The sequence below is a fragment of the Camellia sinensis genome, chromosome 4 (genome assembly GCF_055761805.1).
Source record: "Camellia sinensis isolate YWXY chromosome 4, ASM5576180v1, whole genome shotgun sequence".
In the NCBI taxonomy this organism is placed as follows: domain Eukaryota; kingdom Viridiplantae; phylum Streptophyta; class Magnoliopsida; order Ericales; family Theaceae; genus Camellia; species Camellia sinensis.
In genome coordinates, this window is record NC_138964.1 from 5,085,788 (window position 1) to 5,229,966 (window position 144,179).

Consider the following 144,179-nt stretch of genomic DNA (forward strand, 5'->3'; position numbering starts at 1 on the left):
ACATGTCTGCCACTGGGCAGGAGAATCCGTATAGGTGTTCGAGTGTTCGAACCGTAATGCGCAAGAAATGGTATGTAAACCCCGTATTTACATATCTGCCACTGTGCAGGAGAATCCGTATAGGTGTTCGAGTGTTCGAACCGTAATGCGCAAGAAATGGTATGTAAGCCCCGTATTTACATATCTGCCACTGTGCAGGAGAATCCGTATAGGTGTCCGAGTGTTCGAACCGTAATGCGCAATAATTGGTATGAAAATCCCGTATTCACATATCTGCCACTGTGCAGGAGAATCCGTATAGGTGTTCGAGTGTTCGAACCGTAATGCGCAAGAAATGGTATGTAAACCCCGTATTTACATATCTGCCACTGTACAGGAAAATCAGCATAGGTGTTCGAGTGTTCGAACCGTAATGCGCAAGAAATGGTATGTAAGCCCCGTATTTACATATCTGCCACTGTGCAGGAGAATCCGTATAGGTGTCCGAGTGTTCGAACCGTGATGCGCAAGAATTGGTATGGAAACCCCGTATTTACATATCTTCCACTGTGCAGGAGAATCCGTATAGGTGTTCGAGTGTTCGAACCGTAATGCGCAAGAAATGGTATGTAAACCCCGTATTTACATATCTGCCACTGTGCAGGAGAATCCGTATAGGTGTTACGAGTGTTCGAACCGTAATGCGCAAGAAATGGTATGTAAACCCCGTATTTACATCTCTGCCACTGTGCAGGAGAATCCGTATAGGTGTCCGAGTGTTCGAACCGTAAAGCGCAGGAAATGGTATGTAAACCCCGTATTTACATATCTGCCACTGGGCAGGAGAATCCGTATAGGTGTTCTAGTGTTCGAACCGTAATGCGCAAGAAATGGTATGGAAACCCCGTATTTACATATCTGCCACTGTGCAGGAGAATCCGTATAGGTGTTCGAGTGTTCGAACCGTAATGCGCAAGAAATGATATGTAAACCCCGTATTTACATATCTGCCACTGTGCAGGAGAATCCGTATAGGTGTTACGAGTGTTCGAACCGTAATGCGCAAGAAATGGTATGTAAGCCCCGTATTTACATGTCTGCCACTGTGCAGGAGAATCCGTATAGGTGCCCGAGTGTTCGAACCGTAATGCGCAAGAATTGGTATGGAAACCCCGTATTTACATATCTGCCACTGTGCAGGAGAATCCGTATAGGTGTTCGAGTGTTCGAACCGTAATGCGCAAGAAATGGTATGTAAGCCCCGTATTTACATATCTGCCACCCTGCAGGAGAATCCGTATAGGTGTCCGAGTGTTCGAACCGTAATGCGCAAGAATTGGTATGGAAACCCCGTATTTACATATCTGCCACTGTGCAGGAGAATCCGTATAGGTGTTCGAGTGTTCGAACCGTAATGCGCAAGAAATGGTATGTAAACCCCGTATTTACATATCTGCCACTGTACAGGAAAATCCGCATAGGTGTTCGACTGTTCGAACCGTAATGCGCAAGAAATGGTATGGAAACCCCGTATTTACAAATCGGCCACTGTGCAGGAGAATTCGTATAGGTGTTCGATTGTTCGAACCGTAATGCGCAAGAAATGGTATGTAAACCCCGTATTTACATATCTGCCACTGTGCAGGAGAATCCGTATAGGTGTTGCAGTGTTCGAACCGTAATGCGCAAGGAATGGTATATAAACCCCGTATTTACATATCTGCCACTGTGCAGGAGAATCCGTATAGGTGTTCGAGTGTTCGAACCGTAATGCGCAAGAAATGGTATGTAAACCCCGTATTTACATATCTGCCACTGTGCAGGAGAATCCGTATAGGTGTTCGAGTGTTCGAACCGTAATGCGCAAGAAATGGTATGTAAGCCCCGTATTTACTTATCTGCCACTGTGCAGGAGAATCCATATAGGTGTCCGAGTGTTCGAACCGTAATGCGCAAGAAATGGTATGTAAGCCCCGTATTTATATGTCTGCCACTGGGCAGGAGAATCCGTATAGGTGTCCGAGTGTTCGAACCGTAATGCGCAAGAATTGGTATGGAAACCCCGTATTTACATATCTGCCACTGTGCAGGAGAATCCGTATAGGTGTTCGAGTGTTCGAACCGTAATGCGCAAGAAATGGTATGTAAACTCCGTATTTACAAATATGCCACTGTGCAGGAGAATCCGTATAGGTGTTCGAGTGTTCGAACCGTAAAGCGTGAGAAATGGTATGTAAACCCCGTATTTACAGATCTGCCACTGTGCAGGAGAATCCGTATAGGTGTCCGAGGGTTCGAACCGTAATGCGCAAGAAATGGTATGGAAATCCCGTATTTACATATCTGCCACTGTGCGGGAGAATCCGTATAGGTGTTCGAGTGTTCGAACCGTAATGCGCAAGAAATGGTATGTAAACCCCGTATTTACAAATCTGCCACTGTGCAGGAAAATCCGTATAGGTGTTCGGGTGTTCGAACCGTAATGCGCAAAAAATGGTATGGAAACCCCGTATTTACATATCGGCCACTGTGCAGGAGAATCCGTATAGGTGTTCGAGTGTTCGAATCGTAATGCGCAAGAAATGGTATGTAAACCCCGTATTTACATATCTGGCACTGTGCAGGAGAATCCGTATAGGTGTTCGAGTGTTCGAACCGTAATACGCAAGAAATGGTATGTAAGCCCCGTATTTACATATCTGCCACTGTGCAGGAGAATCCGTATAGGTGTCCGAGTGTTCGAACCGTGATGCGCAAGAATTGGTATGGAAACCCCGTATTTACATATCTGCCACTGTGCAGGAGAATCCGTATAGGTGTTCGAGTGTTCGAACCGTAATGCGCAAGAAATGGTATGTAAACCCCGTATTTACATATCTGCCACTGTGCAGGAGAATCCGTATAGGTGTTACGAGTGTTCGAACCGTAAAGCTTGAGAAATGGTATGTAAACCCCGTATTAACATATCTGCCACTGTGCAGGAGAATCCGTATAGGTGTCCGAGTGTTCGAACCGTAATGCGCAAGAAATGGTATGGAAACCCCGTATTTACATATCTGCCACTGGGCAGGAGAATCCGTATAGGTGTTCTAGTGTTCGAACCGTAAAGCGCAAGAAATGGTATGGAAACCCCGTATTTACATATCTGCCACTGTGCAGGAGAATCCGTATAGGTGTTCGAGTGTTCCAACCGTAATGCGCAAGAAATGATATGTAAACCCCGTATTTACATATCTGCCACTGTGCAGGAGAATCCGTATAGGTGTTACGAGTGTTCGAACCGTAATGCGCAAGAAATGGTTTGTAAGCCCCGTATTTACATGTCTGCCACTGTGCAGGAGAATCCGTATAGGTGCCCGAGTGTTCGAACCGTAATGCGCAAGAATTGGTATGTAAGCCCCGTATTTACATATCTGCCACTGTGCAGGAGAATCCGTATAGGTGTTCGAGTGTTCGAACCGTAATGCGCAAGAAATGGTATGCAAGCCCCGTATTTACATATCTGCCACCCTGCAGGAGAATCCGTATAGGTGTCCGAGTGTTCGAACCGTAATGCGCAAGAATTGGTATGGAAACCCCGTATTTACATATCTGCCACTGTGCAGGAGAATCCGTATAGGTGTTCGAGTGTTCGAACCGTAATGCGCAAGAAATGGTATGTAAACCCCGTATTTACATATCTGCCACTGTACAGGAAAATCCGCATAGGTGTTCGACTGTTCGAACCGTAATGCGCAAGAAATGGTATGGAAACCCCGTATTTACAAATCGGCCACTGTGCAGGAGAATTCGTATAGGTGTTCGAGTGTTCGAACCGTAATGCGCAAGAAATGGTATGTAAACCCCGTATTTACAAATCTGCCACTGTGCAGGAGAATCCGTATAGGTGTTGCAGTGTTCGAACCGTAATGCGCAAGAAATGGTATGTAAACCCCGTATTTACATATCTGCCACTGTGCAGGAGAATCCGTATAGGTGTTCGAGTGTTCGAACCGTAATGCGCAAGAAATGGTATGTAAACCCCGTATTTACATATCTGCCACTGTGCAGGAGAATCCATATAGGTGTTCGAGAGTTCGAACCGTAATGCGCAAGAAATGATATGTAAACCCCGTATTTACATATCTGCCACTGTGCAGGAGAATCCGTATAGGTGTTACGAGTGTTCGAACCGTAATGCGCAAGAAATGGTATGTAAGCCCCATATTTACATGTCTGCCACTATGCAGGAGAATCCGTATAGGTGCCCGAGTGTTCGAACCGTAATGCGCAAGAATTGGTATGGAAACCCCGTATTTACATATCTGCCACTGTGCAGGAGAATCCGTATAGGTGTTCGAGTGTTCGAACCGTAATGCGCAAGAAATGGTATGTAAGCCCCGTATTTACATATCTGCCACTCTGCAGGAGAATCCGTATAGGTGTCCGAGTGTTCGAACCGTAATGCGCAAGAATTGGTATGGAAACCCCGTATTTACATATCTGCCACTGTGCAGGAGAATCCGTATAGGTGTTCGAGTGTTCGATCCGTAATGCGCAAGAAATGGTATGTAAACCCCGTATTTACATATCTGCCACTGTACAGGAAAATCCGCATAGGTGTTCGACTGTTCGAACCGTAATGCGCAAGAAATGGTATGGAAACCCCGTATTTACAAATCGGCCACTGTGCAGGAGAATTCGTATAGGTGTTCGAGTGTTCGAACCGTAATGCGCAAGAAATGGTATGTAAACCCCGTATTTACATATCTGCCACTGTGCAGGAGAATCCGTATAGGTGTTGCAGTGTTCGAACCGTAATGCGCAAGAAATGGTATGTAAACCCCGTATTTACATATCTGCCACTGTGCAGGAGAATCCGTATAGGTGTTCGAGTGTTCGAACCGTAATGCGCAAGAAATGGTAAGTACACCCCGTATTTACATATCTGCCACTGTGCAGGAGAATCCGTATAGGTGTTCGAGTGTTCGAACCGTAATGCGCAAGAAATGGTATGTAAGCCCCGTATTTACTTATCTGCCACTGTGCAGGAGAATCCATATAGGTGTCCGAGTGTTCGAACCGTAATGCGCAAGTAATGGTATGTAAGCCCCGTATTTACATGTCTGCCACTGGGCAGGAGTATCCGTATAGGTGTCCGAGTGTTCGAACCGTAATGCGCAAGAATTTGTATGGAAACCCCGTATTTAAATATCTGCCACTGTGCAGGAGAATCCGTATAGGTGTTCCAGTGTTCGAACCGTAATGCGCAAGAAATGGTATGTAAACTCCGTATTTACATCTCTGCCACTGTGTAGGAGAATCCGTATAGGTGTTCGAGTGTTCGAACCGTAAAGCGTGAGAAATGGTATGTAAACCCCGTATTTACATATCTGGCACTGTGCAGGAGAATCCGTATAGGTGTCCGAGTGTTCGAACCGTAATGCGAAAGAAATGGTATGGAAATCCCGTATTTACATATCTGCCACTGTGCAGGAGAATCCGTATTGGTGTTCGAGTGTTCGAACCGTAATGCGCAAGAAATGGTATGTAAACCCCGTATTTACATATCTGCCACTGTACCGGAGAATCCGTATAGGTGTTCGAGTGTTCGATCCGTAATGCGCAAGAAATGGTATGTAAACCCCGTATTTACATATCTGCCACTGTACAGGAAAATCCGCATAGGTGTTCGACTGTTCGAACCGTAATGCGCAAGAAATGGTATGGAAACCCCGTATTTACAAATCGGCCACTGTGCAGGAGAATTCGTATAGGTGTTCGAGTGTTCGAACCGTAATGCGCAAGAAATGGTATGTAAACCCCGTATTTACATATCTGCCACTGTGCAGGAGAATCCGTATAGGTGTTGCAGTGTTCGAACCGTAATGCGCAAGAAATGGTATGTAAACCCCGTATTTACATATCTGCCACTGTGCAGGAGAATCCGTATAGGTGTTCGAGTGTTCGAACCGTAATGCGCAAGAAATGGTAAGTACACCCCGTATTTACATATCTGCCACTGTGCAGGAGAATCCGTATAGGTGTTCGAGTGTTCGAACCGTAATGCGCAAGAAATGGTATGTAAGCCCCGTATTTACTTATCTGCCACTGTGCAGGAGAATCCATATAGGTGTCCGAGTGTTCGAACCGTAATGCGCAAGTAATGGTATGTAAGCCCCGTATTTACATGTCTGCCACTGGGCAGGAGTATCCGTATAGGTGTCCGAGTGTTCGAACCGTAATGCGCAAGAATTTGTATGGAAACCCCGTATTTAAATATCTGCCACTGTGCAGGAGAATCCGTATAGGTGTTCCAGTGTTCGAACCGTAATGCGCAAGAAATGGTATGTAAACTCCGTATTTACATCTCTGCCACTGTGTAGGAGAATCCGTATAGGTGTTCGAGTGTTCGAACCGTAAAGCGTGAGAAATGGTATGTAAACCCCGTATTTACATATCTGGCACTGTGCAGGAGAATCCGTATAGGTGTCCGAGTGTTCGAACCGTAATGCGAAAGAAATGGTATGGAAATCCCGTATTTACATATCTGCCACTGTGCAGGAGAATCCGTATTGGTGTTCGAGTGTTCGAACCGTAATGCGCAAGAAATGGTATGTAAACCCCGTATTTACATATCTGCCACTGTACCGGAGAATCCGTATAGGTGTTCGAGTGTTCGAACCGTAATGCGCAAGAAATGGTATGGAAACCCCGTATTTACATATCTGCCACTGTGCAGGAGAATCCGTATAGGTGTTCGAGTGTTCGAACCGTAATGCGCAAGAAATGGTATGTAAACCCCGTATTTACATATCTGCCACTGTGCAGGAGAATCCGTATAGGTGTTCCAGTGTTCGAGCCGTAATGCGCAAGAAATGGTATGTAAACCCCGTATTTACATATCTGCCACTGTGCAGGAGAATTCGTATAGGTGTTCGAGTGTTCGAACCGTAATGGGCAAGAAATGGTATGGAAACCTCATATTTACATATCTGCCACTGTGCAGAAGAATCCGTATAGGTGTTCGAGTGTTCGAACCGTAATGCGCAAAAAATGGTATTTAAGCCCCGTATTTACATATCTGCCACTGTGCAGGAGAATCCATATAGGTGTCCGAGTGTTCGAACCGTAATGCGCAAGAAATGGTATGTAAGCCCCGTATTTACATGTCTGCCACTGGGCAGGAGAATCCGTATAGGTGTTCGAGTGTTCGAACCGTAATGCGCAAGAAATGGTATGTAAACCCCGTATTTACATATCTGCCACTGTGCAGGAGAATCCGTATAGGTGTTCGAGTGTTCGAACCGTAATGCGCAAGAAATGGTATGTAAGCCCCGTATTTACATATCTGCCACTGTGCAGGAGAATCCATATAGGTGTCCGAGTGTTCGAACCGTAATGCGCAATAATTGGTATGAAAATCCCGTATTTACATATCTGCCACTGTGCAGGAGAATCCGTATAGGTGTTCGAGTGTTCGAACCGTAATGCGCAAGAAATGGTATGTAAACCCCGTATTTACATATCTGCCACTGTACAGGAAAATCAGCATAGGTGTTCGAGTGTTCGAACCGTAATGCGCAAGAAATGGTATGTAAGCCCCGTATTTACATATCTGCCACTGTGCAGGAGAATCCGTATAGGTGTCCGAGTGTTCGAACCGTGATGCGCAAGAATTGGTATGGAAACCCCGTATTTACATATCTTCCACTGTGCAGGAGAATCCGTATAGGTGTTCGAGTGTTCGAACCGTAATGCGCAAGAAATGGTATGTAAACCCCGTATTTACATATCTGCCACTGTGCAGGAGAATCCGTATAGGTGTTACGAGTGTTCGAACCGTAATGCGCAAGAAATGGTATGTAAACCCCGTATTTACATCTCTGCCACTGTGCAGGAGAATCCGTATAGGTGTCCGAGTGTTCGAACCGTAAAGCGCAGGAAATGGTATGTAAACCCCGTATTTACATATCTGCCACTGGGCAGGAGAATCCGTATAGGTGTTCTAGTGTTCGAACCGTAATGCGCAAGAAATGGTATGGAAACCCCGTATTTACATATCTGCCACTGTGCAGGAGAATCCGTATAGGTGTTCGAGTGTTCGAACCGTAATGCGCAAGAAATGATATGTAAACCCCGTATTTACATATCTGCCACTGTGCAGGAGAATCCGTATAGGTGTTACGAGTGTTCGAACCGTAAGGCGCAAGAAATGGTATGTAAGCCCCGTATTTACAAGTCTGCCACTGTGCAGGAGAATCCGTATAGGTGCCCGAGTGTTCGAACCGTAATGCGCAAGAATTGGTATGGAAACCCCGTATTTACATATCTGCCACTGTGCAGGAGAATCCGTATAGGTGTTCGAGTGTTCGAACCGTAATGCGCAAGAAATGGTATGTAAGCCCCGTATTTACATATCTGCCACCCTGCAGGAGAATCCGTATAGGTGTCCGAGTGTTCGAACCGTAATGCGCAAGAATTGGTATGGAAACCCCGTATTTACATATCTGCCACTGTGCAGGAGAATCTGTATAGGTGTTCGAGTGTTCGAACCGTAATGCGCAAGAAATGGTATGTAAACCCCGTATTTACATATCTGCCACTGTACAGGAAAATCCGCATAGGTGTTCGACTGTTCGAACCGTAATGCGCAAGAAATGGTATGGAAACCCCGTATTTACAAATCGGCCACTGTGCAGGAGAATTCGTATAGGTGTTCGAGTGTTCGAACCGTAATGCGCAAGAAATGGTATGTAAACCCCGTATTTACATATCTGCCACTGTGCAGGAGAATCCGTATAGGTGTTGCAGTGTTCGAACCGTAATGCGCAAGAAATGGTATATAAATCCCGTATTTACATATCTGCCACTGTGCAGGAGAATCCGTATAGGTGTTCGAGTGTTCGAACCGTAATGCGCAAGAAATGGTATGTAAACCCCGTATTTACATATCTGCCACTGTGCAGGAGAATCCGTATAGGTGTTCGAGTGTTCGAACCGTAATGCGCAAGAAATGGTATGTAAGCCCCGTATTTACTTATCTGCCACTGTGCAGGAGAATCCATATAGGTGTCCGAGTGTTCGAACCGTAATGCGCAAGAAATGGTATGTAAGCCCCGTATTTACATGTCTGCCACTGGGCAGGAGAATCCGTATAGGTGTACGAGTGTTCGAACCGTAATGCGCAAGAATTGGTATGGAAACCCCGTATTTACATATCTGCCACTGTGCAGGAGAATCCGTATAGGTGTTCGAGTGTTCGAACCGTAATGCGCAAGAAATGGTATGTAAACTCCGTATTTACAAATATGCCACTGTGCAGGAGAATCCGTATAGGTGTTCGAGTGTTCGAACCGTAAAGCGTGAGAAATGGTATGTAAACCCCGTATTTACAGATCTGCCACTGTAGAGGAGAATCCGTATAGGTGTCCGAGTGTTCGAACCGTAATGCGCAAGAAATGGTATGGAAATCCCGTATTTACATATCTGCCACTGTGCAGGAGAATCCGTATAGGTGTTCGAGTGTTCGAACCGTAATGCGCAAGAAATGGTATGTAAACCCCGTATTTACATATCTGCCACTGTGCAGGAAAATCCGTATAGGTGTTCGGGTGTTCGAACCGTAATGCGCAATAAATGGTATGGAAACCCCGTATTTACATATCGGCCACTGTGCAGGAGAATCCGTATAGGTGTTCGAGTGTTCGAATCGTAATGCGCAAGAAATGGTATGTAAACCCCGTATTTACATATCTGGCACTGTGCAGGAGAATCCGTATAGGTGTTCGAGTGTTCGAACCGTAATACGCAAGAAATGGTATGTAAGCCCCGTATTTACATATCTGCCACTGTGCAGGAGAATCCGTATAGGTGTCCGAGTGTTCGAACCGTGATGCGCAAGAATTGGTATGGAAACCCTGTATTTACATATCTGCCACTGTGCAGGAGAATCCGTATAGGTGTTCGAGTGTTCGAACCGTAATGCGCAAGAAATGGTATGTAAACCCCGTATTTACATATCTGCCACTGTGCAGGAGAATCCGTATAGGTGTTACGAGTGTTCGAACCGTAAAGCTTGAGAAATGGTATGTAAACCCCGTATTTACATATCTGCCACTGTGCAGGAGAATCCGTATAGGTGTCCGAGTGTTCGAACCGTAATGCGCAAGAAATGGTATGGAAACCCCGTATTTACATATCTGCCACTGGGCAGGAGAATCCGTATAGGTGTTCTAGTGTTCGAACCGTAAAGCGCAAGAAATGGTATGGAAACCCCGTATTTACATATCTGCCACTGTGCAGGAGAATCTGTATAGGTGTTCGAGTGTTCGAACCGTAATGCGCAAGAAATGGTATGTAAACCCCGTATTTACATATCTGCCACTGTGCAGGAGAATCCGTATAGGTGTTCGAGTGTTCGAACCGTAATGCGCAAGAAATGGTATGTAAGCCCCGTATTTACTTATCTGCCACTGTGCCGGAGAATCCATATAGGTGTCCGAGTGTTCGAACCGTAATGCGCAAGAAATGGTATGTAAGCCCCGTATTTACATGTCTGCCACTGGGCAGGAGAATCCGTATAGGTGTCCGAGTGTTCGAACCGTAATGCGCAAGAATTGGTATGGAAACCCCGTATTTACATATCTGCCACTGTGCAGGAGAATCCGTATAGGTGTTCGAGTGTTCGAACCGTAATGCGCAAGAAATGGTATGTAAACTCCGTATTTACAAATATGCCACTGTGCAGGAGAATCCGTATAGGTGTTCGAGTGTTCGAACCGTAAAGCGTGAGAAATGGTATGTAAACCCCGTATTTACAGATCTGCCACTGTACAGGAGAATCCGTATAGGTGTCCGAGTGTTCGAACCGTAATGCGCAAGAAATGGTATGGAAATCCCGTATTTACATATCTGCCACTGTGCAGGAGAATCCGTATAGGTGTTCGAGTGTTCGAACCGTAATGCGCAAGAAATGGTATGTAAACCCCGTATTTACATATCTGCCATTGTGCAGGAAAATCCGTATAGGTGTTCGGGTGTTCGAACCGTAATGCGCAATAAATGGTATGGAAACCCCGTATTTACATATCGGCCACTGTGCAGGAGAATCCGTATAGGTGTTCGAGTGTTCGAATCGTAATGCGCAAGAAATGGTATGTAAACCCCGTATTTACATATCTGGCACTGTGCAGGAGAATCCGTATAGGTGTTCGAGTGTTCGAACCGTAATACGCAAGAAATGGTATGTAAGCCCCGTATTTACATATCTGCCACTGTGCAGGAGAATCCGTATAGGTGTCCGAGTGTTCGAACCGTGATGCGCAAGAATTGGTATGGAAACCCTGTATTTACATATCTGCCACTGTGCAGGAGAATCCGTATAGGTGTTCGAGTGTTCGAACCGTAATGCGCAAGAAATGGTATGTAAACCCCGTATTTACATATCTGCCACTGTGCAGGAGAATCCGTATAGGTGTTACGAGTGTTCGAACCGTAAAGCTTGAGAAATGGTATGTAAACCCCGTATTTACATATCTGCCACTGTGCAGGAGAATCCGTATAGGTGTCCGAGTGTTCGAACCGTAATGCGCAAGAAATGGTATGGAAACCCCGTATTTACATATCTGCCACGGGGCAGGAGAATCCGTATAGGTGTTCTAGTGTTCGAACCGTAAAGCGCAAGAAATGGTATGGAAACCCCGTATTTACATATCTGCCACTGTGCAGGAGAATCTGTATAGGTGTTCGAGTGTTCGAACCGTAATGCGCAAGAAATGGTATGTAAACCCCGTATTTACATATCTGCCACTGTACAGGAAAATCCGCATAGGTGTTCGACTGTTCGAACCGTAATGCGCAAGAAATGGTATGGAAACCCCGTATTTACAAATCGGCCACTGTGCAGGAGAATTCGTATAGGTGTTCGAGTGTTCGAACCGTAATGCGCAAGAAATGGTATGTAAACCCCGTATTTACATATCTGCCACTGTGCAGGAGAATCCGTATAGGTGTTGCAGTGTTCGAACCGTAATGCGCAAGAAATGGTATATAAACCCCGTATTTACATATCTGCCACTGTGCAGGAGAATCCGTATAGGTGTTCGAGTGTTCGAACCGTAATGCGCAAGAAATGGTATGTAAACCCCGTATTTACATATCTGCCACTGTGCAGGAGAATCCGTATAGGTGTTCGAGTGTTCGAACCGTAATGCGCAAGAAATGGTATGTAAGCCCCGTATTTACTTATCTGCCACTGTGCAGGAGAATCCATATAGGTGTCCGAGTGTTCGAACCGTAATGCGCAAGAAATGGTATGTAAGCCCCGTATTTACATGTCTGCCACTGGGCAGGAGAATCCGTATAGGTGTCCGAGTGTTCGAACCGTAATGCGCAAGAATTGGTATGGAAACCCCGTATTTACATATCTGCCACTGTGCAGGAGAATCCGTATAGGTGTTCGAGTGTTCGAACCGTAATGCGCAAGAAATGGTATGTAAACTCCGTATTTACAAATATGCCACTGTGCAGGAGAATCCGTATAGGTGTTCGAGTGTTCGAACCGTAAAGCGTGAGAAATGGTATGTAAACCCCGTATTTACAGATCTGCCACTGTAGAGGAGAATCCGTATAGGTGTCCGAGTGTTCGAACCGTAATGCGCAAGAAATGGTATGGAAATCCCGTATTTACATATCTGCCACTGTGCAGGAGAATCCGTATAGGTGTTCGAGTGTTCGAACCGTAATGCGCAAGAAATGGTATGTAAACCCCGTATTTACATATCTGCCACTGTGCAGGAAAATCCGTATAGGTGTTCGGGTGTTCGAACCGTAATGCGCAATAAATGGTATGGAAACCCTGTATTTACATATCGGCCACTGTGCAGGAGAATCCGTATAGGTGTTCGAGTGTTCGAATCGTAATGCGCAAGAAATGGTATGTAAACCCCGTATTTACATATCTGGCACTGTGCAGGAGAATCCGTATAGGTGTTCGAGTGTTCGAACCGTAATACGCAAGAAATGGTATGTAAGCCCCGTATTTACATATCTGCCACTGTGCAGGAGAATCCGTATAGGTGTCCGAGTGTTCGAACCGTGATGCGCAAGAATTGGTATGGAAACCCTGTATTTACATATCTGCCACTGTGCAGGAGAATCCGTATAGGTGTTCGAGTGTTCGAACCGTAATGCGCAAGAAATGGTATGTAAACCCCGTATTTACATATCTGCCACTGTGCAGGAGAATCCGTATAGGTGTTACGAGTGTTCGAACCGTAAAGCTTGAGAAATGGTATGTAAACCATGTATTTACATATCTGCCACTGTGCAGGAGAATCCGTATAGGTGTCCGAGTGTTCGAACCGTAATGCGCAAGAAATGGTATGGAAACCCCGTATTTACATATCTGCCACTGGGCAGGAGAATCCGTATAGGTGTTCTAGTGTTCGAACCGTAAAGCGCAAGAAATGGTATGGAAACCCCGTATTTACATATCTGCCACTGTGCAGGAGAATCTGTATAGGTGTTCGAGTGTTCGAACCGTAATGCGCAAGAAATGGTATGTAAACCCCGTATTTACATATCTGCCACTGTACAGGAAAATCCGCATAGGTGTTCGACTGTTCGAACCGTAATGCGCAAGAAATGGTATGGAAACCCCGTATTTACAAATCGGCCACTGTGCAGGAGAATTCGTATAGCTGTTCGAGTGTTCGAACCGTAATGCGCAAGAAATGGTATGTAAACCCCGTATTTACATATCTGCCACTGTGCAGGAGAATCCGTATAGGTGTTGCAGTGTTCGAACCGTAATGCGCAAGAAATGGTATATAAACCCCGTATTTACATATCTGCCACTGTAGAGGAGAATCCGTATAGGTGTTCGAGTGTTCGAACCGTAATGCGCAAGAAATGGTATGTAAACCCCGTATTTACATATCTGCCACTGTGCAGGAGAATCCGTATAGGTGTTCGAGTGTTCGAACCGTAATGCGCAAGAAATGGTATGTAAGCCCCGTATTTACTTATCTGCCACTGTGCCGGAGAATCCATATAGGTGTCCGAGTGTTCGAACCGTAATGCGCAAGAAATGGTATGTAAGCCCCGTATTTACATGTCTGCCACTGGGCAGGAGAATCCGTATAGGTGTCCGAGTGTTCGAACCGTAATGCGCAAGAATTGGTATGGAAACCCCGTATTTACATATCTGCCACTGTGCAGGAGAATCCGTATAGGTGTTCGAGTGTTCGAACCGTAATGCGCAAGAAATGGTATGTAAACTCCGTATTTACAAATATGCCACTGTGCAGGAGAATCCGTATAGGTGTTCGAGTGTTCGAACCGTAAAGCGTGAGAAATGGTATGTAAACCCCGTATTTACAGATCTGCCACTGTACAGGAGAATCCGTATAGGTGTCCGAGTGTTCGAACCGTAATGCGCAAGAAATGGTATGGAAATCCCGTATTTACATATCTGCCACTGTGCAGGAGAATCCGTATAGGTGTTCGAGTGTTCGAACCGTAATGCGCAAGAAATGGTATGTAAACCCCGTATTTACATATCTGCCACTGTGCAGGAAAATCCGTATAGGTGTTCGGGTGTTCGAACCGTAATGCGCAATAAATGGTATGGAAACCCCGTATTTACATATCGGCCACTGTGCAGGAGAATCCGTATAGGTGTTCGAGTGTTCGAATCGTAATGCGCAAGAAATGGTATGTAAACCCCGTATTTACATATCTGGCACTGTGCAGGAGAATCCGTATAGGTGTTCGAGTGTTCGAACCGTAATACGCAAGAACTGGTATGTAAGCCCCGTATTTACATATCTGCCACTGTGCAGGAGAATCCGTATAGGTGTCCGAGTGTTCGAACCGTGATGCGCAAGAATTGGTATGGAAACCCTGTATTTACATATCTGCCACTGTGCAGGAGAATCCGTATAGGTGTTCGAGTGTTCGAACCGTAATGCGCAAGAAATGGTATGTAAACCCCGTATTTACATATCTGCCACTGTGCAGGAGAATCCGTATAGGTGTTACGAGTGTTCGAACCGTAAAGCTTGAGAAATGGTATGTAAACCCCGTATTTACATATCTGCCACTGTGCAGGAGAATCCGTATAGGTGTCCGAGTGTTCGAACCGTAATGCGCAAGAAATGGTATGGAAACCCCGTATTTACATATCTGCCACGGGGCAGGAGAATCCGTATAGGTGTTCTAGTGTTCGAACCGTAAAGCGCAAGAAATGGTATGGAAACCCCGTATTTACATATCTGCCACTGTGCAGGAGAATCTGTATAGGTGTTCGAGTGTTCGAACCGTAATGCGCAAGAAATGGTATGTAAACCCCGTATTTACATATCTGCCACTGTACAGGAAAATCCGCATAGGTGTTCGACTGTTCGAACCGTAATGTGCAAGAAATGGTATGGAAACCCCGTATTTACAAATCGGCCACTGTGCAGGAGAATTCGTATAGGTGTTCGAGTGTTCGAACCGTAATGCGCAAGAAATGGTATGTAAACCCCGTATTTACATATCTGCCACTGTGCAGGAGAATCCGTATAGGTGTTGCAGTGTTCGAACCGTAATGCGCAAGAAATGGTATATAAACCCCGTATTTACATATCTGCCACTGTGCAGGAGAATCCGTATAGGTGTTCGAGTGTTCGAACCGTAATGCGCAAGAAATGGTATGTAAACCCCGTATTTACATATCTGCCACTGTGCAGGAGAATCCGTATAGGTGTTCGAGTGTTCGAACCGTAATGCGCAAGAAATGGTATGTAAGCCCCGTATTTACTTATCTGCCACTGTGCAGGAGAATCCATATAGGTGTCCGAGTGTTCGAACCGTAATGCGCAAGAAATGGTATGTAAGCCCCGTATTTACATGTCTGCCACTGGGCAGGAGAATCCGTATAGGTGTCCGAGTGTTCGAACCGTAATGCGCAAGAATTGGTATGGAAACCCCGTATTTACATCTCTGCCACTGTGCAGGAGAATCCGTATAGGTGTTCGAGTGTTCGAACCGTAATGCGCAAGAAATGGTATGTAAACTCCGTATTTACAAATATGCCACTGTGCAGGAGAATCCGTATAGGTGTTCGAGTGTTCGAACCGTAAAGCGTGACAAATGGTATGTAAACCCCGTATTTACAGATCTGCCACTGTACAGGAGAATCCGTATAGGTGTCCGAGTGTTCGAACCGTAATGCGCAAGAAATGGTATGGAAATCCCGTATTTACATATCTGCCACTGTGCAGGAGAATCCGTATAGGTGTTCGAGTGTTCGAACCGTAATGCGCAAGAAATGGTATGTAAACCCCGTATTTACATATCTGCCACTGTGCAGGAAAATCCGTATAGGTGTTCGGGTGTTCGAACCGTAATGCGCAATAAATGGTATGGAAACCCCGTATTTACATATCGGCCACTGTGCAGGAGAATCCGTATAGGTGTTCGAGTGTTCGAATCGTAATGCGCAAGAAATGGTATGTAAACCCCGTATTTACATATCTGGCACAGTGCAGGAGAATCCGTATAGGTGTTCGAGTGTTCGAACCGTAATACGCAAGAAATGGTATGTAAGCCCCGTATTTACATATCTGCCACTGTGCAGGAGAATCCGTATAGGTGTCCGAGTGTTCGAACCGTGATGCGCAAGAATTGGTATGGAAACCCTGTATTTACATATCTGCCACTGTGCAGGAGAATCCGTATAGGTGTTCGAGTGTTCGAACCGTAATGCGCAAGAAATGGTATGTAAACCCCGTATTTACATATCTGCCACTGTGCAGGAGAATCCGTATAGGTGTTACGAGTGTTCGAACCGTAAAGCTTGAGAAATGGTATGTAAACCCCGTATTTACATATCTGCCACTGTGCAGGAGAATCCGTATAGGTGTCCGAGTGTTCGAACCGTAATGCGCAAGAAATGGTATGGAAACCCCGTATTAACATATCTGCCACTGGGCAGGAGAATCCGTATAGGTGTTCTAGTGTTCGAACCGTAAAGCGCAAGAAATGGTATGGAAACCCCGTATTTACATATCTGCCACTGTGCAGGAGAATCTGTATAGGTGTTCGAGTGTTCGAACCGTAATGCGCAAGAAATGGTATGTAAACCCCGTATTTACATATCTGCCACTGTACAGGAAAATCCGCATAGGTGTTCGACTGTTCGAACCGTAATGCGCAAGAAATGGTATGGAAACCCCGTATTTACAAATCGGCCACTGTGCAGGAGAATTCGTATAGCTGTTCGAGTGTTCGAACCGTAATGCGCAAGAAATGGTATGTAAACCCCGTATTTACATATCTGCCACTGTGCAGGAGAATCCGTATAGGTGTTGCAGTGTTCGAACCGTAATGCGCAAGAAATGGTATATAAACCCCGTATTTACATATCTGCCACTGTAGAGGAGAATCCGTATAGGTGTTCGAGTGTTCGAACCGTAATGCGCAAGAAATGGTATGTAAACCCCGTATTTACATATCTGCCACTGTACAGGAGAATCCGTATAGGTGTTCGAGTGTTCGAACCGTAATGCGCAAGAAATGGTATGTAAGCCCCGTATTTACTTATCTGCCACTGTGCCGGAGAATCCATATAGGTGTCCGAGTGTTCGAACCGTAATGCGCAAGAAATGGTATGTAAGCCCCGTATTTACATGTCTGCCACTGGGCAGGAGAATCCGTATAGGTGTCCGAGTGTTCGAACCGTAATGCGCAAGAATTGGTATGGAAACCCCGTATTTACATATCTGCCACTGTGCAGGAGAATCCGTATAGGTGTTCGAGTGTTCGAACCGTAATGCGCAAGAAATGGTATGTAAACTCCGTATTTACAAATATGCCACTGTGCAGGAGAATCCGTATAGGTGTTCGAGTGTTCGAACCGTAAAGCGTGAGAAATGGTATGTAAACCCCGTATTTACAGATCTGCCACTGTACAGGAGAATCCGTATAGGTGTCCGAGTGTTCGAACCGTAATGCGCAAGAAATGGTATGGAAATCCCGTATTTACATATCTGCCACTGTGCAGGAGAATCCGTATAGGTGTTCGAGTGTTCGAACCGTAATGCGCAAGAAATGGTATGTAAACCCCGTATTTACATATCTGCCACTGTGCAGGAAAATCCGTATAGGTGTTCGGGTGTTCGAACCGTAATGCGCAATAAATGGTATGGAAACCCCGTATTTACATATCGGCCACTGTGCAGGAGAATCCGTATAGGTGTTCGAGTGTTCGAATCGTAATGCGCAAGAAATGGTATGTAAACCCCGTATTTACATATCTGGCACTGTGCAGGAGAATCCGTATAGGTGTTCGAGTGTTCGAACCGTAATACGCAAGAAATGGTATGTAAGCCCCGTATTTACATATCTGCCACTGTGCAGGAGAATCCGTATAGGTGTCCGAGTGTTCGAACCGTGATGCGCAAGAATTGGTATGGAAACCCTGTATTTACATATCTGCCACTGTGCAGGAGAATCCGTATAGGTGTTCGAGTGTTCGAACCGTAATGCGCAAGAAATGGTATGTAAACCCCGTATTTACATATCTGCCACTGTGCAGGAGAATCCGTATAGGTGTTACGAGTGTTCGAACCGTAAAGCTTGAGAAATGGTATGTAAACCCCGTATTTACATATCTGCCACTGTGCAGGAGAATCCGTATAGGTGTCCGAGTGTTCGAACCGTAATGCGCAAGAAATGGTATGGAAACCCCGTATTTACATATCTGCCACTGGGCAGGAGAATCCGTATAGGTGTTCTAGTGTTCGAACCGTAAAGCGCAAGAAATGGTATGGAAACCCCGTATTTACATATCTGCCACTATGCAGGAGAATCTGTATAGGTGTTCGAGTGTTCGAACCGTAATGCGCAAGAAATGGTATGTAAACCCCGTATTTACATATCTGCCACTGTACAGGAAAATCCGCATAGGTGTTCGACTGTTCGAACCGTAATGCGCAAGAAATGGTATGGAAACCCCGTATTTACAAATCGGCCACTGTGCAGGAGAATTCGTATAGCTGTTCGAGTGTTCGAACCGTAATGCGCAAGAAATGGTATGTAAACCCCGTATTTACATATCTGCCACTGTGCAGGAGAATCCGTATAGGTGTTGCAGTGTTCGAACCGTAATGCGCAAGAAATGGTATATAAACCCCGTATTTACATATCTGCCACTGTGCAGGAGAATCCGTATAGGTGTTCGAGTGTTCGAACCGTAATGCGCAAGAAATGGTATGTAAACCCCGTATTTACATATCTGCCACTGTGCAGGAGAATCCGTATAGGTGTTCGAGTGTTCGAACCGTAATGCGCAAGAAATGGTATGTAAGCCCCGTATTTACTTATCTGCCACTGTGCAGGAGAATCCATATAGGTGTCCGAGTGTTCGAACCGTAATGCGCAAGAAATGGTATGTAAGCCCCGTATTTACATGTCTGCCACTGGGCAGGAGAATCCGTATAGGTGTCCGAGTGTTCGAACCGTAATGCGCAAGAATTGGTATGGAAACCCCGTATTTACATATCCGCCACTGTGCAGGAGAATCCGTATAGGTGTTCGAGTGTTCGAACCGTAATGCGCAAGAAATGGTATGTAAACTCCGTATTTACAAATATGCCACTGTGCAGGAGAATCCGTATAGGTGTTCGAGTGTTCGAACCGTAAAGCGTGAGAAATGGTATGTAAACCCCGTATTTACAGATCTGCCACTGTAGAGGAGAATCCGTATAGGTGTCCGAGTGTTCGAACCGTAATGCGCAAGAAATGGTATGGAAATCCCGTATTTACATATCTGCCACTGTGCAGGAGAATCCGTATAGGTGTTCGAGTGTTCGAACCGTAATGCGCAAGAAATGGTATGTAAACCCCGTATTTACATATCTGCCACTGTGCAGGAAAATCCGTATAGGTGTTCGGGTGTTCGAACCGTAATGCGCAATAAATGGTATGGAAACCCCGTATTTACATATCGGCCACTGTGCAGGAGAATCCGTATAGGTGTTCGAGTGTTCGAATCGTAATGCGCAAGAAATGGTATGTAAACCCCGTATTTACATATCTGGCACTGTGCAGGAGAATCCGTATAGGTGTTCGAGTGTTCGAACCGTAATACGCAAGAAATGGTATGTAAGCCCCGTATTTACATATCTGCCACTGTGCAGGAGAATCCGTATAGGTGTCCGAGTGTTCGAACCGTGATGCGCAAGAATTGGTATGGAAACCCTGTATTTACATATCTGCCACTGTGCAGGAGAATCCGTATAGGTGTTCGAGTGTTCGAACCGTAATGCGCAAGAAATGGTATGTAAACCCCGTATTTACATATCTGCCACTGTGCAGGAGAATCCGTATAGGTGTTACGAGTGTTCGAACCGTAAAGCTTGAGAAATGGTATGTAAACCCCGTATTTACATATCTGCCACTGTGCAGGAGAATCCGTATAGGTGTCCGAGTGTTCAAACCGTAATGCGCAAGAAATGGTATGGAAACCCCGTATTTACATATCTGCCACTGGGCAGGAGAATCCGTATAGGTGTTCTAGTGTTCGAACCGTAAAGCGCAAGAAATGGTATGGAAACCCCGTATTTACATATCTGCCACTGTGCAGGAGAATCTGTATAGGTGTTCGAGTGTTCGAACCGTAATGCGCAAGAAATGGTATGTAAACCCCGTATTTACATATCTGCCACTGTACAGGAAAATCCGCATAGGTGTTCGACTGTTCGAACCGTAATGCGCAAGAAATGGTATGGAAACCCCGTATTTACAAATCGGCCACTGTGCAGGAGAATTCGTATAGGTGTTCGAGTGTTCGAACCGTAATGCGCAAGAAATGGTATGTAAACCCCGTATTTACATATCTGCCACTGTGCAGGAGAATCCGTATAGGTGTTGCAGTGTTCGAACCGTAATGCGCAAGAAATGGTATATAAACCTCGTATTTACATATCTGCCACTGTGCAGGAGAATCCGTATAGGTGTTCGAGTGTTCGAACCGTAATGCGCAAGAAATGGTATGTAAACCCCGTATTTACATATCTGCCAATGTGCAGGAGAATCCGTATAGGTGTTCGAGTGTTCGAACCGTAATGCGCAAGAAATGGTATGTAAGCCCCGTATTTACTTATCTGCCACTGTGCAGGAGAATCCATATAGGTGTCCGAGTGTTCGAACCGTAATGCGCAAGAAATGGTATGTAAGCCCCGTATTTACATGTCTGCCACTGGGCAGGAGAATCCGTATAGGTGTCCGAGTGTTCGAACCGTAATGCGCAAGAATTGGTATGGAAACCCCGTATTTACATATCTGCCACTGTGCAGGAGAATCCGTATAGGTGTTCGAGTGTTCGAACCGTAATGCGCAAGAAATGGTATGTAAACTCCGTATTTACAAATATGCCACTGTGCAGGAGAATCCGTATAGGTGTTCGAGTGTTCGAACCGTAAAGCGTGAGAAATGGTATGTAAACCCCGTATTTACAGATCTGCCACTGTACAGGAGAATCCGTATAGGTGTCCGAGTGTTCGAACCGTAATGCGCAAGAAATGGTATGGAAATCCCGTATTTACATATCTGCCACTGTGCAGGAGAATCCGTATAGGTGTTCGAGTGTTCGAACCGTAATGCGCAAGAAATGGTATGTAAACCCCGTATTTACATATCTGCCACTGTGCAGGAAAATCCGTATAGGTGTTCGGGTGTTCGAACCGTAATGCGCAATAAATGGTATGGAAACCCCGTATTTACATATCGGCCACTGTGCAGGAGAATCCGTATAGGTGTTCGAGTGTTCGAATCGTAATGCGCAAGAAATGGTATGTAAACCCCATATTTACATATCTGGCACTGTGCAGGAGAATCCGTATAGGTGTTCGAGTGTTCGAACCGTAATACGCAAGAAATGGTATGTAAGCCCCGTATTTACATATCTGCCACTGTGCAGGAGAATCCGTATAGGTGTTGCAGTGTTCGAACCGTAATGCGCAAGAAATGGTATATAAACCCCGTATTTACATATCTGCCACTGTAGAGGAGAATCCGTATAGGTGTTCGAGTGTTCGAACCGTAATGCGCAAGAAATGGTATGTAAACCCCGTATTTACATATCTGCCACTGTACAGGAGAATCCGTATAGGTGTTCGAGTGTTCGAACCGTAATGCGCAAGAAATGGTATGTAAGCCCCGTATTTACTTATCTGCCACTGTGCCGGAGAATCCATATAGGTGTCCGAGTGTTCGAACCGTAATGCGCAAGAAATGGTATGTAAGCCCCGTATTTACATGTCTGCCACTGGGCAGGAGAATCCGTATAGGTGTCCGAGTGTTCGAACCGTAATGCGCAAGAATTGGTATGGAAACCCCGTATTTACATATCTGCCACTGTGCAGGAGAATCCGTATAGGTGTTCGAGTGTTCGAACCGTAATGCGCAAGAAATGGTATGTAAACTCCGTATTTACAAATATGCCACTGTGCAGGAGAATCCGTATAGGTGTTCGAGTGTTCGAACCGTAAAGCGTGAGAAATGGTATGTAAACCCCGTATTTACAGATCTGCCACTGTACAGGAGAATCCGTATAGGTGTCCGAGTGTTCGAACCGTAATGCGCAAGAAATGGTATGGAAATCCCGTATTTACATATCTGCCACTGTGCAGGAGAATCCGTATAGGTGTTCGAGTGTTCGAACCGTAATGCGCAAGAAATGGTATGTAAACCCCGTATTTACATATCTGCCACTGTGCAGGAAAATCCGTATAGGTGTTCGGGTGTTCGAACCGTAATGCGCAATAAATGGTATGGAAACCCCGTATTTACATATCGGCCACTGTGCAGGAGAATCCGTATAGGTGTTCGAGTGTTCGAATCGTAATGCGCAAGAAATGGTATGTAAACCCCGTATTTACATATCTGGCACTGTGCAGGAGAATCCGTATAGGTGTTCGAGTGTTCGAACCGTAATACGCAAGAAATGGTATGTAAGCCCCGTATTTACATATCTGCCACTGTGCAGGAGAATCCGTATAGGTGTCCGAGTGTTCGAACCGTGATGCGCAAGAATTGGTATGGAAACCCTGTATTTACATATCTGCCACTGTGCAGGAGAATCCGTATAGGTGTTCGAGTGTTCGAACCGTAATGCGCAAGAAATGGTATGTAAACCCCGTATTTACATATCTGCCACTGTGCAGGAGAATCCGTATAGGTGTTACGAGTGTTCGAACCGTAATGCGCAAGAAATGGTATGTAAGCCCCGTATTTACTTATCTGCCACTGTGCCGGAGAATCCATATAGGTGTCCGAGTGTTCGAACCGTAATGCGCAAGAAATGGTATGTAAACCCCGTATTTACATATCTGGCACTGTGCAGGAGAATCCGTATAGGTGTTCGAGTGTTCGAACCGTAATACGCAAGAAATGGTATGTAAGCCCCGTATTTACATATCTGCCACTGTGCAGGAGAATCCGTATAGGTGTCCGAGTGTTCGAACCGTGATGCGCAAGAATTGGTATGGAAACCCCGTATTTACATATCTGCCACTGTGCAGGAGAATTCGTATAGGTGTTCGAGTGTTCGAACCGTAATGGGCAAGAAATGGTATGGAAACCTCGTATTTACATATCTGCCACTGTGCAGGAGAATCCGTATAGGTGTTCGAGTGTTCGAACCGTAATGCGTAAGACATGGTATGTAAACCCCGTATTTATCTATCTGCCACTGTGCAGGAGAATCCGTATAGGTGTTGCAGTGTTCGAACCGTAATGCGCAAGAAATGGTATGTAAACCCCGTATTTACATATCTGCCACTGTGCAGGAGAATCCGTATAGGTGTTCGAGTGTTCGAACCGTAATGCGCAAGAAATGGTATGTAAACCCCGTATTTACATATCTGCCACTGTGCAGGAGAATCCGTATAGGTGTTCGAGTGTTCGAACCGTAATGCGCAAGAAATGGTATGTAAGCCCCGTATTTACTTATCTGCCACTGTGCAGGAGAATCCATATAGGTGTCCGAGTGTTCGAACCGTAATGCGCAAGAAATGGTATGTAAGCCCCGTATTTACATGTCTGCCACTGGGCAGGAGAATCCGTATAGGTGTCCGAGTGTTCGAACCGTAATGCGCAAGAATTGGTATGGAAATCCCGTATTTACATATCTGCCACTGTGCAGGAGAATCCGTATAGGTGTTCGAGTGTTCGAACCGTAATGCGCAAGAAATGGTATGTAAACTCCGTATTTACATATCTGCCACTGTGTAGGAGAATCCGTATAGGTGTTCGAGTGTTCGAACCGTAAAGCGTGAGAAATGGTATGTAAACCCCGTATTTACATATCTGCCACTGTGCAGGAGAATCCGTATAGATGTCCGAGTGTTCGAACCGTAATGCGCAAGAAATGGTATGGAAATCCCGTATTTACATATCTGCCACTGTGCAGGAGAATCCGTATTGGTGTTCGAGTGTTCGAACCGTAATGCGCAAGAAATGGTATGTAAACCCCGTATTTACATATCTGCCACTGTACCGGAGAATCCGTATAGGTGTTCGAGTGTTCGAACCGTAATGCGCAAGAAATGGTATGGAAACCGCGTATTTACATATCTGCCACTGTGCAGGAGAATCCGTATAGGTGTTTGAGTGTTCGAACCGTAATGCGCAAGAAATGGTATGTAAACCCCGTATTTACATATCTGCCACTGTGCAGGAGAATCCGTATAGGTGTTCCAGTGTTCGAACCGTAATGCGCAAGAAATGGTATGTAAGCCCCGTATTTACATGTCTGCCACTGTGTAGGAGAATCCGTATAGGTGCCCGAGTGTTCGAACCGTAATGCGCAAGAATTGGTATGGAAACCCCGTATTTACATATCTGCCACTGTGCAGGAAAATCCGTATAGGTGTTCGAGTGTTCGTACCGTAATGCGCAAGAAATGGTATGTAAGCCCCGTATTTACATATCTGCCACCCTGCAGGAGAATCCGTATAGGTGTCCGAGTGTTCGAACCGTAATGCGCAAGAATTGGTATGGAAACCCCGTATTTACATATCTGCCACTGTGCAGGAGAATCCGTATAGGTGTTCGAGTGTTCGAACCGTAATGCGCAAGAAATGGTATGTAAACCCCGTATTTACATATCTGCCACTGTACAGGAAAATCTGCATAGGTGTTCGACTGTTCGAACCGTAATGCGCAAGAAATGGTATGGAAACCCCGTATTTACAAATCGACCACTGTGCAGGAGAATTCGTATAGGTGTTCGAGTGTTCGAACCGTAATGCGCAAGAAATGGTATGTAAACCCCGTATTTACAAATCTGCCACTGTGCAGGAGAATCCGTATAGGTGTTGCAGTGTTCGAACCGTAATGCGCAAGAAATGGTATGTAAACCCCGTATTTACATATCTGCCACTGTGCAGGAGAATCCGTATAGGTGTTCGAGTGTTCGAACCGTAATGCGCAAGAATTGGTATGGAAACCCCGTATTTACATATCTGCCACTGTGCAGGAGAATCCGTATAGGTGTTCGAGTGTTCGAACCGTAATGCGCAAGAAATGGTATGTAAACCCCGTATTTACATATCTGCCACTGTACAGGAAAATCCGCATAGGTGTTCGACTGTTCGAACCGTAATGCGCAAGAAATGGTATGGAAACCCCGTATTTACAAATCGGCCACTGTGCAGGAGAATTCGTATAGGTGTTCGAGTGTTCGAACCGTAATGCGCAAGAAATGGTATGTAAACCCCGTATTTACATATCTGCCACTGTGCAGGAAAATCCGTATAGGTGTTGTAGTGTTCGAACCGTAATGCGCAAGAAATGGTATGTAAACCCCGTATTTACATATCTGCCACTGTGCAGGAGAATCCGTATAGGTGTTCGAGTGTTCGAACCGTAATGCGCAAGAAATGGTATGTACACCCCGTATTTACATATCTGCCACTGTGCAGGAGAATCCGTATAGGTGTTCGAGTGTTCGAACCGTAATGCGCAAGAAATGGTATGTAAGCCCCGTATTTACATGTCTGCCACTGGGCAGGAGAATCCGTATAGGTGTCCGAGTGTTCGAACCGTAATGCGTGAGAAATGGTATGTAAACCCCGTATTTACATATCTGCCACTGTGCAGGAGAATCCGTATAGGTGTCCGAGTGTTCGAACCGTAATGCGCAAGAAATGGTATGTAAACCCCGTATTTACATATCTGCCACTGGGCAGGAGAATCCGTATAGGTGTTCTAGTGTTCGAACCGTAATGCGCAAGAAATGGTATGGAAACCCCGTACTTACATATCTGCCACTGTGCAGGAGAATCCGTATAGGTGTTCGAGTGTTCGAACCGTAATGCGCAGAAATGATATGTAAACCCCGTATTTACATATCTGCCACTCTGCAGTAGAATCCGTATAGGTGTTACGAGTGTTCGAACCGTAATGCGCAAGAAATGGTATGTAAGCCCCGTATTTACTTATCTGCCACTGTGCAGGAGAATCCATATAGGTGTCCGAGTGTTCGAACCGTAATGCGCAAGAAATGGTATGTAAGCCCCGTATTTACATGTCTGCCACTGGGCAGGAGAATCCGTATAGGTGTCCGAGTGTTCGAACCGTAATGCGCAAGAATTGGTATGGAAATCCCGTATTTACATATCTGCCACTGTGCAGGAGAATCCGTATAGGTGTTCGAGTGTTCGAACCGTAATGCGCAAGAAATGGTATGTAAACTCCGTATTTACATATCTGCCACTGTGTAGGAGAATCCGTATAGGTGTTCGAGTGTTCGAACCGTAAAGCGTGAGAAATGGTATGTAAACCCCGTATTTACATATCTGCCACTGTGCAGGAGAATCCGTATAGATGTCCGAGTGTTCGAACCGTAATGCGCAAGAAATGGTATGGAAATCCCGTATTTACATATCTGCCACTGTGCAGGAGAATCCGTATTGGTGTTCGAGTGTTCGAACCGTAATGCGCAAGAAATGGTATGTAAACCCCGTATTTACATATCTGCCACTGTACCGGAGAATCCGTATAGGTGTTCGAGTGTTCGAACCGTAATGCGCAAGAAATGGTATGGAAACCGCGTATTTACATATCTGCCACTGTGCAGGAGAATCCGTATAGGTGTTTGAGTGTTCGAACCGTAATGCGCAAGAAATGGTATGTAAACCCCGTATTTACATATCTGCCACTGTGCAGGAGAATCCGTATAGGTGTTCCAGTGTTCGAGCCGTAATGCGCAAGAAATGGTATGTAAACCCCGTATTTACATATCTGCCACTGTGCAGGAGAATTCGTATAGGTGTTCGAGTGTTCGAACCGTAATGGGCAAGAAATGGTATGGAAACCTCGTATTTACATATCTGCCACTGTGCAGGAGAATCCGTATAGGTGTTCGAATGTTCGAACCGTAATGCGTAAGACATGGTATGTAAACCCCGTATTTATCTATCTGCCACTGTGCAGGAGAATCCGTATAGGTATTCGAGTGTTCAAACCGTAATGCGCAAGAAATGGTATGGAAACCCCGTATTTACATATCTGCCACTGTGCAGGAGAATCCGTATAGGTGTTCGAGTGTTCGAACCGTAATGCGCAAGAAATGGTATGTAAACCCCGTATTTACATATCTGCCACTGTGCAGGAGAATCCGTATAGGTGTTCGAGTGTTCGAACCGTAATGCGCAAGAAATGGTATGTAAGCCCCGTATTTACATATCTGCCACTGTGCAGGAGAATCCGTATAGGTGTCCGAGTGTTCGAACCGTAATGCGCAAGAATTGGTATGAAAATCCCGTATTTACATGTCTGCCACTGTGCAGGAGAATCCGTATAGGTGTTCGAGTGTTCGAACCGTAATGCGCAAGAAATGGTATGTAAGCCCCGTATTTACATATCTGCCACTCTGCAGGAGAATCCGTATAGGTGTCCGAGTGTTCGAACCGTAATGCGCAAGAATTGGTATGGAAACCCCGTATTTACATATCTGCCACTGTGCAGGAGAATCCGTATAGGTGTTCGAGTGTTCGAACCGTAATGCGCAAGAAATGGTATGTAAACCCCGTATTCACATATCTGCCACTGTACAGGAAAATCCGCATAGGTGTTCGACTGTTCGAACCGTAATGCGCAAGAAATGGTATGGAAACCCCGTATTTACAAATCGGCCACTGTGCAGGAGAATTCGTATAGGTGTTCGAGTGTTCGAACCGTAATGCGCAAGAAATGGTATGTAAACCCCGTATTTACATATCTGCCACTGTGCAGGAAAATCCGTATAGGTGTTGTAGTGTTCGAACCGTAATGCGCAAGAAATGGTATGTAAACCCCGTATTTACATATCTGCCACTGTGCAGGAGAATCCGTATAGGTGTTCGAGTGTTCGAACCGTAATGCGCAAGAAATGGTATGTACACCCCGTATTTACATATCTGCCACTGTGCAGGAGAATCCGTATAGGTGTTCGAGTGTTCGAACCGTAATGCGCAAGAAATGGTATGTAAGCCCCATATTTACATGTCTGCCACTGGGCAGGAGAATCCGTATAGGTGTCCGAGTGTTCGAACCGTAATGCGTGAGAAATGGTATGTAAACCCCGTATTTACATATCTGCCACTGTGCAGGAGAATCCGTATAGGTGTCCGACTGTTCGAACCGTAATGCGCAAGAAATGGTATGTAAACCCCGTATTTACATATCTGCCACTGGGCAGGAGAATCCGTATAGGTGTTCTAGTGTTCGAACCGTAATGCGCAAGAAATGGTATGGAAACCCCGTACTTACATATCTGCCACTGTGCAGGAGAATCCGTATAGGTGTTCGAGTGTTCGAACCGTAATGCGCAGAAATGATATGTAAACCCCGTATTTACATATCTGCCACTCTGCAGGAGAATCCGTATAGGTGTTACGAGTGTTCGAACCGTAATGCGCAATAAATGGTATTTAAGCCCCGTATTTACATGTCTGCCACTGTGCAGGAGAATCCGTATAGGTGCCCGAGTGTTCGAACCGTAATGCGCAAGAATTGGTATGGAAACCCCGTATTTACATATCTGCCACTGTGCAGGAGAATCCGTACAGGTGTTCGAGTGTTCGAACCGTAATGCGCAAGAAATGGTATGTAAGCCCCGTATTTACATATCTGCCACTCTGCAGGAGAATCCGTATAGGTGTCCGAGTGTTCGAACCGTAATGCGCAAGAATTGGTATGGAAACCCCGTATTTACATATCTGTCACTGTGCAGGAGAATCCGTATAGGTGTTCGAGTGTTCGAACCGTAATGCGCAAGAAATGGTATGTAAACCCCGTATTTACATATCTGCCACTGTACAGGAAAATCCGCATAGGTGTTCGAGTGTTCGAACCGTAATGCTCAAGAAATGGTATGGAAACCCCGTATTTACAAATCGGCCACTGTGCAGGAGAATTCGTATAGGTGTTCGAGTGTTCGAACCGTAATGCGCAAGAATTGGTATGTAAACCCCGTATTAACATATCTGCCACTGTGCAGGAGAATCCGTATAGGTGTTCCAGTGTTCGAACCGTAATGCGCAAGAAATGGTATGTAAACCCCGTATTTACATATCTGCCACTGTGCAGGAGAATCCGTATAGGTGTTCGAGTGTTCGAACCGTAATGCGCAAGAAATGGTATGTAAGCCCCGTATTTACTTATCTGCCACTGTGCAGGAGAATCCATATAGGTGTCCGAGTGTTCGAACCGTAATGCGCAAGAAATGGTATGTAAGCCCCGTATTTACATGTCTGCCACTGGGCAGGATAATCCGTATAGGTGTCCGAGTGTTCGAACCGTAATGCGCAAGAATTGGTATGGAAACCCCGTATTTACATCTCTGCCACTGTGCAGGAGAATCCGTATAGGTGTTCCAGTGTTCGAACCGTAATGCGCAAGAAATGGTATGTAAACTCCGTATTTACAAATCTGCCACTGTGCAGGATAATCCGTATAGGTGTTCGAGTGTTCGAACCGTAAAGCGTGAGAAATGGTATGTAAACCCCGTATTTACATAGCTGCCACTGTGCTGGAGAATCCGTATAGGTGTCCGAGTGTTCGAACCGTAATGCGCAAGAAATGGTATGGAAATCCCGTATTTACATATCTGCCACTGTGCAGGAGAATCCGTATAGGTGTTCGAGTGTTCGAACCGTAATGCGCAAGAAATGGTATGTAAACCCCGTATTTACATATCTGCCACTGTACCGGAGAATCCGTATAGGTGTTCGAGTGTCCGAACCGTAATGCGCAAGAAATGGTATGTAAACCCCGTATTAACATATCTGCCACTGTGCAGGAGAATCCATATAGGTGTTCGAGTGTTCGAACCGTAATGCGCAAGAAATGATATGTAAACCCCGTATTTACATATCTGCCACTGTGCAGGAGAATCCGTATAGGTGTTACGAGTGTTCGAACCGTAATGCGCAAGAAATGGTATGTAAGCCCCATATTTACATGTCTGCCACTATGCAGGAGAATCCGTATAGGTGCCCGAGTGTTCGAACCGTAATGCGCAAGAATTGGTATGGAAACCCCGTATTTACATATCTGCCACTGTGCAGGAGAATCCGTATAGGTGTTCGAGTGTTCGAACCGTAATGCGCAAGAAATGGTATGTAAGCCCCGTACTTACATATCTGCCACTCTGCAGGAGAATCCGTATAGGTGTCCGAGTGTTCGAACCGTAATGCGCAAGAATTGGTATGGAAACCCCGTATTTACATATCTGCCACTGTGCAGGAGAATCCGTATAGGTGTTCGAGTGTTCGAACCGTAATGCGCAAGAAATGGTATGTAAACCCCGTATTTACATATCTGCCACTGTACAGGAAAATCCGCATAGGTGTTCGACTGTTCGAACCGTAATGCGCAAGAAATGGTATGGAAACCCCGTATTTACAAATCGGCCACTGTGCAGGAGAATTCGTATAGGTGTTCGAGTGTTCGAACCGTAATGCGCAAGAATTGGTATGTAAACCCCGTATTAACATATCTGCCACTGTGCAGGAGAATCCGTATAGGTGTTCCAGTGTTCGAACCGTAATGCACAAGAAATGGTATGTAAACCCCGTATTTACATATCTGCCACTGTGCAGGAGAATCCGTATAGGTGTTCGAGTGTTCGAACCGTAATGCGCAAGAAATGGTATGTAAACCCCGTATTAACATATCTGCCACTGTGCAGGAGAATCCGTATAGGTGTTCGAGTGTTCGAACCGTAATGCGCAAGAAATGGTATGTAAGCCCCGTATTTACTTATCTGCCACTGTGCAGGAGAATCCATATAGGTGTCCGAGTGTTCGAACCGTAATGCGCAAGAAATGGTATGTAAGCCCCGTATTTACATGTCTGCCACTGGGCAGGATAATCCGTATAGGTGTCCGAGTGTTCGAACCGTAATGCGCAAGAATTGGTATGGAAACCCCGTATTTACATATCTGCCACTGTGCAGGAGAATCCGTATAGGTGTTCCAGTGTTCGAACCGTAATGCGCAAGAAATGGTATGTAAACTCCGTATTTACAAATCTGCCACTGTGCAGGATAATCCGTATAGGTGTTCGAGTGTTCGAACCGTAAAGCGTGAGAAATGGTATGTAAACCCCGTATTTACATATCTGCCACTGTGCTGGAGAATCCGTATAGGTGTCCGAGTGTTCGAACCGTAATGCGCAAGAAATGGTATGGAAATCCCGTATTTACATATCTGCCACTGTGCAGGAGAATCCGTATAGGTGTTCGAGTGTTCGAACCGTAATGCGCAAGAAATGGTATGTAAACCCCGTATTTACATATCTGCCACTGTACCGGAGAATCCGTATAGGTGTTCGAGTGTTCGAACCGTAATGCGCAAGAAATGGTATGTAAACCCCGTATTAACATATCTGCCACTGTGCAGGAGAATCCATATAGGTGTTCGAGTGTTCGAACCGTAATGCGCAAGAAATGATATGTAAACCCCGTATTTACATATCTGCCACTGTGCAGGAGAATCCGTATAGGTGTTACGAGTGTTCGAACCGTAATGCGCAAGAAATGGTATGTAAGCCCCATATTTACATGTCTGCCACTATGCAGGAGAATCCGTATAGGTGCCCGAGTGTTCGAACCGTAATGCGCAAGAATTGGTATGGAAACCCCGTATTTACATATCTGCCACTGTGCAGGAGAATCCGTATAGGTGTTCGAGTGTTCGAACCGTAATGCGTAAGAAATGGTATGTAAGCCCCGTATTTACATATCTGCCACTCTGCAGGAGAATCCGTATAGGTGTCCGAGTGTTCGAACCGTAATGCGCAAGAATTGGTATGGAAACCCCGTATTTACATATCTGCCACTGTGCAGGAGAATCCGTATAGGTGTTCGAGTGTTCGAACCGTAATGCGCAAGAAATGGTATGTAAACCCCGTATTTACATATCTGCCACTGTACAGGAAAATCCGCATAGGTGTTCGACTGTTCGAACCGTAATGCGCAAGAAATGGTATGCAAACCCCGTATTTACAAATCGGCCACTGTGCAGGAGAATTCGTATAGGTGTTCGACTGTTCGAACCGTAATGCGCAAGAAATGGTATGTAAACCCCGTATTTACATATCTGCCACTGTGCAGGAGAATCCGTATAGGTGTTGTAGTGTTCGAACAGTAATGCGCAAGAAATGGTATGTAAACCCCGTATTTACATATCTGCCACTGTGCAGGAGAATCCGTATAGGTGTTCGAGTGTTCGAACCGTAATGCGCAAGAAATGGTATGTACACCCCGTATTTACATATCTGCCGCTGTGCAGGAGAATCCGTATAGGTGTTCGAGTGTTCGAACCGTAATGCGCAAGAAATGGTATGTAAGCCCCGTATTTACTTATCTGCCACTGTGCAGGAGAATCCACATAGGTGTCCGAGTGTTCGAACCGTAATGCGCAAGAAATGGTATGTAAGCCCCGTATTTACATGTCTGCCACTGGGCAGGAGAATCCGTATAGGTGTCCGAGTGTTCGAACCGTAATGCGCAAGAATTGGTATGGAAACCCCGTATTTAAATATCTGCCACTGTGCAGGAGAATCCGTATAGGTGTTCCAGTGTTCGAACCGTAATGCGCAAGAAATGGTATGTAAACTCCGTATTTACATCTCTGCCACTGTGTAGGAGAATCCGTATAGGTGTTCGAGTGTTCGAACCGTAAAGCGTGAGAAATGGTATGTAAACCCCGTATTTACATATCTGCCACTGTGCAGGAGAATCCGTATAGGTGTCCGAGTGTTCGAACCGTAATGCGAAAGAAATGGTATGGAAATCCCGTATTTACATATCTGCCACTGTGCAGGAGAATCCGTATTGGTGTTCGAGTGTTCGAACCGTAATGCGCAAGAAATGGTATGTAAATCCCGTATTTACATATCTGCCACTGTACCGGAGAATCCGTATAGGTGTTCGAGTGTTCGAACCGTAATGCGCAAGAAATGGTATGGAAACCCCGTATTTACATATCTGCCACTGTGCAGGAGAATCCGTATAGGTGTCCGAGTGTTCGAACCGTAACGCGCAAGAAATGGTATGTAAACCCCGTATTTACATATCTGCCACTGTGCAGGAGAATCCGTCTAGGTGTTCGAGTGTTCGAACCGTAATGCGCGAGAAATGGTATGTAAACCCCGTATTTACATATCTGCCACTGTGCAGGAGAATTCGTATAGGTGTTCGAGTGTTCGAACCGTAATGGGCAAGAAATGGTATGGAAACCTCGTATTTACATATCTGCCACTGTGCAGGAGAATCCGTATAGGTGTTCGAGTGTTCGAACCGTAATGCGCAAGAAATGGTATTTAAGCCCCGTATTTACATATCTGCCACTGTGCAGGAGAATCCATATAGGTGTCCGAGTGTTCGAACCGTAATGCGCAAGAAATGGTATGTAAGCCCCGTATTTACATGTCTGCCACTGGGCAGGAGAATCCGTATAGGTGTTCGAGTGTTCGAACCGTAATGCGCAAGAAATGGTATGTAAACCCCGTATTTACATATCTACCACTGTGCAGGAGAATCCGTATAGGTGTTCGAGTGTTCGAACCGTAATGCGCAAGAAATGGTATGTAAGCCCCGTATTTACATATCTGCCACTGTGCAGGAGAATCCGTATAGGTGTCCGAGTGTTCGAACCGTAATGCGCAATAATTGGTATGAAAATCCCGTATTTACATATCTTCCACTGTGCAGGAGAATCCGTATAGGTGTTCGAGTGTTCGAACCGTAATGCGCAAGAAATGGTATGTAAACCCCGTATTTACATATCTGCCACTGTACAGGAAAATCAGCATAGGTGTTCGAGTGTTCGAACCGTAATGCGCAAGAAATGGTATGTAAGCCCCGTATTTACATATCTGCCACTGTGCAGGAGAATCCGTATAGGTGTCCGAGTGTTCGAACCGTGATGCGCAAGAATTGGTATGGAAACCCCGTATTTACATATCTTCCACTGTGCAGGAGAATCCGTATAGGTGTTCGAGTGTTCGAACCGTAATGCGCAAGAAATGGTATGTAAACCCCGTATTTACATATCTGCCACTGTGCAGGAGAGTCCGTATTGGTGTTACGAGTGTTCGAACCGTAATGCGCAAGAAATGGTATGTAAACCCCGTATTTACATCTCTGCCACTGTGCAGGAGAATCCGTATAGGTGTCCGAGTGTTCGAACCGTAAAGCGCAAGAAATGGTATGTAAACCCCGTATTTACATATCTGCCACTGGGCAGGAGAATCCGTATAGGTGTTCTAGTGTTCGAACCGTAATGCGCAAGAAATGGTATGGAAACCCCGTATTTACATATCTGCCACTGTGCAGGAGAATCCGTATAGGTGTTCGAGTGTTCGAACCGTAATGCGCAAGAAATGGTATGTAAACCCCGTATTTACATATCTGCCACTGTGTAGGAGAATCCGTATAGGTGTTCGAGTGTTCAAACCGTAATGCGCAAGAAATGGTATGTAAACCCCGTATTTACATATCTGCCACTGTGCAGGAGAATCCGTATAGGTGTTCGAGTGTTCGAACCGTAATGCGCAAGAAATGGTATGTAAACCCCGTATTTACATATCTGCCACTGTGCAGGAGAATCCGTATAGGTGTTCGAGTGTTCGAACCGTAATGCGCAAGAAATGGTATGTAAGCCCCGTATTTACTTATCTGCCACTGTGCAGGAGAATCCATATAGGTGTCCGAGTGTTCGAACCGTAATGCGCAAGAAATGGTATGTAAGCCCCGTATTTACATGTCTGCCACTGGGCAGGAGAATCCGTATAGGTGTCCGAGTGTTCGAACCGTAATGCGCAAGAATTGGTATGGAAACCCCGTATTTACATATCTGCCACTGTGCAGGAGAATCCGTATAGGTGTTCCAGTGTTCGAACCGTAATGCGCAAGAAATGGTATGTAAATTCCGTATTTACATATCTGCCACTGTGCAGGAGAATCTGTATAGGTGTTCGAGTGTTCGAACCGTAAAGCGTGAGAAATGGTATGTAAACCCCGTATTTACATATCTGCCACTGTGGAGGAGAATCCGTATAGGTGTCCAAGTGTTCGAACCGTAATGCGCAAGAAATGGTATGTAAACCCCGTATTTACATATCTGCCACTGTGCAGGAGAATCCGTAGAGGTGTTCGAGTGTTCGAACCGTAATGCGCAAGAAATGGTATGTAAACCCCGTATTTACATATCTGCCACTGTACCGGAGAATCCGTATAGGTGTTCTAGTGTTCGAACCGTAATGCGCAAAAAATGGTATGTAAACCCCGTATTTACATATCTGCCACTGTGCAGGAGAATCCGTATAGGTGTACGAGTGTTCAAACCGTAATGCGCAAGAAATGGTATTTAAGCCCCGTATTTACATATCTGCCACTGTGCAGGAGAATCCATATAGGTGTCCGAGTGTTCGAACCGTAAAGCGCAAGAAATGGTATGTAAGCCCCGTTTTTACATGTCTGCCACTGGGCAGGAGAATCCGTATAGGTGTCCGAGTGTTCGAACCGTAATGCGCAAGAATTGGTATGGAAACCCCGTATTTACATATCTGCCACTGTGCAGGAGAATCCGTATAGGTGTTCGAGTGTTCGAACCGTAATGCGCAAGAAATGGTATGTAAGCCCCGTATTTACAAATCTGCCACTGTGCAGGAGAATCCGTATAGGTGTCCGAGTGTTCGAACCGTAATGCGCAAGAATTGGTATGGAAACCCCGTATTTACATATCTGCCACGGTGCAGGAGAATCCGTATAGGTGTCCGAGTGTTCGAACCGTAATGCGCAAGATATGGTATGGAAATCCCGTATTTACATATCTGCCACTGTACAGGAGAATCCGTATAGGTGTTCGAGTGTTCGAACCGTAATGCGCAAGAAATGGTATGGAAATCCCGTATTTACATATCTGCCACTGTACCGGAGAATCCGTATAGGTGTTCGAGTGTTCGAACCGTAATGCGCAAGAAATAGTATGGAAACCCCGTATTTACATATCTGCCACTGTGCAGGAGAATCCGTATAGGTGTTCGAGTGTTCGAACCGTAATGCGCAAGAAATGGTATGTAAACCCCGTATTTACATATCTGCCACTGTGCAGGAGAATCCGTATAGGTGTTCCAGTGTTCGAGCCGTAATGCGCAAGAAATGGTATGTAAACCCCGTATTTACATATCTGCCACTGTGCAGGAGAATCCGTATAGGTGTTCGAGTGTTCGAACCGTAATGCGCAAGAAATGGTATGTAAACCCCGTATTTACATATCTGCCACTGTACCGGAGAATCCGTATAGGTGTTCGAGTGTTCGAACCGTAATGCGCAAGAAATGGTATGGAAACCCCGTATTTACATGTCTGCCACTGGGCAGGAGAATCCGTATAGGTGTCCGAGTGTTCGAACCGTAATACGCAAGAATTGTTATGAAACCCTGTATTTACATATCTGCCACTGTGCAGGAGAATCCGTATAGGTGTTCCAGTGTTCGAACCGTAATGCGCAAGAAATGGTATGTAAATTCCGTATTTACAAATCTGCCACTGTGCAGGAGAATCCGTATAGGTGTTCGAGTGTTCGAACCGTAAAGCGTGAGAAATGGTATGTAAACCCCGTATTTACATATCTGCCACTGTGCAGGAGAATCCGTATAGGTGTCCGAGTGTTCGAACCGTAATGCGCAAGAAATGGTATGTAAACCCCGTATTTACATATCTGCCACTGTGCAGGAGAATCCGTATAAGTGTTCGAGTGTTCGAACCGTAATGCGCAAGAAATGGTATGTAAACCCCGTATTTACATATCTGCCACTGTACCGGAGAATCCGTATAGGTGTTCTAGTGTTCGAACCGTAATGCGCAAGAAATGGTATGTAAACCCCGTATTTACATATCTACCACTGTGCAGGAGAATCCGTATAGGTGTTCGAGTGTTCGAACCGTAATGCGCAAGAAATGGTATTTAAGCCCCGTATTTACATATCTGCCACTGTGCAGGAGAATCCATATAGGTGTCCGAGTGTTCGAACCGTAATGCGCAAGAAATGGTATGTAAGCCCCGTTTTTACATGTCTGCCACTGGGCAGGAGAATCCGTATAGGTGTCCGAGTGTTCGAACCGTAATGCGCAAGAATTGGTGTGGAAACCCCGTATTTACATATCTGCCACTGTGCAGGAGAATCCGTATAGGTGTTCGAGTGTTCGAACCGTAATGCGCAAGAAATGGTATGTAAGCCCCGTATTTACAAATCTGCCACTGTGCAGGAGAATCCGTATAGGTGTCCGAGTGTTCGAACCGTAATGCGCAAGAAATGGTATGGAAACCCCGTATTTACATATCTGCCACGGTGCAGGAGAATCCGTATAGGTGTCCGAGTGTTCGAACCGTAATGCGCAAGATATGGTATGGAAATCCCGTATTTACATATCTGCCACTGTACAGGAGAATCCGTATAGGTGTTCGAGTGTTCGAACCGTAATGCGCAAGAAATGGTATGGAAACCCCGTATTTACATATCTGCCACTGTACCGGAGAATCCGTATAGGTGTTCGAGTGTTCGAACCGTAATGCGCAAGAAATGGTATGGAAACCCCGTATTTACATATCTGCCACTGTGCAGGAGAATCCGTATAGGTGTTCGAGTGTTCGAACCGTAATGCGCAAGAAATGGTATGTAAACCCCGTATTTACATATCTGCCACTGTGCAGGAGAATCCGTATAGGTGTTCCAGTGTTCGAGCCGTAATGCGCAAGAAATGGTATGTAAACCCCGTATTTACATATCTGCCACTGTGCAGGAGAATCCGTATAGGTGTTCGAGTTTTCGAACCGTAATGCGCAAGAAATGGTATGTAAACCCCGTATTTACATATCTGCCACTGTACCGGAGAATCCGTATAGGTGTTCGAGTGTTCGAACCGTAATGCGCAAGAAATGGTATGGAAACCCCGCATTTACATGTCTGCCACTGGGCGGGAGAATCCGTATAGGTGTCCGAGTGTTCGAACCGTAATGCGCAAGAATTGTTATGGAAACCCCGTATTTACATATCTGCCACTGTGCAGGAGAATCCGTATAGGTGTTCCAGTGTTCGAACCGTAATGCGCAAGAAATGGTATGTAAATTCCGTATTTACAAATCTGCCACTGTGCAGGAGAATCCGTATAGGTGTTCGATTGTTCGAACCGTAAAGCGTGAGAAATGGTATGTAAACCCCGTATTTACATATCTGCCACTGTGCAGGAGAATCCGTATAGGTGTCCGAGTGTTCGAACCGTAATGCGCAAGAAATGGTATGGAAATCCCGTATTTACATATCTGCCACTGTGCAGGAGAATCCGTATAGGTGTTCGAGTGTTCGAACCGTAATGCGCAAGAAATGGTATGTAAACCCCGTATTTACATATCTGCCACTGTACCGGAGAATCCGTATAGGTGTTCGAGTGTTCGAACCGTAATGCGCAAGAAATGGTATGTAAACCCCGTATTTACATATCTGCCACTGTGCAGGAGAATCCGTATAGGTGTTCGAGTGTTCGAACCGTAATGCGCAAGAAATGGTATGTAAGCCCCGTATTTACATATCTGCCACTGTGCAGGAGAATCCGTATAGGTGTCCGAGTGTTCGAACCGTGATGCGCAAGAATTGGTATGGAAACCCCGTATTTACATATCTTCCTCTGTGCAGGAGAATCCGTATAGGTGTTCGAGTGTTCGAACCGTAATGCGCAAGAAATGGTGTGTAAACCCCGTATTTACATATCTGCCAATGTGCAGGAGAATCCGTATAGGTGTTACGAGTGTTCGAACCGTAAAGCGTGAGAAATGGTATGTAAACCCCGTATTTACATATCTGCCACTGTGCAGGAGAATCCGTATAGGTGTTCCAGTGTTCGAACCGTAATGCGCAAGAAATGGTATGTAAATTCCGTATTTACATATCTGCCACTGTGCAGGAGAATCCGTATAGGTGTTCGAGTGTTCGAACCGTAAAGCGTGAGAAATGGTATGTAAACCCTGTATTTACATATCTGCCACTGTGCAGGAGAATCCGTATAGGTGTCCGAGTGTTCGAACCGTAATGCGCAAGAAATGGTATGTAAACCCCGTATTTACATATCTGCCACTGTGCAGGAGAATCCGTATAGGTGTTCGAGTGTTCGAACCGTAATGCGCAAGAAATGGTATGTAAACCCCGTATTTACATATCTGCCACTGTACCGGAGAATCCGTATAGGTGTTCTAGTGTTCGAACCGTAATGCGCAAGAAATGGTATGTAAACCCCGTATTTACATAGCTGCCACTGTGCAGGAGAATCCGTATAGGTGTTCGAGTGTTCGAACCGTAATGCGCAAGAAATGGTATTTAAGCCCCGTATTTACATATCTGCCACTGTGCAGGAGAATCCATATAGGTGTCCGAGTGTTCGAACCGTAATGCGCAAGAAATGGTATGTAAGCCCCGTATTTACATGTCTGCCACTGGGCAGGAGAATCCGTATAGGTGTCCGAGTGTTCGAACCGTAATGCGCAAGAATTGGTATGGAAACCCCGTATTTACATATCTGCCATTGTGCAGGAGAATCCGTATAGGTGTTCGAGTGTTCGAACCGTAATGCGCAAGAAATGGTATGTAAGCCCCGTATTTACAAATCTGCCACTGTGCAGGACAATCCGTATAGGTGTCCGAGTGTTCGAACCGTAATGCGCAAGACATGGTATGTAAACCCCGTATTTATCTATCTGCCACTGTGCAGGAGAATCCGTATTGGTATTCGAGTGTTCGAACCGTAATGCGCAAGAAATGCTTTGTAAACCCCGTATTCACATATCTGCCACTGTGCAGGAGAATCCGTATAGGTGTTCGAGTGTTCGAACCGTATTGCGCAAGAAATGGTATGTAAACCCCGTATTTACATATCTGCCACTGTGCCGGAGAATCCCTATAGGTGTCCGAGTGTTCGAACCGTAATGCGCAAGAAATGGTATGTAAGCCCCGTATTTACTTATCTGCCACTGTGCAGGAGAATCCATATAGGTGTCCGAGTGTTCGAACCGTAATGCGCAAGAAATGGTATGTAAGCCCCGTATTTACATGTCTGCCACTGGGCAGGAGAATCCGTATAGGTGCCCGAGTGTTCGAACCGTAATGCGCAAGAATTGGTATGGAAACCCCGTATTTTCATATCTGCCACTGTGCAGGAGAATCCGTATAGGTGTTCGAGTGTTCGAACCGTAATGCGCAAGAAATGGTATGTAAATCCCGTATTTACAAATCTGCCACTGTGCAGGAGAATCCGTATAGGTGTTCGAGTGTTCGAGCCGTAATGCGCAAGAAATGGTATGTAAACCCCGTATTTACATATCTGCCACTGTGCAGGAGAATTCGTATAGGTGTTCGAGTGTTCGAACCGTAATGGGCAAGAAATGGTATGGAAACCCCGTATTTACATATCTGCCACTGTGCAGGAGAATCCGTATAGGTGTTCGAGTGTTCGAACCGTATTGCGCAAGACATGGTATGTAAACCCCGTATTTACATATCTGCCACTGTGCAGGAGAATCCGTATAGGTATTCGAGTGTTCGAACCGTAATGCGCAAGAAATGCTATGTAAACCCCGTATTCACATATCTGCCACTGTGCGGAAGAATCCGTATAGGTGTTCGAGTGTTCGAACCGTATTGCGCAAGAAATGGTATGTAAACCCCGTATTTACATATCCGCCACTGGGCAGGAGAATCAGTATAGGTGTTCTAGTGTTCGAACCGTAATGCGCAAGAAATGGTATGGAAACCCCGTACTTACATATCTGCCACTGTGCAGGAGAATCCGTATAGGTGTTCGAGTGTTCGAACCGTAATGCGCAGAAATGATATGTAAACCCCGTATTTACATATCTGCCACTCTGCAGGAGAATCCGTATAGGTGTTACGAGTGTTCGAACCGTAATGCGCAAGAAATGGTATGTAAGCCCCGTATTTACTTATCTGCCACTGTGCAGGAGAATCCATATAGGTGTCCGAGTGTTCGAACCGTAATGCGCAAGAAATGGTATGTAAGCCCCGTATTTACATGTCTGCCACTGGGCAGGAGAATCCGTATAGGTGTCCGAGTGTTCGAACCGTAATGCGCAAGAATTGGTATGGAAATCCCGTATTTACATATCTGCCACTGTGCAGGAGAATCCGTATAGGTGTTCGAGTGTTCGAACCGTAATGCGCAAGAAATGGTATGTAAACTCCGTATTTACATATCTGCCACTGTGTAGGAGAATCCGTATAGGTGTTCGAGTGTTCGAACCGTAAAGCGTGAGAAATGGTATGTAAACCCCGTATTTACATATCTGCCACTGTGCAGGAGAATCCGTATAGATGTCCGAGTGTTCGAACCGTAATGCGCAAGAAATGGTATGGAAATCCCGTATTTACATATCTGCCACTGTGCAGGAGAATCCGTATTGGTGTTCGAGTGTTCGAACCGTAATGCGTGAGAAATGGTATGTAAACCCCGTATTTACATATCTGCCACTGTGCAGGAGAATCCGTATAGATGTCCGACTGTTCGAACCGTAATGCGCAAGAAATGGTATGGAAATCCCGTATTTACATATCTGCCACTGTGCAGGAGAATCCGTATTGGTGTTCGAGTGTTCGAACCGTAATGCGCAAGAAATGGTATGTAAACCCCGTATTTACATATCTGCCACTGTACCGGAGAATCCGTATAGGTGTTCGAGTGTTCGAACCGTAATGCGCAAGAAATGGTATGGAAACCGCGTATTTACATATCTGCCACTGTGCAGGAGAATCCGTATAGGTGTTTGAGTGTTCGAACCGTAATGCGCAAGGAACGGTATGTAAACCCCGTATTTACATATCTGCCACTGGGCAGGAGAATCCGTATAGGTGTTCCAGTGTTCGAGCCGTAATGCGCAAGAAATGGTATGTAAACCCCGTATTTACATATCTGCCACTGTGCAGTAGAATTCGTATAGGTGTTCGAGTGTTCGAACCGTAATGGGCAAGAAATGGTATGGAAACCTCGTATTTACATATCTGCCACTGTGCAGGAGAATCCGTATAGGTGTTCGAATGTTCGAACCGTAATGCGTAAGACATGGTATGTAAACCCCGTATTTATCTATCTGCCACTGTGCAGGAGAATCCGTATAGGTATTCGAGTGTTCAAACCGTAATGCGCAAGAAATGGTATGGAAACCCCGTATTTACATATCTGCCACTGTGCAGGAGAATCCGTATAGGTGTCCGAGTGTTCGAACCGTAATGCGTGAGAAATGGTATGTAAACCCCGTATTTACATATCTGCCACTGTGCAGGAGAATCCGTATAGGTGTCCGAGTGTTCGAACCGTAATGCGCAAGAAATGGTATGTAAACCCCGTATTTACATATCTGCCACTGGGCAGGAGAATCCGTATAGGTGTTCTAGTGTTCGAACCGTAATGCGCAAGAAATGGTATGGAAACCCCGTACTTACATATCTGCCACTGTGCAGGAGAATCCGTATAGGTGTTCGAGTGTTCGAACCGTAATGCGCAGAAATGATATGTAAACCCCGTATTTACATATCTGCCACTCTGCAGGAGAATCCGTATAGGTGTTACGAGTGTTCGAACCGTAATGCGCAAGAAATGGTATGTAAGCCCCGTATTTACTTATCTGCCACTGTGCAGGAGAATCCATATAGGTGTCCGAGTGTTCGAACCGTAATGCGCAAGAAATGGTATGTAAGCCCCGTATTTACATGTCTGCCACTGGGCAGGAGAATCCGTATAGGTGTCCGAGTGTTCGAACCGTAATGCGCAAGAATTGGTATGGAAATCCCGTATTTACATATCTGCCACTGTGCAGGAGAATCCGTATAGGTGTTCGAGTGTTCGAACCGTAATGCGCAAGAAATGGTATGTAAACTCCGTATTTACATATCTGCCACTGTGTAGGAGAATCCGTATAGGTGTTCGAGTGTTCGAACCGTAAAGCGTGAGAAATGGTATGTAAACCCCGTATTTACATATCTGCCACTGTGCAGGAGAATCCGTATAGATGTCCGAGTGTTCGAACCGTAATGCGCAAGAAATGGTATGGAAATCCCGTATTTACATATCTGCCACTGTGCAGGAGAATCCGTATTGGTGTTCGAGTGTTCGAACCGTAATGCGCAAGAAATGGTATGTAAACCCCGTATTTACATATCTGCCACTGTACCGGAGAATCCGTATAGGTGTTCGAGTGTTCGAACCGTAATGCGCAAGAAATGGTATGGAAACCGCGTATTTACATATCTGCCACTGTGCAGGAGAATCCGTATAGGTGTTTGAGTGTTCGAACCGTAATGCGCAAGAAATGGTATGTAAACCCCGTATTTACATATCTGCCACTGTGCAGGAGAATCCGTATAGGTGTTCCAGTGTTCGAGCCGTAATGCGCAAGAAATGGTATGTAAACCCCGTATTTACATATCTGCCACTGTGCAGGAGAATTCGTATAGGTGTTCGAGTGTTCGAACCGTAATGGGCAAGAAATGGTATGGAAACCTCGTATTTACATATCTGCCACTGTGCAGGAGAATCCGTATAGGTGTTCGAATGTTCGAACCGTAATGCGTAAGACATGGTATGTAAACCCCGTATTTATCTATCTGCCACTGTGCAGGAGAATCCGTATAGGTATTCGAGTGTTCAAACCGTAATGCGCAAGAAATGGTATGGAAACCCCGTATTTACATATCTGCCACTGTGCAGGAGAATCCGTATAGGTGTTCGAGTGTTCGAACCGTAATGCGCAAGAAATGGTATGTAAACCCCGTATTTACATATCTGCCACTGTGCAGGAGAATCCGTATAGGTGTTCGAGTGTTCGAACCGTAATGCGCAAGAAATGGTATGTAAGCCCCGTATTTACATATCTGCCACTGTGCAGGAGAATCCGTATAGGTGTCCGAGTGTTCGAACCGTAATGCGCAAGAATTGGTATGAAAATCCCGTATTTACATGTCTGCCACTGTGCAGGAGAATCCGTATAGGTGTTCGAGTGTTCGAACCGTAATGCGCAAGAAATGGTATGTAAGCCCCGTATTTACATATCTGCCACTCTGCAGGAGAATCCGTATAGGTGTCCGAGTGTTCGAACCGTAATGCGCAAGAATTGGTATGGAAACCCCGTATTTACATATCTGCCACTGTGCAGGAGAATCCGTATAGGTGTTCGAGTGTTCGAACCGTAATGCGCAAGAAATGGTATGTAAACCCCGTATTTACATATCTGCCACTGTACAGGAAAATCCGCATAGGTGTTCGACTGTTCGAACCGTAATGCGCAAGAAATGGTATGGAAACCCCGTATTTACAAATCGGCCACTGTGCAGCAGAATTCGTATAGGTGTTCGAGTGTTCGAACCGTAATGCGCAAGAAATGGTATGTAAACCCCGTATTTACATATCTGCCACTGTGCAGGAAAATCCGTATAGGTGTTGTAGTGTTCGAACCGTAATGCGCAAGAAATGGTATGTAAACCCCGTATTTACATATCTGCCACTGTGCAGGAGAATCCGTATAGGTGTTCGAGTGTTCGAACCGTAATGCGCAAGAAATGGTATGTACACCCCGTATTTACATATCTGCCACTGTGCAGGAGAATCCGTATAGGTGTTCGAGTGTTCGAACCGTAATGCGCAAGAAATGGTATGTAAGCCCCGTATTTACATGTCTGCCACTGGGCAGGAGAATCCGTATAGGTGTCCGAGTGTTCGAACCGTAATGCATGAGAAATGGTATGTAAACCCCGTATTTACATATCTGCCACTGTGCAGGAGAATCCGTATAGGTGTCCGAGTGTTCGAACCGTAATGCGCAAGAAATGGTATGTAAACCCCGTATTTACATATCTGCCACTGGGCAGGAGAATCCGTATAGGTGTTCTACTGTTCGAACCGTAATGCGCAAGAAATGGTATGGAAACCCCGTACTTACATATCTGCCACTGTGCAGGAGAATCCGTATAGGTGTTCGAGTGTTCGAACCGTAATGCGCAGAAATGATATGTAAACCCCGTATTTAAATATCTGCCACTCTGCAGGAGAATCCGTATAGGTGTTACGAGTGTTCGAACCGTAATGCGCAATAAATGGTATTTAAGCCCCGTATTTACATGTCTGCCACTGTGCAGGAGAATCTGTATAGGTGCCCGAGTGTTCGAACCGTAATGCGCAAGAATTGGTATGGAAACCCCGTATTTACATATCTGCCACTGTGCAGGAGAATCCGTACAGGTGTTCGAGTGTTCGAACCGTAATGCGCAAGAAATGGTATGTAAGCCCCGTATTTACATATCTGCCACTCTGCAGGAGAATCCGTATAGGTGTCCGAGTGTTCGAACCGTAATGCGCAAGAATTGGTATGGAAACCCCGTATTTACATATCTGTCACTGTGCAGGAGAATCCGTATAGGTGTTCGAGTGTTCGAACCGTAATGCGCAAGAAATGGTATGTAAACCCCGTATTTACATATCTGCCACTGTACAGGAAAATCCGCATAGGTGTTCGAGTGTTCGAACCGTAATGCGCAAGAAATGGTATGGAAACCCCGTATTTACAAATCGGCCACTGTGCAGGAGAATTCGTATAGGTGTTCGAGTGTTCGAACCGTAATGCGCAAGAATTGGTATGTAAACCCCGTATTAACATATCTGCCACTGTGCAGGAGAATCCGTATAGGTGTTCCAGTGTTCGAACCGTAATGCACAAGAAATGGTATGTAAACCCCGTATTTACATATCTGCCACTGTGCAGGAGAATCCGTATAGGTGTTCGAGTGTTCGAACCGTAATGCGCAAGAAATGGTATGTAAACCCCGTATTAACATATCTGCCACTGTGCAGGAGAATCCGTATAGGTGTTCGAGTGTTCGAACCGTAATGCGCAAGAAATGGTATGTAAGCCCCGTATTTACTTATCTGCCACTGTGCAGGAGAATCCATATAGGTGTCCGAGTGTTCGAACCGTAATGCGCAAGAAATGGTATGTAAGCCCCGTATTTACATGTCTGCCACTGGGCAGGATAATCCGTATAGGTGTCCGAGTGTTCGAACCGTAATGCACAAGAATTGGTATGGAAACCCCGTATTTACATCTCTGCCACTGTGCAGGAGAATCCGTATAGGTGTTCCAGTGTTCGAACCGTAATGCGCAAGAAATGGTATGTAAACTCCGTATTTACAAATCTGCCACTGTGCAGGATAATCCGTATAGGTGTTCGAGTGTTCGAACCGTAAAGCGTGAGAAATGGTATGTAAACCCCGTATTTACATAGCTGCCACTGTGCTGGAGAATCCGTATAGGTGTCCGAGTGTTCGAACCCTAATGCGCAAGAAATGGTATGGAAATCCCGTATTTACATATCTGCCACTGTGCAGGAGAATCCGTATAGGTGTTCCAGTGTTCGAACCGTAATGCGCAAGAAATGGTATGTAAACCCCGTATTTACATATCTGCCACTGTACCGGAGAATCCGTATAGGTGTTCGAGTGTTCGAACCGTAATGCGCAAGAAATGGTATGTAAACCCCGTATTAACATATCTGCCACTGTGCAGGAGAATCCATATAGGTGTTCGAGTGTTCGAATCGTAATGCGCAAGAAATGATATGTAAACCCCGTATTTACATATCTGCCACTATGCAGGAGAATCTGTATAGGTGTTACGAGTGTTCGAACCGTAATGCGCAAGAAATGGTATGTAAGCCCCATATTTACATGTCTGCCACTATGCAGGAGAATCCGTATAGGTGCCCGAGTGTTCGAACCGTAATGCGCAAGAATTGGTATGGAAATCCCGTATTTACATATCTGCCACTGTGCAGGAGAATCCGTATAGGTGTTCGAGTGTTCGAACCGTAATGCGCAAGAAATGGTATGTAAGCCCCGTATTTACATATCTGCCACTCTGCAGGAGAATCCGTATAGGTGTCCGAGTGTTCGAACCGTAATGCGCAAGAATTGGTATGGAAACCCCGTATTTACATATCTGCCACTGTGCAGGAGAATCCGTATAGGTGTTCGAGTGTTCGAACCGTAATGCGCAAGAAATGGTATGTAAACCCCGTATTTACATATCTGCCACTGTACAGGAAAATCCGCATAGGTGTTCGACTGTTCGAACCGTAATGCGCAAGAAATGGTATGGAAACCCCGTATTTACAAATCGGCCACTGTGCAGGAGAATTCGTATAGGTGTTCGAGTGTTCGAACCGTAATGCGCAAGAATTGGTATGTAAACCCCGTATTAACATATCTGCCACTGTGCAGGAGAATCCGTATAGGTGTTCCAGTGTTCGAACCGTAATGCACAAGAAATGGTATGTAAACCCCGTATTTACATATCTGCCACTGTGCAGGAGAATCCGTATAGGTGTTCGAGTGTTCGAACCGTAATGCGCAAGAAATGGTATGTAAACCCCGTATTAACATATCTGCCACTGTGCAGGAGAATCCGTATAGGTGTTCGAGTGTTCGAACCGTAATGCGCAAGAAATGGTATGTAAGCCCCGTATTTACTTATCTGCCACTGTGCAGGAGAATCCATATAGGTGTCCGAGTGTTCGAACCGTAATGCGCAAGAAATGGTATGTAAGCCCCGTATTTACATGTCTGCCACTGGGCAGGATAATCCGTATAGGTGTCCGAGTGTTCGAACCGTAATGCGCAAGAATTGGTATGGAAACCCCGTATTTACATATCTGCCACTGTGCAGGAGAATCCGTATAGGTGTTCCAGTGTTCGAACCGTAATGCGCAAGAAATGGTATGTAAACTCCGTATTTACAAATCTGCCACTGTGCAGGATAATCCGTATAGGTGTTCGAGTGTTCGAACCGTAAAGCGTGAGAAATGGTATGTAAACCCCGTATTTACATATCTGCCACTGTGCTGGAGAATCCGTATAGGTGTCCGAGTGTTCGAACCGTAATGCGCAAGAAATGGTATGGAAATCCCGTATTTACATATCTGCCACTGTGCAGGAGAATCCGTATAGGTGTTCGAGTGTTCGAACCGTAATGCGCAAGAAATGGTATGTAAACCCCGTATTTACATATCTGCCACTGTACCGGAGAATCCGTATAGGTGTTCGAGTGTTCGAACCGTAATGCGCAAGAAATGGTATGTAAACCCCGTATTAACATATCTGCCACTGTGCAGGAGAATCCATATAGGTGTTCGAGTGTTCGAACCGTAATGCGCAAGAAATGATATGTAAACCCCGTATTTACATATCTGCCACTGTGCAGGAGAATCCGTATAGGTGTTACGAGTGTTCGAACCGTAATGCGCAAGAAATTGTATGTAAGCCCCATATTTACATGTCTGCCACTATGCAGGAGAATCCGTATAGGTGCCCGAGTGTTCGAACCGTAATGCGCAAGAATTGGTATGGAAACCCCGTATTTACATATCTGCCACTGTGCAGGAGAATCCGTATAGGTGTTCGAGTGTTCGAACCGTAATGCGCAAGAAATGGTATGTAAGCCCCGTATTTACATATCTGCCACTCTGCAGGAGAATCCGTATAGGTGTCCGAGTGTTCGAACCGTAATGCGCAAGAATTGGTATGGAAACCCCGTATTTACATATCTGCCACTGTGCAGGAGAATCCGTATAGGTGTTCGAGTGTTCGAACCGTAATGCGCAAGAAATGGTATGTAAACCCCGTATTTACATATCTGCCACTGTACAGGAAAATCCGCATAGGTGTTCGACTGTTCGAACCGTAATGCGCAAGAAATGGTATGCAAACCCCGTATTTACAAATCGGCCACTGTGCAGGAGAATTCGTATAGGTGTTCGAGTGTTTGAACCGTAATGCGCAAGAAATGGTATGTAAACCCCGTATTTACATATCTACCACTGTGCAGGAGAATCCGTATAGGTGTTCGAGTGTTCGAACCGTAATGCGCAAGAAATGGTATGTACACCCCGTATTTACATATCTGCCACTGTGCAGGAGAATCCGTATAGGTGTTCGAGTGTTCGAACCGTAATGCGCAAGAAATGGTATGTAAGCCCCGTATTACTTATCTGCCACTGTGCAGGAGAATCCATATAGGTGTCCGAGTGTTCGAACCGTAATGCGCAAGAAATGGTATGTAAGCCCCGTATTTACATGTCTGCCACTGGGCAGGAGAATCCGTATAGGTGTCCGAGTGTTCGAACCGTAATGCGCAAGAATTGGTATGGAAACCCCGTATTTAAATATCTGCCACTGTGCAGGAGAATCCGTATAGGTGTTCCAGTGTTCGAACCGTAATGCGCAAGAAATGGTATGTAAACTCCGTATTTACATCTCTGCCACTGTGTAGGAGAATCCGTATAGGTGTTCGAGTGTTCGAACCGTAAAGCGTGAGAAATGGTATGTAAACCCCGTATTTACATATCTGCCACTGTGCAGGAGAATCCGTATAGGTGTCCGAGTGTTCGAACCGTAATGCGAAAGAAATGGTATGGAAATCCCGTATTTACATATCTGCCACTGTGCAGGAGAATCCGTATTGGTGTTCGAGTGTTCGAACCGTAATGCGCAAGAAATGGTATGTAAATCCCGTATTTACATATCTGCCACTATACCGGAGAATCCGTATAGGTGTTCGAGTGTTCGAACCGTAATGCGCAAGAAATGGTATGGAAACCCCGTATTTACATATCTGCCACTGTGCAGGAGAATCCGTATAGGTGTCCGAGTGTTCGAACCGTAACGTGCAAGAAATGGTATGTAAACCCCGTATTTACATATCTGCCACTGTGCAGGAGAATCCGTCTAGGTGTTCGAGTGTTCGAACCTTAATGCGCGAGAAATGGTATGTAAACCCCGTATTTACATATCTGCCACTGTGCAGGAGAATTCGTATAGGTGTTCGAGTGTTCGAACCGTAATGGGCAAGAAATGGTATGGAAACCTCGTATTTACATATCTGCCACTGTGCAGGAGAATCCGTATAGGTGTTCGAGTGTTCGAACCGTAATGCGCAAGAAATGGTATTTAAGCCCCGTATTTACATATCTGCCACTGTGCAGGAGAATCCATATAGGTGTCCGAGTGTTCGAACCGTAATGCGCAAGAAATGGTATGTAAGCCCCGTATTTACATGTCTGCCACTGGGCAGGAGAATCCGTATAGGTGTTCGAGTGTTCGAACCGTAATGCGCAAGAAATGGTATGTAAACCCCGTATTTACATATCTACCACTGTGCAGGAGAATCCGTATAGGTGTTCGAGTGTTCGAACCGTAATGCGCAAGAAATGGTATGTAAGCCCCGTATTTACATATCTGCCACTGTGCAGGAGAATCCGTATAGGTGTCCGAGTGTTCGAACCGTAATGCGCAATAATTGGTATGAAAATCCCGTATTTACATATCTGCCACTGTGCAGGAGAATCCGTATAGGTGTTCGAGTGTTCGAACCGTAATGCGCAAGAAATGGTATGTAAACCCCGTATTTACATATCTGCCACTGTACAGGAAAATCAGCATAGGTGTTCGAGTGTTCGAACCGTAATGCGCAAGAAATGGTATGTAAGCCCCGTATTTACATATCTGCCACTGTGCAGGAGAATCCGTATAGGTGTCCGAGTGTTCGAACCGTGATGCGCAAGAATTGGTATGGAAACCCCGTATTTACATCTCTGCCACTGTGCAGGAGAATCCGTATAGGTGTCCGAGTGTTCGAACCGTAAAGCGCAAGAAATGGTATGTAAACCCCGTATTTACATATCTGCCACTGGGCAGGAGAATCCGTATAGGTGTTCTAGTGTTCGAACCGTAATGCGCAAGAAATGGTATGGAAACCCCGTATTTACATATCTGCCACTGTGCAGGAGAATCCGTATAGGTGTTCGAGTGTTCGAACCGTAATGCGCAAGAAATGGTATGTAAACCCCGTATTTACATATCTGCCACTGTGTAGGAGAATCCGTATAGGTGTTCGAGTGTTCAAACCGTAATGCGCAAGAAATGGTATGTAAACCCCGTATTTACATATCTGCCACTGTGCAGGAGAATCCGTATAGGTGTTCGAGTGTTCGAACCGTAATGCGCAAGAAATGGTATGTAAACCCCGTATTTACATATCTGCCACTGTGCAGGAGAATCCGTATAGGTGTTCGAGTGTTCGAACCGTAATGCGCAAGAAATGGTATGTAAGCCCCGTATTTACTTATCTGCCACTGTGCAGGAGAATCCATATAGGTGTCCGAGTGTTCGAACCGTAATGCGCAAGAAATGGTATGTAAGCCCCGTATTTACATGTCTGCCACTGGGCAGGAGAATCCGTATAGGTGTCCGAGTGTTCGAACCGTAATGCGCAAGAATTGGTATGGAAACCCCGTATTTACATATCTGCCACTGTGCAGGAGAATCCGTATAGGTGTTCCAGTGTTCGAACCGTAATGCGCAAGAAATGGTATGTAAATTCCGTATTTACAAATCTGCCACTGTGCAGGAGAATCTGTATAGGTGTTCGAGTGTTCGAACCGTAAAGCGTGAGAAATGGTATGTAAACCCCGTATTTACATATCTGCCACTGTGCAGGAGAATCCGTATAGGTGTCCAAGTGTTCGAACCGTAATGCGCAAGAAATGGTATGTAAACCCCGTATTTACATATCTGCCACTGTGCAGGAGAATCCGTAGAGGTGTTCGAGTGTTCGAACCGTAATGCGCAAGAATTGGTATGTAAACCCCGTATTTACATATCTGCCACTGTACCGGAGAATCCGTATAGGTGTTCTAGTGTTCGAACCGTAATGCGCAAAAAATGGTATGTAAACCCCGTATTTACATATCTGCCACTGTGCAGGAGAATCCGTATAGGTGTACGAGTGTTCAAACCGTAATGCGCAAGAAATGGTATTTAAGCCCCGTATTTACATATCTGCCACTGTGCAGGAGAATCCATATAGGTGTCCGAGTGTTCGAACCGTAATGCGCAAGAAATGGTATGTAAGCCCCGTTTTTACATGTCTGCCACTGGGCAGGAGAATCCGTATAGGTGTCCGAGTGTTCGAACCGTAATGCGCAAGAATTGGTATGGAAACCCCGTATTTACATATCTGCCACTGTGCAGGAGAATCCGTATAGGTGTTCGAGTGTTCGAACCGTAATGCGCAAGAAATGGTATGTAAGCCCCGTATTTACAAATCTGCCACTGTGCAGGAGAATCCGTATAGGTGTCCGAGTGTTCGAACCGTAATGCGCAAGAATTGGTATGGAAACCCCGTATTTACATATCTGCCACGGTGCAGGAGAATCCGTATAGGTGTCCGAGTGTTCGAACCGTAATGCGCAAGATATGGTATGGAAATCCCGTATTTACATATCTGCCACTGTACAGGAGAATCCGTATAGGTGTTCGAGTGTTCGAACCGTAATGCGCAAGAAATGGTATGGAAACCCCGTATTTACATATCTGCCACTGTACCGGAGAATCCGTATAGGTGTTCGAGTGTTCGAACCGTAATGCGCAAGAAATAGTATGGAAACCCCGTATTTACATATCTGCCACTGTGCAGGAGAATCCGTATAGGTGTTCGAGTGTTCGAACCGTAATGCGCAAGAAATGGTATGTAAACCCCGTATTTACATATCTGCCACTGTGCAGGAGAATCCGTATAGGTGTTCCAGTGTTCGAGCCGTAATGCGCAAGAAATGGTATGTAAACCCCGTATTTACATATCTGCCACTGTGCAGGAGAATCCGTATAGGTGTTCGAGTGTTCGAACCGTAATGCGCAAGAAATGGTATGGAAACCCCGTATTTACATATCTGCCACTGTACCGGAGAATCCGTATAGGTGTTCGAGTGTTCGAACCGTAATGCGCAAGAAATAGTATGGAAACCCCGTATTTACATATCTGCCACTGTGCAGGAGAATCCGTATAGGTGTTCGAGTGTTCGAACCGTAATGCGCAAGAAATGGTATGTAAACCCCGTATTTACATATCTGCCACTGTGCAGGAGAATCCGTATAGGTGTTCCAGTGTTCGAGCCGTAATGCGCAAGAAATGGTATGTAAACCCCGTATTTACATATCTGCCACTGTGCAGGAGAATCCGTATAGGTGTTCGAGTGTTCGAACCGTAATGCGCAAGAAATGGTATGTAAACCCCGTATTTACATATCTGCCACTGTACCGGAGAATCCGTATAGGTGTTCGAGTGTTCGAACCGTAATGCGCAAGAAATGGTATGGAAACCCCGTATTTACATGTCTGCCACTGGGCAGGAGAATCCGTATAGGTGTCCGAGTGTTCGAACCGTAATACGCAAGAATTGTTATGGAAACCCTGTATTTACATATCTGCCACTGTGCAGGAGAATCCGTATAGGTGTTCCAGTGTTCGAACCGTAATGCGCAAGAAATGGTATGTAAATTCCGTATTTACAAATCTGCCACTGTGCAGGAGAATCCGTATAGGTGTTCGAGTGTTCGAACCGTAAAGCGTGAGAAATGGTATGTAAACCCCGTATTTACATATCTACCACTGTGCAGGAGAATCCGTATAGGTGTCCGAGTGTTCGAACCGTAATGCGCAAGAAATGGTATGTAAACCCCGTATTTACATATCTGCCACTGTGCAGGAGAATCCGTATAAGTGTTCGAGTCTTCGAACCGTAATGCGCAAGAAATGGTATGTAAACCCCGTATTTACATATCTGCCACTGTACCGGAGAATCCGTATAGGTGTTCTAGTGTTCGAACCGTAATGCGCAAGAAATGGTATGTAAACCCCGTATTTACATATCTACCACTGTGCAGGAGAATCCGTATAGGTGTTCGAGTGTTCGAACCGTAATGCGCAAGAAATGGTATTTAAGCCCCGTATTTACATATCTGCCACTGTGCAGGAGAATCCATATAGGTGTCCGAGTGTTCGAACCGTAATGCGCAAGAAATGGTATGTAAGCCCCGTTTTTACATGTCTGCCACTGGGCAGGAGAATCCGTATAGGTGTCCGAGTGTTCGAACCGTAATGCGCAAGAATTGGTGTGGAAACCCCGTATTTACATATCTGCCACTGTGCAGGAGAATCCGTATAGGTGTTCGAGTGTTCGAACCGTAATGCGCAAGAAATGGTATGTAAGCCCCGTATTTACAAATCTGCCACTGTGCAGGAGAATCCGTATAGGTGTCCGAGTGTTCGAACCGTAATGCGCAAGAATTGGTATGGAAACCCCGTATTTACATATCTGCCACGGTGCAGGAGAATCCGTATAGGTGTCCGAGTGTTCGAACCGTAATGCGCAAGATATGGTATGGAAATCCCGTATTTACATATCTGCCACTGTACAGGAGAATCCGTATAGGTGTTCGAGTGTTCGAACCGTAATGCGCAAGAAATGGTATGGAAACCCCGTATTTACATATCTGCCACTGTACCGGAGAATCCGTATAGGTGTTCGAGTGTTCGAACCGTAATGCGCAAGAAATGGTATGGAAACCCCGTATTTACATATCTGCCACTGTGCAGGAGAATCCGTATAGGTGTTCGAGTGTTCGAACCGTAATGCGCAAGAAATGGTATGTAAACCCCGTATTTACATATCTGCCATTGTGCAGGAGAATCCGTATAGGTGTTCCAGTGTTCGAGCCGTAATGCGCAAGAAATGGTATGTAAACCCCGTATTTACATATCTGCCACTGTGCAGGAGAATCCGTATAGGTGTTCGAGTTTTCGAACCGTAATGCGCAAGAAATGGTATGTAAACCCCGTATTTACATATCTGCCACTGTACCGGAGAATCCGTATAGGTGTTCGAGTGTTCGAACCGTAATGCGCAAGAAATGGTATGGAAACCCCGCATTTACATGTCTGCCACTGGGCAGGAGAATCCGTATAGGTGTCCGAGTGTTCGAACCGTAATGCGCAAGAATTGTTATGGAAACCCCGTATTTACATATCTGCCACTGTGCCGGAGAATCCGTATAGGTGTTCCAGTGTTCGAACCGTAATGCGCAAGAAATGGTATGTAAATTCCGTATTTACAAATCTGCCACTGTGCAGGAGAATCCGTATAGGTGTTCGATTGTTCGAACCGTAAAGCGTGAGAAATGGTATGTAAACCCCGTATTTACATATCTGCTACTGTGCAGGAGAATCCGTATAGGTGTCCGAGTGTTCGAACCGTAATGCGCAAGAAATGGTATGGAAATCCCGTATTTACATATCTGCCACTGTGCAGGAGAATCCGTATAGGTGTTCGAGTGTTCGAACCGTAATGCGCAAGAAATGGTATGTAAACCCCGTATTTACATATCTGCCACTGTACCGGAGAATCCGTATAGGTGTTCGAGTGTTCGAACCGTAATGCGCAAGAAATGGTATGTAAACCCCGTATTTACATATCTGCCACTGTGCAGGAGAATCCGTATAGGTGTTCCAGTGTTCGAGCCGTAATGCGCAAGAAATGGTATGTAAACCCCGTATTTACATATCTGCCACTGTGCAGGAGAATCCGTATAGGTGTTCGAGTGTTCGAACCGTAATGCGCAAGAAATGGTATGGAAACCCCGTATTTACATATCTGCCACTGTACCGGAGAATCCGTATAGGTGTTCGAGTGTTCGAACCGTAATGCGCAAGAAATAGTATGGAAACCCCGTATTTACATATCTGCCACTGTGCAGGAGAATCCGTATAGGTGTTCGAGTGTTCGAACCGTAATGCGCAAGAAATGGTATGTAAACCCCGTATTTACATATCTGCCACTGTGCAGGAGAATCCGTATAGGTGTTCCAGTGTTCGAGCCGTAATGCGCAAGAAATGGTATGTAAACCCCGTATTTACATATCTGCCACTGTGCAGGAGAATCCGTATAGGTGTTCGAGTGTTCGAACCGTAATGCGCAAGAAATGGTATGTAAACCCCGTATTTACATATCTGCCACTGTACCGGAGAATCCGTATAGGTGTTCGAGTGTTCGAACCGTAATGCGCAAGAAATGGTATGGAAACCCCGTATTTACATGTCTGCCACTGGGCAGGAGAATCCGTATAGGTGTCCGAGTGTTCGAACCGTAATACGCAAGAATTGTTATGGAAACCCTGTATTTACATATCTGCCACTGTGCAGGAGAATCCGTATAGGTGTTCCAGTGTTCGAACCGTAATGCGCAAGAAATGGTATGTAAATTCCGTATTTACAAATCTGCCACTGTGCAGGAGAATCCGTATAGGTGTTCGAGTGTTCGAACCGTAAAGCGTGAGAAATGGTATGTAAACCCCGTATTTACATATCTACCACTGTGCAGGAGAATCCGTATAGGTGTCCGAGTGTTCGAACCGTAATGCGCAAGAAATGGTATGTAAACCCCGTATTTACATATCTGCCACTGTGCAGGAGAATCCGTATAAGTGTTCGAGTCTTCGAACCGTAATGCGCAAGAAATGGTATGTAAACCCCGTATTTACATATCTGCCACTGTACCGGAGAATCCGTATAGGTGTTCTAGTGTTCGAACCGTAATGCGCAAGAAATGGTATGTAAACCCCGTATTTACATATCTACCACTGTGCAGGAGAATCCGTATAGGTGTTCGAGTGTTCGAACCGTAATGCGCAAGAAATGGTATTTAAGCCCCGTATTTACATATCTGCCACTGTGCAGGAGAATCCATATAGGTGTCCGAGTGTTCGAACCGTAATGCGCAAGAAATGGTATGTAAGCCCCGTTTTTACATGTCTGCCACTGGGCAGGAGAATCCGTATAGGTGTCCGAGTGTTCGAACCGTAATGCGCAAGAATTGGTGTGGAAACCCCGTATTTACATATCTGCCACTGTGCAGGAGAATCCGTATAGGTGTTCGAGTGTTCGAACCGTAATGCGCAAGAAATGGTATGTAAGCCCCGTATTTACAAATCTGCCACTGTGCAGGAGAATCCGTATAGGTGTCCGAGTGTTCGAACCGTAATGCGCAAGAATTGGTATGGAAACCCCGTATTTACATATCTGCCACGGTGCAGGAGAATCCGTATAGGTGTCCGAGTGTTCGAACCGTAATGCGCAAGATATGGTATGGAAATCCCGTATTTACATATCTGCCACTGTACAGGAGAATCCGTATAGGTGTTCGAGTGTTCGAACCGTAATGCGCAAGAAATGGTATGGAAACCCCGTATTTACATATCTGCCACTGTACCGGAGAATCCGTATAGGTGTTCGAGTGTTCGAACCGTAATGCGCAAGAAATGGTATGGAAACCCCGTATTTACATATCTGCCACTGTGCAGGAGAATCCGTATAGGTGTTCGAGTGTTCGAACCGTAATGCGCAAGAAATGGTATGTAAACCCCGTATTTACATATCTGCCATTGTGCAGGAGAATCCGTATAGGTGTTCCAGTGTTCGAGCCGTAATGCGCAAGAAATGGTATGTAAACCCCGTATTTACATATCTGCCACTGTGCAGGAGAATCCGTATAGGTGTTCGAGTTTTCGAACCGTAATGCGCAAGAAATGGTATGTAAACCCCGTATTTACATATCTGCCACTGTACCGGAGAATCCGTATAGGTGTTCGAGTGTTCGAACCGTAATGCGCAAGAAATGGTATGGAAACCCCGCATTTACATGTCTGCCACTGGGCAGGAGAATCCGTATAGGTGTCCGAGTGTTCGAACCGTAATGCGCAAGAATTGTTATGGAAACCCCGTATTTACATATCTGCCACTGTGCCGGAGAATCCGTATAGGTGTTCCAGTGTTCGAACCGTAATGCGCAAGAAATGGTATGTAAATTCCGTATTTACAAATCTGCCACTGTGCAGGAGAATCCGTATAGGTGTTCGATTGTTCGAACCGTAAAGCGTGAGAAATGGTATGTAAACCCCGTATTTACATATCTGCTACTGTGCAGGAGAATCCGTATAGGTGTCCGAGTGTTCGAACCGTAATGCGCAAGAAATGGTATGGAAATCCCGTATTTACATATCTGCCACTGTGCAGGAGAATCCGTATAGGTGTTCGAGTGTTCGAACCGTAATGCGCAAGAAATGGTATGTAAACCCCGTATTTACATATCTGCCACTGTACCGGAGAATCCGTATAGGTGTTCGAGTGTTCGAACCGTAATGCGCAAGAAATGGTATGTAAACCCCGTATTTACATATCTGCCACTGTGCAGGAGAATCCGTATAGGTGTTCGAGTGTTCGAACCGTAATGCGCAAGAAATGGTATGTAAGCCCCGTATTTACATATCTGCCACTGTGCAGGAGAATCCGTATAGGTGTCCGAGTGTTCGAACCGTAATGCGCAATAATTGGTATGAAAATACCGTATTTACATATCTGCCACTGTGCAGGAGAATCCGTATAGGTGTTCGAGTGTTCGAACCGTAATGCGCAAGAAATGGTATGTAAACCCCGTATTTACATATCTGCCACTGTACAGGAAAATCAGCATAGGTGTTCGAGTGTTCGAACCGTAATGCGCAAGAAATGGTATGTAAGCCCCGTATTTACATATCTGCCACTGTGCAGGAGAATCCGTATAGGTGTCCGAGTGTTCGAACCGTGATGCGCAAGAATTGGTATGGAAACCCCGTATTTACATATCTTCCTCTGTGCAGGAGAATCCGTATAGGTGTTCGAGTGTTCGAACCGTAATGCGCAAGAAATGGTATGTAAACCCCGTATTTACATATCTGCCAATGTGCAGGAGAATCCGTATAGGTGTTACGAGTGTTCGAACCGTAAAGCGTGAGAAATGGTATGTAAACCCCGTATTTACATATCTGCCACTGTGCAGGAGAATCCGTATAGGTGTTCCAGTGTTCGAACCGTAATGCGCAAAAAATGGTATGTAAATTCCGTATTTACATATCTGCCACTGTGCAGGAGAATCCGTATAGGTGTTCGAGTGTTCGAACCGTAAAGCGTGAGAAATGGTATGTAAACCCCGTATTTACATATCTGCCACTGTGCAGGAGAATCCGTATAGGTGTCCGAGTGTTCGAACCGTAATGCGCAAGAAATGGTATGTAAACCCCGTATTTACATATCTGCCACTGTGCAGGAGAATCCGTATAGGTGTTCGAGTGTTCGAACCGTAATGCGCAAGAAATGGTATGTAAACCCCGTATTTACATATCTGCCACTGTACCGAAGAATCCGTATAGGTGTTCTAGTGTTCGAACCGTAATGCGCAAGAAATGGTATGTAAACCCCGTATTTACATAGCTGCCACTGTGCAGGAGAATCCGTATAGGTGTTCGAGTGTTCGAACCGTAATGCGCAAGAAATGGTATTTAAGCCCCGTATTTACATATCTGCCACTGTGCAGGAGAATCCATATAGGTGTCCGAGTGTTCGAACCGTAATGCGCAAGAAATGGTATGTAAGCCCCGTATTTACATGTCTGCCACTGGGCAGGAGAATCCGTATAGGTGTCCGAGTGTTCGAACCGTAATGCGCAAGAATTGGTATGGAAACCCCGTATTTACATATCTGCCATTGTGCAGGAGAATCCGTATAGGTGTTCGAGTGTTCGAACCGTAATGCGCAAGAAAGGGTATGTAAGCCCCGTATTTACAAATCTGCCACTGTGCAGGAGAATCCGTATAGGTGTCCGAGTGTTCGAACCGTAATGCGCAAGACATGGTATGTAAACCCCGTATTTATCTATCTGCCACTGTGCAGGAGAATCCGTATTGGTATTCGAGTGTTCGAACCGTAATGCGCAAGAAATGCTTTGTAAACCCCGTATTCACATATCTGCCACTGTGCAGGAGAATCCGTATAGGTGTTCGAGTGTTCGAACCGTATTGCGCAAGAAATGGTATGTAAACCCCGTATTTACATATCTGCCACTGTGCCGGAGAATCCCTATAGGTGTCCGAGTGTTCGAACCGTAATGCGCAAGAAATGGTATGTAAGCCCCGTATTTACTTATCTGCCACTGTGCAGGAGAATCCATATAGGTGTCCGACTGTTCGAACCGTAATGCGCAAGAAATGGTATGTAAGCCCCGTATTTACATGTCTGCCACTGGGCAGGAGAATCCGTATAGGTGCCCGAGTGTTCGAACCGTAATGCGCAAGAATTGGTATGGAAACCCCGTATTTTCATATCTGCCACTGTGCAGGAGAATCCGTATAGGTGTTCGAGTGTTCGAACCGTAATGCGCAAGAAATGGTATGTAAATCCCGTATTTACAAATCTGCCACTGTGCAGGAGAATCCGTATAGGTGTTCGAGTGTTCGAGCCGTAATGCGCAAGAAATGGTATGTAAACCCCGTATTTACATATCTGCCACTGTGCACGAGAATTCGTATAGGTGTTCGAGTGTTCGAACCGTAATGGGCAAGAAATGGTATGGAAACCCCGTATTTACATATCTGCCACTGTGCAGGAGAATCCGTATAGGTGTTCGAGTGTTCGAACCGTATTGCGCAAGACATGGTATGTAAACCCCGTATTTACATATCTGCCACTGTGCAGGAGAATCCGTATAGGTGTTCGAGTGTTCGAACCGTAATGCGCAAGAAATGGTATGGAAACCCCGTATTTACATATCTGCCACTGTGCAGGAGAATCCGTATAGGTATTCGAGTGTTCGAACCGTAATGCGCAAGAAATGCTATGTAAACCCCGTATTCACATATCTGCCACTGTGCAGGAGAATCCGTATAGGTGTTCGAGTGTTCGAACCGTATTGCGCAAGAAATGGTATGTAAACCCCGTATTTACATATCTGCCACTGTACAGGAGAATCCGTATAGGTGTTCGAGTGTTCGAACCGTAATGCGCAAGAAATGGTATGGAAACCCCGTATTTACATATCTGCCACTGTACAGGAGAATCCGTATAGGTGTTCGAGTGTTCGAACCGTAATGCGCAAGAAATGGTATGGAAACCCCGTATTTACATATCTGCCACTGTACAGGAGAATCCGTATAGGTGTTCTAGTGTTCGAACCGTAATGCGCAAGAAATGGTATGGAAACCCCGTATTTACATATCTGCCACTGTGCAGGAGAATCCGTATAGGTGTTCGAGTGTTCGAACCGTAATGCGCAAGAAATGGTATGTAAGCCCCGTATTTACATATCTGCCACTCTGTAGGAGAATCCGTATAGGTGTCCGAGTGTTCGAACCGTAATGCGCAAGAATTGGTATGGAAACCCCGTATTTACATATCTGCCACTGTGCAGGAGAATCCGTATAGGTGTCCGAGTGTTCGAACCGTAATGCGCAAGATATGGTATGTAAACCCCGTATTTACATATCTGCCACTGTACAGGAAAATCCGCATAGGTGTTCGAGTGTTCGAACCGTAATGCGCAAGAAATGGTATGGAAACCCCGTATTTACAAATCGGCCACTGTGCAGGAGAATTCGTATAGGTGTTCGAGTGTTCGAACCGTAATGCGCAAGAAATGGTATGTAAACCCCGTATTTACATATCTGCCACTGTGTAGAAGAATCCGTATAGGTGTTCGAGTGTTCAAACCGTAATGCGCAAGAAATGGTATGTAAACCCCGTATTTACATATCTGCCACTGTGCAGGAGAATCCGTATAGGTGTTCGAGTGTTCGAACCGTAATGCGCAAGAAATGGTATGTAAACCCCGTATTTACATATCTGCCACTGTGCAGGAGAATCCGTATAGGTGTTCGAGTGTTCGAACCGTAATGCGCAAGAAATGGTATGTAAGCCCCGTATTTACTTATCTGCCACTGTGCAGGAGAATCCATATAGGTGTCCGAGTGTTCGAACCGTAATGCGCAAGAAATGGTATGTAAGCCCCGTATTTACATGTCTGCCACTGGGCAGGAGAATCCGTATAGGTGTCCGAGTGTTCGAACCGTAATGCGCAAGAATTGGTATGGAAACCCCGTATTTACATATCTGCCACTGTGCAGGAGAATCCGTATAGGTGTTCCAGTGTTCGAACCGTAATGCGCAAGAAATGGTATGTAAATTCCGTATTTACATATCTGCCACTGTGCAGGAGAATCCGTATAGGTGTTCGAGTGTTCGAACCGTAAAGCGTGAGAAATGGTATGTAAACCCCGTATTTACATATCTGCCACTGTGCAGGAGAATCCGTATAGGTGTCCAAGTGTTCGAACCGTAATGCGCAAGAAATGGTATGTAAACCCCGTATTTACATATCTGCCACTGTGCAGGAGAATCCGTATAGGTGTTCGAGTGTTCGAACCGTAATGCGCAAGAAATGGTATGTAAACCCCGTATTTACATATCTGCCACTGTACCGGAGAATCCGTATAGGTGTTCTAGTGTTCGAACCGTAATGCGCAAAAAATGGTATGTAAACCCCGTATTTACATATCTGCCACTGTGCAGGAGAATCCGTATAGGTGTTCGAGTGTTCGAACCGTAATGCGCAAGAAATGGTATGTAAGCCTCGTATTTACTTATCTGCCACTGTGCAGGAGAATCCATATAGGTGTCCGAGTGTTCGAACCGTAATGCGCAAGAAATGGTATGTAAGCCCCGTATTTACATGTCTGCCACTGGGCAGGAGAATCCGTATAGGTGTCCGAGTGTTCGAACCGTAATGCGCAAGAATTGGTATGGAAACCCCGTATTTACATATCTGCCACTGTGCAGGAGAATCCGTATAGGTGTTCCAGTCTTCGAACCGTAATGCGCAAGAAATGGTATGTAAATTCCGTATTTACATATCTGCCACTGTGCAGGAGAATCCGTATAGGTGTTCGAGTGTTCGAACCGTAAAGCGTGAGAAATGGTATGTAAACCCCGTATTTACATATCTGCCACTGTGCAGGAGAATCCGTATAGGTGTCCAAGTGTTCGAACCGTAATGCGCAAGAAATGGTATGTAAACCCCGTATTTACATATCTGCCACTGTGCAGGAGAATCCGTATAGGTGTTCGAGTGTTCGAACCGTAATGCGCAAGAAATGGTATGTAAACCCCGTATTTACATATCTGCCACTGTACCGGAGAATCCGTATAGGTGTTCTAGTGTTCGAACCGTAATGCGCAAAAAATGGTATGTAAACCCCGTATTTACATATCTGCCACTGTGCAGGAGAATCCGTATAGGTGTACGAGTGTTCGAACCGTAATGCGCAAGAAATGGTATTTAAGCCCCGTATTTACATATCTGCCACTGTGCAGGAGAATCCATATAGGTGTCCGAGTGTTCGAACCGTAATGCGCAAGAAATGGTATGTAAGCCCCGTTTTTACATGTCTGCCACTGGGCAGGAGAATCCGTATAGGTGTCCGAGTGTTCGAACCGTAATGCGCAAGAATTGGTATGGAAACCCCGTATTTACATATCTGCCACTGTGCAGGAGAATCCGTATAGGTGTTCGAGTGTTCGAACCGTAATGCGCAAGAAATGGTATGTAAGCCCCGTATTTACAAATCTGCCACTGTGCAGGAGAATCCGTATAGGTGTCCGAGTGTTCGAACCGTAATGCGCAAGAATTGGTATGGAAACCCCGTATTTACATATCTGCCACGGTGGAGGAGAATCCGTATAGGTGTCCGAGTGTTCGAACCGTAATGCGCAAGATATGGTATGGAAATCCCGTATTTACATATCTGCCACTGTACAGGAGAATCCGTATAGGTGTTCGAGTGTTCGAACCGTAATGCGCAAGAAATGGTATGGAAACCCCGTATTTACATATCTGCCACTGTACCGGAGAATCCGTATAGGTGTTCGAGTGTTCGAACCGTAATGCGCAAGAAATGGTATGGAAACCCCGTATTTACATATCTGCCACTGTGCAGGAGAATCCGTATAGGTGTTCGAGTGTTCGAACCGTAATGCGCAAAAATGGTATGTAAACCCCGTATTTACATATCTGCCAATGTGCAGGAGAATCCGTATAGGTGTTACGAGTGTTCGAACCGTAAAGCGTGAGAAATGGTATGTAAACCCCGTATTTACATATCTGCCACTGTGCAGGAGAATCCGTATAGGTGTTCCAGTGTTCGAACCGTAATGCGCAAGAAATGGTATGTAAATTCCGTATTTACATATCTGCCACTGTGCAGGAGAATCCGTATAGGTGTTCGAGTGTTCGAACCGTAAAGCGTGAGAAATGGTATGTAAACCCCGTATTTACATATCTGCCACTGTGCAGGAGAATCCGTATAGGTGTCCGAGTGTTCGAACCGTAATGCGCAAGAAATGGTATGTAAACCCCGTATTTACATATTGCCACTGTGCAGGAGAATCCGTATAGGTGTTCGAGTGTTCGAACCGTAATGCGCAAGAAATGGTATGTAAACCCCGTATTTACATATCTGCCACTGTACCGGAGAATCCGTATAGGTGTTCTAGTGTTCGAACCGTAATGCGCAAGAAATGGTATGTAAACCCCGTATTTACATAGCTGGCACTGTGCAGGAGAATCCGTATAGGTGTTCGAGTGTTCGAACCGTAATGCGCAAGAAATGGTATTTAAGCCCCGTATTTACATATCTGCCACTGTGTAGGAGAATCCATATAGGTGTCCGAGTGTTCGAACCGTAATGCGCAAGAAATGGTATGTAAGCCCCGTATTTACATGTCTGCCACTGGGCAGGAGAATCCGTATAGGTGTCCGAGTGTTCGAACCGTAATGCGCAAGAATTGGTATGGAAACCCCGTATTTACATATCTGCCATTGTGCAGGAGAATCCGTATAGGTGTTCGAGTGTTCGAACCGTAATGCGCAAGAAATGGTATGTAAGCCCCGTATTTACTTATCTGCCACTGTGCAGGAGAATCCATATAGGTGTCCGAGTGTTCGAACCGTAATGCGCAAGAAATGGTATGTAAGCCCCGTATTTACATGTCTGCCACTGGGCAGGAGAATCCGTATAGGTGTCCGAGTGTTCGAACCGTAATGCGCAAGAATTGGTATGGAAACCCCGTATTTACATATCTGCCACTGTGCAGGAGAATCCGTATAGGTGTTCCAGTGTTCGAACCGTAATGCGCAAGAAATGGTATGTAAATTCCGTATTTACATATCTGCCACTGTGCAGGAGAATCCGTATAGGTGTTCGAGTGTTCGAACCGTAAAGCGTGAGAAATGGTATGTAAACCCCGTATTTACATATCTGCCACTGTGCAGGAGAATCCGTATAGGTGTCCAAGTGTTCGAACCGTAATGCGCAAGAAATGGTATGTAAACCCCGTATTTACATATCTGCCACTGTGCAGGAGAATCCGTATAGGTGTTCGAGTGTTCGAACCGTAATGCGCAAGAAATGGTATGTAAACCCCGTATTTACATATCTGCCACTGTACCGGAGAATCCGTATAGGTGTTCTAGTGTTCGAACCGTAATGCGCAAAAAATGGTATGTAAACCCCGTATTTACATATCTGCCACTGTGCAGGAGAATCCGTATAGGTGTACGAGTGTTCGAACCGTAATGCGCAAGAAATGGTATTTAAGCCCCGTATTTACATATCTGCCACTGTGCAGGAGAATCCATATAGGTGTCCGAGTGTTCGAACCGTAATGCGCAAGAAATGGTATGTAAGCCCCGTTTTTACATGTCTGCCACTGGGCAGGAGAATCCGTATAGGTGTCCGAGTGTTCGAACCGTAATGCGCAAGAATTGGTATGGAAACCCCGTATTTACATATCTGCCCCTGTGCAGGAGAATCCGTATAGGTGTTCGAGTGTTCGAACCGTAATGCGCAAGAAATGGTATGTAAGCCCCGTATTTACAAATCTGCCACCGTGCAGGAGAATCCGTATAGGTGTCCGAGTGTTCGAACCGTAATGCGCAAGAATTGGTATGGAAACCCCGTATTTACATATCTGCCACGGTGCAGGAGAATCCGTATAGGTGTCCGAGTGTTCGAACCGTAATGCGCAAGATATGGTATGGAAATCCCGTATTTACATATCTGCCACTGTACAGGAGAATCCGTATAGGTGTTCGAGTGTTCGAACCGTAATGCGCAAGAAATGGTATGGAAACCCCGTATTTACATATCTGCCACTGTACCGGAGAATCCGTATAGGTGTTCGAGTGTTCGAACCGTAATGCGCAAGAAATGGTATGGAAACCCCGTATTTACATATCTGCCACTGTGCAGGAGAATCCGTATAGGTGTTCGAGTGTTCGAACCGTAATGCGCAAGAAATGGTATGTAAACCCCGTATTTACATATCTGCCACTGTGCAGGAGAATCCGTATAGGTGTTCCAGTGTTCGAGCCGTAATGCGCAAGAAATGGTATGTAAACCCCGTATTTACATATCTGCCACTGTGCAGGAGAATCCGTATAGGTGTTCGAGTTTTCGAACCGTAATGCGCAAGAAATGGTATGTAAACCCCGTATTTACATATCTGCCACTGTACCGGAGAATCCGTATAGGTGTTCGAGTGTTCGAACCGTAATGCGCAAGAAATGGTATGGAAACCCCGCATTTACATGTCTGCCACTGGGCAGGAGAATCCGTATAGGTGTCCGAGTGTTCGAACCGTAATGCGCAAGAATTGTTATGGAAACCCCGTATTTACATATCTGCCACTGTGCCGGAGAATCCGTATAGGTGTTCCAGTGTTCGAACCGTAATGCGCAAGAAATGGTATGTAAATTCCGTATTTACAAATCTGCCACTGTGCAGGAGAATCCGTATAGGTGTTCGATTGTTCGAACCGTAAAGCGTGAGAAATGGTATGTAAACCCCGTATTTACATATCTGCCACTGTGCAGGAAAATCCGTATAGGTGTTCGAGTGTTCGAACCGTAATGCGCAAGAAATGGTATGGAAACCCTGTATTTACATATCGGCCACTGTGCAGGAGAATCCGTAGAGGTGTTCGAGTGTTCGAACCGTAATGCGCAAGAAATGGTATGTAAACACCGTATTTACATATCTGCCACTGTGCAGGAGAATCCGTATAGGTGTTCCAGTGTTCGAGCCGTAATGCGCAAAAAATGGTATGTAAACCCCGTATTTACATATCTGCCACTGTGCAGGAGAATCCGTATAGGTGTTCGAGTGTTCGAACCGTAATGTGCAAGAAATGGTATGGAAACCCCGTATTTACATATCTGCCACTGTGCAGGAGAATCCGTATAGGTGTTCGAGTGTTCGAATCGTAATGCGCAAGAAATGGTATGTAAACCCCGTATTTATATATCTGCCACTGTGCAGGAGAATCCGTATAGGTATTCGAGTGTTCGAACCGTAATGCGCAAGAAATGGTATGGAAACCCCGTATTTACATATCGGCCACTGTGCAGGAGAATCCGTATAGGTGTTCGAGTGTTCGAACCGTAATGCGCAAGAAATGGTATGTAAACCCCGTATTTACATATCTGCCACTGTGCAGGAGAATCCGTATAGGTGTTCCAGTGTTCAAACCGTAATGCGCAAGAAATGGTATGTAAGCCCCGTATTTACATATCTGCCACTGTGCAGGAGAATCCGTATAGGTGTCCGAGTGTTCGAACCGTAATGCGCAAGAATTGGTATGAAACCCCGTATTTACATATCTGCCACTGTGCAGGAGAATCCGTATAGGTGTTCAAGTGTTCGAACCGTAATGCGCAAGAAATGGTATGTAAACCCCGTATTTACATATCTGCCACTGTGTAGAAGAATCCGTATAGGTGTTACGACTGTTCGAACTATAAAGCGTGAGAAATGGTATGTAAACCCCGTATTTACATATCTTCCACTGTGCAGGAGAATCCGTATAGGTGTCCGAGTGTTCGAACCGTAATGCGCAAGAAATGGTATGGAAACCCCGTATTTCCATATCTGCCACTGGGCAGGAGAATCCGTATAGGTGTTCGAGTGTTCGAACCGTAATGCGCAAAAAATGGTAAGGAAAATCCGTATTTACATATCTGCCACTGTGCAGGAGAATCCGTATAGGTGTTCGAGTGTTCGAACCGTAATGCGCAAGAAATGATATGTAAACCCCGTATTTACATATCTGCCACTGTGCAGGAGAATCCGTATCGGTGTTACGAGTGTTCGAACCGTAATGCGCAAGAAATGGTATGTAAGCCCCGTATTTACATATCTGCCACTGTGCAGGAGAATCCGTATAGGTGTCCGAGTGTTCGAACCGTAATGCGCAAGAAATGGTATGGATACCCCGTATTTACATATCTGCCACTGTGCAGGAGAATCCGTATAGGTGTCCGAGTGTTCGAACCGTAATGCGCAAGAAATGGGATGTAAACTCCGTATTTACATATCAGCCACTGTGCAGGAGAATCCGTGTAGGTGTCCGAGTGTTCGAGCCGTAAAGCGTGAGAAATGGTATGTAAACCCCGTATTTACATATCTGCCACTGTGCAGGAGAATCCGTATAGGTGTCCGAGTGTTCGAACCGTAATGCGCAAGAAATGGTATGGAAATCGCATATTTACATATCTGCCACTGTGCAGGAGAATCTGTACAGGTGGTCGAGTGTTCGAACCGTAATGCGCAAGAAATGGTATGTAAACCCCGTATTTACATATCTGCCACTGTACAGGAGAATCCGTATAGGTGTTACGAGTGTTCGAACCGTAATGCGCAAGAAATGGTATTCAAGCCCCGTATTTACATGTCTGCCACTGTGCAGGAGAATCCGTATAGGTGCCCGAGTGCTCGAACCGTAATGCGCAAGAATTGGTATGGAAACCCCGTATTTACATATCTGCCACTGTGCAGGAGAATCCGTATAGGTGTTCGAGTGTTCGAACCGTAATGCGCAAGAAATGGTATGTAAGCCCCGTATTAACATATCTGCCACTCTGCAGGAGAATCCGTATAGGTGTCCGACTGTTCGAACCGTAATGCGCAAGAATTGGTATGGAAACCCCGTATTTACATATCTGCCACTGTGCAGGAGAATCCGTATAGGTGTTCGAGTGTTCGAACCGTAATGCGCAAGAAATGGTATGTAAACCCCGTATTTATATATCTGCCACTGTGCAGGAGAATCCGTATAGGTATTCGAGTGTTCGAACCGTAATGCGCAAGAAATGGTATGGAAACCCCGTATTTACATATCGGCCACTGTGCAGGAGAATCCGTATAGGTGTTCGAGTGTTCGAACCGTAATGCGCAAGAAATGGTATGTAAACCCCGTATTTACATATCTGCCACTGTGCAGGAGAATCCGTATAGGTGTTCGAGTGTTCAAACCGTAATGCGCAAGAAATGGTATGTAAGCCCCGTATTTACATATCTGCCACTGTGCAGGAGAATCCGTATAGGTGTCCGAGTGTTCGAACCGTAATGCGCAAGAATTGGTATGAAAACCCCGTATTTACATATCTGCCACTGTGCAGGAGAATCCGTATAGGTGTTCGACTGTTCGAACCGTAATGCGCAAGAAATGGTATGTAAACCCCGTATTTACATATCTGCCACTGTGTAGAAGAATCCGTATAGGTGTTACGAGTGTTCGAACTGTAAAGCGTGAGAAATGGTATGTAAACCCCGTATTTACATATCTTCCACTGTGCAGGAGAATCCGTATAGGTGTCCGAGTGTTCGAACAGTAATGCGCAAGAAATGGTATGGAAACCCCGTATTTACATATCTGCCACTGGGCAGGAGAATCCGTATAGGTGTTCGAGTGTTCGAACCGTAATGCGCAAAAAATGGTAAGGAAAACCCGTATTTACATATCTGCCACTGTGCAGGAGAATCCGTATAGGTGTTCGAGTGTTCGAACCGTAATGCGCAAGAAATGATATGTAAACCCCGTATTTACATATCTGCCACTGTGCAGGAGAATCCGTATCGGTGTTACGAGTGTTCGAACCGTAATGCGCAAGAAATGGTATGTAAACTCCGTATTTACATATCTGCCATTGTGCAGGAGAATCCGTATAGGTGTTCGAGTGTTCGAACCGTAAAGCGTGAGAAATGGTATGTAAACCCCGTATTTACATATCTGCCACTGTGCAGGAGAATCCGTATAGGTGTCCGAGTGTTCGAACCGTAATGCGCAAGAAATGGTATGGAAATCCCGTATTTACATATCTGCCACTGTGTAGGAGAATCCGTATAGGTGATCGAGTGTTCGAAGCGTAATGCGCAAGAAATGGTATGTAAACCCCGTATTTACATATCTGCCACTGTACCGGAGAATCCGTATAGGTGTTCGAGTGTTTGAACCGTAATGCGCAAGAAATGGTATGGAAACCCCGTATTTACATATCTGCCACTGTGCAGGAGAATCCGTATAGGTGTTCGAGTGTTCGAACCGTAATGCGCAAGAAATGGTATGTAAACCCCGTATTTACATATCTGCCACTGTGCAGGAGAATCCGTATAGGTGTTCCAGTGTTCGAGCCGTAATGCGCAAGAAATGGTATGTAAACCCCGTATTTCCATATCTGCCACTGTGCAGGAGAATTCGTATAGGTGTTCGAGTGTTCGAACCGTAATGGGCAAGAAATGGTATGGAAACCCCGTATTTACATATCTGCCACTGTGCAGGAGAATCCGTATAGGTGTTCGAGTGTTCGAACCGTAATGCGCAAGGAATGGTATGTAAACCCCGTATTTATCTATCTGCCACTGTGCAGGAGAATCCGTATAGGTATTCGAGTGTTCGAACCGTAATGCGCAAGAAATGGTATGGAAACCCCGTATTTACATATCTGCCACTGTGCAGGAGAATCCGTATAGGTGTTCGAGTGTTCGAACCGTAATGCGCAAGAAATGGTATGTAAACCCCGTATTTACATATCTGCCACTGTGCAGGAGAATCCGTATAGGTGTTCGAGTGTTCGAACCGTAATGCGCAAGAAATGGTATGTAAGCCCCGTATTTACATATCTGCCACTGTGCAGGAGAATCCGTATAGGTGTTGGAGTGTTCGAACCGTAATGCGCAAGAAATGGTATGTAAACCCCGTATTTACATATCTGCCACTGTGCAGGAGAATCCGTATAGGTGGTCGTGTGTTCGAACCGTAATGCGCAAGAAATGGTATGTAAACACCGTATTTACATATCTGCCACTGTACAGGAGAATCCGTATAGGTGTTCGAGTGTTCGAACCGTAATGCGCAAGAAATTGTATGGAAACCCCGTATTTACATATCTGCCACTGGGCAGGAGAATCCGTATAGGTGTTCTAGTGTTCGAACCGTAATGCGCAAGAAATGGTATGGAAACCCCGTATTTACATATCTGCCACTGCGCAGGAGAATCCGTATAGGTGTTCGAGTGTTCGAACCGTAATGCGCAAGAAATAATATGCAAACCCCGTATTCACATATCTGCCACTGTGCAGGAGAATCCGTATAGGTGTTCGAGTGTTCGAACCGTATTGCGCAATAAATGGTATGTAAACCCCGTATTTACATATCTGCCACTGTGCAGGAGAATCCGTATAGGTGTTCCAGTGTTCGAACCGTAATGCGCAAGAATTGGTATGGAAATCCCGTATTTACATATCTGCCACTGTGCAGGAGAATCCGTATAGGTGTTCGAGTGTTCGAACCGTAATGCGCAAGAAATGGTATGTAAGCCCCGTATTTACATATCTGCCACTCTGCAGGAGAATCCGTATAGGTGTCCGAGTGTTCGAACCGTAATGCGCAAGAATTGGTATGGAAATCCCGTATTTACATATCTGCCACTGTGCAGGAGAATCCGTATAGGTGTTCGAGTGTTCGAACCGTAATGCGCAAGAAATGGTATGTAAACCCCGTATTTACATATCTGCCACTGTGCAGGAGAATCCGTATAGGTGTTCCAGTGTTCGAACCGTAATGCGCAAGAAATGGTATGTAAACCCCGTATTTACATATCTGCCACTGTGCAGGAGAATCCGTATAGGTGTTCGAGTGTTCGAACCGTAATGCGCAAGAAATGGTATGTAAACCCCGTATTTACATATCTGGCACTATGCAGGAGAATCCGTATAGGTGTTCGAGTGTTTGAACCGTAATGCGCAAGAAATGGTATGGAAACCCCGTATTTACATATCTGCCACTGTGCAGGAGAATCCGTATAGGTGTTCGAGTGTTCGAACCGTAATGCGCAAGAAATGGTATGTAAACCCCGTATTTACATATCTGCCACTGTGCAGGAGAATCCGTATAGGTGTTCCAGTGTTCGAGCCGTAATGCGCAAGAAATGGTATGTAAACCCCGTATTTCCATATCTGCCACTGTGCAGGAGAATTCGTATAGGTGATCGAGTGTTCGAAGCGTAATGCGCAAGAAATGGTATGTAAACCCCGTATTTACATATCTGCCACTGTACCGGAGAATCCGTATAGGTGTTCGAGTGTTTGAACCGTAATGCGCAAGAAATGGTATGGAAACCCCGTATTTACATATCTGCCACTGTGCAGGAGAATCCGTATAGGTGTTCGAGTGTTCGAACCGTAATGCGCAAGAAATGGTATGTAAACCCCGTATTTACATATCTGCCACTGTGCAGGAGAATCCGTATAGGTGTTCCAGTGTTCGAGCCGTAATGCGCAAGAAATGGTATGTAAACCCCGTATTTCCATATCTGCCACTGTGCAGGAGAATTCGTATAGGTGTTCGAGTGTTCGAACCGTAATGGGCAAGAAATGGTATGGAAACCCCGTATTTACATATCTGCCACTGTGCAGGAGAATCCGTATAGGTGTTCGAGTGTTCGAACCGTAATGCGCAAGGAATGGTATGTAAACCCCGTATTTATCTATCTGCCACTGTGCAGGAGAATCCGTATAGGTATTCGAGTGTTCGAACCGTAATGCGCAAGAAATGGTATGGAAACCCCGTATTTACATATCTGCCACTGTGCAGGAGAATCCGTATAGGTGTTCGAGTGTTCGAACCGTAATGCGCAAGAAATGGTATGTAAACCCCGTATTTACATATCTGCCACTGTGCAGGAGAATCCGTATAGGTGTTCGAGTGTTCGAACCGTAATGCGCAAGAAATGGTATGTAAGCCCCGTATTTACATATCTGCCACTGTGCAGGAGAATCCGTATAGGTGTTGGAGTGTTCGAACCGTAATGCGCAAGAAATGGTATGTAAACCCCGTATTTACATATCTGCCACTGTGCAGGAGAATCCGTATAGGTGGTCGTGTGTTCGAACCGTAATGCGCAAGAAATGGTATGTAAACACCGTATTTACATATCTGCCACTGTACAGGAGAATCCGTATAGGTGTTCGAGTGTTCGAACCGTAATGCGCAAGAAATGGTATGGAAACCCCGTATTTACATATCTGCCACTGGGCAGGAGAATCCGTATAGGTGTTCTAGTGTTCGAACCGTAATGCGCAAGAAATGGTATGGAAACCCCGTATTTACATATCTGCCACTGCGCAGGAGAATCCGTATAGGTGTTCGAGTGTTCGAACCGTAATGCGCAAGAAATAATATGCAAACCCCGTATTCACATATCTGCCACTGTGCAGGAGAATCCGTATAGGTGTTCGAGTGTTCGAACCGTATTGCGCAATAAATGGTATGTAAACCCCGTATTTACATATCTGCCACTGTGCAGGAGAATCCGTATAGGTGTTCCAGTGTTCGAACCGTAATGCGCAAGAATTGGTATGGAAATCCCGTATTTACATATCTGCCACTGTGCAGGAGAATCCGTATAGGTGTTCGAGTGTTCGAACCGTAATGCGCAAGAAATGGTATGTAAGCCCCGTATTTACATATCTGCCACTCTGCAGGAGAATCCGTATAGGTGTCCGAGTGTTCGAACCGTAATGCGCAAGAATTGGTATGGAAACCCCGTATTTACATATCTGCCACTGTGCAGGAGAATCCGTATAGGTGTTCGAGTGTTCGAACCGTAATGCGCAAGAAATGGTATGTAAACCCCGTATTTACATATCTGCCACTGTGCAGGAGAATCCGTATAGGTGTTCCAGTGTTCGAACCGTAATGCGCAAGAAATGGTATGTAAACCCCGTATTTACATATCTGCCACTGTGCAGGAGAATCCGTATAGGTGTTCGAGTGTTCGAACCGTAATGCGCAAGAAATGGTATGTAAACCCCGTATTTACATATCTGGCACTATGCAGGAGAATCCGTATAGGTGTTCGAGTGTTCGAACCGTAATGCGCAAGAAATGGTATGTAAGCCCCGTATTTACATATCTGCCACTGTGCAGGAGAATCCGTATAGGTGTCCGAGTGTTCGAACCGTAATGCGCAAGAATTGGTATGAAAACCCCGTATTTACATATCTGCCACTGTGCAGGAGAATCCGTATAGGTGTTCGAGTGTTCGAACCGTAATGCGCAAGAAATGGTATGTAAACCCCGTATTTACATATCTGCCACTGTGCAGGAGAATCCGTATAGGTGTTCCAGTGTTCGAGCCGTAATGCGCAAAAAATGGTATGTAAACCCCGTATTTACATATCTGCCACTGTGCAGGAGAATCCGTATAGGTGTTCGAGTGTTCGAACCGTAATGTGCAAGAAATGGTATGGAAACCCCGTATTTACATATCTGCCACTGTGCAGGAGAATCCGTATAGGTGTTCGAGTGTTCGAACCGTAATGCGCAAGAAATGGTATGTAAACCCCGTATTTATATATCTGCCACTGTGCAGGAGAATCCGTATAGGTATTCGAGTGTTCGAACCGTAATGCGCAAGAAATGGTATGGAAACCCCGTATTTACATATCGGCCACTGTGCAGGAGAATCCGTATAGGTGTTCGAGTGTTCGAACCGTAATGCGCAAGAAATGGTATGTAAACCCCGTATTTACATATCTGCCACTGTGCAGGAGAATCCGTATAGGTGTTCGAGTGTTCAAACCGTAATGCGCAAGAAATGGTATGTAAGCCCCGTATTTACATATCTGCCACTGTGCAGGAGAATCCGTATAGGTGTCCGAGTGTTCGAACCGTAATGCGCAAGAATTGGTATGAAAACCCCGTATTTACATATCTGCCACTGTGCAGGAGAATCCGTATAGGTGTTCAAGTGTTCGAACCGTAATGCGCAAGAAATGGTATGTAAACCCCGTATTTACATATCTGCCACTGTGTAGAAGAATCCGTATAGGTGTTACGAGTGTTCGAACTGTAAAGCGTGAGAAATGGTATGTAAACCCCGTATTTACATATCTTCCACTGTGCAGGAGAATCCGTATAGGTGTCCGAGTGTTCGAACCGTAATGCGCAAGAAATGGTATGGAAACCCCGTATTTACATATCTGCCACTGGGCGGGAGAATCCGTATAGGTGTTCGAGTGTTCGAACCGTAATGCGCAAAAAATGGTAAGGAAAACCCGTATTTACATATCTGCCACTGTGCAGGAGAATCCGTATAGGTGTTCGAGTGTTCGAACCGTAATGCGCAAGAAATGATATGTAAACCCCGTATTTACATATCTGCCACTGTGCAGGAGAATCCGTATCAGTGTTACGAGTGTTCGAACCGTAATGCGCAAGAAATGGTATGTAAGCCCCGTATTTACATATCTGCCACTGTGCAGGAGAATCCGTATAGGTGTCCGAGTGTTCGAACCGTAATGCGCAAGAAATGGTATGGATACCCCGTATTTACATATCTGCCACTGTGCAGGAGAATCCGTATAGGTGTCCGAGTGTTCGAACCGTAATGCGCAAGAAATGGGATGTAAACTCCGTATTTACATATCAGCCACTGTGCAGGAGAATCCGTGTAGGTGTTCGAGTGTTCGAGCCGTAAAGCATGAGAAATGGTATGTAAACCCCGTATTTACATATCTGCCACTGTGCAGGAGAATCCGTATAGGTGTCCGAGTGTTCGAACCGTAATGCGCAAGAAATGGTATGGAAATCCCATATTTACATATCTGCCACTGTGCAGGAGAATCTGTATAGGTGGTCGAGTGTTCGAACCGTAATGCGCAAGAAATGGTATGTAAACCCCGTATTTACATATCTGCCACTGTACAGGAGAATCCGTATAGGTGTTACGAGTGTTCGAACCGTAATGCGCAAGAAATGGTATGCAAGCCCCGTATTTACATGTCTGCCACTGTGCAGGAGAATCCGTATAGGTGCCCGAGTGTTCGAACCGTAATGCGCAAGAATTGGTATGGAAACCCCGTATTTACATATCTGCCACTGTGCAGGAGAATCCGTATAGGTGTTCGAGTGTTCGAACCGTAATGCGCAAGAAATGGTATGTAAGCCCCGTATTAACATATCTGCCACTCTGCAGGAGAATCCGTATAGGTGTCCGAGTGTTCGAACCGTAATGCGCAAGAATTGGTATGGAAACCCCGTATTTACATATCTGCCACTGTGCAGGAGAATCCGTATAGGTGTTCCAGTGTTCGAACCGTAATGCGCAAGAATTGGTATGGAAATCCCGTATTTACATATCTGCCACTGTGCAGGAGAATCCGTATAGGTGTTCGAGTGTTCGAACCGTAATGCGCAAGAAATGGTATGTAAGCCCCGTATTTACATATCTGCCACTCTGCAGGAGAATCCGTATAGGTGTCCGAGTGTTCGAACCGTAATGCGCAAGAATTGGTATGGAAACCCCGTATTTACATATCTGCCACTGTGCAGGAGAATCCGTATAGGTGTTCGAGTGTTCGAACCGTAATGCGCAAGAAATGGTATGTAAACCCCGTATTTACATATCTGCCACTGTGCAGGAGAATCCGTATAGGTGTTCCAGTGTTCGAACCGTAATGCGCAAGAAATGGTATGTAAACCCCGTATTTACATATCTGCCACTGTGCAGGAGAATCCGTATAGGTGTTCGAGTGTTCGAACCGTAATGCGCAAGAAATGGTATGTAAACCCCGTATTTACATATCTGGCACTATGCAGGAGAATCCGTATAGGTGTTCGAGTGTTCGAACCGTAATGCGCAAGAAATGGTATGTAAGCCCCGTATTTACATATCTGCCACTGTGCAGGAGAATCCGTATAGGTGTCCGAGTGTTCGAACCGTAATGCGCAAGAATTGGTATGAAAACCCCGTATTTACATATCTGCCACTGTGCAGGAGAATCCGTATAGGTGTTCGAGTGTTCGAACCGTAATGCGCAAGAAATGGTATGTAAACCCCGTATTTACATATCTGCCACTGTGCAGGAGAATCCGTATAGGTGTTCGAGTGTTCGAACCGTAATGCGCAAGAAATGGTATGTAAACCCCGTATTTACATATCTGCCACTGTGCAGGAGAATCCGTATAGGTGTTCCAGTGTTCGAGCCGTAATGCGCAAAAAATGGTATGTAAACCCCGTATTTACATATCTGCCACTGTGTAGGAGAATCCGTATAGGTGTTCGAGTGTTCGAACCGTAATGTGCAAGAAATGGTATGGAAACCCCGTATTTACATATCTGCCACTGTGCAGGAGAATCCGTATAGGTGTTCGAGTGTTCGAACCGTAATGCGCAAGAAATGGTATGTAAACCCCGTATTTATATATCTGCCACTGTGCAGGAGAATCCGTATAGGTATTCGAGTGTTCGAACCGTAATGCGCAAGAAATGGTATGGAAACCCCGTATTTACATATCGGCCACTTTGCAGGAGAATCCGTATAGGTGTTCGAGTGTTCGAACCGTAATGCGCAAGAAATGGTATGTAAACCCCGTATTTACATATCTGCCACTGTGCAGGAGAATCCGTATAGGTGTTCGAGTGTTCAAACCGTAATGCGCAAGAAATGGTATGTAAGCCCCGTATTTACATATCTGCCACTGTGCAGGAGAATCCGTATAGGTGTCCGAGTGTTCGAACCGTAATGCGCAAGAATTGGTATGAAAACCCCGTATTTACATATCTGCCATTGTGCAGGAGAATCCGTATAGGTGTTCAAGTGTTCGAACCGTAATGCGCAAGAAATGGTATGTAAACCCCGTATTTACATATCTGCCACTGTGTAGAAGAATCCGTATAGGTGTTACGAGTGTTCGAACTGTAAAGCGTGAGAAATGGTATGTAAACCCCGTATTTACATATCTTCCACTGTGCAGGAGAATCCGTATAGGTGTCCGAGTGTTCGAACCGTAATGCGCAAGAAATGGTATGGAAACCCCGTATTTACATATCTGCCACTGGGCAGGAGAATCCGTATAGGTGTTCGAGTGTTCGAACCGTAATGCGCAAAAAATGGTAAGGAAAACCCGTATTTACATATCTGCCACTGTGCAGGAGAATCCGTATAGGTGTCCGAGTGTTCGAACCGTAATGCGCAAGAAATGGTATGGATACCCCGTATTTACATATCTGCCACTGTGCAGGAGAATCCGTATAGGTGTCCGAGTGTTCGAACCGTAATGCGCAAGAAATGGGATGTAAACTCCGTATTTACATATCAGCCACTGTGCAGGAGAATCCGTGTAGGTGTTCGAGTGTTCGAGCCGTAAAGCGTGAGAAATGGTATGTAAACCCCGTATTTACATATCTGCCACTGTGCAGGAGAATCCGTATAGGTGTCCGAGTGTTCGAACCGTAATGCGCAAGAAATGGTATGGAAATCCCATATTTACATATCTGCCACTGTGCAGGAGAATCTGTATAGGTGGTCGAGTGTTCGAACCGTAATGCGCAAGAAATGGTATGTAAACCCCGTATTTACATATCTGCCACTGTACAGGATAATCCGTATAGGTGTTACGAGTGTTCGAACCGTAATGCGCAAGAAATGGTATGCAAGCCCCGTATTTACATGTCTGCCACTGTGCAGGAGAATCCGTATAGGTGCCCGAGTGTTCGAACCGTAATGCGCAACAATTGGTATGGAAACCTCGTATTTACATATCTGCCACTGTGCAGGAGAATCCGTATAGGTGTTCGAGTGTTCGAACCGTAATGCGCAAGAAATGGTATGTAAGCCCCGTATTAACATATCTGCCACTCTGCAGGAGAATCCGTATAGGTGTCCGAGTGTTCGAACCGTAATGCGCAAGAATTGGTATGGAAACCCCGTATTTACATATCTGCCACTGTGCAGGAGAATCCGTATAGGCGTTCGAGTGTTCGAACCGTAATGCGCAAGAAATGGTATGTAAACCCCGTATTTATATATCTGCCACTGTGCAGGAGAATCCGTATAGGTATTCGAGTGTTCGAACCGTAATGCGCAAGAAATGGTATGGAAACCCCGTATTTACATATCGGCCACTGTGCAGGAGAATCCGTATAGGTGTTCGAGTGTTCGAACCGTAATGCGCAAGAAATGGTATGTAAACCCCGTATTTACATATCTGCCACTGTGCAGGAGAATCCGTATAGGTGTTCGAGTGTTCAAACCGTAATGCGCAAGAAATGGTATGTAAGCCCCGTATTTACATATCTGCCACTGTGCAGGAGAATCCGTATAGGTGTCCGAGTGTTCGAACCGTAATGCGCAAGAATTGGTATGAAAACCCCGTATTTACATATCTGCCACTGTGCAGGAGAATCCGTATAGGTGTTCGAGTGTTCGAACCGTAATGCGCAAGAAATGGTATGTAAACCCCGTATTTACATATCTGCCACTGTGTAGAAGAATCCGTATAGGTGTTACGAGTGTTCGAACTGTAAAGCGTGAGAAATGGTATGTAAACCCCGTATTTACATATCTTCCACTGTGCAGGAGAATCCGTATAGGTGTCCGAGTGTTCGAACCGTATTGCGCAAGAAATGGTATGGAAACCCCGTATTTACATATCTGCCACTGGGCAGGAGAATCCGTATAGGTGTTCGAGTGTGCGAACCGTAATGCGCAAAAAATGGTAAGGAAAACCCGTATTTACATATCTGCCACTGTGCAGGAGAATCCGTATAGGTGTTCGAGTGTTCGAACCGTAATGCGCAAGAAATGATATGTAAACCCCGTATTTACATATCTGCCACTGTGGAGGAGAATCCGTATCGGTGTTACGAGTGTTCGAACCGTAATGCGCAAGAAATGGTATGTAAGCCCCGTATTTACATATCTGCCACTGTGCAGGAGAATCCGTATAGGTGTCCGAATGTTCGAACCGTAATGCGCAAGAAATGGTATGGATACCCCGTATTTACATATCTGCCACTGTGCAGGAGAATCCGTATAGGTGTCCGAGTGTACGAACCGTAATGCGCAAGAAATGGTATGTAAACTCCGTATTTACATATCTGCCACTGTGCAGGAGAATCCGTGTAGGTGTTCGAGTGTTCGAACCGTAAAGCGTGAGAAATGGTATGTAAACCTCGTATTTACATATCTGCCACTGTGCAGGAGAATCCATATAGGTGTCCGAGTGTTCGAACCGTAATGCGCAAGAAATGGTATGGATATCCCATATTTACATATCTGCCACTGTGGAGGAGAATCTGTATAGGTGGTCGAGTGTTCGAACCGTAATGCGCAAGAAATGGTATGTAAACCCCGTATTTACATATCTGCCACTGTACAGGAGAATCCGTATAGGTGTTCGAGTGTTCGAACCGTAATGCGCAAGAAATGGTATGGAAACCCCGTATTTACATATCTGCCACTGTACAGGAGAATCCGTATAGGTGTTCTAGTGTTCGAACCGTAATGCGCAAGAAATGGTATGGAAACCCCGTATTTACATATCTGCCACTGTGCAGGAGAATCCGTATAGGTGTTCGAGTGTTCGAACCGTAATGCGCAAGAAATGATATGTAAACCCCGTATTCACATATCTGCCACTGTGCAGGAGAATCAGTATAGGTGTTCGAGTGTTCGAACCGTATTGCGCAAGAAATGGTATGTAAACCCCGTATTTACATATCTGCCACTGTGCAGGAGAATCCGTATAGGTGTCCGAGTGTTCGAACCGTAATGCGCAAGAATTGGTATGGTAACCCCGTATTTACATATCTTCCACTGTGCGGGAGAATCCGTATAGGTGTTCGAGTGTTCGAACCGTAATGCGCAAGAAATGGTATGTAAACCCCGTATTCACATTTCTGCCACTGTACAGGAGAATCCGTATAGGTGTTCGAGTGTTCGAACCGTAAAGCGTGAGAAATGGTATGTAAACCCTGTATTTAGATATTTGCCACTGTGCAGGAGAATCCATATAGGTGTCCGAGTGTTCGAACCGTAACGCGCATGAAATGGTATGGAAACCCCGTATTTACATATCTGCCACTGTGTAGGAGAATCCGTATAGGTGTTCGAGTGTTCGAACCGTAATGCGCAAGAAATGGTATGTAAACCCCGTATTTACATATCTGCCACTGTGCAGGAAAATCCGTATAGGTGTTCGAGTGTTCGAACCGTAATGCGCAAGAAATGGTATGGAAACCCCGTATTTACATATCGGCCACTGTGCAGGAGAATCCGTATAGGTGTTCGAGTGTTCGAACCGTAATGCGCAAGAAATGGTATGTAAACCCCGTATTTACATATCTGACACTGTGCAGGAGAATCCGTATAGGTGTTCCAGTGTTCGAGCCGTAATGCGCAAAAAATGGTATGTAAACCCCGTATTTACATATCTGCCACTGTGCAGGAGAATCCGTATAGGTGTTCGAGTGTTCGAACCGTAATGTGCAAGAAATGGTATGGAAACCCCGTATTTACATATCTGCCACTGTGCAGGAGAATCTGTATAGGTGTTCGAGTGTTCGAATCGTAATGCGCAAGAAATGGTATGTAAACCCCGTATTTATATATCTGCCACTGTGCAGGAGAATCCGTATAGGTATTCGAGTGTTCGAACCGTAATGCGCAAGAAATGGTATGGAAACCCCGTATTTACATATCGGCCACTGTGCAGGAGAATCCGTATAGGTGTTCGAGTGTTCGAACCGTAATGCGCAAGAAATGGTATGTAAACCCCGTATTTACATATCTGCCACTGTGCAGGAGAATCCGTATAGGTGTTCGAGTGTTCAAACCGTAATGCGCAAGAAATGGTATGTAAGCCCCGTATTTACATATCTGCCACTGTGCAGGAGAATCCGTATAGGTGTCCGAGTGTTCGAACCGTAATGCGCAAGAATTGGTATGAAAACCCCGTATTTACATATCTGCCACTGTGCAGGAGAATCCGTATAGGTGTTCAAGTGTTCGAACCGTAATGCGCAAGAAATGGTATGTAAACCCCGTATTTACATATCTGCCACTGTGTAGAAGAATCCGTATAGGTGTTACGAGTGTTCGAACTATAAAGCGTGAGAAATGGTATGTAAACCCCGTATTTACATATCTTCCACTGTGCAGGAGAATCCGTATAGGTGTCCGAGTGTTCGAACCGTAATGCGCAAGAAATGGTATGGAAACCCCGTATTTACATATCTGCCACTGGGCAGGAGAATCCGTATAGGTGTTCGAGTGTTCGAACCGTAATGCGCAAAAAATGGTAAGGAAAACCCGTATTTACATATCTGCCACTGTGTAGGAGAATCCGTATAGGTGTTCGAGTGTTCGAACCGTAATGCGCAAGAAATGATATGTAAACCCCGTATTTACATATCTGCCACTGTGCAGGAGAATCCGTATCGGTGTTACGAGTGTTCGAACCGTAATGCGCAAGAAATGGTATGTAAGCCCCGTATTTACATATCTGCCACTGTGCAGGAGAATCCGTATAGGTGTCCGAGTGTTCGAACCGTAATGCGCAAGAAATGGTATGGATACCCCGTATTTACATATCTGCCACTGTGCAGGAGAATCCGTATAGGTGTCCGAGTGTTCGAACCGTAATGCGCAAGAAATGGGATGTAAACTCCGTATTTACATATCAGCCACTGTGCAGGAGAATCCGTGTAGGTGTTCGAGTGTTCGAGCCGTAAAGCGTGAGAAATGGTATGTAAACCCCGTATTTACATATCTGCCACTGTGCAGGAGAATCCGTATAGGTGTCCGAGTGTTCGAACCGTAATGCGCAAGAAATGGTATGGAAATCGCATATTTACATATCTGCCACTGTGCAGGAGAATCTGTATAGGTGGTCGAGTGTTCGAACCGTAATGCGCAAGAAATGGTATGTAAACCCCGTATTTACATATCTGCCACTGTACAGGAGAATCCGTATAGGTGTTACGAGTGTTCGAACCGTAATGCGCAAGAAATGGTATGCAAGCCCCGTATTTACATGTCTGCCACTGTGCAGGAGAATCCGTATAGGTGCCCGAGTGTTCGAACCGTAATGCGCAAGAATTGGTATGGAAACCCCGTATTTACATATCTGCCACTGTGCAGGAGAATCCGTATAGGTGTTCGAGTGTTCGAACCGTAATGCGCAAGAAATGGTATGTAAGCCCCGTATTAACATATCTGCCACTCTGCAGGAGAATCCGTATAGGTGTCCGAGTGTTCGAACCGTAATGCGCAAGAATTGGTATGGAAACCCCGTATTTACAAATCTGCCACTGTGCAGGAGAATCCGTATAGGTGTTCGAGTGTTCGAACCGTAATGCGCAAGAAATGGTATGTAAACCCCGTATTTATATATCTGCCACTGTGCAGGAGAATCCGTATAGGTATTCGAGTGTTCGAACCGTAATGCGCAAGAAATGGTATGGAAACCCCGTATTTACATATCGGCCACTGTGCAGGAGAATCCGTATAGGTGTTCGAGTGTTCGAACCGTAATGCGCAAGAAATGGTATGTAAACCCCGTATTTACATATCTGCCACTGTGCAGGAGAATCCGTATAGGTGTTCGAGTGTTCAAACCGTAATGCGCAAGAAATGGTATGTAAGCCCCGTATTTACATATCTGCCACTGTGCAGGAGAATCCGTATAGGTGTCCGAGTGTTCGAACCGTAATGCGGAAGAATTGGTATGAAAACCCCGTATTTACATATCTGCCACTGTGCAGGAGAATCCGTATAGGTGTTCGAGTGTTCGAACCGTAATGCGCAAGAAATGGTATGTAAACCCCGTATTTACATATCTGCCACTGTGTAGAAGAATCCGTATAGGTGTTACGAGTGTTCGAACTGTAAAGCGTGAGAAATGGTATGTAAACCCCGTATTTACATATCTTCCACTGTGCAGGAGAATCCGTATAGGTGTCTGAGTGTTCGAACCGTAATGCGCAAGAAATGGTATGGAAACCCCGTATTTACATATCTGCCACTGGGCAGGAGAATCCGTAGAGGTGTTCGAGTGTTCGAACCGTAATGCGCAAAAAATGGTAAGGAAAACCCGTATTTACATATCTGCCACTGTGCAGGAGAATCCGTATAGGTGTTCGAGTGTTCGAACCGTAATGCGCAAGAAATGATATGTAAACCCCGTATTTACATATCTGCCACTGTGTAGGAGAATCCGTATCGGTGTTACGAGTGTTCGAACCGTAATGCGCAAGAAATGGTATGTAAACTCCGTATTTACATATCTGCCACTGTGCAGGAGAATCCGTATAGGTGTTCGAGTGTTCGAACCGTAAAGCGTGAGAAATGGTATGTAAACCCCGTATTTACATATCTGCCACTGTGCAGGAGAATCCGTATAGGTGTCCGAGTGATCGAACCGTAATGCGCAAGAAATGGTATGGAAATCCCGTATTTACATATCTGCCACTGTGTAGGAGAATCCGTATAGGTGATCGAGTGTTCGAAGCGTAATGCGCAAGAAATGGTATGTAAACCCCGTATTTACATATCTGCCACTGTACCGGAGAATCCGTATAGGTGTTCGAGTGTTTGAACCGTAATGCGCAAGAAATGGTATGGAAACCCCGTATTTACATATCTGCCACTGTGCAGGAGAATCCGTATAGGTGTTCGAGTGTTCGAACCGTAATGCGCAAGAAATGGTATGTAAACCCCGTATTTACATATCTGCCACTGTGCAGGAGAATCCGTATAGGTGTTCCAGTGTTCGAGCCGTAATGCGCAAGAAATGGTATGTAAACCCCGTATTTCCATATCTGCCACTGTGCAGGAGAATTCGTATAGGTGTTCGAGTGTTCGAACCGTAATGGGCAAGAAATGGTATGGAAACCCCGTATTTACATATCTGCCACGGTACCGGAGAATCCGTATAGGTGTTCGAGTGTTTGAACCGTAATGCGCAAGAAATGGTATGGAAACCCCGTATTTACATATCTGCCACTGTGCAGGAGAATCCGTATAGGTGTTCGAGTGTTCGAACCGTAATGCGCAAGAAATGGTATGGAAACCCCGTATTTACATATCGGCCACTGTGCAGGAGAATCCGTATAGGTGTTCGAGTGTTTGAACCGTAATGCGCAAGAAATGGTATGTAAACCCCGTATTTACATATCTGCCACTATGCAGGAGAATCCGTATAGGTGTTCGAGTGTTCGAACCGTAATGCGCAAGAAATGGTATGTAAGCCCCGTATTAACATATCTGCCACTCTGCAGGAGAATCCGTATAGGTGTCCGAGTGTTCGAACCGTAATGCGCAAGAATTGGTATGGAAACCCCGTATTTACATATCTGCCACTGTGCAGGAGAATCCGTATAGGTGTTCGAGTGTTCGAACCGTAATGCGCAAGAAATGGTATGTAAACCCCGTATTTATATATCTGCCACTGTGCAGGAGAATTCGTATAGGTATTCGAGTGTTCGAACCGTAATGCGCAAGAAATGGTATGGAAACCCCGTATTTACATATCGGCCACTGTGCAGGAGAATCCGTATAGGTGTTCGAGTGTTCGAACCGTAATGCGCAAGAAATCGTATGTAAACCCCGTATTTACATATCTGCCACTGTGCAGGAGAATTCGTATAGGTGTTCGAGTGTTCGAACCGTAATGGGCAAGAAATGGTATGGAAACCCCGTATTTACATATCTGCCACTGTGCAGGAGAATCCGTATAGGTGTTCGAGTGTTCGAACCGTAATGCGCAAGGAATGGTATGTAAACCCCGTATTTATCTATCTGCCACTGTGCAGGAGAATCCGTATAGGTATTCGAGTGTTCGAACCGTAATGCGCAAGAAATGGTATGGAAACCCCGTATTTACATATCTGCCACTGTGTAGAAGAATCCGTATAGGTGTTACGAGTGTTCGAACTGTAAAGCGTGAGAAATGGTATGTAAACCCCGTATTTACATATCTGCCACTGTGCAGGAGAATCCGTATAGGTGTCCGAGTGTTCGAACCGTAATGCGCAAGAAATGGTATGGAAATCCCGTATTTACATATCTGCCACTGTGTAGGAGAATCCGTATAGGTGATCGAGTGTTCGAAGCGTAATGCGCAAGAAATGGTATGTAAACCCCGTATTTACATATCTGCCACTGTACCGGAGAATCCGTATAGGTGTTCGAGTGTTTGAACCGTAATGCGCAAGAAATGGTATGGAAACCCCGTATTTACATATCTGCCACTGTGCAGGAGAATCCGTATAGGTGTTCGAGTGTTCGAACCGTAATGCGCAAGAAATGGTATGTAAACCCCGTATTTACATATCTGCCACTGTGCAGGAGAATCCGTATAGGTGTTCCAGTGTTCGAGCCGTAATGCGCAAGAAATGGTATGTAAACCCCGTATTTCCATATCTGCCACTGTGCAGGAGAATTCGTATAGGTGTTCGAGTGTTCGAACCGTAATGGGCAAGAAATGGTATGGAAACCCCGTATTTACATATCTGCCACGGTACCGGAGAATCCGTATAGGTGTTCGAGTGTTTGAACCGTAATGCGCAAGAAATGGTATGGAAACCCCGTATTTACATATCTGCCACTGTGCAGGAGAATCCGTATAGGTGTTCGAGTGTTCGAACCGTAATGCGCAAGAAATGGTATGGAAACCCCGTATTTACATATCGGCCACTGTGCAGGAGAATCCGTATAGGTGTTCGAGTGTTTGAACCGTAATGCGCAAGAAATGGTATGTAAACCCCGTATTTACATATCTGCCACTATGCAGGAGAATCCGTATAGGTGTTCGAGTGTTCGAACCGTAATGCGCAAGAAATGGTATGTAAGCCCCGTATTAACATATCTGCCACTCTGCAGGAGAATCCGTATAGGTGTCCGAGTGTTCGAACCGTAATGCGCAAGAATTGGTATGGAAACCCCGTATTTACATATCTGCCACTGTGCAGGAGAATCCGTATAGGTGTTCGAGTGTTCGAACCGTAATGCGCAAGAAATGGTATGTAAACCCCGTATTTATATATCTGCCACTGTGCAGGAGAATTCGTATAGGTATTCGAGTGTTCGAACCGTAATGCGCAAGAAATGGTATGGAAACCCCGTATTTACATATCGGCCACTGTGCAGGAGAATCCGTATAGGTGTTCGAGTGTTCGAACCGTAATGCGCAAGAAATCGTATGTAAACCCCGTATTTACATATCTGCCACTGTGCAGGAGAATTCGTATAGGTGTTCGAGTGTTCGAACCGTAATGGGCAAGAAATGGTATGGAAACCCCGTATTTACATATCTGCCACTGTGCAGGAGAATCCGTATAGGTGTTCGAGTGTTCGAACCGTAATGCGCAAGGAATGGTATGTAAACCCCGTATTTATCTATCTGCCACTGTGCAGGAGAATCCGTATAGGTATTCGAGTGTTCGAACCGTAATGCGCAAGAAATGGTATGGAAACCCCGTATTTACATGTCTGCCACTGTGTAGAAGAATCCGTATAGGTGTTACGAGTGTTCGAACTGTAAAGCGTGAGAAATGGTATGTAAACCCCGTATTTACATATCTGCCACTGTGCAGGAGAATCCGTATAGGTGTCCGAGTGTTCGAACCGTAATGCGCAAGAAATGGTATGGAAATCCCGTATTTACATATCTGCCACTGTGTAGGAGAATCCGTATAGGTGATCGAGTGTTCGAAGCGTAATGCGCAAGAAATGGTAAGGAAAACCCGTATTTACATATCTGCCACTGTGCAGGAGAATCCGTATAGGTGTTCGAGTGTTCGAACCGTAATGCGCAAGAAATGATATGTAAACCCCGTATTTACATATCTGCCACTGTGTAGGAGAATCCGTATCGGTGTTACGAGTGTTCGAACCGTAATGCGCAAGAAATGGTATGTAAACTCCGTATTTACATATCTGCCACTGTGCAGGAGAATCCGTATAGGTGTTCGAGTGTTCGAACCGTAAAGCGTGAGAAATGGTATGTAAACCCCGTATTTACATATCTGCCACTGTGGAGGAGAATCCGTATAGGTGTCCGAGTGTTCGAACCGTAATGCGCAAGTGGTATGGAAATCCCGTATTTACATATCTGCCACTGTGTAGGAGAATCCGTATAGGTGATCGAGTGTTCGAAGCGTAATGCGCAAGAAATGGTATGTAAACCCCGTATTTACATATCTGCCACTGTACCGGAGAATCCGTATAGGTGTTCGAGTGTTTGAACCGTAATGCGCAAGAAATGGTATGGAAACCCCGTTTTTACATATCTGCCACTGTGCAGGAGAATCCGTATAGGTGTTCGAGTGTTCGAACCGTAATGCGCAAGAAATGGTATGTAAACCCCGTATTTACATATCTGCCACTGTGCAGGAGAATCCGTATAGGTGTTCCAGTGTTCGAGCCGTAATGCGCAAGAAATGGTATGTAAACCTCGTATTTCCATATCTGCCACTGTGCAGGAGAATTCGTATAGGTGTTCGAGTGTTCGAACCGTAATGGGCAAGAAATGGTATGGAAACCCCGTATTTACATATCTGCCACTGTGCAGGAGAATCCGTATAGGTGTTCGAGTGTTCGAACCGTAATGCGCAAGGAATGGTATGTAAACCCCGTATTTATCTATCTGCCACTGTGCAGGAGAATCCGTATAGGTATTCGAGTGTTCGAACCGTAATGCGCAAGAAATGGTATCGAAACCCCGTATTTACATATCTGCCACTGTGCAGGAGAATCCGTATAGGTGTTCGAGTGTTCGAACCGTAATGCGCAAGAAATGGTATGTAAACCCCGTATTTACATATCTGCCACTGTGCAGGAGAATCCGTATAGGTGTTCGAGTGTTCGAACCGTAATGCGCAAGAAATGGTATGTAAGCCCCGTATTTACATATCTGCCACTGTGCAGGAGAATCCGTATAGGTGTTGGAGTGTTCGAACCGTAATGCGCAAGAAATGGTATGTAAACCCCGTATTTACATATCTGCCACTGTGCAGGAGAATCCGTATAGGTGGTCGTGTGTTCGAACCGTAATGCGCAAGAAATGGTATGTAAACACCGTATTTACATATCTGCCACTGTACAGGAGAATCCGTATAGGTGTTCGAGTGTTCGAACCGTAATGCGCAAGAAATGGTATGGAAACCCCGTATTTACATATCTGCCACTGGGCAGGAGAATCCGTATAGGTGTTCTAGTGTTCGAACCGTAATGCGCAAGAAATGGTATGGAAACCCCGTATTTACATATCTGCCACTGCGGAGGAGAATCCGTATAGGTGTTCGAGTGTTCGAACCGTAATGCGCAAAAAATAATATGCAAACCCCGTATTCACATATCTGCCACTGTGCAGGAGAATCCGTATAGGTGTTCGAGTGTTCGAACCGTATTGCGCAAGAAATGGTATGTAAGCCCCGTATTTACATATCTGCCACTCTGCAGGAGAATCCGTATAGGTGTCCGAGTGTTCGAACCGTAATGCGCAAGAATTGGTATGGAAACCCCGTATTTACATATCTGCCACTGTGCAGGAGAATCCGTATAGGTGTTCGAGTGTTCGAACCGTAATGCGCAAGAAATGGTATGTAAACCCCGTATTTACATATCTGCCACTGTGCAGGAGAATCCGTATAGGTGTTCCAGTGTTCGAACCGTAATGCGCAAGAAATGGTATGTAAACCCCGTATTTACATATCTGCCACTGTGCAGGAGAATCCGTATAGGTGTTCGAGTGTTCGAACCGTAATGCGCAAGAAATGGTATGTAAACCCCGTATTTACATATCTGGCACTATGCAGGAGAATCCGTATAGGTGTTCGAGTGTTCGAACCGTAATGCGCAAGAAATGGTATGTAAGCCCCGTATTTACATATCTGCCACTGTGCAGGAGAATCCGTATAGGTGTCCGAGTGTTCGAACCGTAATGCGCAAGAATTGGTATGAAAACCCCGTATTTACATATCTGCCACTGTGCAGGAGAATCCGTATAGGTGTTCGAGTGTTCGAACCGTAATGCGCAAGAAATGGTATGTAAACCCCGTATTTACATATCTGCCACTGTGCAGGAGAATCCGTATAGGTGTTCGAGTGTTCGAACCGTAATGCGCAAGAAATGGTATGTAAACCCCGTATTTACATATCTGCCACTGTGCAGGAGAATCCGTATAGGTGTTCCAGTGTTCGAACCGTAATGCGCAAGAAATGGTATGTAAACCCCGTATTTACATATCTGCCACTGTGCAGGAGAATCCGTATAGGTGTTCGAGTGTTCGAACCGTAATGCGCAAGAAATGGTATGTAAACCCCGTATTTACATATCTGGCACTATGCAGGAGAATCCGTATAGGTGTTCGAGTGTTCGAACCGTAATGCGCAAGAAATGGTATGTAAGCCCCGTATTTACATATCTGCCACTGTGCAGGAGAATCCGTATAGGTGTCCGAGTGTTCGAACCGTAATGCGCAAGAATTGGTATGAAAACCCCGTATTTACATATCTGCCACTGTACAGGAGAATCCGTATAGGTGTTCGAGTGTTCGAACCGTAATGCGCAAGAAATGGTATGTAAACCCCGTATTTACATATCTGCCACTGTGCAGGAGAATCCGTATAGGTGTTCGAGTGTTCGAACCGTAATGCGCAAGAAATGGTATGTAAACCCCGTATTTACATATCTGCCACTGTGCAGGAGAATCCGTATAGGTGTTCCAGTGTTCGAGCCGTAATGCGCAAAAAATGGTATGTAAACCCCGTATTTACATATCTGCCACTGTGCAGGAGAATCCGTATAGGTGTTCGAGTGTTCGAACCGTAATGTGCAAGAAATGGTATGGAAACCCCTATTTACATATCTGCCACTGTGCAGGAGAATCCGTATAGGTGTTCGAGTGTTCGAACCGTAATGCGCAAGAAATGGTATGTAAACCCCGTATTTACATATCTGCCACTCTGCAGGAGAATCCGTATAGGTGTCCGAGTGTTCGAACCGTAATGCGCAAGAATTGGTATGGAAACCCCGTATTTACATATCTGCCACTGTGCAGGAGAATCCGTATAGGTGTTCGAGTGTTCGAACCGTAATGCGCAAGAAATGGTATGTAAACCCCGTATTTACATATCTGCCACTGTGCAGGAGAATCCGTATAGGTGTTCCAGTGTTCGAACCGTAATGCGCAAGAAATGGTATGTAAACCCCGTATTTACATATCTGCCACTGTGCAGGAGAATCCGTATAGGTGTTCGAGTGTTCGAACCGTAATGCGCAAGAAATGGTATGTAAACCCCGTATTTACATATCTGGCACTATGCAGGAGAATCCGTATAGGTGTTCGAGTGTTCGAACCGTAATGCGCAAGAAATGGTATGTAAGCCCCGTATTTACATATCTGCCACTGTGCAGGAGAATCCGTATAGGTGTCCGAGTGTTCGAACCGTAATGCGCAAGAATTGGTATGAAAACCCCGTATTTACATATCTGCCACTGTGCAGGAGAATCCGTATAGGTGTTCGAGTGTTCGAACCGTAATGCGCAAGAAACGGTATGTAAACCCCGTATTTACATATCTGCCACTGTGCAGGAGAATCCGTATAGGTGTTCGAGTGTTCGAACCGTAATGTGCAAGAAATGGTATGGAAACCCCGTATTTACATATCTGCCACTGTGCAGGAGAATCCGTATAGGTGTTCGAGTGTTCGAACCGTAATGCGCAAGAAATGGTATGTAAACCCCGTATTTAGATATCTGCCACTGTGCAGGAGAATCCGTATAGGTATTCGAGTGTTCGAACCGTAATGCGCAAGAAATGGTATGGAAACCCCGTATTTACATATCGGCCACTGTGCAGGAGAATCCGTATAGGTGTTCGAGTGTTCGAACCGTAATGCGCAAGAAATGGTATGTAAACCCCGTATTTACATATCTGCCACTGTGCAGGAGAATCCGTATAGGTGTTCGAGTGTTCAAACCGTAATGCGCAAGAAATGGTATGTAAGCCCCGTATTTACATATCTGCCACTGTGCAGGAGAATCCGTATAGGTGTCCGAGTGTTCGAACCGTAATGCGCAAGAATTGGTATGAAATCCCCGTATTTACATATCTGCCACTGTGCAGGAGAATCCGTATAGGTGTTCAAGTGTTCGAACCGTAATGCGCAAGAAATGGTATGTAAACCCCGTATTTACATATCTGCCACTGTGTAGAAGAATCCGTATAGGTGTTACGAGTGTTCGAACTGTAAAGCGTGAGAAATGGTATGTAAACCCCGTATTTACATATCTTCCACTGTGCAGGAGAATCCGTATAGGTGTCCGAGTGTTCGAACCGTAATGCGCAAGAAATGGTATGGAAACCCCGTATTTACATATCTGCCACTGGGCAGGAGAATCCGTATAGGTGTTCGAGTGTTCGAACCGTAATGCGCAAAAAATGGTAAGGAAAACCCGTATTTACATATCTGCCACTGTGCAGGAGAATCCGTATAGGTGTTCGAGTGTTCGAACCGTAATGCGCAAGAAATGATATGTAAACCCCGTATTTACATATCTGCCACTGTGCAGGAGAATCCGTATCGGTGTTACGAGTGTTCGAACCGTAATGCGCAAGAAATGGTATGTAAGCCCCGTATTTACATATCTGCCACTGTGCAGGAGAATCCGTATAGGTGTCCGAGTGTTCGAACCGTAATGCGCAAGAAATGGTATGGATACCCCGTATTTACATATCTGCCACTGTGCAGGAGAATCCGTATAGGTGTCCGAGTGTTCGAACCGTAATGCGCAAGAAATGGGATGTAAACTCCGTATTTACATATCAGCCACTGTGCAGGAGAATCCGTGTAGGTGTTCGAGTGTTCGAGCCATAAAGCGTGAGAAATGGTATGTAAACCCCGTATTTACATATCTGCCACTGTGCAGGAGAATCCGTATAGGTGTCCGAGTGTTCGAACCGTAATGCGCAAGAAATGGTATGGAAATCCCATATTTACATATCTGCCACTGTGTAGGAGAATCTGTATAGGTGTTCGAGTGTTCGAACCGTAATGCGCAAGAAATGGTATGTAAGCCCCGTATTTACATATCTGCCACTCTGCAGGAGAATCCGTATAGGTGTCCGAGTGTTCGAACCGTAATGCGCAAGAATTGGTATGGAAACCCCGTATTTACATATCTGCCACTGTGCAGGAGAATCCGTATAGGTGTTCGAGTGTTCGAACCGTAATGCGCAAGAAATGGTATGTAAACCCCGTATTTACATATCTGCCACTGTGCAGGAGAATCCGTATAGGTGTTCCAGTGTTCGAACCGTAATGCGCAAGAAATGGTATGTAAACCCCGTATTTACATATCTGCCACTGTGCAGGAGAATCCGTATAGGTGTTCGAGTGTTCGAACCGTAATGCGCAAGAAATGGTATGTAAACCCCGTATTTACATATCTGGCACTATGCAGGAGAATCCGTATAGGTGTTCGAGTGTTCGAACCGTAATGCGCAAGAAATGGTATGTAAGCCCCGTATTTACATATCTGCCACTGTGCAGGAGAATCCGTATAAGTGTCCGAGTGTTCGAACCGTAATGCGCAAGAATTGGTATGAAAACCCCGTATTTACATATCTGCCACTGTGCAGGAGAATCCGTATAGGTGTTCGAGTGTTCGAACCGTAATGCGCAAGAAATGGTATGTAAACCCCGTATTTACATATCTGCCACTGTGCAGGAGAATCCGTATAGGTGTTCGAGTGTTCGAACCGTAATGCGCAAGAAATGGTATGTAAACCCCGTATTTACATATCTGCCACTGTGCAGGAGAATCCGTATAGGTGTTCCAGTGTTCGAGCCGTAATGCGCAAAAAATGGTATGTAAACCCCGTATTTACATATCTGCCACTGTGCAGGAGAATCCGTATAGGTGTTCGAGTGTTCGAACCGTAATGTGCAAGAAATGGTATGGAAACCCCGTATTTACATATCTGCCACTGTGCAGGAGAATCCGTATAGGTGTTCGAGTGTTCGAACCGTAATGCGCAAGAAATGGTATGTAAACCCCGTATTTAGATATCTGCCACTGTGCAGGAGAATCCGTATAGGTATTCGAGTGTTCGAACCGTAATGCGCAAGAAATGGTATGGAAACCCCGTATTTACATATCGGCCACTGTGCAGGAGAATCCGTATAGGTGTTCGAGTGTTCGAACCGTACTGCGCAAGAAATGGTATGTAAACCCCGTATTTACATATCTGCCACTGTGCAGGAGAATCCGTATAGGTGTTCGAGTGTTCAAACCGTAATGCGCAAGAAATGGTATGTAAGCCCCGTATTTACATATCTGCCACTGTGCAGGAGAATCCGTATAGGTGTCCGAGTGTTCGAACCGTAATGCGCAAGAATTGGTATGAAATCCCCGTATTTATATATCTGCCACTGTGCAGGAGAATCCGTATAGGTGTTCAAGTGTTCGAACCGTAATGCGCAAGAAATGGTATGTAAACCCCGTATTTACATATCTGCCACTGTGTAGAAGAATCCGTATAGGTGTTACGAGTGTTCGAACTGTAAAGCGTGAGAAATGGTATGTAAACCCCGTATTTACATATCTTCCACTGTGCAGGAGAATCCGTATAGGTGTCCGAGTGTTCGAACCGTAATGCGCAAGAAATGGTATGGAAACCCCGTATTTACATATCTGCCACTGGGCAGGAGAATCCGTATAGGTGTTCGAGTGTTCGAACCGTAATGCGCAAAAAATGGTAAGGAAAACCCGTATTTACATATCTGCCACTGTGCAGGAGAATCCGTATAGGTGTTCGAGTGTTCGAACCGTAATGCGCAAGAAATGATATGTAAACCCCGTATTTACATATCTGCCACTGTGCAGGAGAATCCGTATAGGTGTTCGAGTGTTCGAACCGTAATGCGCAAGAAATGGTATGTAAACCCCGTATTTACATATCTGCCACTGTGCAGGAGAATCCGTATAGGTGTTCGAGTGTTCGAACCGTAATGCGCAAGAAATGGTATGTAAACCCCGTATTTACATATCTGCCACTGTGCAGGAGAATCCGTATAGGTGTTCCAGTGTTCGAACCGTAATGCGCAAGAAATGGTATGTAAACCCCGTATTTACATATCTGCCACTGTGCAGGAGAATCCGTATAGGTGTTCGAGTGTTCGAACCGTAATGCGCAAGAAATGGTATGTAAACCCCGTATTTACATATCTGGCACTATGCAGGAGAATCCGTATAGGTGTTCGAGTGTTCGAACCGTAATGCGCAAGAAATGGTATGTAAGCCCCGTATTTACATATCTGCCACTGTGCAGGAGAATCCGTATAGGTGTCCGAGTGTTCGAACCGTAATGCGCAAGAATTGGTATGAAAACCCCGTATTAACATATCTGCCACTGTACAGGAGAATCCGTATAGGTGTTCGAGTGTTCGAACCGTAATGCGCAAGAAATGGTATGTAAACCCCGTATTTACATATCTGCCACTGTGCAGGAGAATCCGTATAGGTGTTCGAGTGTTCGAACCGTAATGCGCAAGAAATGGTATGTAAACCCCGTATTTACATATCTGCCACTGTGCAGGAGAATCCGTATAGGTGTTCCAGTGTTCGAGCCGTAATGCGCAAAAAATGGTATGTAAACCCCGTATTTACATATCTGCCACTGTGCAGGAGAATCCGTTTAGGTGTTCGAGTGTTCGAACCGTAATGTGCAAGAAATGGTATGGAAACCCCTATTTACATATCTGCCACTGTGCAGGAGAATCCGTATAGGTGTTCGAGTGTTCGAACCGTAATGCGCAAGAAATGGTATGTAAACCCCGTATTTAGATATCTGCCACTGTGCAGGAGAATCCGTATAGGTATTCGAGTGTTCGAACCGTAATGCGCAAGAAATGGTATGGAAACCCCGTATTTACATATCGGCCACTGTGCAGGAGAATCCGTATAGGTGTTCGAGTGTTCGAACCGTAATGCGCAAGAAATGGTATGGAAACCCCGTATTTACATATCGGCCACTGTGCAGGAGAATCCGTATAGGTGTTCGAGTGTTCGAACCGTACTGCGCAAGAAATGGTATGTAAACCCCGTATTTACATATCTGCCACTGTGCAGGAGAATCCGTATAGGTGTTCGAGTGTTCAAACCGTAATGCGCAAGAAATGGTATGTAAGCCCCGTATTTACATATCTGCCACTGTGCAGGAGAATCCGTATAGGTGTCCGAGTGTTCGAACCGTAATGCGCAAGAATTGGTATGAAATCCCCGTATTTATATATCTGCCACTGTGCAGGAGAATCCGTATAGGTGTTCAAGTGTTCGAACCGTAATGCGCAAGAAATGGTATGTAAACCCCGTATTTACATATCTGCCACTGTGTAGAAGAATCCGTATAGGTGTTACGAGTGTTCGAACTGTAAAGCGTGAGAAATGGTATGTAAACCCCGTATTTACATATCTTCCACTGTGCAGGAGAATCCGTATAGGTGTCCGAGTGTTCGAACCGTAATGCGCAAGAAATGGTATGGAAACCCCGTATTTACATATCTGCCACTGGGCAGGAGAATCCGTATAGGTGTTCGAGTGTTCGAACCGTAATGCGCAAAAAATGGTAAGGAAAACCCGTATTTACATATCTGCCACTGTGCAGGAGAATCCGTATAGGTGTTCGAGTGTTCGAACCGTAATGCGCAAGAAATGATATGTAAACCCCGTATTTACATATCTGCCACTGTGCAGGAGAATCCGTATAGGTGTTCGAGTGTTCGAACCGTAATGCGCAAGAAATGGTATGTAAACCCCGTATTTACATATCTGCCACTGTGCAGGAGAATCCGTATAGGTGTTCGAGTGTTCGAACCGTAATGCGCAAGAAATGGTATGTAAACCCCGTATTTACATATCTGCCACTGTGCAGGAGAATCCGTATAGGTGTTCCAGTGTTCGAACCGTAATGCGCAAGAAATGGTATGTAAACCCCGTATTTACATATCTGCCACTGTGCAGGAGAATCCGTATAGGTGTTCGAGTGTTCGAACCGTAATGCGCAAGAAATGGTATGTAAACCCCGTATTTACATATCTGGCACTATGCAGGAGAATCCGTATAGGTGTTCGAGTGTTCGAACCGTAATGCGCAAGAAATGGTATGTAAGCCCCGTATTTACATATCTGCCACTGTGCAGGAGAATCCGTATAGGTGTCCGAGTGTTCGAACCGTAATGCGCAAGAATTGGTATGAAAACCCCGTATTTACATATCTGCCACTGTACAGGAGAATCCGTATAGGTGTTCGAGTGTTCGAACCGTAATGCGCAAGAAATGGTATGTAAACCCCGTATTTACATATCTGCCACTGTGCAGGAGAATCCGTATAGGTGTTCGAGTGTTCGAACCGTAATGCGCAAGAAATGGTATGTAAACCCCGTATTTACATATCTGCCACTGTGCAGGAGAATCCGTATAGGTGTTCCAGTGTTCGAGCCGTAATGCGCAAAAAATGGTATGTAAACCCCGTATTTACATATCTGCCACTGTGCAGGAGAATCCGTTTAGGTGTTCGAGTGTTCGAACCGTAATGTGCAAGAAATGGTATGGAAACCCCTATTTACATATCTGCCACTGTGCAGGAGAATCCGTATAGGTGTTCGAGTGTTCGAACCGTAATGCGCAAGAAATGGTATGTAAACCCCGTATTTAGATATCTGCCACTGTGCAGGAGAATCCGTATAGGTATTCGAGTGTTCGAACCGTAATGCGCAAGAAATGGTATGGAAACCCCGTATTTACATATCGGCCACTGTGCAGGAGAATCCGTATAGGTGTTCGAGTGTTCGAACCGTAATGCGCAAGAAATGGTATGTAAACCCCGTATTTACATATCTGCCACTGTGCAGGAGAATCCGTATAGGTGTTCGAGTGTTCAAACCGTAATGCGCAAGAAATGGTATGTAAGCCCCGTATTTACATATCTGCCACTGTGCAGGAGAATCCGTATAGGTGTCCGAGTGTTCGAACCGTAATGCGCAAGAATTGGTATGAAATCCCCGTATTTACATATCTGCCACTGTGCAGGAGAATCCGTATAGGTGTTCAAGTGTTCGAACCGTAATGCGCAAGAAATGGTATGTAAACCCCGTATTTACATATCTGCCACTGTGTAGAAGAATCCGTATAGGTGTTACGAGTGTTCGAACTGTAAAGCGTGAGAAATGGTATGTAAACCCCGTATTTACATATCTTCCACTGTGCAGGAGAATCCGTATAGGTGTCCGAGTGTTCGAACCGTAATGCGCAAGAAATGGTATGGAAACCCCGTATTTACATATCTGCCACTGGGCAGGAGAATCCGTATAGGTGTTCGAGTGTTCGAACCGTAATGCGCAAAAAATGGTAAGGAAAACCCGTATTTACATATCTGCCACTGTGCAGGAGAATCCGTATAGGTGTTCGAGTGTTCGAACCGTAATGCGCAAGAAATGATATGTAAACCCCGTATTTACATATCTGCCACTGTGCAGGAGAATCCGTATCGGTGTTACGAGTGTTCGAACCGTAATGCGCAAGAAATGGTATGTAAGCCCCGTATTTACATATCTGCCACTGTGCAGGAGAATCCGTATAGGTGTCCGAGTGTTCGAACCGTAATGCGCAAGAAATGGTATGGATACCCCGTATTTACATATCTGCCACTGTGCAGGAGAATCCGTATAGGTGTCCGAGTGTTCGAACCGTAATGCGCAAGAAATGGGATGTAAACTCCGTATTTACATATCAGCCACTGTGCAGGAGAATCCGTGTAGGTGTTCGAGTGTTCGAGCCATAAAGCGTGAGAAATGGTATGTAAACCCCGTATTTACATATCTGCCACTGTGCAGGAGAATCCGTATAGGTGTCCGAGTGTTCGAACCGTAATGCGCAAGAAATGGTATGGAAATCCCATATTTACATATCTGCCACTGTGTAGGAGAATCTGTATAGGTGTTCGAGTGTTCGAACCGTAATGCGCAAGAAATGGTATGTAAGCCCCGTATTTACATATCTGCCACTCTGCAGGAGAATCCGTATAGGTGTCCGAGTGTTCGAACCGTAATGCGCAAGAATTGGTATGGAAACCCCGTATTTACATATCTGCCACTGTGCAGGAGAATCCGTATAGGTGTTCGAGTGTTCGAACCGTAATGCGCAAGAAATGGTATGTAAACCCCGTATTTACATATCTGCCACTGTGCAGGAGAATCCGTATAGGTGTTCCAGTGTTCGAACCGTAATGCGCAAGAAATGGTATGTAAACCCCGTATTTACATATCTGCCACTGTGCAGGAGAATCCGTATAGGTGTTCGAGTGTTCGAACCGTAATGCGCAAGAAATGGTATGTAAACCCCGTATTTACATATCTGGCACTATGCAGGAGAATCCGTATAGGTGTTCGAGTGTTCGAACCGTAATGCGCAAGAAATGGTATGTAAGCCCCGTATTTACATATCTGCCACTGTGCAGGAGAATCCGTATAGGTGTCCGAGTGTTCGAACCGTAATGCGCAAGAATTGGTATGAAAACCCCGTATTTACATATCTGCCACTGTGCAGGAGAATCCGTATAGGTGTTCGAGTGTTCGAACCGTAATGCGCAAGAAAGGGTATGTAAACCCCGTATTTACATATCTGCCACTGTGCAGGAGAATCCGTATAGGTGTTCGAGTGTTCGAACCGTAATGTGCAAGAAATGGTATGGAAACCCCGTATTTACATATCTGCCACTGTGCAGGAGAATCCGTATAGGTGTTCGAGTGTTCGAACCGTAATGCGCAAGAAATGGTATGTAAACCCCGTATTTAGATATCTGCCACTGTGCAGGAGAATCCGTATAGGTATTCGAGTGTTCGAACCGTAATGCGCAAGAAATGGTATGGAAACCCCGTATTTACATATCGGCCACTGTGCAGGAGAATCCGTATAGGTGTTCGAGTGTTCGAACCGTAATGCGCAAGAAATGGTATGTAAACCCCGTATTTACATATCTGCCACTGTGCAGGAGAATCCGTATAGGTGTTCGAGTGTTCAAACCGTAATGCGCAAGAAATGGTATGTAAGCCCCGTATTTACATATCTGCCACTGTGCAGGAGAATCCGTATAGGTGTCCGAGTGTTCGAACCGTAATGCGCAAGAATTGGTATGAAATCCCCGTATTTACATATCTGCCACTGTGCAGGAGAATCCGTATAGGTGTTCAAGTGTTCGAACCGTAATGCGCAAGAAATGGTATGTAAACCCCGTATTTACATATCTGCCACTGTGTAGAAGAATCCGTATAGGTGTTACGAGTGTTCGAACTGTAAAGCGTGAGAAATGGTATGTAAACCCCGTATTTACATATCTTCCACTGTGCAGGAGAATCCGTATAGGTGTCCGAGTGTTCGAACCGTAATGCGCAAGAAATGGTATGGAAACCCCGTATTTACATATCTGCCACTGGGCAGGAGAATCCGTATAGGTGTTCGAGTGTTCGAACCGTAATGCGCAAAAAATGGTAAGGAAAACCCGTATTTACATATCTGCCACTGTGCAGGAGAATCCGTATAGGTGTTCGAGTGTTCGAACCGTAATGCGCAAGAAATGATATGTAAACCCCGTATTTACATATCTGCCACTGTGCAGGAGAATCCGTATCGGTGTTACGAGTGTTCGAACCGTAATGCGCAAGAAATGGTATGTAAGCCCCGTATTTACATATCTGCCACTGTGCAGGAGAATCCGTATAGGTGTCCGAGTGTTCGAACCGTAATGCGCAAGAAATGGTATTGATACCCCGTATTTACATATCTGCCACTGTGCAGGAGAATCCGTATAGGTGTCCGAGTGTTCGAACCGTAATGCGCAAGAAATGGGATGTAAACTCCGTATTTACATATCAGCCACTGTGCAGGGGAATCCGTGTAGGTGTTCGAGTGTTCGAGCCATAAAGCGTGAGAAATGGTATGTAAACCCCGTATTTACATATCTGCCACTGTGCAGGAGAATCCGTATAGGTGTCCGAGTGTTCGAACCGTAATGCGCAAGAAATGGTATGGAAATCCCATATTTACATATCTGCCACTGTGTAGGAGAATCTGTATAGGTGTTCGAGTGTTCGAACCGTAATGCGCAAGAAATGGTATGTAAGCCCCGTATTTACATATCTGCCACTCTGCAGGAGAATCCGTATAGGTGTCCGAGTGTTCGAACCGTAATGCGCAAGAATTGGTATGGAAACCCCGTATTTACATATCTGCCACTGTGCAGGAGAATCCGTATAGGTGTTCGAGTGTTCGAACCGTAATGCGCAAGAAATGGTATGTAAACCCCGTATTTACATATCTGCCACTGTGCAGGAGAATCCGTATAGGTGTTCGAGTGTTCGAACCGTAATGCGCAAGAAATGGTATGTAAACCCCGTATTTACATATCTGCCACTGTGCAGGAGAATCCGTATAGGTGTTCGAGTGTTCGAACCGTAATGCGCAAGAAATGGTATGTAAACCCCGTATTTACATATCTGGCACTATGCAGGAGAATCCGTATAGGTGTTCGAGTGTTCGAACCGTAATGCGCAAGAAATGGTATGTAAGCCCCGTATTTACATATCTGCCACTGTGCAGGAGAATCCGTATAAGTGTCCGAGTGTTCGAACCGTAATGCGCAAGAATTGGTATGAAAACCCCGTATTTACATATCTGCCACTGTGCAGGAGAATCCGTATAGGTGTTCGAGTGTTCGAACCGTAATGCGCAAGAAATGGTATGTAAACCCCGTATTTACATATCTGCCACTGTGCAGGAGAATCCGTATAGGTGTTCGAGTGTTCGAACCGTAATGCGCAAGAAATGGTATGTAAACCCCGTATTTACATATCTGCCACTGTGCAGGAGAATCCGTATAGGTGTTCCAGTGTTCGAGCCGTAATGCGCAAAAAATGGTATGTAAACCCCGTATTTACATATCTGCCACTGTGCAGGAGAATCCGTATAGGTGTTCGAGTGTTCGAACCGTAATGTGCAAGAAATGGTATGGAAACCCCGTATTTACATATCTGCCACTGTGCAGGAGAATCCGTATAGGTGTTCGAGTGTTCGAACCGTAATGCGCAAGAAATGGTATGTAAACCCCGTATTTAGATATCTGCCACTGTGCAGGAGAATCCGTATAGGTATTCGAGTGTTCGAACCGTAATGCGCAAGAAATGGTATGGAAACCCCGTATTTACATATCGGCCACTGTGCAGGAGAATCCGTATAGGTGTTCGAGTGTTCGAACCGTAATGCGCAAGAAATGGTATGTAAACCCCGTATTTACATATCTGCCACTGTGCAGGAGAATCCGTATAGGTGTTCGAGTGTTCAAACCGTAATGCGCAAGAAATGGTATGTAAGCCCCGTATTTACATATCTGCCACTGTGCAGGAGAATCCGTATAGGTGTCCGAGTGTTCGAACCGTAATGCGCAAGAATTGGTATGAAATCCCCGTATTTATATATCTGCCACTGTGCAGGAGAATCCGTATAGGTGTTCAAGTGTTCGAACCGTAATGCGCAAGAAATGGTATGTAAACCCCGTATTTACATATCTGCCACTGTGTAGAAGAATCCGTATAGGTGTTACGAGTGTTCGAACTGTAAAGCGTGAGAAATGGTATGTAAACCCCGTATTTACATATCTTCCACTGTGCAGGAGAATCCGTATAGGTGTCCGAGTGTTCGAACCGTAATGCGCAAGAAATGGTATGGAAACCCCGTATTTACATATCTGCCACTGGGCAGGAGAATCCGTATAGGTGTTCGAGTGTTCGAACCGTAATGCGCAAAAAATGGTAAGGAAAACCCGTATTTACATATCTGCCACTGTGCAGGAGAATCCGTATAGGTGTTCGAGTGTTCGAACCGTAATGCGCAAGAAATGATATGTAAACCCCGTATTTACATATCTGCCACTGTGCAAGAGAATCCGTATCGGTGTTACGAGTTTTCGAACCGTAATGCGCAAGAAATGGTATGTAAGCCCCGTATTTACATATCTGCCACTGTGCAGGAGAATCCGTATAGGTGTCCGAGTGTTCGAACCGTAATGCGCAAGAAATGGTATGGATACCCCGTATTTACATATCTGCCACTGTGCAGGAGAATCCGTATAGGTGTCCGAGTGTTCGAACCGTAATGCGCAAGAAATGGGATGTAAACTCCGTATTTACATATCAGCCACTATGCAGGAGAATCCGTGTAGGTGTTCGAGTGTTCGAGCCATAAAGCGTGAGAAATGGTATGTAAACCACGTATTTACATATCTGCCACTGTGCAGGAGAATCCGTATAGGTGTCCGAGTGTTCGAACCGTAATGCGCAAGAAATGGTATGGAAATCCCATATTTACATATCTGCCACTGTGCAGGAGAATCTGTATAGGTGTTCGAGTGTTCGAACCGTAATGCGCAAGAAATGGTATGTAAGCCCCGTATTTACATATCTGCCACTCTGCAGGAGAATCCGTATAGGTGTCCGAGTGTTCGAACCGTAATGCGCAAGAATTGGTATGGAAACCCCGTATTTACATATCTGCCACTGTGCAGGAGAATCCGTATAGGTGTTCGAGTGTTCGAACCGTAATGCGCAAGAAATGGTATGTAAACCCCGTATTTACATATCTGCCACTGTGCAGGAGAATCCGTATAGGTGTTCGAGTGTTCGAACCGTAATGCGCAAGAAATGGTATGTAAACCCCGTATTTACATATCTGCCACTGTGCAGGAGAATCCGTATAGGTGTTCGAGTGTTCGAACCGTAACGCGCAAGAAATGGTATGTAAACCCCGTATTTACATATCTGGCACTATGCAGGAGAATCCGTATAGGTGTTCGAGTGTTCGAACCGTAATGCGCAAGAAATGGTATGTAAGCCCCGTATTTACATATCTGCCACTGTGCAGGAGAATCCGTATAGGTGTCCGAGTGTTCGAACCGTAATGCGCAAGAATTGGTATGAAAACCCCGTATTTACATATCTGCCACTGTGCAGGAGAATCCGTATAGGTGTTCGAGTGTTCGAACCGTAATGCGCAAGAAATGGTATGTAAACCCCGTATTTACATATCTGCCACTGTGCAGGAGAATCCGTATAGGTGTTCGAGTGTTCGAACCGTAATGCGCAAGAAATGGTATGTAAACCCCGTATTTACATGTCTGCCACTGTGCAGGAGAATCCGTATAGGTGTTCCAGTGTTCGAGCCGTAATGCGCAAAAAATGGTATGTAAGCCCCGTATTTACATATCTGCCACTGTGCAGGAGAATCCGTATAGGTGTTCGAGTGTTCGAACCGTAATGTGCAAGAAATGGTATGGAAACCCCGTATTTACATATCTGCCACTGTGCAGGAGAATCCGTATAGGTGTTCGAGTGTTCGAACCGTAATGCGCAAGAAATGGTATGTAAACCCCGTATTTAGATATCTGCCACTGTGCAGGAGAATCCGTATAGGTATTCGAGTGTTCGAACCGTAATGCGCAAGAAATGGTATGGAAACCCCGTATTTACATATCGGCCACTGTGCAGGAGAATCCGTATAGGTGTTCGAGTGTTCGAACCGTAATGCGCAAGAAATGGTATGTAAACCCCCTATTTACATATCTGCCACTGTGCAGGAGAATCCGTATAGGTGTTCGAGTGTTCAAACCGTAATGCGCAAGAAATGGTATGTAAGCCCCGTATTTACATATCTGCCACTGTGCAGGAGAATCCGTATAGGTGTCCGAGTGTTCGAACCGTAATGCGCAAGAATTGGTATGAAATCCCCGTATTTACATATCTGCCACTGTGCAGGAGAATCCGTATAGGTGTTCAAGTGTTCGAACCGTAATGCGCAAGAAATGGTATGTAAACCCCGTATTTACATATCTGCCACTGTGTAGAAGAATCCGTATAGGTGTTACGAGTGTTCGAACTGTAAAGCGTGAGAAATGGTATGTAAACCCCGTATTTACATATCTTCCACTGTGCAGGAGAATCCGTATAGGTGTCCGAGTGTTCGAACCGTAATGCGCAAGAAATGGTATGGAAACCCCGTATTTACATATCTGCCACTGGGCAGGAGAATCCGTATAGGTGTTCGAGTGTTCGAACCGTAATGCGCAAAAAATGGTAAGGAAAACCCGTATTTACATATCTGCCACTGTGCAGGAGAATCCGTATAGGTGTTCGAGTGTTCGAACCGTAATGCGCAAGAAATGATATGTAAACCCCGTATTTACATATCTGCCACTGTGCAGGAGAATCCGTATCGGTGTTACGAGTTTTCGAACCGTAATGCGCAAGAAATGGTATGTAAGCCCCGTATTTACATATCTGCCACTGTGCAGGAGAATCCGTATAGGTGTCCGAGTGTTCGAACCGTAATGCGCAAGAAATGGTATGGATACCCCGTATTTACATATCTGCCACTGTGCAGGAGAATCCGTATAGGTGTCCGAGTGTTCGAACCGTAATGCGCAAGAAATGGGATGTAAACTCCGTATTTACATATCAGCCACTGTGCAGGAGAATCCGTGTAGGTGTTCGAGTGTTCGAGCCATAAAGCGTGAGAAATGGTATGTAAACCCCGTATTTACATATCTGCCACTGTGCAGGAGAATCCGTATAGGTGTCCGAGTGTTCGAACCGTAATGCGCAAGAAATGGTATGGAAATCCCATATTTACATATCTGCCACTGTGCAGGAGAATCTGTATAGGTGGTCGAGTGTTCGAACCGTAATGCGCAAGAAATGGTATGTAAACCCCGTATTTACATATCTGCCACTGTACAGGAGAATCCGTATAGGTGTAACGAGTGTTCGAACCGTAATGCGCAAGAAATGGTATGCAAGCCCCGTATTTACATGTCTGCCACTGTGCAGGAGAATCCGTATAGGTGCCCGAGTGTTCGAACCGTAATGCGCAAGAATTGGTATGGAAACCCCGTATTTACATATCTGCCACTGTGCAGGAGAATCCGTATAGGTGTTCGAGTGTTCGAACCGTAATGCGCAAGAAATGGTATGTAAGCCCCGTATTAACATATCTGCCACTCTGCAGGAGAATCCGTATAGGTGTCCGAGTGTTCGAACCGTAATGCGCAAGAATTGGTATGGAAACCCCGTATTTACATATCTGCCACTGTACAGGAGAATCCGTATAGGTGTTCGAGTGTTCGAACCGTAATGCGCAAGAAATGGTATGTAAACCCCGTATTTACATATCTGGCACTATGCAGGAGAATCCGTATAGGTGTTCGAGTGTTCGAACCGTAATGCGCAAGAAATGGTATGTAAGCCCCGTATTTACATATCTGCCACTGTGCAGGAGAATCCGTATAAGTGTCCGAGTGTTCGAACCGTAATGCGCAAGAATTGGTATGAAAACCCCGTATTTACATATCTGCCACTGTGCAGGAGAATCCGTATAGGTGTTCGAGTGTTCGAACCGTAATGCGCAAGAAATGGTATGTAAACCCCGTATTTACATATCTGCCACTGTGCAGGAGAATCCGTATAGGTGTTCGAGTGTTCGAACCGTAATGCGCAAGAAATGGTATGTAAACCCCGTATTTACATATCTGCCACTGTGCAGGAGAATCCGTATAGGTGTTCCAGTGTTCGAGCCGTAATGCGCAAAAAATGGTATGTAAACCCCGTATTTACATATCTGCCACTGTGCAGGAGAATCCGTATAGGTGTTCGAGTGTTCGAACCGTAATGTGCAAGAAATGGTATGGAAACCCCGTATTTACATATCTGCCACTGTGCAGGAGAATCCGTATAGGTGTTCGAGTGTTCGAACCGTAATGCGCAAGAAATGGTATGTAAACCCCGTATTTAGATATCTGCCACTGTGCAGGAGAATCCGTATAGGTATTCGAGTGTTCGAACCGTAATGCGCAAGAAATGGTATGGAAACCCCGTATTTACATATCGGCCACTGTGCAGGAGAATCCGTATAGGTGTTCGAGTGTTCGAACCGTAATGCGCAAGAAATGGTATGTAAACCCCGTATTTACATATCTGCCACTGTGCAGGAGAATCCGTATAGGTGTTCGAGTGTTCAAACCGTAATGCGCAAGAAATGGTATGTAAGCCCCGTATTTACATATCTGCCACTGTGCAGGAGAATCCGTATAGGTGTCCGAGTGTTCGAACCGTAATGCGCAAGAATTGGTATGAAATCCCCGTATTTATATATCTGCCACTGTGCAGGAGAATCCGTATAGGTGTTCAAGTGTTCGAACCGTAATGCGCAAGAAATGGTATGTAAACCCCGTATTTACATATCTGCCACTGTGTAGAAGAATCCGTATAGGTGTTACGAGTGTTCGAACTGTAAAGCGTGAGAAATGGTATGTAAACCCCGTATTTACATATCTTCCACTGTGCAGGAGAATCCGTATAGGTGTCCGAGTGTTCGAACCGTAATGCGCAAGAAATGGTATGGAAACCCCGTATTTACATATCTGCCACTGGGCAGGAGAATCCGTATAGGTGTTCGAGTGTTCGAACCGTAATGCGCAAAAAATGGTAAGGAAAACTCGTATTTACATATCTGCCACTGTGCAGGAGAATCCGTATAGGTGTTCGAGTGTTCGAACCGTAATGCGCAAGAAATGATATGTAAACCCCGTATTTACATATCTGCCACTGTGCAAGAGAATCCGTATCGGTGTTACGAGTTTTCGAACCGTAATGCGCAAGAAATGGTATGTAAGCCCCGTATTTACATATCTGCCACTGTGCAGGAGAATCCGTATAGGTGTCCGAGTGTTCGAACCGTAATGCGCAAGAAATGGTATGGATACCCCGTATTTACATATCTGCCACTGTGCAGGAGAATCCGTATAGGTGTCCGAGTGTTCGAACCGTAATGCGCAAGAAATGGGATGTAAACTCCGTATTTACATATCAGCCACTGTGCAGGAGAATCCGTGTAGGTGTTCGAGTGTTCGAGCCATAAAGCGTGAGAAATGGTATGTAAACCACGTATTTACATATCTGCCACTGTGCAGGAGAATCCGTATAGGTGTCCGAGTGTTCGAACCGTAATGCGCAAGAAATGGTATGGAAATCCCATATTTACATATCTGCCACTGTGCAGGAGAATCTGTATAGGTGTTCGAGTGTTCGAACCGTAATGCGCAAGAAATGGTATGTAAGCCCCGTATTTACATATCTGCCACTCTGCAGGAGAATCCGTATAGGTGTCCGAGTGTTCGAACCGTAATGCGCAAGAATTGGTATGGAAACCCCGTATTTACATATCTGCCACTGTGCAGGAGAATCCGTATAGGTGTTCGAGTGTTCGAACCGTAATGCGCAAGAAATGGTATGTAAACCCCGTATTTACATATCTGCCACTGTGCAGGAGAATCCGTATAGGTGTTCGAGTGTTCGAACCGTAATGCGCAAGAAATGGTATGTAAACCCCGTATTTACATATCTGCCACTGTGCAGGAGAATCCGTATAGGTGTTCGAGTGTTCGAACCGTAACGCGCAAGAAATGGTATGTAAACCCCGTATTTACATATCTGGCACTATGCAGGAGAATCCGTATAGGTGTTCGAGTGTTCGAACCGTAATGCGCAAGAAATGGTATGTAAGCCCCGTATTTACATATCTGCCACTGTGCAGGAGAATCCGTATAGGTGTCCGAGTGTTCGAACCGTAATGCGCAAGAATTGGTATGAAAACCCCGTATTTACATATCTGCCACTGTGCAGGAGAATCCGTATAGGTGTTCGAGTGTTCGAACCGTAATGCGCAAGAAATGGTATGTAAACCCCGTATTTACATATCTGCCACTGTGCAGGAGAATCCGTATAGGTGTTCGAGTGTTCGAACCGTAATGCGCAAGAAATGGTATGTAAACCCCGTATTTACATATCTGCCACTGTGCAGGAGAATCCGTATAGGTGTTCCAGTGTTCGAGCCGTAATGCGCAAAAAATGGTATGTAAGCCCCGTATTTACATATCTGCCACTGTGCAGGAGAATCCGTATAGGTGTTCGAGTGTTCGAACCGTAATGTGCAAGAAATGGTATGGAAACCCCGTATTTACATATCTGCCACTGTGCAGGAGAATCCGTATAGGTGTTCGAGTGTTCGAACCGTAATGCGCAAGAAATGGTATGTAAACCCCGTATTTAGATATCTGCCACTGTGCAGGAGAATCCGTATAGGTATTCGAGTGTTCGAACCGTAATGCGCAAGAAATGGTATGGAAACCCCGTATTTACATATCGGCCACTGTGCAGGAGAATCCGTATAGGTGTTCGAGTGTTCGAACCGTAATGCGCAAGAAATGGTATGTAAACCCCCTATTTACATATCTGCCACTGTGCAGGAGAATCCGTATAGGTGTTCGAGTGTTCAAACCGTAATGCGCAAGAAATGGTATGTAAGCCCCGTATTTACATATCTGCCACTGTGCAGGAGAATCCGTATAGGTGTCCGAGTGTTCGAACCGTAATGCGCAAGAATTGGTATGAAATCCCCGTATTTACATATCTGCCACTGTGCAGGAGAATCCGTATAGGTGTTCAAGTGTTCGAACCGTAATGCGCAAGAAATGGTATGTAAACCCCGTATTTACATATCTGCCACTGTGTAGAAGAATCCGTATAGGTGTTACGAGTGTTCGAACTGTAAAGCGTGAGAAATGGTATGTAAACCCCGTATTTACATATCTTCCACTGTGCAGGAGAATCCGTATAGGTGTCCGAGTGTTCGAACCGTAATGCGCAAGAAATGGTATGGAAACCCCGTATTTACATATCTGCCACTGGGCAGGAGAATCCGTATAGGTGTTCGAGTGTTCGAACCGTAATGCGCAAAAAATGGTAAGGAAAACCCGTATTTACATATCTGCCACTGTGCAGGAGAATCCGTATAGGTGTTCGAGTGTTCGAACCGTAATGCGCAAGAAATGATATGTAAACCCCGTATTTACATATCTGCCACTGTGCAGGAGAATCCGTATCGGTGTTACGAGTTTTCGAACCGTAATGCGCAAGAAATGGTATGTAAGCCCCGTATTTACATATCTGCCACTGTGCAGGAGAATCCGTATAGGTGTCCGAGTGTTCGAACCGTAATGCGCAAGAAATGGTATGGATACCCCGTATTTACATATCTGCCACTGTGCAGGAGAATCCGTATAGGTGTCCGAGTGTTCGAACCGTAATGCGCAAGAAATGGGATGTAAACTCCGTATTTACATATCAGCCACTGTGCAGGAGAATCCGTGTAGGTGTTCGAGTGTTCGAGCCATAAAGCGTGAGAAATGGTATGTAAACCCCGTATTTACATATCTGCCACTGTGCAGGAGAATCCGTATAGGTGTCCGAGTGTTCGAACCGTAATGCGCAAGAAATGGTATGGAAATCCCATATTTACATATCTGCCACTGTGCAGGAGAATCTGTATAGGTGGTCGAGTGTTCGAACCGTAATGCGCAAGAAATGGTATGTAAACCCCGTATTTACATATCTGCCACTGTACAGGAGAATCCGTATAGGTGTTACGAGTGTTCGAACCGTAATGCGCAAGAAATGGTATGCAAGCCCCGTATTTACATGTCTGCCACTGTGCAGGAGAATCCGTATAGGTGCCCGAGTGTTCGAACCGTAATGCGCAAGAATTGGTATGGAAACCCCGTATTTACATATCTGCCACTGTGCAGGAGAATCCGTATAGGTGTTCGAGTGTTCGAACCGTAATGCGCAAGAAATGGTATGTAAGCCCCGTATTAACATATCTGCCACTCTGCAGGAGAATCCGTATAGGTGTCCGAGTGTTCGAACCGTAATGCGCAAGAATTGGTATGGAAACCCCGTATTTACATATCTGCCACTGTACAGGAGAATCCGTATAGGTGTTCGAGTGTTCGAACCGTAATGCGCAAGAAATGGTATGTAAACCCCGTATTTATATATCTGCCACTGTGCAGGAGAATCCGTATAGGTATTCGAGTGTTCGAACCGTAATGCGCAAGAAATGGTATGGAAACCCCGTATTTACATATCGGCCACTGTGCAGGAGAATCCGTATAGGTGTTCGAGTGTTCGAACCGTAATGCGCAAGAAATGGTATGTAAACCCCGTATTTACATATCTGCCACTGTGCAGGGGAATCCGTATAGGTGTTCGAGTGTTCAAACCGTAATGCGCAAGAAATGGTATGTAAGCCCCGTATTTACATATCTGCCACTGTGCAGGAGAATCCGTATAGGTGTCCGAGTGTTCGAACCGTAATGCGCAAGAATTGGTATGAAAACCCCGTATTTACATATCTGCCACTGTGCAGGAGAATCCGTATAGGTGTTCGAGTGTTCGAACCGTAATGCGCAAGAAATGGTATGTAAACCCCGTATTTACATATCTGCCACTGTGTAGAAGAATCCGTATAGGTGTTACGAGTGTTCGAACTGTAAAGCGTGAGAAATGGTATGTAAACCCCGTATTTACATATCTTCCACTGTGCAGGAGAATCCGTATAGGTGTCCGAGTGTTCGAACCGTAATGCGCAAGAAATGGTATGGAAACCCCGTATTTACATATCTGCCACTGGGCAGGAGAATCCGTATAGGTGTTCGAGTGTTCGAACCGTAATGCGTAAAAAATGGTAAGGAAAACCCGTATTTACATATCTGCCACTGTGCAGGAGAATCCGTATAGGTGTTCGAGTGTTCGAACCGTAATGCGCAAGAAATGATATGTAAACCCTGTATTTACATATCTGCCACTGTGGAGGAGAATCCGTATCGGTGTTACGAGTGTTCGAACCGTAATGCGCAAGAAATGGTATGTAAACTCCGTATTTACATATCTGCCATTGTGCAGGAGAATCCGTATAGGTGTTCGAGTGTTCGAACCGTAAAGCGTGAGAAATGGTATGTAAACCCCGTATTTACATATCTGCCACTGTGCAGGAGAATCCGTATAGGTGTCCGAGTGTTCGAACCGTAATGCGCAAGAAATGGTATGGAAATCCCGTATTTACATATCTGCCACTGTGCAGGAGAATCCGTATAGGTGATCGACTGTTCGAAGCGTAATGCGCAAGAAATGGTATGTAAACCCCGTATTTACATATCTGCCACTGTACCGGAGAATCCGTATAGGTGTTCGAGTGTTTGAACCGTAATGCGCAAGAAATGGTATGGAAACCCCGTATTTACATATCTGCCACTGTGCAGGAGAATCCGTATAGGTGTTCGAGTGTTCGAACCGTATTGCGCAAGAAATGGTATGTAAACCCCTTATTTACATATCTGCCACTGTGCAGGAGAATCCGTATAGGTGTTCCAGTGTTCGAGCCGTAATGCGCAAGAAATGGTATGTAAACCCCGTATTTCCATATCTGCCACTGTGCAGGAGAATTCGTATAGGTGTTCAAGTGTTCGAACCGTAATGGGCAAGAAATGGTATGGAAACCCCGTATTTACATATCTGCCACTGTGCAGGAGAATCCGTATAGGTGTTCGAGTGTTCGAACCGTAATGCGCAAGGAATGGTATGTAAACCCCGTATTTATCTATCTGCCACTGTGCAGGAGAATCCGTATAGGTATTCGAGTGTTCGAACCGTAATGCGCAAGAAATGGTATGGAAACCCCGTATTTACATATCTGCCACTGTGCCAGAGAATCTGTATAGGTGTTCGAGTGTTCGAACCGTAATGCGCAAGAAATGGTATGTAAACCCCGTATTTACATATCTGCCACTGTGCAGGAGAATCCGTATAGGTGTTCGAGTGTTCGAACCGTAATGCGCAAGAAATGGTATGTAAGCCCCGTATTTACATATCTGCCACTGTGCAGGAGAATCCGTATAGGTGTTGGAGTGTTCGAACCGTAATGCGCAAGAAATGGTATGTAAACCCCGTATTTACATATCTGCCACTGTGCAGGAGAATCCGTATAGGTGGTCGTGTGTTCGAACCGTAATGCGCAAGAAATGGTATGTAAACACCGTATTTACATATCTGCCACTGTACAGGAGAATCCGTATAGGTGTTCGAGTGTTCGAACCGTAATGCGCAAGAAATGGTATGGAAAACCCCGTATTTACATATCTGCCACTGGGCAGGAGAATCCGTATAGGTGTTCTAGTGTTCGAACCGTAATGCGCAAGAAATGGTATGGAAACCCCGTATTTACATATCGGCCACTCCGCAGGAGAATCCGTATAGGTGTTCGAGTGTTCGAACCGTAATGCGCAAGAAATGATATGCAAACCCCGTATTCACATATCTGCCACTGTGCAGGAGAATCCGTATAGGTGTTCGAGTGTTCGAACCGTATTGCGCAAGAAATGGTATGTAAACCCCGTATTTACATATCTGCCACTGTGCAGGAGAATCCGTATAGGTGTTCCAGTGTTCGAACCGTAATGCGCAAGAATTGGTATGGAAATCCCGTATTTACATATCTGCCACTGTGCAGGAGAATCCGTATAGGTGTTCGAGTGTTCGAACCGTAATGCGCAAGAAATGGTATGTAAGCCCCGTATTTACATATCTGCCACTCTGCAGGAGAATCCGTATAGGTGTCCGAGTGTTCGAACCGTAATGCGCAAGAATTGGTATGGAAACCCCGTATTTACATATCTGCCACTGTGCAGGAGAATCCGTATAGGTGTTCGAGTGTTCGAACCGTAATGCGCAAGAAATGGTATGTAAACCCCGTATTTACATATCTGCCACTGTGCAGGAGAATCCGTATAGGTGTTCCAGTGTTCGAACCGTAATGCGCAAGAAATGGTATGTAAACCCCGTATTTACATATCTGCCACTGTGCAGGAGAATCCGTATAGGTGTTCGAGTGTTCGAACCGTAATACGCAAGAAATGGTATGTAAACCCCGTATTTACATATCTGGCACTATGCAGGAGAATCCGTATAGGTGTTCGAGTGTTCGAACCGTAATGCGCAAGAAATGGTATGTAAGCCCCGTATTTACATATCTGCCACTGTGCAGGAGAATCCGTATAGGTGTCCGAGTGTTCGAACCGTAATGCGCAAGAATTGGTATGAAAACCCCGTATTTACATATCTGCCACTGTGCAGGAGAATCCGTATAGGTGTTCGAGTGTTCGAACCGTAATGCGCCAGAAATGGTATGTAAACCCCGTATTTACATATCTGCCACTGTGTAGGAGAATCCGTATAGGTGTTACGAGTGTTCGAACCGTAATGCGCAAGAAATGGTATGTAAGCCCCGTATTTACATGTCTGCCACTGGGCAGGAGAATCCGTATAGGTGTCCGAGTGTTCGAACCGCAATGCGCAAGAATTGGTATGGAAACCCCGTATTTACATATCTGCCACTGTGCAGGAGAATCCGTATAGGTGTTCGAGTGTTCGAACCGTAATGCGCAAGAAATGGTATGTAAACTCCGTATTTACATATCTGCCACTGTGCAGGAGAATCCGTGTAGGTGTTCGAGTGTTCGAACCGTAAAGCGTGAGAAATGGTATGTAAACCCCGTATTTACATATCTGCCACTGTGCAGGAGAATCCGTATAGGTGTCCGAGTGTTCGAACCGTAATGCGCAAGAAATGGTATGGAAATCCCGTATTTACATATCTGCCACTGTGCAGGAGAATCCGTATAGGTGATCGAGTGTTCGAACCGTAATGCGCAAGAAATGGTATGTAAACCCCGTATTTACATATCTGCCACTGTACCGGAGAATCCGTATAGGTGTTCGAGTGTTCGAACCGTAATGCGCAAGAAATGGTATGGATACCTCGTATTTACATATCTGCCACTGTGCAGGAGAATCCGTATAGGTGTTCGAGTGTTCGAACCGTAATGCGCAAGAAATGGTATGTAAACCCCGTATTTACATATCTGCCACTGTGCAGGAGAATCCGTATAGGTGTTCCAGTGTTCGAGCCGTAATGCGCAAGAAATGGTATGTAAACCCCGTATTTACATATCTGCCACTGTGCAGGAGAATTCATATAGGTGTTCGAGTGTTCGAACCGTAATGGGCAAGAAATGGTATGGAAACCCCGTATTTACATATCTGCCACTGTGCAGGAGAATCCGTATAGGTGTTCGAGTGTTCGAACCGTAATGCGCAAGAAATGGTATGTAAACCCCGTATTTATCTATCTGCCACTGTGCAGGAGAATCCGTATAGGTATTCGAGTGTTCGAACCGTAATGCGCAAGAAATGGTATGGAAACCCCGTATTTACATATCTGCCACTGTGCAGGAGAATCCGTATAGGTGTTCGAGTGTTCGAACCGTAATGCGCAAGAAATGGTATGTAAACCCCGTATTTACATATCTGCCACTGTGCAGGAGAATCCGTATAGGTGTTCGAGTGTTCGAACCATAATGCGCAAGAAATGGTATGTAAGCCCCGTATTTACATATCTGCCACTGTGCTGGAGAATCCGTATAGGTGTTGGAGTGTTCGAACCGTAATGCGCAAGAAATGGTATGTAAACCCCGTATTTACATATCTGATACTGTGCAGGAGAATCCGTATAGGTGGTCGTGTGTTCGAACCGTAATGCGCAAGAAATGGTATGTAAACACCGTATTTACATATCTGCCACTGTACAGGAGAATCCGTATAGGTGTTCGAGTGTTCGAACCGTAATGCGCAAGAAATGGTATGGAAACCCCGTATTTACATATCTGCCACTGGGCAGGAGAATCCGTATAGGTGTTCTAGTGTTCGAACCGTAATGCGCAAGAAATGGTATGGAAACCCCGTATTTACATATCTGCCACTGCGCAGGAGAATCCGTATAGGTGTTCGAGTGTTCGAACCGTAATGCGCAAGAAATGATATGCAAACCCCGTATTCACATATCTGCCACTGTGCAGGAGAATCCGTATAGGTGTTCGAGTGTTCGAACCGTATTGCGCAAGAAATGGTATGTAAACCCCGTATTTACATATCTGCCACTGTGCAGGAGAATCCGTATAGGTGTTCCAGTGTTCGAACCGTAATGCGCAAGAATTGGTATGGAAACCCCGTATTTACATATCTGCCACTGTGCAGGAGAATCCGTATAGGTGTTCGAGTGTTCGAACCGTAATGCGCAAGAAATGGTATGTAAGCCCCGTATTTACATATCTGCCACTCTGCAGGAGAATCCGTATAGGTGTCCGAGTGTTCGAACCGTAATGCGCAAGAATTGGTATGGAAACCCCGTATTTACATATCTGCCACTGTGCAGGAGAATCCGTATAGGTGTTCGAGTGTTCGAACCGTAATGCGCAAGATATGGTATGTAAACCCCGTATTTACATATCTGCCACTATACAGGAAAATCCGTATAGGTGTTCGAGTGTTCGAACCGTAATGCGCAAGAAATGGTATGGAAACCCCGTATTTACATATCGGACACTGTGCAGGAGAATCCGTAAAGGTGTTCGAGTGTTCGAACCGTAATGCGCAAGAAATGGTATGTAAACCCCGTATTTACATATCTGCCACTGTGCAGGAGAATCCGTATAGGTGTTCCAGTGTTCGAGCCGTAATGCGCAAGAAATGGTATGTAAACCCCGTATTTACATATCTGCCACTCTGTAGGTGAATCCATATAGGTGTTCGAGTGTTCGAACCGTAATGCGGAAGAAATGGTATGTAAACCCCGTTTTTACATATCTGCCACTATGCAGGAGAATCCGTATAGGTGTTCGAGTGCTCGAACCGTAATGCGCAAGAAATGGTATGTAAGCCCCGTATTTACATATCTGCCACTGTGCAGGACAATCCGTATAGGTGTTCGAGTGTTCGAACCCTAATGCGCAAGAAATGGTATGTAAACCCCGTATTTACATATCTGGCACTGTGCAGGAGAATCCGTATAGGTGTTCGAGTGTTCGAACCGTAATGCGCAAGAAATGGTATGTAAACCCCGTATTTACATATCTGCCACTGTGCAGGAGAATCCGTATAGGTGTTACGTGTGTTCGAACCGTAATGCGCAAGAAATGGTATGTAAGCCCCGTATTTACATGTCTGCCACTGGGCAGGAGAATCCGTATAGGTGTCCGAGTGTTCGAACCGCAATGCGCAAGAATTGGTATGGAAACCCTGTATTTACATATCTGCCACTGTGCAGGAGAATCCGTATAGGTGTTCGAGTGTTCGAACCGTAATGCGCAAGAAATGGTATGTAAACTCCGTATTTACATATCTGCCACTATGCAGGAGAATCCGTATAGGTGTTCGAGTGTTCGAACCGTAAAGCGTGAGAAATGGTATGTAAACCCCGTATTTACATATCTGCCACTGTGCAGGAGAATCCGCATAGGTGTTCGAGTGTTCGAACCGTAATGCGCAAGAAATAGTATGTAAACCCCGTATTTACATATCTGCCACTGTGCAGGAGAATTCGTATAGGTGTTCGAGTGTTCGAACCGTAATGGGCAAGAAATGGTATGTAAACCCCGTATTTACATCTCTGCCACTGTGCAGGAGAATCCGTATAGGTGTTCCAGTGTTCGAGCCGTAAGGCGCAAGAAATGGTATGTAAACCCCGTATTTACATATCTGCCACTGTGCAGTACAATCCGTATAGGTATTCGAGTGTTCGAACCGTAATGGGCAAGAAATGGTATGGAAACCCCGTATTTACATATCTGCCACTGTGCAGGAGAATCCGTATAGGTGTTCGAGTGTTCGAACCGTAATGCGCAAGAAATGGTATGTAAACCCCGTATTTATCTATCTGCCACTGTGCAGGAGGATCCGTATAGGTGTTCGAATGTTCGAACCGTAATGCGCAAGAAATGGTATGTAAGCCCCGTATTTACATATCTGACACTGTGCAGGAGAATCCGTATAGGTGTTCGAGTGTTCGAACCGTAATGCGCAAGAAATGGTATGTAAACCCCGTATTTACATATCTGCCACTGTGCAGGAGAATCCGTATAGGTGTTCGAGTGTTCGAACCGTAATGCGCAAGAAATGGTATGTAAACACCGTATTTACATATCTGCCACTGTACAGGAGAATCCGTATAGGTGTTCGAGTGTTCGAACCGTAATGCGCAAGAAATGGTATGGAAACCCCGTATTTACATATCTGCCACTAGGCAGGAGAATCCGTATAGGTGTTCTAGTGTTCGAACCGTAATGCGCAAGAAATGGTATGGAAACCCCGTATTTACATATCTGCCACTGCGCAGGAGAATCCGTATAGGTGTTCGAGTGTTCGAACCGTAATGCGCAAGAAATGATATGCAAACCCCGTATTCACATATCTGCCACTGGGCAGGAGAATCCGTATAGGTGTTCTAGTGTTCGAACCGTAATGCGCAAGAAATGGTATGTAAACCCCGTATTTACATATCTGCCACTGCGCAGGAGAATCCGTATAGGTGTTCGAGTGTTCGAACCGTAATGCGCAAGAAATGATATGCAAACCCCGTATTCACATATCTGCCACTGTGCAGGAGAATCCGTATAGGTGTTCGAGTGTTCGAACCGTATTGCGCAAGAAATGGTATGTAAACCCCGTATTTACATATCTGCCACTGTGCAGGAGAATCCGTATAGGTGTTCCAGTGTTCGAACCGTAATGCGCAAGAATTGGTATGGAAACCCCGTATTTACATATCTGCCACTGTGCAGGAGAATCCGTATAGGTGTTCGAGTGTTCGAACCGTAATGCGCAAGAAATGGTATGTAAGCCCCGTATTTACATATCTGCCCCTCTGCAGGAGAATCCGTATAGGTGTTCGAGTGTTCGAACCGTAATGCGCAAGAAATGGTATGTATGCCCCGTATTTACATGTCTGCCACTGTGCAGGAGAATCCGTATAGGTGTTCGAGTGTTCGAACAGTAATGCGCAAGAAATGGTATGTAAACCCCGTATTTACATATCTGCCACTGTGCAGGAGAATCCGTATAGGTGTTCCAGTGTTCGAACCGTAATGCGCAAGAAATGGTATGTAAACACCGTATTTACATATCTGCCACTGTGCAGGAGAATCCGTATAGGTGTTCGAGTGTTCGAACCGTAATGCGCAAGAAATGGTATGTAAACCCCGTATTTACATATCTGCCACTGTGCAGGAGAATCCGTATAGGTGTTCGAGTGTTCGAACCGTAATGCGCAAGAAATGGTATGTAAACCCCGTATTTACATATCTGCCACTGTGCAGGAGAATCCGTATAGGTGTCCGAGTGTTCGAACCGTAATGCGCAAGAAATGGTATGTAAACCCCGTATTTACATATCTGCCACTGTGCAGGAGAATCCGTATAGGTGTTCGAGTGTTCGAACCGTAATGCGCAAGAAATGGTATGGAAACCCCGTAGTTAAATACCTGCCACTCTGCAGGAGAATCCGTATAGGTGTTCGAGTGTTCGAACCGTAATGCGCAAGAAATGGTATGTAAACCCCGTATTTACATATCTGCCACTGTGCAGGAGAATCCGTATAGGTGTTACGAGTGTTCGAACCGTAAAGCGTGAGAAATGGTATGGAAACCCCGTATTTACATATCTGCCACTGTGCAGGAGAATCCGTATAGGTGTTCGAGTGTTCGAACCGTAATGCGCAAGAAATGGTATGGAAACCCCGTATTTACATATCTGCCACTGGGCAGGAGAATCCGTATAGGTGTTCTAGTGTTCGAACCGTAATGCGTGAGAAATGGTATGGAAACCCCGTATTTACATATCTGCCACTGTGCAGGAGAATCTGTATAGGTGTCCGAGTGTTCGAACCGTAATGCGCAAGAAATGATATGTAAACCCCGTATTTACATATCTGCCACTGTGCAGGAGAATCCGTATAGGTGTTAGGAGTGTTCGAACCGTAATGCGCAAGAAATGGTATGTAAGCCCCGTATTTACATGTCTGCCACTGTACAGGGGAATCCGTATAGGTGTTCGAGTGCTCGAACCGTAATGCGCAAGAAATGGTATGGTAACCCCGTATTTACATATCTTCCACTGTGCGGGAGAATCCGTATAGGTGTTCGAGTGTTCGAACCGTAATGCGCAAGAAATGGTATGTAAGCCCCGTATTTACATATCTGCCACTGTGCAGGAGAATCCGTATAGGTGTCCGAGTGTTCGAACCGTAATGCGCAAGAATTGGTTTGAAAACCCCGTATTTACATATCTGCCACTGTGCAGGAGAATCCGTATAGTTGTTCGAGTGTTCGAACCGTAATGCGCAAGAAGTGGTATGTAAGCCCCGTATTTACATATCTGCCACTTTGCAGGAGAATCCGTATAGGTGTTCGAGTGTTCGAACAGTAATGCGCAAGAAATGGTATGTAAACCCCGTATTTACATATCTGCCACTGTGCAGGAGAATCCGTATAGGTGTTCGAGTGTTCGAACCGTAATGCGCAAGAAATGGTATGTAAACCCCGTATTTATCTATCTGCCACTGTGCAGGAGAATCCGTATAGGTGTTCGAGTGTTCGAACCGTAATGCGCAAGAAATGGTTTGTAAGCCCCGTATTTACATATCTGCCACTGTGCAGGAGAATCCGTATAGGTGTTCGAGTGTTCGAACCGTAATGCGCAAGAAATGGTATGTAAACCCCGTATTTACATATCTGCCACTGTGCAGGAGAATCCGTATAGGTGTTCGAGTGTTCGAACCGTAACGCGCAAGAAATGGTATGTAAACACCGTATTTACATATCTGCCACTGTACAGGAGAATCCGTATAGGTGTTCGAGTGTTCGAACCGTAATGCGCAAGAAATGGTATGGAAACCCCGTATTTACATATCTGCCACTAGGCAGGAGAATCCGTATAGGTGTTCTAGTGTTCGAACCGTAATGCGCAAGAAATGGTATGGAAACCCCGTATTTACATATCTGCCACTGCGCAGGAGAATCCGTATAGGTGTTCGAGTGTTCGAACCGTAATGCGCAAGAAATGATATGCAAACCCCGTATTCACATATTTGCCACTGGGCAGGAGAATCCGTATAGGTGTTCTAGTGTTCGAACCGTAATGCGCAAGAAATGGTATGGAAACCCCGTATTTACATATCTGCCACTGCGCAGGAGAATCCGTATAGGTGTTCGAGTGTTCGAACCGTAATGCGCAAGAAATGATATGCAAACCCCGTATTCACATATCTGCCACTGTGCAGGAGAATCCGTATAGGTGTTCGAGTGTTCGAACCGTATTGCGCAAGAAATGGTATGTAAACCCCGTATTTACATATCTGCCACTGTGCAGGAGAATCCGTATAGGTGTTACGAGTGTTCGAACCGTAAAGCGTGAGAAATGGTATGTAAACCCCGTATTTACATATCTGCCACTGTGCAGGAGAATCCGTATAGGTGTTCGAGTGTTCGAACCGTAATGCGCAAGAAATGGTATGGAAACCCCGTATTTATATATCTGCCACTGGGCAGGAGAATCCGTATAGGTGTTCTAGTGTTCGAACCGTAATGCGTGAGAAATGGTATGGAAACCCCGTATTTACATATCTGCCACTGTGCAGGAGAATCCGTATAGGTGTTACGAGTGTTCGAACCGTAATGCGCAAGAAATGGTATGTAAGCCCCGTATTTACATGTCTGCCACTGTGCAGGGGAATGCGTATAGGTGTTCGAGTGCTCGAACCGTAATGCGCAAGAAATGGTATGGTAACCCCGTATTTACATATCTTCCACTGTGCGGGAGAATCCGTATAGGTGTTCGAGTGTTCGAACCGTAATGCGCAAGAAATGGTATGTAAGCCCCGTATTTACATATCTGCCACTGTGCAGGAGAATCCGTATAGGTGTCCGAGTGTTCGAACCGTAATGCGCAAGAATTGGTATGAAAACCCCGTATTTACATATCTGCCACTGTGCAGGAGAATCCGTATAGTTGTTCGAGTGTTCGAACCGTAATGCGCAAGAAGTGGTATGTAAGCCCCGTATTTACATATCTGCCACTTTGCAGGAGAATCCGTATAGGTGTTCGAGTGTTCGAACAGTAATGCGCAAGAAATGGTATGTAAACCCCGTATTTACATATCTGCCACTCTGCAGGAGAATCCGTATAGGTATTCGAGTGTTCGAACCGTAATGGGCAAGAAATGGTATGGAAACCCCGTATTTACATATCTGCCACTGTGTAGGAGAATCCGTATAGGTGTTCGAGTGTTCGAACCGTAATGCGCAAGAAATGGTATGTAAACCCCGTATTTATCTATCTGCCACTGTGCAGGAGAATCCGTATAGGTGTTCGAGTGTTCGAACCGTAATGCGCAAGAAATGGTTTGTAAGCCCCGTATTTACATATCTGCCACTGTGCAGGAGAATCCGTATAGGTGTTCGAGTGTTCGAACCGTAATGCGCAAGAAATGGTATGTAAACCCCGTATTTACATATCTGCCACTGTGCAGGAGAATCCGTATAGGTGTTCGAGTGTTCGAACCGTAACGCGCAAGAAATGGTATGTAAACACCGTATTTACATATCTGCCACTGTACAGGAGAATCCGTATAGGTGTTCGAGTGTTCGAACCGTAATGCGCAAGAAATGGTATGGAAACCCCGTATTTACATATCTGCCACTAGGCAGGAGAATCCGTATAGGTGTTCTAGTGTTCGAACCGTAATGCGCAAGAAATGGTATAGAAACCCCGTATTTACATATCTGCCACTGCGCAGGAGAATCCGTATAGGTGTTCGAGTGTTCGAACCGTAATGCGCAAGAAATGATATGCAAACCCCGTATTCACATATCTGCCACTGGGCAGGAGAATCCGTATAGGTGTTCTAGTGTTCGAACCGTAATGCGCAAGAAATGGTATGGAAACCCCGTATTTACATATCTGCCACTGCGCAGGAGAATCCGTATAGGTGTTCGAGTGTTCGAACCGTAATGCGCAAGAAATGATATGCAAACCCCGTATTCACATATCTGCCACTGTGCAGGAGAATCCGTATAGGTGTTCGAGTGTTCGAACCGTATTGCGCAAGAAATGGTATGTAAACCCCGTATTTACATATCTGCCACTGTGCAGGAGAATCCGTATCGGTGTTCCAGTGTTCGAACCGTAATGCGCAAGAATTGGTATGGAAACCCCGTATTTACATATCTGCCACTCTGCAGGAGAATCCGTATAGGTGTTCGAGTGTTCGAACCGTAATGCGCAAGAAATGGTATGTAAGCCCCGTATTTACATATCTGCCACTCTGCAGGAGAATCCATATAGGTGTTCGAGTGTTCGAACCGTAATGCGCAAGAAATGGTATGTAAGCCCCGTATTTACATATCTGCCACTGTGCAGGAGAATCCGTATAGGTGTTCGAGTGTTCGAACAGTAATGCGCAAGAAATGGTATGTAAACCCCGTATTTACATATCTGCCACTGTGCAGGAGAATCCGTATAGGTGTTCCAGTGTTCGAACCGTAATGCGCAAGAAATGGTATGTAAACCCCGTATTTACATATCTGCCACTGTGCAGGAGAATCCGTATAGGTGTTCGAGTGTTCGAACCGTAATGCGCAAGAAATGGTATGTAAACCCCGTATTTACATATCTGCCACTGTGCAGGAGAATCCGTATAGGTGTTCGAGTGTTCGAACCGTAATGCGCAAGAAATGGTATGTAAACCCCGTATTTACATATCTGCCACTGTGCAGGAGAATCCGTATAGGTGTCCGAGTGTTCGAACCGTAATGCGCAAGAAATGGTATGTAAACCCCGTATTTACATATCTGCCACTGTGCAGGAGAATCCGTATAGGTGTTCGAGTGTTCGAACCGTAATACGCAAGAAATGGTATGGAAACCCCGTATTTACATATCTCCCACTGTGCAGGAGAATCCGTATAGGTGTTCGAGTGTTCGAACCGTAATGCGCAAGAAATGGTATGTAAACCCCGTATTTACATATCTGCCACTGTGCAGGAGAATTCGTATAGGTGTTACGAGTGTTCGAACCGTAAAGCGTGAGAAATGGTATGTAAACCCCGTATTTACATATCTGCCACTGTGCAGGAGAATCCGTATAGGTGTTCGAGTGTTCGAACCGTAATGCGCAAGAAATGGTATGGAAACCCCGTATTTACATATCTGCCACTGGGCAGGAGAATCCGTATAGGTGTTCTAGTGTTCGAACCGTAATGCGTGAGAAATGGTATGGAAACCCCGTATTTACATATCTGCCACTGTGCAGGAGAATCCGTATAGGTGTCCGAGTGTTCGAACCGTAATGCGCAAGAAATGATATGTAAACCCCGTATTTACATATCTGCCACTGTGCAGGAGAATCCGTATAGGTGTTACGAGTGTTCGAACCGTAATGCGCAAGAAATGGTATGTAAGCCCCGTATTTACATGTCTGCCACTGTGCAGGGGAATCCGTATAGGTGTTCGAGTGTTCGAACCGTAATGCGCAAGAAATGGTATGGTAACCCCGTATATACATATCTTCCACTGTGCGGGAGAATCCGTATAGGTGTTCGAGTGTTCGAACCGTAATGCGCAAGAAATGGTATGTAAGCCCCGTATTTACATATCTGCCACTGTGCAGGAGAATTCGTATAGGTGTCCGAGTGTTCGAACCGTAATGCGCAAGAATTGGTATGAAAACCCCATATTTACAAATCTGCCACTGTGCAGGAGAATCCGTATAGTCGTTCGAGTGTTCGAACCGTAATGCGCAAGAAATGGTATGTAAGCCCCGTATTTACATATCTGCCACTGTGCAGGAGAATCCGTATAGGTGTTCGAGTGTTCGAACAGTAATGCGCAAGAAATGGTATGTAAACCCCGTATTTACATATCTGCCACTGTGCAGGAGAATCCGTATAGGTGGTCGAGTGTTCGAACCGTAATGCGCAAGAAATGGTATGTAAACCCCGTATTTACATATCTGCCACTGTACAGGAGAATCCGTATAGGTGTTCGAGTGTTCGAACCGTAATGCGCAAGAAATGGTATGTAAACCCCGTATTTACATATCTGCCACTGTGCAGGAGAATCCGTATAGGTGTTCGAGTGTTCGAACCGTAATGCGCAAGAAATGGTATGGAAACCCCGTATTTACATATCTGCCACTGTGCAGGAGAATCCGTATAGGTGTCCGAGTGTTCGAACCGTAATGCGCAAGAATTGGTACGAAAACCCCGTATTTACATATCTGCCACTGTGCAGGAGAATCCGTATAGGTGTTCCAGTGTTCGAACCGTAATGCCCAAGAAATGGTATGTAAACCCCGTATTTATCTATCTGCCACTGTGCAGGAGAATCCGTATAGGTGTTCGAGTGTTCGAACCGTAATGCGCAAGAAATGGTATGTAAGCCCCGTATTTACATATCTGACACTGTGCAGGAGAATCCGTATAGGTGTTCGAGTGTTCGAACCGTAATGCGCAAGAAATGGTATGTAAACCCCGTATTTACATATCTGCCACTGTGTAGGAGAATCCGTATAGGTGTTCGAGTGTTCGAACCGTAATGCGCAAGAAATGGTATGTAAACACCGTATTTACATATCTGCCACTGTACAGGAGAATCCGTATAGGTGTTCGAGTGTTCGAACCGTAATGCGCAAGAAATGGTATGGAAACCCCGTATTTACATATCTGCCACTAGGTAGGAGAATCCGTATAGGTGTTCTAGTGTTCGAACCGTAATGCGCAAGAAATGGTATGTAAACCCCGTATTTACATATCTACCACTGTGCAGAAGAATCCGTATAGGTGTTCGAGTGTTCGAACCGTAATGCGCAAGAAATGGTATGGAAACCCCGTATTTACATATCTGTCACTGTGCAGGAGAATCCGTATAGGTGTTCGAGTGTTCGAACCGTAATGCGCAAGAAATGGTATGTAAACCCCGTATTTACATATCTGCCACTGTGCAGGAGAATCCGTATAGGTGTTACGAGTGTTCGAACCGTAAAGCGTGAGAAATGGTATGTAAACCCCGTATTTACATATCTGCCACTGTGCAGGAGAATCCGTATAGGTGTTCGAGTGTTCGAACCGTAATACGCAAGAAATGGTATGGAAACCCCGTATTTACATATCTGCCACTGGGCAGGAGAATCCGTATAGGTGTTCTAGTGTTCGAACCGTAATGCGTGAGAAATGGTATGGAAACCCCGTATTTACATATCTGCCACTGTGCAGGAGAATCCGTATAGGTGTCCGAGTGTTCGAACCGTAATGCGCAAGAAATGATATGTAAACCCCGTATTTACATATCTGCCACTGTGCAGGAGAATCCGTATAGGTGTTACGAGTGTTCGAACCGTAATGCGCAAGAAATGGTATGTAAGCCCCGTATTTACATGTCTGCCACTGTACAGGGGAATCCGTATAGGTGTTCGAGTGCTCGAACCGTAATGCGCAAGAAATGGTATGGTAACCCCGTATTTACATATCTTCCACTGTGCGGGAGAATCCGTATAGGTGTTCGAGTGTTCGAACCGTAATGCGCAAGAAATGGTATGTAAGCCCCGTATTTACATATCTGCCACTGTGCAGGAGAATCCGTATAGGTGTCCGAGTGTTCGAACCGTAATGCGCAAGAATTGGTATGAAAACCCCGTATTTACATATCTGCCACTGTGCAGGAGAATCCGTATAGTTGTTCGAGTGTTCGAACCGTAATGCGGAAGAAGTGGTATGTAAGCCCCGTATTTACATATCTGCCACTGTACAGGAGAATCCGTATAGGTGTTCGAGTGTTCGAACAGTAATGCGCAAGAAATGGTATGTAAACCCCGTATTTACATATCTGCCACTCTGCAGGAGAATCCGTATAGGTATTCGAGTGTTCGAACCGTAATGGGCAAGAAATGGTATGGAAACCCCGTATTTACATATCTGCCACTGTGCAGGAGAATCCGTATAGGTGTTCGAGTGTTCGAACCGTAATGCGCAAGAAATGGTATGGAAACCCCGTATTTATCTATCTGCCACTGTGCAGGAGAATCCGTATAGGTGTTCGAGTGTTCGAACCGTAATGCGCAAGAAATGGTATGTAAGCCCCGTATTTACATATCTGCCACTGTGCAGGAGAATCCGTATAGGTGTTCGAGTGTTCGAACCGTAATGCGCAAGAAATGGTATGGAAACCCCGTATTTACATATCTGCCACTGTGCAGGAGAATCCGTATAGGTGTTCGAATGTTCGAACCGTAACGCGCAAGAAATGGTATGTAAACACCGTATTTACATATCTGCCACTGTACAGGAGAATCCGTATAGGTGTTCGAGTGTTCGAACCGTAATGCGCAAGAAATGGTATGGAAACCCCGTATTTACATATCTGCCACTAGGCAGGAGAATCCGTATAGGTGTTCTAGTGTTCGAACCGTAATGCGCAAGAAATGGTATGGAAACCCCGTATTTACATATCTGCCACTGCGCAGGAGAATCCGTATAGGTGTTCGAGTGCTCGAACCGTAATGCGCAAGAAATGATATGCAAACCCCGTATTCACATATCTGCCACTGGGCAGGAGAATCCGTATAGGTGTTCCAGTGTTCGAACCGTAATGCGCAAGAAATGGTATGGAAACCCCGTATTTACATATCTGCCACTGTGCAGGAGAATCCGTATAGGTGTTCCAGTGTTCGAACCGTAATGCGCAAGAAATGGTATGTAAACACCGTATTTACATATCTGCCACTGTGCAGGAGATTCCGTATAGGTGTTCGAGTGTTCGAACCGTAATGCGCAAGAAATGGTATGTAAACCCCGTATTTACATATCTGCCACTGTGCAGGAGAATCCGTATAGGTGTTCGAGTGTTCGAACCGTAATGCGCAAGAAATGGTATGTAAACCCCGTATTTACATATCTGCCACTGTGCAGGAGAATCCGTATAGGTGTCCGAGTGTTCGAACCGTAATGCGCAAGAAATGGTATGTAAACCCCATATTTACATATCTGCCACTGTGCAGGAGAATCCGTATAGGTGTTCGAGTGTTCGAACCGTAATGCGCAAGAAATGGTATGGAAACCCCGTATTTACATACCTGCCACTGTGCAGGAGAATCCGTATAGGTGTTCGAGTGTTCGAACCGTAATGCGCAAGAAATGGTATGTAAACCCCGTATTTACATATCTGCCACTGTGCAGGAGAATCCGTATAGGTGTTACGAGTGTTCGAACCGTAAAGCGTGAGAAATGGTATGTAAACCCCGTATTTACATATCTGCCACTGTGCAGGATAATCCGTATAGGTGTTCGAGTGTTCGAACCGTAATGCGCAAGAAATGGTATGGAAACCCCGTATTTACATATCTGCCACTGGGCAGGAGAATCCGTATAGGTGTTCTAGTGTTCGAACCGTAATGCGTGAGAAATGGTATGGAAACCCCGTATTTACATATCTGCCACTGTGCAGGAGAATCCGTATAGGTGTCCGAGTGTTCGAACCGTAATGCGCAAGAAATGATATGTAAACCCCGTATTTACATATCTGCCACTGTGCAGGAGAATCCATATAGGTGTTACGAGTGTTCGAACCGTAATGCGCAAGAAATGGTATGTAAGCCCCGTATTTACATGTCTGCCACTGTGTAGGGGAATCCGTATAGGTGTTCGAGTGCTCGAACCGTAATGCGCAAGAAATGGTATGGTAACCCCGTATTTACATATCTTCCACTGTGCGGGAGAATCCGTATAGGTGTTCGAGTGTTCGAACCGTAATGCGCAAGAAATGGTATGTAAGCCCCGTATTTACATATCTGCCACTGTGCAGGAGAATCCGTATAGGTGTCCGAGTATTCGAACCGTAATGCGCAAGAATTGGTATGAAAACCCCGTATTTACATATCTGCCACTGTGCAGGAGAATCCGTATAGTTGTTCGAGTGTTCGAACCGTAATGCGCAAGAAGTGGTATGTAAGCCCCGTATTTACATATCTGCCACTGTGCAGGAGAATCCGTATAGGTGTTCGAGTGTTCGAACAGTAATGCGCAAGAAATGGTATGTAAACCCCGTATTTACATATCTGCCACTCTGCAGGAGAATCCGTATAGGTATTCGAGTGTTCGAACCGTAATGGGCAAGAAATGGTATGGAAACCCCGTATTTACATATCTGCCACTGTGCAGGAGAATCCGTATAGGTGTTCGAGTGTTCGAACCGTAATGCGCAAGAAATGGTATGGAAACCCCGTATTTACATATCTGCCACTAGGCAGGAGAATTCGTATAGATATTCTAGTGTTCGAACCGTAATGCGCAAGAAATGGTATGGAAACCCCGTATTTACATATCTGCCACTGCGCAGGAGAATCCGTATAGGTGTTCGAGTGTTCGAACCGTAATGCGCAAGAAATGATATGCAAACCCCGTATTCACATATCTGCCACTGGGCAGGAGAATCCGTATAGGTGTTCTAGTGTTCGAACCGTAATGCGCAAGAAATGGTATGGAAACCCCGTATTTACATATCTGCCACTGCGCAGGAGAATCCGTATAGGTGTTCGAGTGTTCGAACCGTAATGCGCAAGAAATGATATGCAAACCCCGTATTCACATATCTGCCACTGTGCAGGAGAATCCGTATAGGTGTTCGAGTGTTCGAACCGTATTGCGCAAGAAATGGTATGTAAACCCCGTATTTACATATCTGCCACTGTGCAGGAGAATCCGTATAGGTGTTCCAGTGTTCGAACCGTAATGCGCAAGAATTGGTATGGAAACCCCGTATTTACATATCTGCCACTGTGCAGGAGAATCCGTATAGGTGTTCGAGTGTTCGAACCGTAATGCGCAAGAAATGGTATGTAAGCCCCGTATTTACATATCTGCCACTCTGCAGGAGAATCCGTATAGGTGTTCGAGTGTTCGAACCGTAATGCGCAAGAAATGGTATGTAAGCCCCGTATTTACATATCTGCCACTGTGCAGGAGAATCCGTATAGGTGTTCGAGTGTTCGAACAGTAATGCGTAAGAAATGGTATGTAAACCCCGTATTTACATATCTGCCACTGTGCTGGAGAATCCGTATAGGTGTTCCAGTGTTCGAACCGTAATGCGCAAGAAATGGTATGTAAACCCCGTATTTACATATCTGCCACTGTGCAGGAGAATCCGTATAGGTGTTCGAGTGTTCGAACCGTAATGCGCAAGAAATGGTATGTAAACCCTGTATTTACATATCTGCCACTGTGCAGGAGAATCCGTATAGGTGTCCGAGTGTTCGAACCGTAATGCGCAAGAAATGGTATGTAAACCCCGTATTTACATATCTGCCACTGTGCAGGAGAATCCGTATAGGTGTTCGAGTGTTCGAACCGTAATGCGCAAGAAATGGTATGGAAACCCCGTATTTACATATCTGCCACTGTGCAGGAGAATCCGAATAGGTGTTCGAGTGTTCGAACCGTAATGCGCAAGAAATGGTATGTAAACCCCGTATTTACATATCTGCCACTGTGCAGGAGAATCCGTATAGGTGTTACGAGTGTTCGAACCGTAAAGCGTGAGAAATGGTATGTAAACCCCGTATTTACATATCTGCCACGGTGCAGGAGAATCCGTATAGGTGTTCGAGTGTTCGAACCGTAATGCGCAAGAAATGGTATGGAAACCCCGTATTTACAAATCTGCCACTGGGCAGGAGAATCCGTATAGGTGTTCTAGTGTTCGAACCGTAATGCGTGAGAAATGGTATGGAAACCCCGTATTTACATATCTGCCACTGTGCAGGAGAATCCGTATAGGAGTCCGAGTGTTCGAACCGTAATGCGCAAGAAATGATATGTAAACCCCGTATTTACATATCTGCCACTGTGCAGGAGAATCCGTATAGGTGTTACGAGTGTTCGAACCGTAATGCGCAAGAAATGGTATGTAAGCCCCGTATTTACATGTCTGCCACTGTGCAGGGGAATCCGTATAGGTGTTCGAGTGCTCGAACCGTAATGCGCAAGAAATGGTATGGTAACCCCGTATTTACATATCTTCCACTATGCGGTTGAATCCGTATAGGTGTTCGAGTGTTCGAACCGTAATGCGCAAGAAATGGTATGTAAGCCCCGTATTTACATATCTGCCACTGTGCAGGAGAATCCGTAGAGGTGTCCGAGTATTCGAACCGTAATGCGCAAGAATTGGTATGAAAACCCCGTATTTACATATCTGCCACTGTGCAGGAGAATCCGTATAGTTGTTCGAGTGTTCGAACCGTAATGCGCAAGAAGTGGTATGTAAGCCCCGTATTTACATATCTGCCACTGTGCAGGAGAATCCGTATAGGTGTTCGAGTGTTCGAACAGTAATGCGCAAGAAATGGTATGTAAACCCCGTATTTACATATCTGCCACTCTGCAGGAGAATCCGTATAGGTATTCGAGTGTTCGAACCGTAATGGGCAAGAAATGGTATGGAAACCCCGTATTTACATATCTGCCACTGTGCAGGAGAATCCGTATAGGTGTTCGAGTGTTCGAACCGTAATGCGCAAGAAATGGTATGTAAACCCCGTATTTACATATCTGCCACTGTGCAGGAGAATCCGTATAGGGGTTCGAGTGTTCGAACCGTAATGCGCAAGAAATGGTATGGAAACCCCGTATTTACATATCTGCCACTGTGCAGGAGAATCCGTATAGGTGTCCGAGTGTTCGAACCGTAATGCGCAAGAATTGGTATGAAAACCCCGTATTTACATATCTGCCACTGTGCAGGAGAATCCGTATAGGTGTTCGAGTGTTCGAACCGTAATGCCCAAGAAATGGTATGTAAACCCCGTATTTACATATCTGCCACTGTGCAGGAGAATCCGTATAGGTGTTCGAGTGTTCGAACCGTAATGCGCAAGAAATGGTATGTAAGCCCCGTATTTACATATCTGCCACTGTGCAGGAGAATCCGTATAGTTGTTCGAGTGTTCGAACCGTAATGCGCAAGAAGTGGTATGTAAGCCCCGTATTTACATATCTGCCACTGTGCAGGAGAATCCGTATAGGTGTTCGAGTGTTCGAACAGTAATGCGCAAGAAATGGTATGTAAACCCCGTATTTACATATCTGCCACTCTGCAGGAGAATCCGTATAGGTATTCGAGTGTTCGAACCGTAATGGGCAAGAAATGGTATGGAAACCCCGTATTTACATATCTGCCACTGTGCAGGAGAATCCGTATAGGTGTTCGAGTGTTCGAACCGTAATGCGCAAGAAATGGTATGTAAACCCCGTATTTACATATCTGCCACTGTGCAGGAGAATCCGTATAGGTGTTCGAGTGTTCGAACCGTAATGCGCAAGAAATGGTATGGAAACCCCGTATTTACATATCTGCCACTGTGCTGGAGAATCCGTATAGGTGTCCGAGTGTTCGAACCGTAATGCGCAAGAATTGGTATGAAAACCCCGTATTTACATATCTGCCACTGTGCAGGAGAATCCGTATAGGTGTTCGAGTGTTCGAACCGTAATGCCCAAGAAATGGTATGTAAACCCCGTATTTACATATCTGCCACTGTGCAGGAGAATCCGTATAGGTGTTCGAGTGTTCGAACCGTAATGCGCAAGAAATGGTATGTAAGCCCCGTATTTACATATCTCCCACTGTGCAGGAGAATCTTTATAGGTGTCCGAGTGTTCGAACCGTAATGCGCAAAAAATGGTATGTAAGCCCCGTACTTACATATCTGCCACTGTGCAGGAGAATCCGTATAGGTGTTCGAGTGTTCGAACAGTAATGCACAAGAAATGGTATGTAAACCCCGTATTTACATATCTGCCACTGTGCGGGAGAATCCGTATAGGTGTTCGAGTGTTCGAACCGTAATGCGCAAGAAATGGTATGTAAACCCCGTATTTACATATCTGCCACTGTACAGGAGAATCCGTATAGGTGTCCGAGTGTTCGAACCGTAATGCGCAAGAAATGGTATGTAAACCCCGTATTTACATATCTGCCACTGTGCAGGAGAATCCGTATAGGTGTTCGAGTGTTCGAACCGTAATGCGCAAGAAATGGTATGGAAACCCCGTATTTACATATTTGCCACTGTGCAGGAGAATCCGTATAGGTGTTCGAGTGTTCGAACCGTAATGCGCAAGAAATGGTATGTAAACCCCGTATTTACATATCTGCCACTGTGCAGGAGAATCCGTATAGGTGTTACGAGTGTTCGAACCGTAAAGCGTGAGAAATGGTATGTAAACCCCGTATTTACATATCTGCCACTGTGCAGGAGAATCCGTATAGGTGTTCGAGTGTTCGAACCGTAATGCGCAAGAAATGGTATGGAAACCCCGTATTTACATATCTGCCACTGGGCAGGAGAATCCGTATAGGTGTTCTAGTGTTCGAACCGTATTGCGTGAGAAATGGTATGGAAACCCCGTATTTACATATCTGCCACTGTGCAGGAGAATCCGTATAGGTGTCCGAGTGTTCGAACCGTAATGCGCAAGAAATGATATGTAAACCCCGTATTTACATATCTGCCACTGTGCAGGAGAATCCGTATAGGTGTTACGAGTGTTCGAACCGTAATGCGCAAGAAATGGTATGTAAGCCCCATATTTATATGTCTGCCACTGTGCAGGGGAATCCGTATAGGTGTTCGAGTGCTCGAACCGTAATGCGCAAGAAATGGTATGGTAACCCCGTATTTACATATCTTCCACTGTGCGGGAGAATCCGTATAGGTGTTCGAGTGTTCGAACCGTAATGCGCAAGAAATGGTATGTAAGCCCCGTATTTACATATCTGCCACTGTGCAGGAGAATCCGTATAGGTGTCCGAGTATTCGAACCGTAATGCGCAAGAATTGGTATGAAAACCCCGTATTTACATATCTGCCACTGTGCAGGAGAATCCGTATAGTTGTTCGAGTGTTCGAACCGTAATGCGCAAGAAGTGGTATGTAAGCCCCGTATTTACATATCTGCCACTGTGCAGGAGAATCCGTATAGGTGTTCGAGTGTTCGAACAGTAATGCGCAAGAAATGGTATGTAAACCCCGTATTTACATATCTGCCACTCTGCAGGAGAATCCGTATAGGTATTCGAGTGTTCGAACCGTAATGGGCAAGAAATGGTATGAAAACCCCGTATTTACATATCTGCCACTGTGCAGGAGAATCCGTATAGGTGTTCGAGTGTTCGAACCGTAATGCGCAAGAAATGGTATGTAAACCCCGTATTTACATATCTGCCACTGTGCAGGAGAATCCGTATAGGTGTTCGAGTGTTCGAACCGTAATGCGCAAGAAATGGTATGGAAACCCCGTATTTACATATCTGCCACTGTGCAGGAGAATCCGTATAGGTGTCCGAGTGTTCGAACCGTAATGCGCAAGAATTGGTATGAAAACCCCGTATTTACATATCTGCCACTGTGCAGGAGAATCCGTATAGGTGTTCGAGTGTTCGAACCGTAATGCCCAAGAAATGGTATGTAAACCCCGTATTTACATATCTGCCACTGTGCAGGAGAATCCGTATAGGTGTTCGAGTGTTCGAACCGTAATGCGCAAGAAATGGTATGTAAGCCCCGTATTTACATATCTCCCACTGTGCAGGAGAATCCGTATAGGTGTCCGAGTGTTCGAACCGTAATGCGCAAAAAATGGTATGTAAGCCCCGTACTTACATATCTGCCACTGTGCAGGAGAATCCGTATAGGTGTTCGAGTGTTCGAACAGTAATGCACAAGAAATGGTATGTAAACCCCGTATTTACATATCTGCCACTGTGCAGGAGAATCCGTATAGGTGTTCGAGTGTTCGAACCGTAATGCGCAAGAAATGGTATGTAAACCCCGTATTTACATATCTGCCACTGTACAGGAGAATCCGTATAGGTGTCCGAGTGTTCGAACCGTAATGCGCAAGAAATGGTATGTAAACCCCGTATTTACATATCTGCCACTGTGCAGGAGAATCCGTATAGGTGTTCGAGTGTTCGAACCGTAATGCGCAAGAAATGGTATGGAAACCCCGTATTTACATATCTGCCACTGTGCAGGAGAATCCGTATAGGTGTTCGAGTGTTCGAACCGTAATGCGCAAGAAATGGTATGTAAACCCCGTATTTACATATCTGCCACTGTGCGGGAGAATCCGTATAGGTGTTACGAGTGTTCGAACCGTAAAGCGTGAGAAATGGTATGTAAACCCCGTATTTACATATCTGCCACTGTGCAGGAGAATCCGTATAGGTGTTCGAGTGTTCGAACCGTAATGCGCAAGAAATGGTATGGAAACCCCGTATTTACATATCTGCCACTGGGCAGGAGAATCCGTATAGGTGTTCTAGTGTTCGAACCGTATTGCGTGAGAAATGGTATGGAAACCCCGTATTTACATATCTGCCACTGTGCAGGAGAATCCGTATAGGTGTCCGAGTGTTCGAACCGTAATGCGCAAGAAATGATATGTAAACCCCGTATTTACATATCTGCCACTGTGCAGGAGAATCCGTATAGGTGTTACGAGTGTTCGAACCGTAATGCGCAAGAAATGGTATGTAAGCCCCATATTTATATGTCTGCCACTGTGCAGGGGAATCCGTATAGGTGTTCGAGTGCTCGAACCGTAATGCGCAAGAAATGGTATGGTAACCCCGTATTTACATATCTTCCACTGTGCGGGAGAATCCGTATAGGTGTTCGAGTGTTCGAACCGTAATGCGCAAGAAATGGTATGTAAGCCCCGTATTTACATATCTGCCACTGTGCAGGAGAATCCGTATAGGTGTCCGAGTATTCGAACCGTAATGCGCAAGAATTGGTATGAAAACCCCGTATTTACATATCTGCCACTGTGCAGGAGAATCCGTATAGTTGTTCGAGTGTTCGAACCGTAATGCGCAAGAAGTGGTATGTAAGCCCCGTATTTATATATCTGCCACTGTGCAGGAGAATCCGTATAGGTGTTCGAGTGTTCGAACAGTAATGCGCAAGAAATGGTATGTAAACCCCGTATTTACATATCTGCCACTCTGCAGGAGAATCCGTATAGGTATTCGAGTGTTCGAACCGTAATGGGCAAGAAATGGTATGAAAACCCCGTATTTACATATCTGCCACTGTGCAGGAGAATCCGTATAGGTGTTCGAGTGTTCGAACCGTAATGCGCAAGAAATGGTATGTAAACCCCGTATTTACATATCTGCCACTGTGCAGGAGAATCCGTATAGGTGTTCGAGTGTTCGAACCGTAATGCGCAAGAAATGGTATGGAAACCCCGTATTTACATATCTGCCACTGTGCAGGAGAATCCGTATAGGTGTCCGAGTGTTCGAACCGTAATGCGCAAGAATTGGTATGAAAACCCCGTATTTACATATCTGCCACTGTGCAGGAGAATCCGTATAGGTGTTCGAGTGTTCGAACCGTAATGCCCAAGAAATGGTATGTAAACCCCGTATTTACATATCTGCCACTGTGCAGGAGAATCCGTATAGGTGTTCGAGTGTTCGAACCGTAATGCGCAAGAAATGGTATGTAAGCCCCGTATTTACATATCTCCCACTGTGCAGGAGAATCCGTATAGGTGTCCGAGTGTTCGAACCGTAATGCGCAAAAAATGGTATGTAAGCCCCGTACTTACATATCTGCCACTGTGCAGGAGAATCCGTATAGGTGTTCGAGTGTTCGAACAGTAATGCACAAGAAATGGTATGTAAACCCCGTATTTACATATCTGCCACTGTGCAGGAGAATCCGTATAGGTGTTCGAGTGTTCGAACCGTAATGCGCAAGAAATGGTATGTAAACCCCGTATTTACATATCTGCCACTGTACAGGAGAATCCGTATAGGTGTCCGAGTGTTCGAACCGTAATGCGCAAGAAATGGTATGTAAACCCCGTATTTACATATCTGCCACTGTGCAGGAGAATCCGTATAGGTGTTCGAGTGTTCGAACCGTAATGCGCAAGAAATGGTATGGAAACCCCGTATTTACATATCTGCCACTGTGCAGGAGAATCCGTATAGGTGTTCGAGTGTTCGAACCGTAATGCGCAAGAAATGGTATGTAAACCCCGTATTTACATATCTGCCACTGTGCGGGAGAATCCGTATAGGTGTTACGAGTGTTCGAACCGTAAAGCGTGAGAAATGGTATGTAAACCCCGTATTTACATATCTGCCACTGTGCAGGAGAATCCGTATAGGTGTTCGAGTGTTCGAACCGTAATGCGCAAGAAATGGTATGGAAACCCCGTATTTACATATCTGCCACTGGGCAGGAGAATCCGTATAGGTGTTCTAGTGTTCGAACCGTATTGCGTGAGAAATGGTATGGAAACCCCGTATTTACATATCTGCCACTGTGCAGGAGAATCCGTATAGGTGTCCGAGTGTTCGAACCGTAATGCGCAAGAAATGATATGTAAACCCCGTATTTACATATCTGCCACTGTGCAGGAGAATCCGTATAGGTGTTACGAGTGTTCGAACCGTAATGCGCAAGAAATGGTATGTAAGCCCCATATTTATATGTCTGCCACTGTGCAGGGGAATCCGTATAGGTGTTCGAGTGCTCGAACCGTAATGCGCAAGAAATGGTATGGTAACCCCGTATTTACATATCTTCCACTGTGCGGGAGAATCCGTATAGGTGTTCGAGTGTTCGAACCGTAATGCGCAAGAAATGGTATGTAAGCCCCGTATTTACATATCTGCCACTGTGCAGGAGAATCCGTATAGGTGTCCGAGTATTCGAACCGTAATGCGCAAGAATTGGTATGAAAACCCCGTATTTACATATCTGCCACTGTGCAGGAGAATCCGTATAGTTGTTCGAGTGTTCGAACCGTAATGCGCAAGAAGTGGTATGTAAGCCCCGTATTTACATATCTGCCACTGTGCAGGAGAATCCGTATAGGTGTTCGAGTGTTCGAACAGTAATGCGCAAGAAATGGTATGTAAACCCCGTATTTACATATCTGCCACTCTGCAGGAGAATCCGTATAGGTATTCGAGTGTTCGAACCGTAATGGGCAAGAAATGGTATGGAAACCCCGTATTTACATATCTGCCACTGTGCAGGAGAATCCGTATAGGTGTTCGAGTGTTCGAACCGTAATGCGCAAGAAATGGTATGTAAACCCCGTATTTACATATCTGCCACTGTGCAGGAGAATCCGTATAGGGGTTCGAGTGTTCGAACCGTAATGCGCAAGAAATGGTATGGAAACCCCGTATTTACATATCTGCCACTGTGCAGGAGAATCCGTATAGGTGTCCGAGTGTTCGAACCGTAATGCGCAAGAATTGGTATGAAAACCCCGTATTTACATATCTGCCACTGTGCAGGAGAATCCGTATAGGTGTTCGAGTGTTCGAACCGTAATGCCCAAGAAATGGTATGTAAACCCCGTATTTACATATCTGCCACTGTGCAGGAGAATCCGTATAGGTGTTCGAGTGTTCGAACCGTAATGCGCAAGAAATGGTATGTAAGCCCCGTATTTACATATCTGCCACTGTGCAGGAGAATCCGTATAGTTGTTCGAGTGTTCGAACCGTAATGCGCAAGAAGTGGTATGTAAGCCCCGTATTTACATATCTGCCACTGTGCAGGAGAATCCGTATAGGTGTTCGAGTGTTCGAACCGTAATGCGCAAGAAATGGTATGGAAACCCCGTATTTACATATCTGCCACTGGGCAGGAGAATCCGTATAGGTGTTCTAGTGTTCGAACCGTATTGCGTGAGAAATGGTATGGAAACCCCGTATTTACATATCTGCCACTGTGCAGGAGAATCCGTATAGGTGTCCGAGTGTTCGAACCGTAATGCGCAAGAAATGATATGTAAACCCCGTATTTACATATCTGCCACTGTGCAGGAGAATCCGTATAGGTGTTACGAGTGTTCGAACCGTAATGCGCAAGAAATGGTATGTAAGCCCCATATTTATATGTCTGCCACTGTGCAGGGGAATCCGTATAGGTGTTCGAGTGCTCGAACCGTAATGCGCAAGAAATGGTATGGTAACCCCGTATTTACATATCTTCCACTGTGCGGGAGAATCCGTATAGGTGTTCGAGTGTTCGAACCGTAATGCGCAAGAAATGGTATGTAAGCCCCGTATTTACATATCTGCCACTGTGCAGGAGAATCCGTATAGGTGTCCGAGTATTCGAACCGTAATGCGCAAGAATTGGTATGAAAACCCCGTATTTACATATCTGCCACTGTGCAGGAGAATCCGTATAGTTGTTCGAGTGTTCGAACCGTAATGCGCAAGAAGTGGTATGTAAGCCCCGTATTTACATATCTGCCACTGTGCAGGAGAATCCGTATAGGTGTTCGAGTGTTCGAACAGTAATGCGCAAGAAATGGTATGTAAACCCCGTATTTACATATCTGCCACTCTGCAGGAGAATCCGTATAGGTATTCGAGTGTTCGAACCGTAATGGGCAAGAAATGGTATGGAAACCCCGTATTTACATATCTGCCACTGTGCAGGAGAATCCGTATAGGTGTTCGAGTGTTCGAACCGTAATGCGCAAGAAATGGTATGTAAACCCCGTATTTACATATCTGCCACTGTGCAGGAGAATCCGTATAGGGGTTCGAGTGTTCGAACCGTAATGCGCAAGAAATGGTATGGAAACCCCGTATTTACATATCTGCCACTGTGCAGGAGAATCCGTATAGGTGTCCGAGTGTTCGAACCGTAATGCGCAAGAATTGGTATGAAAACCCCGTATTTACATATCTGCCACTGTGCAGGAGAATCCGTATAGGTGTTCGAGTGTTCGAACCGTAATGCCCAAGAAATGGTATGTAAACCCCGTATTTACATATCTGCCACTGTGCAGGAGAATCCGTATAGGTGTTCGAGTGTTCGAACCGTAATGCGCAAGAAATGGTATGTAAGCCCCGTATTTACATATCTGCCACTGTGCAGGAGAATCCGTATAGTTGTTCGAGTGTTCGAACCGTAATGCGCAAGAAGTGGTATGTAAGCCCCGTATTTACATATCTGCCACTGTGCAGGAGAATCCGTATAGGTGTTCGAGTGTTCGAACAGTAATGCGCAAGAAATGGTATGTAAACCCCGTATTTACATATCTGCCACTCTGCAGGAGAATCCGTATAGGTATTCGAGTGTTCGAACCGTAATGGGCAAGAAATGGTATGGAAACCCCGTATTTACATATCTGCCACTGTGCAGGAGAATCCGTATAGGTGTTCGAGTGTTCGAACCGTAATGCGCAAGAAATGGTATGTAAACCCCGTATTTACATATCTGCCACTGTGCAGGAGAATCCGTATAGGTGTTCGAGTGTTCGAACCGTAATGCGCAAGAAATGGTATGGAAACCCCGTATTTACATATCTGCCACTGTGCTGGAGAATCCGTATAGGTGTCCGAGTGTTCGAACCGTAATGCGCAAGAATTGGTATGAAAACCCCGTATTTACATATCTGCCACTGTGCAGGAGAATCCGTATAGGTGTTCGAGTGTTCGAACCGTAATGCCCAAGAAATGGTATGTAAACCCCGTATTTACATATCTGCCACTGTGCAGGAGAATCCGTATAGGTGTTCGAGTGTTCGAACCGTAATGCGCAAGAAATGGTATGTAAGCCCCGTATTTACATATCTCCCACTGTGCAGGAGAATCTTTATAGGTGTCCGAGTGTTCGAACCGTAATGCGCAAAAAATGGTATGTAAGCCCCGTACTTACATATCTGCCACTGTGCAGGAGAATCCGTATAGGTGTTCGAGTGTTCGAACAGTAATGCACAAGAAATGGTATGTAAACCCCGTATTTACATATCTGCCACTGTGCGGGAGAATCCGTATAGGTGTTCGAGTGTTCGAACCGTAATGCGCAAGAAATGGTATGTAAACCCCGTATTTACATATCTGCCACTGTACAGGAGAATCCGTATAGGTGTCCGAGTGTTCGAACCGTAATGCGCAAGAAATGGTATGTAAACCCCGTATTTACATATCTGCCACTGTGCAGGAGAATCCGTATAGGTGTTCGAGTGTTCGAACCGTAATGCGCAAGAAATGGTATGGAAACCCCGTATTTACATATTTGCCACTGTGCAGGAGAATCCGTATAGGTGTTCGAGTGTTCGAACCGTAATGCGCAAGAAATGGTATGTAAACCCCGTATTTACATATCTGCCACTGTGCAGGAGAATCCGTATAGGTGTTACGAGTGTTCGAACCGTAAAGCGTGAGAAATGGTATGTAAACCCCGTATTTACATATCTGCCACTGTGCAGGAGAATCCGTATAGGTGTTCGAGTGTTCGAACCGTAATGCGCAAGAAATGGTATGGAAACCCCGTATTTACATATCTGCCACTGGGCAGGAGAATCCGTATAGGTGTTCTAGTGTTCGAACCGTATTGCGTGAGAAATGGTATGGAAACCCCGTATTTACATATCTGCCACTGTGCAGGAGAATCCGTATAGGTGTCCGAGTGTTCGAACCGTAATGCGCAAGAAATGATATGTAAACCCCGTATTTACATATCTGCCACTGTGCAGGAGAATCCGTATAGGTGTTACGAGTGTTCGAACCGTAATGCGCAAGAAATGGTATGTAAGCCCCATATTTATATGTCTGCCACTGTGCAGGGGAATCCGTATAGGTGTTCGAGTGTTCGAACCGTAATGCGCAAGAAATGGTATGTAAGCCCCGTATTTACATATCTGCCACTGTGCAGGAGAATCCGTATAGGTGTCCGAGTATTCGAACCGTAATGCGCAAGAATTGGTATGAAAACCCCGTATTTACATATCTGCCACTGTGCAGGAGAATCCGTATAGTTGTTCGAGTGTTCGAACCGTAATGCGCAAGAAGTGGTATGTAAGCCCCGTATTTACATATCTGCCACTGTGCAGGAGAATCCGTATAGGTGTTCGAGTGTTCGAACAGTAATGCGCAAGAAATGGTATGTAAACCCCGTATTTACATATCTGCCACTCTGCAGGAGAATCCGTATAGGTATTCGAGTGTTCGAACCGTAATGGGCAAGAAATGGTATGAAAACCCCGTATTTACATATCTGCCACTGTGCAGGAGAATCCGTATAGGTGTTCGAGTGTTCGAACCGTAATGCGCAAGAAATGGTATGTAAACCCCGTATTTACATATCTGCCACTGTGCAGGAGAATCCGTATAGGTGTTCGAGTGTTCGAACCGTAATGCGCAAGAAATGGTATGGAAACCCCGTATTTACATATCTGCCACTGTGCAGGAGAATCCGTATAGGTGTCCGAGTGTTCGAACCGTAATGCGCAAGAATTGGTATGAAAACCCCGTATTTACATATCTGCCACTGTGCAGGAGAATCCGTATAGGTGTTCGAGTGTTCGAACCGTAATGCCCAAGAAATGGTATGTAAACCCCGTATTTACATATCTGCCACTGTGCAGGAGAATCCGTATAGGTGTTCGAGTGTTCGAACCGTAATGCGCAAGAAATGGTATGTAAGCCCCGTATTTACATATCTCCCACTGTGCAGGAGAATCCGTATAGGTGTCCGAGTGTTCGAACCGTAATGCGCAAAAAATGGTATGTAAGCCCCGTACTTACATATCTGCCACTGTGCAGGAGAATCCGTATAGGTGTTCGAGTGTTCGAACAGTAATGCACAAGAAATGGTATGTAAACCCCGTATTTACATATCTGCCACTGTGCAGGAGAATCCGTATAGGTGTTCGAGTGTTCGAACCGTAATGCGCAAGAAATGGTATGTAAACCCCGTATTTACATATCTGCCACTGTGCAGGAGAATCCGTATAGGTGTTCGAGTGTTCGAACCGTAATGCGCAAGAAATGGTATGGAAACCCCGTATTTACATATTTGCCACTGTGCAGGAGAATCCGTATAGGTGTTCGAGTGTTCGAACCGTAATGCGCAAGAAATGGTATGTAAACCCCGTATTTACATATCTGCCACTGTGCAGGAGAATCCGTATAGGTGTTACGAGTGTTCGAACCGTAAAGCGTGAGAAATGGTATGTAAACCCCGTATTTACATATCTGCCACTGTGCAGGAGAATCCGTATAGGTGTTCGAGTGTTCGAACCGTAATGCGCAAGAAATGGTATGGAAACCCCGTATTTACATATCTGCCACTGGGCAGGAGAATCCGTATAGGTGTTCTAGTGTTCGAACCGTATTGCGTGAGAAATGGTATGGAAACCCCGTATTTACATATCTGCCACTGTGCAGGAGAATCCGTATAGGTGTCCGAGTGTTCGAACCGTAATGCGCAAGAAATGATATGTAAACCCCGTATTTACATATCTGCCACTGTGCAGGAGAATCCGTATAGGTGTTACGAGTGTTCGAACCGTAATGCGCAAGAAATGGTATGTAAGCCCCATATTTATATGTCTGCCACTGTGCAGGGGAATCCGTATAGGTGTTCGAGTGTTCGAACCGTAATGCGCAAGAAATGGTATGTAAGCCCCGTATTTACATATCTGCCACTGTGCAGGAGAATCCGTATAGGTGTCCGAGTATTCGAACCGTAATGCGCAAGAATTGGTATGAAAACCCCGTATTTACATATCTGCCACTGTGCAGGAGAATCCGTATAGTTGTTCGAGTGTTCGAACCGTAATGCGCAAGAAGTGGTATGTAAGCCCCGTATTTACATATCTGCCACTGTGCAGGAGAATCCGTATAGGTGTTCGAGTGTTCGAACAGTAATGCGCAAGAAATGGTATGTAAACCCCGTATTTACATATCTGC